Genomic DNA, 144179 nt, shown 5'->3' with positions numbered 1-144179 from the left:
TCTACTCTATTTTACTGTACTATACTCTCCACACTAGATGCCGGACTGGACCAAATCTGAACATTCATGTTTATGTCAAATCAAGACTGGTCTAGACCGTACATCGGTGGACGTTGAGATTACGGACCGTACCAAAAACCATAAAACAACCTCTGTGGATGTTGAAATCAAGGCCAGGGCGGACCGACCAAATTACAACTACTTTTCAACATCCATGGACGTCCAAGGTTGGTCGGTGCTCAGTGGGTATGGATGCCATTTACAGGAAATGGGAAAGAGAGGGGGCTCACGGGTAGGTGTCAGAAAGAGGAGAGAGGGGTGACATTACCTGGAGAGAGAGAAGAAATAGAAGAGGGGCAATGAGAGAGAGGGGGGGGGGCTTGTCCAGACTAGGGCTGTGGCGGTCACGAAATTTCGTCAGCCAGTGATTGTCAAGCAAATAACTGTCAATCTCACGGTAATTGACCGTTAATTAACATAAACCTATTTAGCATCTCCTGGCGTCCACTCATAGCCTACAAGCCACTGATGCAGACCTTTTATTTACATTAGACTGGTCTAAAGCATGTTATGAAGAAAATGTAGTCTATTTCAGAAGAACATAATAGCATACTCTGAGTCATCCTTATGGTTAGGTCCTGATCTGGCTATGCCAAATGGCTGTGGGCTACACTAATTCATTTAGCAGACAAGATTTGCTTAGAATTCCATGGCATTAATTTATAATATGAAGAATACAATTGAACATAGCTGAATAAAATAGAAAGGATATTTTCCCCTAATGATTTCTGAGGGAGTGTGCACATGCAGCTATTCTGTGTTGAGCTGTTGACAAAGAAATAGGTATTCCTATATGCTTAATTTAGAGTTAATGTACCTTTAGTTGTTCTACAAACGTTGGGCTATATTTTTAGATTTTTAATACACTGTAAGGCTGCATGATGCAACTCTAATGATGATATGAAAAAAGTTGCTTGAAAGGCATGAGCTCTGCTTAGATTTTTTGTGCAGGCTGAACACACTTTATCAGTCTCGCATTCACAATTAGAGAAGTACTTGATAACGCCTTGAATTTCCCGGCGGCATGTGGCCATAATGCACCCTAAAGAAATCCATGCCTTTTGCAGCCCTTCTACCTAAATACTGCCCGCTCCGAAGCACCTCTCACTCCCACGGCTCTCCATCAAGTGATGGGGTCTTTCTCACAGGCTGCAAGTGAAGACAGACAACAGGGATGCAACTGCGCGTGTCCTTATCCAATTCCGAGGTTCATATTGTAACGCTTTTATTATAAAGCTCCCGAACTTGAAACTCACGCACTGCTTATTAGGCTCTACACCCCTTGTAAAGCAGATTAATGTAAGAAGTTATTTGGCCACTTTAGTTGTGATTACAAACCTTATTAAAAACATTTGGCCTATGGGCTAGGCTACATGAGGTGTGCACCCATCAGACTATTCTTGATTTAATCTCGTCTTCACATATACTAAATCATGTACAGTACCAGTCAAAAGTTGACACACCTACTCATTCAAGGGTTTTTACATGATTCCGTATGTGTTATTTCATAGTTTTGATGTCTTCACTATTATTCTACAATGTAGAAAAATGTAAAAAATAAAGAAATACCCTTGAATGGGTAGGTGTGTCCAAACTTTTGACTGGTACTGTATGTGTGAAATTTGTTTTGATTTAGAATGGACCATTATCATGCACCTATATCAAAACATGTAATTTAGGCACATAAATAGCGAATGGAGGACATTTTACCCCGTGGTTTATTTTCATGCCAGATTGCTTATATTTACAACAGGAATATAGCCTGTGCCCTTAATATTAGGAAATTTGAGAAATAAATATAGTAGGCCTAGCCTATAGAAAGCTGATCCTCCTCTTTACAGTAGAGGACATCACTTGGTTTTCTCTCGCATTTGCATAGCTTATTGAAATGTTGCGCAACATGAGCTCATGGGCTCTCATGATAAGTTTGATTAGAATTTAGAATACATTTGCATTGATGTCAGAGTGATTAGAGGGACAATAGAGTGCTGAGTACCAGTCAGTTAGCAAGTTTGGTAGGCTAGTAATGACCAGCAGCATCAGAGCTTGGAGAAGCCCAATTACCATGACTAAACGGTCATATGGAATTTGACTGCCTTCATGACTCGTGACCACCGGTGTGGCGGTAATCCGGTCATCACAACAGCCCTAGGGCCTAGTACATCACTGGGGCTGAGCTTCCTACCATCCAGGACCTCTATACCTGGTAGTGTCAGAGAAAGGCCCTAAAAATGGTCAAAGACGCCAGCCACCCTAGTCATAAACAGTTCTCTCTGCTACTGCATGGCAAGTGGTACCGATGCACCAAGTATGGAACCAAAATGACCCCCAAGCTGTAAGACTGCTAAATAGGTAGTTAAATAGTTAGCTATTTGGTTATCTGCATTGACCCATTTTGCACTAACTTCTTTGTACATATTATATGTACATATCTACCTCATTTACCCCATACCCCTGCACATCGATTCAGTACTTGTACCCCGTGTATACAGTCAAGTTATCGTTACTCATTATGTGTCTATTATTACTTTTATCATTGCATCTTTTACTTTTCGATTATTTCTCTCTGCATTATTGGGAACGGCCCGTAAGTAAGCATTTCCCTGTTAATCTATACCCGTTGTTTACAAACAATGACAGCATTGAACAAACGTAAACGTCACCTTTTTTCAATGATGATTTGAATGTCATTGAAAAACCGAGAAGTGTCAAAGATTATTTTTCGGAAACACCCATTATGATTTTAAAAGTAATCCTTGAATTAATCATCTAGTTTTTCAAAAGACCACAATATTTTTGCTGATAACGTAACGAATTACAGTGTAATCCGTTACTCCCGAACCCAGTGTGTAGCCTACTCCAAGTAGGCCTAGTGTAGACTAATAAAACTGCTTGGATTTGCTGGACTGATATATAGGGTACACCGTTTTGAGATTATATTTAGAATAGATCAATACAATAGAATGGATCGCCCTGTTCTTCATTTTTCAATTGGTGGTTACATAACTATGCATGGTTCACTTCCCTTCACTCATCAACTCACCCATAATATTATTCTTATTTTATTTCATCTGTTAAATGTGTGAAATTAGTTTTGGTATAGGTTAGGTTCAGTTGAGGCAATTATCGGGGTGATTATCAACTGGGCACGGCACATTCAACTATCGGCGAAGGAGAGGAGTAGGCCGGGAGGGATTGTTTTTTTTTTTAAATGACATGCCCTCCTAATATTGGTTAGAAATCCAGTTCTTTTTGTGATATTAAGATTCTAACAATGACAGTGTGTTTATATAGACGTATTTGGGAAAAGTCAAGGATGAAGGGGACATGACTTTAAAAATGACAGAGTAATTAAACATTGAAATTCATTTGGGACATTATCGCTGCATTTCTAGTGTTAATATACACAATCACAAATAAATCCATTAATATTTCATTGAGGAAGTTTGTTTATTAAAAAAAACATGATTCAAGGCCATTTATTTGAAAAGAAGCACTTTGTGTTATTTATCTGTGCTTAGTAGCCAAGACTATGGCTGCCCACGTAAATGAAATCAACTTGTTCCTTTCGCAGTCATCACAGGCCCTGCCCGACCATAGTCAACACACATATTTTACAGTAAGAATATAATGGATTATCCCAAATGGCTGATTGTCACCAGTAGCCTACTCAAGTAATGCATGGAGCTGTGGTTATTCTAAGAAAAAGTGATATTTTGAAACAGAGACCATCCGCGCAATTTGTACAGTTGTTTAGCAAAAATAGGTTAATTAGAAACATTGGAATCTGCTCTTTCTGATAGGGTATAGTATAGTATGATTACATGGAAGAAGTGAAATTTGGTAAGCTTCAATGCATGCTGCGCAGGTCATCACTCTCTTCATTCTCTAGTCAACTAATAATATTGTCACTCATCAGACTATTGTCAATTTAATCTTGGCTTTAGGCCACATTTTGTTATCATTAGTTTCAATATAGTTTAGGTGTAGTTGTCTTACAGTCAGAAAATACATTTCAGTATTAACGGTATACGCGCTTATGGATCAATCAATACTGATTTCAATTTGCATCCTGAGGTTTGTTATTACCTATTTTAACATAATAAATGCATTAATTTAGCAATTTATTATGGAATATTTATATATTTTAAATATCAACAGGTCAGAATGACCATCATGGCCATTTTAGTAGTTATGGAATTCCGTCTCTCTGAGTGTTAAACTGGTCCTGACTCTCTGTGGTCACTAAAGAACCCATGGCACTTATCGCAAGAGTAGGGGTGTTAACCCTGGTGTCCTGGCTAAATTCCCAATCTAGCCCTCATACCATCACAGCCACCTAATCATCTCCAGCTTCGAATTGGCTCATTCATCCCCTCTCCTCCCCCCTATAATTCTTCCCCAGGTCGTTGCTGTAAAAGAGAATATGTGACCGACTGGCTTAAATCTTTCTTATGTAGCAACATCAGAAGTTGTGATTTTTTATATTGGATAAAAGTAGCGACTCAGAGCTACAAAATCGTATATCATACACTACAGTTGAGGAACATTGGGAAAGTAATTTAGCTTTGACATTTGATAAACTTGTAAACACACTTTTGAGAAAATGGCCTTTGACTGTTTTGGTACTACTACTGGAGAGCCCTTCTTTGTCTACACCCATTCAGCATCGTTCACACCCTCTTAAGCTTCAGCACCACCCATCTCTTTAAGGGTTGATTCAAGCATTCTATACTAACAGCAGCAGTCAAGCACCCCTATAAAGACCTTTATTATACACAGATTCAAAATAGCTATTGATAACAAATGTGTATTTTGTGGTTGTGACCCAGAGACTCAACCTTTTATTTTGGGACTGTTCTTATGCCAGAAGATTTGGGAGTGTGTTAGTTTAAATAAGTTTAAATGTTAGTTTAAATTTTAAATAAAATCTTCTTGCTTATTTGCATAGTTAATTGTTTAATTGCAGAATTCACTTGCAGAATTTCTTCAATTCCTGAACTAATGTGTTATCATTTACACACTGTGTCACGTTTCTTTTGTCCTAGTATGTCTTTATAATTATTCTCCTCTGACTGTGCTAACGTTACCTACTAGCCAGGCAGACCGAGTGTTGGCAGATGTGAGCTACCATCCACCAATTACGAGGTGTGATGTTAACAACATGATCCTCCCTTGGCTAGCAACCTTGCAAGCTGATTTGTAACAATAAATTCAGGAAGTATTTGCTTGTATATTGGCTGAAAATGACATTGAAACCAGTAGTCGTGAGTGCAAACAATTTGGTTTAATTTGAAGTTATTTTGTTTGGAGTTTTCATTATAGGGAATAGACTAGCTTGCAGGGTCCTCCATATTGTCACACACCACAAAAATAATTTATCCAAAACAAAATATAAGTGTTAATATTAATATTATATTAATATTAGTTGGCATCAGGCACATTTATTTATAAAGCCCTTTTTACATCAGCAGTTGTCACAAAAGTGCTTATACAGAAACCGAGCCTAAAAACCCAGAGAACAAGCAAGATGTAGAATGCAGATGTAGAAGCACAGTGGCTAGGATAAACTCTCTAGAAAGGCTGGAACCTAAGAAGAAACCTAGAGAGGAACCAGACTCTGAGGGGTGGCCAGTCATCTTCTGGCTATACCTTTTAAAAACTTTCTAGAATAGGTTTAGACCCCTTTTACACCTGTTTGTCCAGAAATCAAAGCCTTTGCTTATTCCTAATATTTCCAAAAGAAAATGTTGTAAAAATGTATATATATTTTACGTTTTTCATACTAGTCCCCTGTGGGAATCAAACCCACAACCTTCGCATTGCAAGCACCATGCTCTACCAACTAAGCCACACACGACCAAACAATGCATTAAACGCTTTAATTTCTCAAAAAGACTCCTCGCTTTCATTTGACAACTTCACGTTGGTGCTCATAGGTTCTTTTACATGGAAACGACCCTAATAATAACTGGCTAAGAGGAAATGATCACCAAAGCTAATTCTTCTTCCTTGTCTTGTTTCAGGGATGACCTGGCCTACAGTAATTGCTTGCATTATTTGTTATTTCCACACAATTATTTACTGAGGTTATGCCTAAAGGCCAAACATACCGTGTAGCTTATCGTTAGATAACTTTTAGGTAATGCCAACATTATAAAAAGGGGAAAAGCTGAGATGAAAGAGGAAGTATACGTGTGGCTATTTTCTCTTTCTCTCTGGGTATGGAAAGCATGACTAATTGCAGTTTGGCCAAGGTGCTTTTAAGGTGATTTGTTTTCCCAGGAAGATGGCTATTTTAAGTACTGTATGTGTGTGTGACTGTGCCATACACTATGAGCATCAAACCTGCCTTTTTATAGATCTACAGTGGCAAGAATAAGTATGTGAACCCTTTGGAATTACCTGGATTTCCGCATAAATTTGACATGAAATTTGATCTGATCTTCATCTAAGTCACAACAATAGACAAACTAATTACAAATAGTATTTTTCTTGTCTATACTGAATACATCATTTAAAAACATTCACAGTGTAGGTTGGGAAAAGTATGTGAACCCCTAGGCTAATGACTTCTCCAAAAGCAAATTGGAGTCAGGAGTCAACTAACCTGGAGTCGAATCAATGAGACGAGGTTGGTTAGAGCTGCCCTGCCCCATAACAAAAAAACTCACAAAATGTGAGTTTGCTATTCACAAGAAGCATTGCCTGATTTGAACCATGCCTCGAACAAACGAGATCTCAGAAGACCTAATTGTTGCCTTGCATGAAGCTGGAAAGGGTTACAAAAGTATCTCAACAGTAAGACAAATTGTCTATAAATGGAGAAATTTCAGCACTGTTGCTACTCTCCCTAGGAGTGGCCGTCCTGCAAAGACGACTGCAAGAGCACAGCGCAGAATGCTCAATGAGATTAAGAAGAATCCTAGAGTGTCAGCTAAAGATTTACCGAAATCTCTGGAAGATGCTAACATCTCTGTTGACGAGTCGACAATACGTAAAACACTAAGCAAGAATGGTGTTCATGGGAGGACACCACGGGACAAGCCACTGCTGTCCAAAAACAAACATTGCTGCATGTCTGAAGTTCGCAAAAGAGCACCTGGTTGTTCCACAGAGCTACTAGCAAATTATTATGTGGACAGTACGAAACTAAAGTTGTGTTGTTTGGAAGGAACACACAACACTATGTGTACAGAAAAAAAGGCACAGCACACCAACATGATAACCTCAACCCACCTGTAAAGTATGGTGGAGGGAGCATAAAATGGTTTGGGGCTGCTTTGCTGCCTCAGGGCCTGGACAGCTTGCCTTCATCGACAAAAAAAAAATGAATTCCCAAGTTTATCAAGACATTCTGCAGGAGAATGTCTGTCCGCCAATTGAAGATGAACAGAAGTTAGGTGATGCAACAGGATGGCAACCCAAAACACAGAAGTAAATCAACAATAGAATGGCTTGAACATTACAAGATACGCCTTCTGGAGTGGCCCAGTCAGTCCTGACCTCAACCCGATTAAGATGCTGTGGCATGACCTCAAGAGAGCGGTTCACATCAGACATCCCAAGAATATTGTGGAATTGAAAGAGTTTTGAAAAGAGGAATGGTCCAAAATTCCTCCTGACCATTGTGCAGGTCTGATCTGCAGCAACTACAAAAAACATTTGGTTGAGGTTAGTGCTGCCAAAAGAGGGTCAACCTGTTATTAAATCCAAGGGTTCACATACTTTTTCCAACCTGCAATGTGAATGTTTACACGGAGTGTTCAATAAAGACATGACTTTTTTTATTGTTTGGTGTGTTATTAGTTTAAGCAGACTGTTTGTCCATTGTTGTGACTTAGATGAAGATCAGATAACATTTTATGACCAATTTATGCAGAAATCCAGGTAATTCTAAAGGGTTCACATACGTTTTCTTCCCACTGTACTTGGAAACAGTATTAATGTTGTTGTTCAAAAAGTAAGCCCTCAAATATCTAGATTTATCATACCGGTTTAATTTTCAGATTGTTTGGTGGAGAAACAGACAGATAAAACAAATTCCTGCAAGCTCTAATGAAAAATGATGTAATCGTGTCAAAAACAATGTGGGATTTACAGCACGTTTTATAGAAAACAGGCAGGCACTTTTCCAATTTTGTGGTTGTTGCTTTACATCACAACAATGTCACCAAATGATCAAATGGCATGACCTCCTGTTCAGCAATGGTAGCTCACTCATATTGGGTCTCCTGACCCCAACATTTCTGACGGTCTTTTCAAACAGCTCTTACACTAAAAGGGCATTATCATTGTGTTCACAATATCTCAGTGTAAAAAAATATAAACCACAAGAAAATCATATTTTTGAATGCACTGGGACTTTCTTTGGTCAAACATTAAACCTCGTAAACAATTCATGGTAACCTCAAACAATTCATTTAGACTCAGTGTTTATTTGAACCAGGTGTTCATTTTCTGAAATGTGTGACGTTGCTGGCTATAAAAAGGGGACAGGCAGCTATGAGACTCAGCGTTTCAGTTGAGTTTTACATGTATTTATTAACTTATTTCCAGATATCTTCTAAAAACTACCCAGAATACACTCTTTTTCAATGTCATATGGAGAATCTACTCCGTGTTAGCCAGTTCAGCTACTAGCCATGCAGACCAAATGTTGGCAGTAGTGAGCTACAATCCACCAATTACAAGGTGTGATGTTAACAACATGATCCTGCTCGGCTGTTCCAGTCCAGGCAGCTCGGACTTCTCCTGCACCACCAGCAGGCTGGCCTCTGGCTCAAAAGGAAAGTGGAAAATCACGCCTGCTATAATTGTTCAGTACCTCGTCTGTTCATTGTTTGTTTTCTGTCCTCCAATTTGTTTGGTCAACTGTTTGACCATGAAGTAGGCTACCATTGTTTTTCAACCATGGTTTAGTACTAGCGGGCTAAAAGATTGCAAATGATCAGCACAGCCATCTGCTGGAGCCTTCCTCCGATCACCTTCTAATTATTGACTCTTCCCCTCGTCTCCTGTGCCCGATGCCACCTCTGGATTATTGCCTTTAGAAACTCTCTCAGTATATCGCTTTTGGATTATCTGTCTAGGCTACCTAGCAGGCTAAAATAACTGACTTTAGCTGGCTGGCTTGCTGGCCAAGATAACTGAATAATGTAAACTCACCCCATTCCGTACAAATGTGCGCAACCGCAACATTCAAAACGAGGCTACAAAGAAAACTAATGGGACTGTAGCGACTGTGTTGATGTCAAAATCGGGGGTGTAAACTAGGTTTATATTCAAGCGTTGATCGACATGGTAATGGCTCTATAGTATTGACGTTACATCGTGACGTGTCATGTCGTAACGTACAGCACGCATAAAGCAACTATTTCTGTCTTACAATCTCTCTCCACCAGGTGTAGCACTTCTATCATTCTTTAAAAACAAGAAATGGACAGTGACGGGGGTAAGGGGGGATACCTAGTCATTATTTTTCGGCATCATTCTCAAAGCTGCTGTTAACTTCTAAGATCACTTTAGCACCGCCCTAAAAACCAGATTCAAATTCGACACAATGTAATGACACATTATATAAACTCTTTATAGTTTTTTATTGACATTTTAGAGGCGATAAGGTGATAAGTTGGACAGATCGAGTGAAAAAAAGCAATTTTCCCACACAACATCTCTCCTTCTCACTATCACGCATTAGTTTCGCTTCCCCACCCGCCATTTTTAAAAAGACCCGACGGAGCTCATTGCCTGCTTAAATTATGCAGAAATGGGCAGAGTTTAGGTCATGTAATTCATTCTGTTGGAAAGGGGAGAAATTGTGCTTTACAATGGTATTGACATTACAGTTGATCTGGAAGTATTACGTTTTTGGGGTGCTAAAATAAGGGCAATTGTACGGACCAAGGCGATGTAAGAGTTTACGTTATACCGTAACATTATTTGATAACTAGGTTGATAGTGTAAGGTATTTCCAAAACTTTGATTTACTTTAATGTAGCTGTAAGCTAGGTGTTGATAGCAACTGTGACTCAGTCGCATAACGTTAGCAGGCTAGTAGGGCTAACGTTAGCAGGCTAGTAGGGCTAACTTTAGCAGGCTAGCAACCTTACAAGCTGATTTGTAACAAGAAATTAATTTAGTATTTGGTTGTATGTTGGCTGAAAATGAAATTGAAACCAGTAGTCATGAGGGCAAACGATATGGTTTAATTTGATGTTATTTTGTTTTGAGTTTACATTATTAGGGAATAGGCTGGCTTTCCGGGACCTCCATATTATGTCACACACCGCAAAAATATTTTCTCCAAAACGAAATATAAGTGTTAATATTAGTTGGCAATCAAGCACATTTATTTATAAAACCCTTTTTACATCAGCAGTTGTCACAAAGTGCTTATACAGAAACCGAGCATAAAACCCCAGAGAACAAGCAATGCAGATGTAGAAGCACAGTGCTAGAATAAACTAGAAAGGCTGGAACCTAAGAAGAAACCTAGAGAGGAACCAGGCTCTCTGAGGGGTGGCGAGTCATCTTCTGGCTGTGCCGGGTGGAGATTATAAGCGTACATGGCCAGTACATGGCAGGAGTCTTTACTTCAACATTATTGTGTTTTGATGCATTTCTAATACCTTTTAAAAAAACGTTCTAGTTTTATGTTTAGAGCCCTTTTACATCTGTTTGACCAGAAATCAAAGCTTTTGCTTATTCCTAATATTTACGAAAGGAAATGGTTGAAAAATGTATATTTTACATTTGAGTAATTTAGCAGATGCTCTTATCCAGAGTGACTTACAGTAGAAAGTACATAAATGTTTTTCTTCATTACTAGTCCCCCGTGGGAATCAAACTCACAAACTTGGCATTGCAAGCGCCAAGCTCTACCATCTGAGCGACTCGGGACCAAATAATACCTTATATGCTTCACCTTTTTTTTTTTTTTTAAATACAGACTTATTTTTCATTTGACACCAGATTTGCTCTTATGAACTTCAGGTGTTGGTGCTCATGGGTCCTTTTACAGAGAAATTACCCTAATAATATCTGGCTAAGAGGAAATGATCACCAAACCTATTCCTTCTTCCTTCGCTTGTTTCAGGGATGACCTGACCTACAGTAATTGCTTGCATTATTTGTTATTCCACACAGTCAATTATTTACTGAGGTTAAGCCTAAAGGCCAAACATGCCTTGCAGCTTTTTGTTAGATAACCTTTAGATAATGCCAACATTATAAAAAGGGGAAAAGCTGAGATGAAAGAGGAAGCATGCATTTGGCTATTTCCTCTTTCTCGCTGGATACTGAAAGCATGACTAATTGCAGTTTAGCCAAGGTGCTTTTAATTGATTTGATTTCCCAGGAAGATGGTTATTTTAAGTACTGCATGTGTGCCATACACTATGAACATCAAACTACTATGAGAATCAAACCAGCCTTTTTATGGATCTACTTGCAAACAGTATTGATGTTGTTCAAAACGTAAGCCCTCAAATATCTTGATTCATCAAAATTGTTGAAAAAACAAATTCCTGCAAGCTCTGATGAAAAATGATGTAATCGTGTCAAAAACAATGTGGGATTTACAGCACGTTTTATAGAAAACTTTCCCAATTTTGTGGATGTTGCGTTACATCACAACAATGTCACCAAACGATCAATGGCATGAACGCCTGTTCGGCAACGGCAGCTCACTTAAATTGGGTGTCCTGAAAGCAAACATTATCCTTATCCAGTTTTCTAGAACTTCTAAGTACCAAACATTTGTTTTTTCCCCCCAGAAATGATTGCTTATGGGTACCTTCATGTTTGTGTAAAATATCACTGTTCTCAGATTATTTTATTAATAGATTTGAGATGTGTATTGAAATGTTTTTTTTCTCTAAACGCTATATATCCATTGTTAAGCTGGAATGGAATGTTCGTATACTGTATATTTGCCTGTGATATGTGGCTGTCTCATTAGCTATCTTAAGATTAATGGAATGAGCTAATTGTAAGTCACTGTATAAGATGGTGAAAAAACACAAATCTCTCATGTCTTTAAACAATAAAAGCTCATTCTGAAAATGGATATAGAGCATTTTGGAATTAAACTCTTCATGTGCTCCTGCTCCGTGCAGAGCTTTTCCTCAATCTTCTGAGTAAATGAAGACCATTCATCATAAAGGAGACCCAGTGCACCACACAGTTATGGGTGTCTAGTTACCCCATTACTGAAATCCAAATTTTCTGTCAACTACTAATTACAGAGAGAAGTGTCTGGCTAAGCAGTTATGAGTCTGTCTGATCCCCTGGTGTGTTTTGTTCTCATGAAGCTAGCCAATTATCCATCTCTGTCCACAGCAGCTGATTGGATACCCCTTTCCAGTCCTTCTCTTGGTAGTTCAGCTCTAAATAGACGTGTGCACACGCACGCTTGTGTAAACTGTCAAAAGTGCACACGTCACACTTGCACAAACACAAGTCACATGCAGACATCACAAACATGCACACCCCCAAAAAAACACACAGATGAGATGTGCCTCAATCATCCACATTCCATTTCTCTCCATCTATTTCCAGTGATTGCTTAAATAACTTATTGACCGCTGTTGTGCAATCGGTGGACGGCATGAGTGGAGCGGACCTTTAAGGAACGATACGCGCTGTCAGTCACCAGTATAGTTGTCAAGCGAGCTGCCATGCCTTTATTGACGGACTTGCTGCAAGATGTTTCATCTGCCTCTCAACTCCACTTAGCTGCTACAGTACAAGCTAAGTAGAAATGTGGCCTGGTGTCTACCAGCTACAATTGAGACTCAGAATGAATACATAATGATCACCTTTCTGCATTTTTCAAACAAATGTTAAAACTAAAGATAGTCAAATAAAGTTCTCTATTTCTCTCCCAAAATCAAATCCTAGACTGTTGGCATCAGTGATTTTATAGGTTGGCATGTGTAGACTGTCTGTACAGAGAGCAGATGTCTCATCTCCCAACAGAAACTGAAGACTAGCACCTATCCTACAAAAGATGGCTGAATACGCAGAAACTCATTTTCCCATTTAATTCCAACTGCATTCCAGAATATATTGCTTGGATTTTGAACAGCCTTAGTAATCTTTAGTAAAGGCCAAGGCGAAGCAGAAGGCATAGCATGCACTGGCAGATAGTGAACTGAAATCTTTCAATCTATCACACTACCAGGCATTTACAGACTGCTGGCTAAAGGGTAGACATTGGGGCGATTCCAGCGATATAGACGTTACAATCGCATGCAAAAAAAAAATCACACCTTTAATCTCACATAACGGAGAAACAAAATATAAATTAAACTTTTGACGTGTGTACTATAGTACCCCTTGTGGGGAGAAGTGATTGAACCTCGGGTCCATGACAGTGCGTGTGCTTGGCTGGTGAGCGTGTTCCTGTAAGATGTTGTGCCATGGGCTAGCACAAGAACGCGCTCTTTGAAAGTAGGGGTTGTGTAACGACCCTGGGTTTATAAGTGCGGCTATCGGCTCTTGTGAAGGCACGCTGGGCTGAGGGTTGAGGGTTCGAGCCGCCCTTCCTACCCATTTCATTACAATGAAAGCGGACATCTAAATATTGGCATGATGCTGAAATAAAGCAAATAAGGTGCGTTATGGATGATACAGGAAATGGACAAGCTTTTTAGGTAGACTGAAAATAATAGAAAAAAAAGTATTCTGTCAAAGCAAAAACGATAATTTTTTAAAGATCGTCATTTACATTATTACTTCAGAGAGTAGAAACCGTTATGGATGTTAGAGTCAGAAATAGACATTCAAATCCTAAATATTCCTTTATCAAAATCTATCATAGCACATTTGTTGTCATTTGCAATGTTTTAAAAAAAATAGGTCAGCAGAAGGCATAGTACTTTAGGATTGCATAATTAGAGATAGCCTGAATAATATACAGGGCCAGGCACGACAACCTAACATTGTATTTATATTTAAGTTGATATATAAATAAAATGTACCTTTACCATTTGAATGGAGACACAGATATATGCAAATGAGAGACTATACTGCCAATCCACTTTTCTTGATACTGGATGGGGTCGGTATATATATATATATATATATTTTTTTTTATATATATATATATATATATATATATATATATATATATATATATATATATTTATTTATTTTTTGGGGGCTTTCATTTGGGGAAGAAAAAAAAAAACACTCCAGGACTGTTCACAGATTAGAAAAATAAACAATAGCTTTTAAATACTTTTTCTGACAGATGTTTTCTAAGACCCACTTTACACCGGTTTGAACAGAAGTAAACTGATAAACTGTAAGGTCTCCTCTTCTAGGAGACCTCTGTGTGTGTATTAACACCTGTTTTGAGTGTTGTGCCCGTCAGACACTATCAATAGGCAGAAACCGCCTAAGCTCATACTCCTCCTGTCTGGGCCCCACCTGGCTGTCTGAGGTTATAAGAATACGACTGGTTTTCTGAGAACACACGGCTGCTGCAGGACTGAAGAAAACAGCCACCTGTCAGAAGATGCTTGGACTCGTTCACCTTGTTATGACCCTGCACTTGTGATGAAAGGTCAAGTTTCGGTCAAACCCACTTCGGAGCTTTTAATTGCTGACAAGATGGTTGCTGCTGTCAGGGGAAGGTTAGATTTATTAAAATGTTGTTGCCAGGGAAACTCACACAAGGAGGACTGGGAGGCTATATGAGTTACAGGATGTCTTAGACATTTTGCAGAACCTGGGAAGAGCTATCATATACTGCACTCTGTACCAACTTCTGTCTACAATTGTATTACTAGAGGAGAATTTTAATACTTAAAAGAGTGTTTCCTTTCCATTACTAATGTATGTTTGATAATTATATAGACCTGATCATCTGTAGAAGAAATTGACCAACAATATACACACATCTTAATTTTTAAAAATGGTCTTCGCTTTCATTTGACACCACATTTGATGTGCTCCTATGAATTTCACGTTAGTGCTCATGGGGCTTTTTACATGGAAATGCCTTTCTACAAAGGCAGCATGAAAACACAGAAAACAAACAAGGAGGAAGCACAGATCTCATTGTATTTCTTTTCAGTTTCCAACAAACTGAAGCTGAAGACTGAAACAAACTGAAACTGAAGACAAAAAAAAACTAAGTTTGTACTACAACTGCAAAATAATTTTGGTTTACAGTATGAAATCAAAGTAAAAACATTATTGATAGAGACGTGGGTTCACATATTGACTAGTCAGGATTAGGGCTGTGACGGACAAGGAATTCTCGGTTTACGTTTATTGGTCAGTCAAATGACGTGGTGGTCACTGTAATAACTGCCGTTCGAAGAGCTTCTCTATATTACTATTTTGCGGCTGCACATTTTCTATCTATTCTACTGCATGGGCTGCTTCTGCAGGGAGGGGGGCGTTGCCTATGCAACAACATTTCCTCACGTTGTAGAGTCCATAATACAGCAGAAACGGACTCAACCTCATAAATTCCCCGGCCGTCTGGATTATTTTTTTTTTAAATTACGGTTATGAAGGTTCTTTTTTCATGACAGTCCATAACCGTCGGTTACACGGTAATTGTGCCAGCGCTTGTCAGGATCCCAGACACCTTCTAGTGTTCTTTGAGACCTCCTCTGACATCTTCTGATGACCAAGGCTGTATAGCGGCTGGTTCCTGGGGCTATATTCAGCTGTTTACTCAGGCTTCACCGACACAGCCAAGACCCACACACATCACACTCACACTTGGCAACAACAAGAGTGGCAGAAGTTAACAACCAACCTTCTACAAGTATTACATAAAAAGTAGTAATCAGTTGCATAGGTTGGGAGAGGCTCAATGGGATAGATTGGGAGAAAATGAAAGACAAATGGAGCAAAAAATAACATTCGGATGATGCATAATCTCTGCCCGACACGGGATCACAGCATTTTATGGAAACCTATTTGTCAACTGCAGAATTTCAAACCAAGTAGATGCAGTTAGTTTTGTGCATTATGCAGAATAGTTCAACTAACGTAGTGCAAGTGCTCCAAAAAGTAACCATGTTGTATCCTGATACAGATGGCTACTGGTAAAGTTTCAGGAGCATTTGTATATTTGTCGACAACCTTGGACTGATGGAGAAGTTGATAGTAGAACTCTGTCGTACGCTATGCCAAGGGACCTCTGAGTGGTAGAGTGAGGACATATGAGCTTCCTTGTCCCCCCCCCTGTCTTTCTTATTGTTAGCTAGTTGCTGTGAAAGAAACAAATTTTCAATCAGAACGTAATTAAAACTATATATCTGGTAATGGGGTGATTCTCATTCTATCGTGACCCCGAGCAATGGAGCAAAATGCTCCAGTTTGAGAATCACCATTCTGCCAATACTTGAGCAGAGATATGAGAGGGAACAAATCCCCATCAGAGTCGAATTAAATTCTGCATTATTAAACGCTCCATAATGAGAATCAAGCTCATCATATCATGAAAAGGTACCTGTCAGTCATCGCCCACTGGGCAAAAACTGGTTGAATCAATGTTGTTTCCACGTCATTTCGACAAAAACATGTAATGTAATCAAGTTGAATCAACGTTTTTCACCCAACATTTAACCTAAATCCAATGACAGGGTGACATTTTTGGTTGGAGTTCATGTTGAATTCACGCTAGTTGAAAACTCAACCAAATGTATACTGAACAAATAAATAAAAGCAACATGCAAAAATGTCAAACATTTTACTGACTTACAGTTCATATAAGGAAATAAGTCAATCGAAATAAATTCATTAGGTCCTATTCTATGGATTTCACATGACTGGTCAGAGGCGTTTAACACAGAGAAATAATCCCCAGTTTCATTAGCTGTCTGCGTGACTTGTCTCAGATGATCCCGCAGGTGAAGAAGCCAGATGTGGAGGTCCTGGTCTGGCGTGGTTACACATGCTCTGCAGTTACCGGCAGTTGGACGTACTGCCAATTTCTCTAAAACAATGGAGGCAGCTTATGGTAGAGACATTAACATTAAATTCTCTGGCAACAGCTTTGGTGGACATTCCTGCAGTCAGCATGCCAATTGCAAGATTGCTCAAAACTTGAGACATCTGTAGAATTGTGTTGTGTGACAAAACTACACATTTTAGAGTGGCCTTTTATTGTCCCCAGCACAAGGTGCACCTGTGTAATGATCATGCTGTTTAGTCAGCTTCTTAATATGCCATACCTGTCAGGTTGATGGATTATCCAGGCAAAGGAGAAATGCTGACTAACAGGGGCGAAAACAAATGTGTGCACAACATTTGAGAAATTAGCTTTTTGTTGCTATGGAAAATTTCTGCAATCTTTTATTTCAGCTCATGAAACCAACACTTTACATGTTGTATTTGTATTTTTTGTTCAGTATAAATCAAAACTACAAGTTGAACTGATGTCTGTGCCCAGTGGGAAGAGAATGGGAGGGAGGCAGGAGAAGCATTTAATCTCCACACAGGATGCAGCCAGAATACATATGAGGAAGGAGGAGGTCTAAAGGCCTGTTCCTCAGACCTGTTTCCATTGTGACCACCAGACAAGTCTATCTACGAGAGATTCAAATCATAAGATCAATGATCTATGAAAAAGATGCCTGAAATTAAGTCAGATGATACACCGCACATCTAAGCCTGCAACGTATTTAAAAAGAGTGTTATCAAATGACACAGGGAATGAAGAAGAGGCCATTTCCAGCACCCCTCTCTGTTGGAAATCAAATTAAAGGGAAGCTCTTGGCTAGACTAGACTCAGGCCCCACAATAGTGTGTGTGCTCCCTCCCACCACCGTCCCACTCCCCTTGAAGTGGCCTTTACCCGAACCACCATCAGATACAGCTAAGAGCTCTCATTAAAGCCATCATTAGCCATCCTCATGGGGGAGGGCCCTGGCTACATCACAGGACACAAACCAAACCTTAAGTCCATCTTAATAGCCCTGATTGGAGCGAGCAGAGGTCAGCACAGCCTGGCTTCCCTCCAGCAGCACGACTCAGGCCACTGAGAGATGTTGGGGCGTGATTCTCAGAGTGTTTGGAGAACTGCACTTCATTAAAGGATGAAGGCTGCTCTGGGGGAATCTGTGTGTGTGTGTGAGCCCCAGAAGCAAATTGTCTGGCCATTGCCAGAGATTTATAAGTGGGTCTGAATGCAAATCATCCCTGCGTAGACATTAATCTAGAAGGGGGATTTCATTAAGGGTTTTCGCCAGAGAAAGGGTGTTCAGGCACTCGTAAATTTGGCCTGGCACACTGATTGTTCAGCAGAATCGCCGGGTGAATGACTATACACCAGCAGCCACAGGAAGCAGCTTGCTATATCATGCTTTAATTTCCTACAGAGGGGTCCCAAAACACATGCTAACACTGTTAGGACAATCTGCAGCCTGCAGTAGTTCCCTCAGAGAGGGCTGCGACTCAGATAGTTTGGTAACAAATTACAGTAAAGATGGGGATATAAAGTGCTATATGAAAACTGACTGTTTAGAGTTCTATCTGGAAAAGCTTTTGGCCAAAATGAACAGCCTAAAGAAGGACATTTCAAAATGTCAATGCACTGTGCAAATTCTCCTGACCCGTTTTTCACCTGGATAAACACTTAAGTGGGTTGTTTACTTGGCTGGCCCGTTCAGATGATCTAAAGATTGCTTAGTCTGCAGACACCCTGCTTAGTGGATCCCTTAATACGTCCTCATTGTACACACAGTGTGTGTCCCAGAATAAGATTACATAAGACCATCATCAACACATTAGTTCAAAGCCAAGTTAGTAAGGGGCAATTTGTAAAATGTTTTTAAAAAATCATAACTGAACATTGTTTCCATAACATATTAATGTTCCAATTAAAGTTGAACATACATTGAAATTATTAACCAACATTTACAAATCTTTTCAGAGAGCTGCCATACGCAGCCATTTCTAAAACGCCAATATCTGAACACACAACCTTCAGATTTATTGGGTAATTAAGCAATATTAATTCTATATAAAACATGATTATTAACCGTGCAATAGACCCTATCAATCTAACCCGTAGAGGACATATTTAATTTCAGTGGAAACTAGAAAACATTTATTTTTTGTGAATGTCCCAATAGTACAGATATCAAATTCATTACAACCAAGTCAAAGTGGTAGAACATGCCTGTTCTGGCACTGATCCTTTACTTACTGTACACTACAGTACCAACAACAGAACGGCCCGATTCTCTCTCAGCCCTTCGATCAGCTCTGACTGATGTTCACATGAGCTCCATTGCCCCACTGAAATGAGGGGCGCTTTAGAGCTGGGCATGACTTGTCACACTGTCCATCAATATTTCATCAGGCAAGAATGCTTTTCATGTTTGTTTACTCTAGGCTATGTTTCATGCTGCATTCAAGTGGCAGCCTGACATGGCCACCCCAAGGTCCTGCTGGAGCAATACTGTTGGTGACGCACGTACAGTGCAGTTGGAAAGTATTCAGAACCCTTCACTTTTTCCACATTTTGTTAATTAAGTTACAACCTTATTCTACCGAAAACAGGTTTTTAGACATTTTTCCAAATGCCTTATTTACATAAGTATTTAAACCTTTGCTATGAGACTCGAAATTGAGCTCAAGTGCACCCGGTTTCCATTCTATCATCTATGATGGGTTTCCACAACTTGATTGGAGTCCACCTGTGGTATATTCAATTGATTGGACATGATTTGGAAAGGCAAAGGCACCCGATGGTCACTCTGACAGAGCTCCAGAGCTGAAACCAAGATTGAACCCTTTTGGCCTGGATACCAAGTGTCACTTCGGGAGGAAACCTGGCACCATCCCTACGGTGAAGCATGGTGGTGGCAGCATCATGCTGTGGGGATGCTTTTCAGCGGCAGGAACTGGGAAACTAGTTAGGATCGAGGAAAAGAGAGACCCGAAAATAACTGTAGCAGTGACGCTCCCCATCCAACCTGACAGAGCTTGAGATGATCTGCAGAGAAAAATGGGAGAAACTCCCCAAATACAGGTGTGCCAAGCTTTCAGCATCCTACTCAAGAAGACTCGTGGCTGTAAATCGCTACCAAAGGTGCGTCAAAGTACTGAGTAAAGTGTCTGAATATTTATGTAAATGTCATACTGCATATACATTTTCTTACAAAAAAAGAAACCCGCACACTGCTCTTGCTAGTATTACTGCTCTAAAATAAGCTTTACATATCGGACTCAAGGCCTTCGTCAGAGCTTTTGTGATTTCTTTTTAATTAGTACCCTTATGTAGACATAGACATCCGTTCAATGCATCGAATGGGGTTGGAGTCGAGGGAAAATAAGTGTTACCAAATATAACAATGTGCATTTCATTCTAATAAAGTGTGTACATAAAACATATTAAACACGTCTGTAAAACCACAATGAGGACATCAACCCATCAAGCAAGTGTTCATAAATCATTTGGTACAATGCAGGAAAACATCAAAGTCATCTGAAATGGTGGCATTAATTATTGTTCACATTTACAACATAACATACAAATAATGTCTGAATATCCAAAAACAGCATCTTTTGCTCAGAGTAATATTTATATCGCCTCCCCTGTCAGATGTGTTAACTTTTTTTATGCCACAAAATCTAAAAAAGGTAGAAATGTCTTATTTTTTCCCTCATCTTATTCAACGGTTACCATGCACCTTCAAAAAAGATAGCTTTGATGTACCTTTTGAATTTTTTTTATTTTTTTTTGCAAAAAATGTATCTAACAAACCTGTTTTTGCTTCGTCATTATGGGGTATTGTGTGTAGATGGTTGAAGGAAAACACAAAACACAATTTAATCAATTTTAGAATAAGGATGTAACGTAACAAAATGTGGAAAAAGTCAAGGGATCTGAATACTTTCCGAATGCACTGACAGTCAAGGCCAAAAGTTTTGAGAATGACACAAATATTAATTTCCACAAAGTTAATTTCCACAAAGTGTGCTGCTTCAGTGTCTTTAGATATTTGTCAGATGTTACTATGGAATACTGAAGCATAATTACAAGCATTTCATGGGCATTTATTGACAATTACATGAAGTTGATGCAAAGAGTCAATATTTGCAGTGTTCACCCTTCTTTTTCAATCTGCCCTGGCATGCTGTTAATTAACTTCTGGGCCACATCCTGACTGTTGGCAGCCCATTCTTGCATAATCAATGCTTGGAGTTTGTCAGAATTTGTGGGTTTTTGTTTGTTCACCTGCCTCTTCAGGTTTGACCACACATTCTCAATGGAATTAAGGTCTGGGGAGTTTCCTGGCCATGGACCCAAAATATCAATATCAAGTTCCCCGAGCCACTTAGTTATTACTTTTGCCTTATTGCAAGGTGCTCCATCATGCTGGAAAAGGCATTGTTCATCCCCAAACGGTTCCTGGATGTTTGGGAGAAGTTGCTCTCAGAGGATGTGTTGGTACCATTCTTTATTCATGGCTGTGTTCTTAGGCAAAATTGTGAGTGAGCCCACTCCTTTGGCGGAGAAGCAACCCCACACATGAGTGGTCTCAGGATGCTTTACTGTTGGCATGACACAGGACTGATGGTAGTGCTCACCTTGTCTTCTCCGGACAAGCTTTTTTCCAGATGCCCCAAACAATCGGAATGGGGATTCAGAGAAAATTATTTTACCCCAGTCCTCAGCAGTCCAATCCCTGTACCTATTGCAGAATATCAGTCTGTCCCTGATGTTTTTCCTGGAGTGAAGTGGCTTCCTTGCTGCCCTTCTTGACACCAGGCCATCCACCAAAAGTCTTCGCCTCACTGTGCATGCTGCCATTCCTGAGCAAGCTCTGTACTGGTGGTGCCCCGATCCCACAGCTGAATCAACTTTAGGAGACAGTCCTATGTTGCTGGACTTTCTTGGGCTCCCTGAAGCCTTCTTCACAACAATTAAACCGTTCTCCTTGAAGTTCTTGGTGATCCGATAAATGGTTGATTTAGGTGCAGTCTTGCTGGCAGCAATATCCTTACCTGTGAAGCCCTTGCAGGTAACCATGGTTGACAGAGGAAGAACAATGATTCCAAGCACCACCCTCCTTTTGAAGCTTCCAGTCTGATTCGAACTCAATCAATATGACAGAGTGATCTCCAGCCTTGTCCTCATCAACACTCACACCTGTGTTAACGAGAGAATCACTGACATGGTGTCAGCTGGTCCTTTTGTGGCAGGGATTCAGTTCATTTGCATGGCAAAGAGGGACTTTGCAATTAATTGCAATTCATCTGATCACTCTTCATAACCTTCTGGAGTATATGCAAATTGCCATCATACAAACTGATGCAGCAGACTTTGTGAAAATTAATATGGATGTCATCCTCAACAAAAAGTAGTGACATATAAATAAACGTAAGCATAGCACTAAGTATTAAAGCAGACCCAAGTGGGCTTTTCGCCAGAGAGAGGCCCATGGCTATGTTCCACTTAGTCAAAAGCCCACTGAGGGATCGAACTGTTTTATGCATAACATTACTTAATTATCCAAGTGCTTTGTTGCAGATGCCTCAGTTGGTTTTTTAAAAACATCTTTAAACCGAGGACCTGGTTTGAATAAATTGTTTATATTTCCTGGATTTTTTACTTATAAAATAAATGTTTTTGGTTAGATCCCTTCTTTGACATCTTGCGGTTCGAGAAACTATCTCTGCAAAGATTGGGTCAGCATCCGAAATATTGTTTACAGCATGTTGGCCATTCAGGGCTGAGAAATGAGCTAGAATGCTGAATGAAAGTTTGCAGATGTATCTGGCGAGATAAGAAATTAAAGTGCTTGCAAACCCCATTCATTCCCAGGCCCCAGAGGACCTGTTGGGATCAGAGAGGAGCCACTCTTATTAAACCTTCTGCAGCCTTCTAATGCATCACACAATAAGACTGGACCAGGCCACAGTAAATACCATGCTTACATATACCCATTCTGCTCAATGACAGAACATAACCTGAGCAACAAAAAAAAAAGTTATGTTTACTTAGTACAACTGGAGATTTGTGAAGTTTGTGGCCAGCTAGCCTTAAGTCACTTGTAAGTACAAGTGACTGTTTGTGCCAGTCTGTATTTTGATATTCAGGTGACAGGATTAAACTATGCCATGCTATACTGTTTAACAATGAGTAACCTTATTTCCTATTTACTTATTGCACCTCCTGGCCTAAAGTACAATTACATAACAATTGAATAATGGACCGTACATTTGTCCGTCTGTCATTCAGAGACTCTTAAATGGTCTTTGGGAAGATGCAACTGTGGATGTCTGTTCTTCACAAGAGCTGATTATAGAAGCTGCATATGGTCAGCACAAATACTTAGACAACAGAGAGCTGACAAGGCAGACTGTTTAGGAAACATTAAGAAGAGCATGAGCCACTCTCCCCGCCTGTCTCCTCTCCCGGCTGACTCTGAAACCAACTGCTCCCTCATCTTCCCTTATTTCCAAGAACTGAGTGTGTGTGGTATGAATGTGTGTGTGTGGTAGGGTAAAACAAAGAACTGGATAGCAGGCTGTAGTGAGATTTAACCAGCTTTAAAGGCTCTTCATGGTCAATCCGTTATCTACAGTGGCCATACAGCATTTACTGTGACACGGCCTATGCAGAAGTCAGGGCATTCATACTTCTTACGCTTTGTGTAGCAGAGCAGAACTGTTGCGAAGGAAGTTGTCAAGGAAATGAGTGTGTTTATACAGGACCTCACGCCCCCACCATCAACCAATCATGTCAAATCGAAGTTATACAGAGCCCTCCACATTGTTATAAAATTTGGGAGGCACACGGTGATGCGGTACGGAGCTCGATTTGGCCTCTGCATGTCTCTGGAGGCTCTGCAATTGCGTCACATCCTCCATACGAAGCCTCTGACCACATTTGGGATCAAGCATAAATTGGCTTTTTACTCAACCTGATCCAGCTCTACTCCAGCTGGAACCAGCTTGGGAATTCAAGCCTATATTAGGCGGTGAAATCAAATCAACCCCTATCTAATCACCCTAACCTGGGGTTTAGGATATATAGTATCTCAAATACATGTGCAGTGGTACTCTCCCCCTCTCTCAGAACCTGACATGCAGCGCTTCCCAGGGGCTCGCGTCACTGTGCAGAACAACCCAGGGAAACGTGTGTTTACTTGGCAACACAAGGCCTATTGTCAGGTGTCCTTATGACTCTCCCCACTGGTCTGTGATTTGAAAAGGAGATGTGGGGAAAGAGAGAGCTAATCATGCGCAGAACCCAAGATAAGTGACGTCTCATCCAGCAGCTGAAAGACTGTTCTTTTTTCTGCCCATGATATAAATAGACCCGAGGGGATAAAAATAACACCAAGACTAAAATAAAATCATTAAGGCTGTTTGAGACAAAATAGTAGGCTAGAAATAGGCGAACTTTCAAGTTCTACGTCCTTGAGAATACCGAAACTCAAGATAAGAGAGGTTTCTGTTTGACATTCAAGACTATGCTGCCTCAATGACACGAAAGGCTGATGATTATCTAGTGTCTGATGATATGACGGAAGGCCTATCCTTTCCACACTGCTTTAACAGCATGCAGTAACATATTCAATAGGCATTATAAAAATAAGGACAAAGAGCAGCACGTGAGAAGACCTGAATTACAGAATATGGTCCCAAACGTTCCCAAACCAGAAACCGTGGATTGATGGCAGCATTCTTGCTTCAAGAGGGCCACCATTGTTCCTGTTCAAGCCAAGGTAACTGAGCTAAACGACAACCTCCCCGTAGCACTCAATTCCGTCATCATGAAGTGCTTTGAGAGACTATTCAAGGACCATATCACCTCCACCCTACCTGACACCCTAGACCCACTCCAATTTGCTTACCGCCCCAATAGGTCCACAGACGACGCAATCGCAACCACACTGCCCTAACCCATCTGGACAAGAGGAATACATATGTGAGAATGCTGTTCATTGACTACAGCCCAAAACTTGATTTGATGTCAAAACTTGATTTGAATGCTGTTCATTGACTACAGCCCAGCATTTAACACCATAGTACCCTCCAAACTCGTCATCAAGCTCGAGACCCTGGGTCTCGACCCCGCCCTGTGCAACTGGGTACTGGACTTCCTGACGGGCCGTCCCCAGGTGGTGAGGGTAGGTAACAACATCTCCACCCCGCTGATCCTCAACACTGGGGCCACACAAGGGTGCGTTCTGAGTCCTCTCCTGTACTCCCTGTTCACCCACGACTGCGTGGCCATGCACACCTCCAACTCAATCATCAAGTTTGCGGACGACACTACAGTGGTAGGCTTGATTACCAACAACGACGAGACAGCCTACAGGGAGGAGGTGAGGGCCCTCGGAGCGTGGTGTCAGGAAAATAACCTCACAATCAACGTCAACAAAACAAAAGGAGATGATCGTGGACTTCAGGAAACAGCAGAGAGAGCACCCCCCTATCCACATCGACAGGACAGTATTGGAGAGGGTAGTAAGTTAAGTTCCTCGGCGTATACATCAGACAAACTGAATTGGTCCACCCACACAGACAGCGTTGTGAAGGAGGCGCTACTGCGCCTCTTCAACCTCAGGAGGCTGAAGAAATTCAGCTTGTCACCAAATGCACTCACAAACTTCTACAGATGCACAACCGAGAGCATCCTGTCGGGCTGTATCACCGCCTGGTATGGCAGTTCCGCCCACAACCGTAAGGCTCTCCAGAGGGTAGGTCTGCACAACACCGGGGGCAAACTACCTGCCCTCCAGGACACCTACACCTAAACCACCCGAGCCACTGCCTGTTCACCCCGCTATCATCCAGAAGGCAAGGTCAGTACAGGTGCATCAAAGCAAGGACCGAGAGACTGAAAAACAGCTTCTATCTCAAGGCCATCCGACTGTTAAACAGCCACCACTAACATTGAGTGGCTGCTGCCAACATACTGACTCAACTCTAGCTCACTTTAATAATGGAAATTGATGTAATACATGTATCACTAGCCACTTTAAACAATGCCACTTAATATAATGTTTACATACCCGACATTACTCATCTCATATGTATATACTGTACTCGATACCATCTACAGCATCTTGCCTATGCCGTTCTGTACCATCACTCATTCATATAGCTTTATGTACATATTCTTTATCCCTTTACACTTGTGTGTATAAGGTAGTAGTTGTGGAATTGTTAGGTTCAATTACTCGTTGGTTATTACTGCATTGTCGGAACTAGAAGCACAAGCATTTCGCTACACTCGCATTAACATCTGCTAACCATATGTATGTGACAAATAAAATTTGATTAGATTTTTCTGCCAATCTCTAGATAAACTGATCATTAAGTGTCATGTACACACACCATTTTAATTACATTTTCTTCAGCTGAAATGACCTTTACAGATCTCAGGCAGTCCTGCTATTTATAAGGAGACAGCACATTTTAAAATTGCCCTCCACATTTATATGCCATTTAGGATTCAGTAACCAGCAAGACAACCAGGACCGGCGGAAAACGTGTGGCAAGGCGGCATTTGCCACAGAACTTTTCAATCAGGTGTGGCAGCACTACACCACTTTTGATTTAGTTTATTAAAATATATCGACACAACACTATTTTTTCAGTCCGAGCAACTGTAGGGTTACTAGCCTGAACCAAAATCTGGCCTTACGTTGAACATAGGAAATCTCCTTTGGATTCTGTTTCAAGTCTAGCGTACTATATGCCCTGTCCCTCTAGCCAGGGTAAACAAAGTGTGCATTTATAGGCCAAAATGTAAATGGGATAACATTTGTTTTATATTCAAACCTGGACTGAATAGGCAACCTAAACGTTTTCAATACAAAATTATTAACTTGAATTATTCATTTCAACACAATAGCTGACAGACTGAGTACAGTTTTTATTTGGCCTACAGTGGCAGGACTAAACGATGGAAACCTGCATAAAGCAAGCTCAGCCATGTGAGTTTTATTGTCCAGTCATGTTGCTTTCTCTAGGTCTGTGTATAAGAAACCTGCAGAGTCTTTTAAAATATAATTAATATTAACAGGTACAAGGTTGCTGCATTTTGACAGGATTTTCATCTTCCCCAAGGGGGAGTTTTTTAAAGCCATGTGACCTGACTAGAACTCTGGTCTCATCCTAGCCCATATTAAACCTCTTTACAACAGATAAATCAAGTCATACGGTATAAAACCCAGAGTTTTACCTGTTTAGGTTACCAGGTCAGGAAAAACTACGTGCCCAGATAAAAAAATAATTCACCACACCACTCTGGAACCTGTATAAAACCCACTTTACATTCATAATCTCTGTCATATTTCATCAGGATCAAAGAGGAAGAGCACAGACTGCTTAGTAACCAGCATCACATAGCCTAGGCCTCCAGTACCATCTCTCAGTGCTATCACCAATAATGTAAACCCTGGGAGGCTGATGCTACGTATTGTCCAATTAGAGGCTTTAAAAGCTACCGGACGCCATATTGGTATTCCCCAGAAGCAGCAGTCCTCCACAGGAATTCATGGAATTCTACAGGACAAAATTATTTGTATTTCTTTGTTGAAGTGGGGACAGTATCACTAATACTTTCTAAAAAAATACTTTAAGGAAAAGGTTTATTTTAATTTTAAATTATGTTCAGTTCACATAATATAATTTACAAGTATTATTAAGGTGTCTGTAATAGCATTTACATGTCAAAAACAAATATAGAAGTTCTCCCGAGTGGCGCAGCGGTCTAAGTCACAGTCTAAGGCACATTGCAGTGCTTGAGGCATCACTACAGCCCCGGGTTTGATCCCAGGCTGTGTCACAGCTGGCCGTGACCGGGAGACCCATGAGCACAATTGGCCCAGCGTCGTCCAGGTTAGGGGAGGGTTTGGCCAGCTGGGATGTCCTTGTCCAATCACGCGCTAGCGACTCCTTGTGGCTTGCCAGGCTCCTGCAAACTGACTTCGCTCGCCCGCTGTACGGTGTTTCCTCCGACACATTGGTGCAGCTGGCTTCCAGGTTAAGTGAGCAGTGTGTCAAGAAGCAGTGTGGCTTGGCAGGGTCGTGTTTTGAAGGACGCATGGCTCTCGACCTTCGCCTCTCCCAAGTGCATATGGGAGTTGCAGCAATCGACTGTAACTACCAATTGGATATCACAAAATTGGGGAGGAAAAGAGGTAAATGTAAAAAAAATAATAATAAAACAATAGACATTAATAAATAATGAATACATATTTTATTCAACGGAGGAGGAGTAGCAAAATGGCTGTGCGATGATTCAATACGTCAGTCATCCAGGGTTTATATACATCATTGGCTATCACCCAACCAATGATGTACACAGTGTACAAAATATTATGAACACCTGTTCTTTCCATGACATGGACTGACAAGGTAAAAGCTATGTTCCCTTATTGATGTAATTTATTAAATCCACTTCAAATCAGTGTAGATGAAGGGGGGGAGACAAGTTAAAGGAGTTGTAAGCCTTGAGACATGGACAACACTCAATATTAGGAAGGTGTTCTTAATGTTTTGTACACTCAGTTTATATAAACTAGAGCCGGGACGATAAACCAAACCTTGTTGACACCGACCACTTATTGTGGACATTTTGCAAATGTCGTTCATGATGATAAATAACCTATAGGGCCCAACTATAGAAATGTGAAGTTTGAAATGAAATAAGTTTGCTAATATGGGTGATTGTTGATAGGTCAATTGATAGCTGTGTCCCATGTTATTTCAGAAAGCCATGACACCCACCATCTCAGATTGTTCTGAAATCGTTTTGGTAGTTAGAAACAGATAAGCATTCCTGCAACATTATTTTTTATAATTTAATCTCAGAGAAATTAAGTTAATTGATTGGACCAGAATAGGACATTTTAATTAATAGGAGTCATACAATATTCAATAAATATAGTACCCAACATCCAATTTGGACGAAACATTTTTCTAACAATGAGTCAGACATGAAGCATCCAACGAAATGGTAAAAGGCACCCTCAGAGCCCCAACACCCCACACCAATCCCAACCCAACAAGTACACAGTATCAGTTCTCTATATCTGACAAGTAGTATGGAACTGCGACTCAGAGTATTATTTCTTCATCCTATATAATGTGTTCTCAGTGAATTTGGTGATGGTTACTACATGATTCAACATGTGTAATTTCATAGTTTTGATGTCTTCGCTATTATTCTACAATGTAGAAACATGTAAAAAAAATAAAGAAAACCCTTGAATGAGTAGGTGTGTCCAAACTTTTGACCGGTAGTGTACATATTACCTCAATTACATTGACTAACCTGTACTCACACACTGACTCGGTACCCCCTGCATATAGCCTCACTGTTGTTACTCTTATTTTTCTACTTTAGTTAATTTAGTAAATATTTTCTTAACTGCATTTTTGGTTAAGGGCTTTAAAAGTAAGCATTTCACTGTAAGTTCTACACCTGTTACATTCAGCGCATGTGACAAAAAAAACATTTAATGGACTCTAAGTTGAGGAGGGTAATCCTGACAGCGTGTGTATCACTCGGTCTGTGATATATGCTCCATTACCCTAACCTGTCCCACCCTCGGTGGCTAAACCTCCTATCACTCCCAGACAAGAGCCACCCAGACTGCCCTCCTACATAAAAATGAAACGTATGGAAGTAATTACATAATTGATCTATCCCAGAGCTTGTACCGCATCCCATAAATATCCTGGATTTATGTCCCTGCCCAACACACGAAATCCACTTAAAAGACTAGCACACCGAGGCTAAGCTAGCCTGGCATGGGAGAGTCCTCAGCCAACTGAGGTTACCAAACAGGGAGCAAACAGACTCCATGACACTAGTGAACCTGACAGCCTGGAGTCTCAGTCTGGTCTCTGGGATGAGTGACCAGGACAGAGAGAGGCTGAGATGATGATGAAACCATGGGAAAGCCATGGCAGTTTTTTGTATTGACGACAAAACAAATAATATGACCCTCAGACAGTCATACTGCAAATCTATTTTTGAGTCTAATGCCGGCCAACCGGATGCAAGATAAAACTTGATTTACACAATTAGATTACATAATAGCCCACTACTTTGTAAACATGGTTACCACAAAACAGATGTCATGAAAACAAAGCCCATCAAGTCAGGAACAAATGAATAAATAAAACATTTGCCAAGAATTGATTTCAAGGACATTTCATTCATATGAAATATTTGAAATCCCATTAAAAACGGATCGCTCCACACAATAACTTCCAGGTGCTTGAATGAAATGCAGTGCCTCAAACGTTTCCAAATAAGGTCATATTCCAAGCTCTGTATGGCAACACTTCTATGAGATCAAACTGTGCATAAAGCTTCCATTTAATGTGCCCAACAGCTCAGGCCCACAGGGAGAACGCGGTAGGTAGCCTATTGATGGACAGTTCTATTATGGACAGTTTCACATGACCATCCCCTTGTAAAAAAAAAAGTGCACACCCTCCCCTCTCATAAAATGAACTAAAAAAAATAACAATTACCACCACATATAACAATAACTGTACTAATCCTGTGTTTATAAACATGGATATCAACTTGACCACTTCAGCATGGTTTTGTGTCACAGTCTGTATGTGACCAAATTTTTTTTATTTGATCAGAGCCGGCTGCAGACAATGAACAGCTAGGGGGAAATCAGATTTTAAACCTTTTGACGGTATATTTATAATTATATAAAATATATGCAACAATTTTCCACCAACAGGTTTCTGTGCCAAAGCACCATGCAACCACTAAGCAATGCATAACTGCATACCAATTACTGACATCGAGCACTTTTCATCATAGTTTGCGTTTTCAACACCACAATACAATTGCCATACTCCATCTCGACAAACAGAAAACACATCCCTCCCTACTCAGTATCAAATGCCTGGCTTGACAATCTACGAATGTCATTAAACTTTTTAGTGTCTCTTTCCATTCATCAAATGGCCGGGGCACAGGATGCTGGCAATATATTCGAGTGGAATGGATGAATGTGCGCAGGTAGCCTACAAGAGACTTTTGAGGTAGCCTAATCGGATTATTTGTGACTGGTTATGTTCATGCCACAAATAAAAAGGTAATACATATTAAAAGTTCATTGACAAATATTTAGGCTATATTGAAGCATTAGGTTCTAGGTCATAAATAGTGACTCGGATCGGAAAAGGAGGCAAAACGTGTGTTAAGCTTTCCTAAATAACTGGGCCTGCCGGGAGCATAGGCCTATGTGGCTAGACTATATAGGATGACTTGGGAAAATGATGATTGGCAACAAACAGAGCATCAGAAGTAAAAATACAGCCAGACTGTCCTGTGCCTTTCAAGACCTTATAAATCGGTCAAGAGTAGACCTACAACTGATCCAAATGGAATGAAACATTCAAATAACAGGGTTTTTACACCATTATTCAAATGACATTGTCACTGCTTCAAAATACAAGTCGCACTGCTCGTAATAATACTAAACAACCTTTTTACAACACGTAGCAACCTCACCAAGATATTTTAGCCTTTTGGTATTGTAGCGAACGGTGGGTCAGGGAATACAACTCGGGTCGCTGGTGTGAAAGAAACAAATCTACATAAAGTGGCTATAGGGTTAATCCGCTTGCTGGGAATGGTAATGTGGCTCATATAGCGAGGTTTGCTTCACTGCCCCCATACTTGTTAGGCATGTCCCTGTGCGTCAACTACTCAGCCCACCTAGTACGTCCGAGCCGTGAGTGCCTTTGAACGGGGTATGGTAATAGGTGCCAGGCTCACCGGTTTGTGTCAAGAACTGCAACGATGCTGGGTTGTTCACTCTCTAGAGTTTCCCGTGTTTATCAAGAATGGTCCACCACCTAAAGGACAACCAGCCAACTTACACAACTGTGGGAAGCATTGGAGTCAATATGGGCAAGCATCCCTGTGGGATGCTTTTGACACCTTGTAGAGTTCATTTCACGACGAATTATGGCTGTTCTGAGGGCAAACGTTGGTGCAACTCAATATTGGGAAGGTGTTCCTAATGTTTTGTACTCTCAGTGTATATATTACCTTTAGAAGTGTTTACTTCAGGCTGACTTCTAGCATCTGGTTAGAATCCAGGCTGCATCACATCCGTCCGTGATTGGCAGTCCCATAGGGCGGCGCACAACCGGCCCAGCGTCGTCCGGTTTGGCCAGGGTAGGCCGTCATTGTAAATAAGAATTTGTTCTTAACTGACTTGCCTCGTTAAATAAAAGGTTCAATTAAAAGTAAAAATCTATTGAGTTGTCCCATAAATGTAATGTCCAAATCAACTTAAAGTACATTATATACAGTGGAGCAAAAAAGTATTTAGTCAGCCACCAATTGTGCAAGTTCTCCCACTTAAAAAGATGAGAGGCCTGTAATTTTCATCATGGGTACACTTCAACTATGACAGACAAAATGAGAAGAAAAAAAATCCAGAAAATCTCATTGTAGGATTTTTTATGAAATTATTTGCAAATTATGGTGGAAAATAAGTATTTGGTCACCTACAAACAAGCAAGATTTCTGGCTCTCAAAGAACTGTAACTTCTTCTTTAAGAGGCTTCTCTGTCCTCCACTCGTTACCTGTATTAATGGCACCTGTTTGAACTTGTTATCAGTATAAAAGACACCTGTCCACAACCTCAAACAGTCACACTCCAAACTCCACTATGGCCAAGACCAAAGAGCTGTCAAAGGACACCAGAAACAAAATTGTAGACCTGCACCAGGCTGGGAAGACTGAATCTGCAGTAGGTAAGCAGCTTGGTTTGAAGAAATCAACTGTGGGAGCAATTATTAGGAAATGGAAGACATACAAGACCACTGATAATCTCCCTCGATCTGGGGCTCCACGCAAGATCTCACCCCGTGGGGTCAAAATGATCACAAAAACGGTGAGCAAAAATCCCAGAACCACACGGGGGGACCTAGTGAATGACCTGCAGAGAGCTGGGACCAAAGTAACAAAGCCTACCATCAGTAACACACTACGCCGCCAGGGACTCAAATCCTGCAGTGCCAGGCGTGTCCCCCTGCTTAAGCCAGTACATGTCCAGGCCCGTCTGAAGTTTGCTAGAAAGCATTTGGATGATCCAGAAGAAGATTGGGAGAATGTCATATGGTCAGATGAAACCAAAATATAACTTTTTGGTAGAAACTCAACTCGTCGTGTTTGGAGGACAAAGAATGCTGAGTTGCATCCAAAGAACACCATATCTACTGTGAAGCATGGGGGTGGAAACATCATGCTTTGGGGCTGTTTTTCTGCAAAGGGACCAGGACGACTGATCCGTGTAAAGGAAAGAATAAATGGGGCCATGTATCGTGAGATTTTGAGGGAAAACCTCCTTCCATCAGCAAGGGCATTGAAGATGAAACGTGGCTGGGTCTTTCAGCATGACAATGATCCCAAACACACCGCCCGGGCAATGAAGGAGTGGCTTCGTAAGAAGCATTTCAAGGTCCTGGAGTGGCCTAGCCAGTCTCCAGATCTCAACCCCATAGAAAATCTTTGGAGGGAGTTGAAAGTCCGTGTTGCCCAGCAACAGCCCCAAAACGTCACTGCTCTAGAGGAGATCTGCATGGAGGAATGGGCCAAAATACCAGCAACAGTGTGTGAAAACCTTGTGAAGACTTACAGAAAACGTTTGACCTCTGTCATTGCCAACAAAGGGTATATAACTAAGTATTGATAAACTTTTGTTATTGACCAAATACTTATTTTCCACCAAAAATTGTAAATAAATTTATTAAAAATCCTACAATGTGATTTTCTGGATTTCTTTTCTCATTTTGTCTGTCATAGTTGAAGTGTACCCATGATGAAAATTACAGGCCTCTCATCTTTTTAAGTGGGAGAACTTGCACAATTGGTGGCTGACTAAATACGGTTCTGACTTATAAAATGAGGACAACTACAAATACCTAGGTGTCTGGTTAGACTGTAAACTCTCCTTCCAGACTCACATTAAGCATCCCTAATCCAAAATTAAATCTAGAATCGGCTTCCTATTTCGCAACAAAGCATCCTTCACTCATGCTGCCAAACATACCCTCGTAAAACTGACCATCCTACCGATCCTCGACCGATCCTCGAATGTAATTTATAAAATAGCCTCCAACATAATACTCAACAAATTGTATGCAGTCTATCACAGTGTCATCCGTTTTGTCACCAAAGCCCCATATACTACCCACCACTGCGACATCTCGTTGGCTGGCCCTCGCTTCATACCCGTCACCAAACACACTGGCTCCAGGTCATCTACAAGTCTCTGCTAGGTAAAGCCCCACCTTATCTCAGCTCACTGGTCACCATAGCAGCACCCACCCGTGAGATATACCTGCTCCAGCAGGTATATCTCACTGGGCACCCCCAAAGCCAATTCCTCGTTTGGCCGCCTTTCCATCCTCTGCTGCCAGTGACTGGAACGAACTGCAAAAAAGAATCACTGAAGCTGGAGACTCACATCTCCCTCACCAGCTGTCAGAGCAGCTAACAGATCACTCCACCTGTACATAGCCCATCTGTAAACAGCCCATCCAACTACTTCATCCCCATACTGTATTTAATTTATCTTGCTCCTTTGCACCCCAGTATCTCTACTTGCACAGTCATCTACAATTCCAGTGTTTAATTGCTATATTGTAATTACTTTGCCACCATGGCCTATTTACTGCTTACCTCCCTTATCTTACCTCATTTGCATAAATACTTTTTTCTGCTGTATGTTTGTTTATTCCATGTGTAACTCTGTGTTGTTGTATGCGTCAATCTGCTGTGCTTAATCTTGGCCAGGTCGCAGTTGTAAATGAGAACTTGTTCTCAACTAGCATACCTGGTTAAATAAAGGTTAAATAAAAACATTTTTAAATGGGTTACATGAGGTTGTTTCCCCCTTCCCCTCCAGCCAGGTTTTATTCTGCACTGTTTCAGTTCAGTGGGTGTCTCAATAGTTATCAATTTAACCACTTTTGCAGTAAAATATTTTTACACAACCATCCATTACACATTTGGGAGAACTTAGAGATATGGAGAAACATGGTTGTATTTTGTTATACCTTGGGTAGAGGTATCAACATGTTGGGGGCATTGCCACTTACCTATGTAGGGCCTATTATCGTTCCGTTATATTGTGGCGTTTCAAGCCTACTGGCTTGGCTGAAATAGAATGCGTGTCCAATTTGATCTCTTAGAAAATAACTTTCGATGCAATCTTTTACTTTAGTCTATGTTATTAGCTATAAGTCTTTAGAGACTCTTTTTTAATCTATAACATTATACAAAAGTGTACGTTAGTTGGTGTGCGTTTATCTGGGGTTTAAAGAGCAGATTCCTGCCAAGGATTTAGTAAAATATGGGACATTAATTGCGACATCAAATGTTTTTCAATAGTGCAGTGAGTGCAATAAATTCTTACTTTTCTTGGGTGATGTTTTCCTTTATAGCACCTAACGTTGCGTGGCTGTTGCCCTGTTGCAGCAGCCTACATGTAGCCAGGTGCCGCTGGTACTGGTCTTTCAAGCAGGCGTTTTCCGAACACAATTCGGACACTTGCAGCTCCAGCTCCTCTATCCTAGTCTTGTGCATCTCCAGTAACTCCTGTTGGGTCTCGATAATGTTATTAAGCTCCTTCAGATACTCCGCAGCCCTGGTTGGGTTCTCGGTCGGGCTTTCCATCTCGCTCCGACTCTGGTTGCCCCCCCCCGAACTCTGTTTTATCGAAGCCCGTTTTCAACCTGCGTTATGGCTACGCGCAGTTAAATTCCAACCCGATGTGCCTTTTTGCGCCTCGCCATTGTTTCCATGTACTGTTTGAAAGAGCGAGAATGAAATGTGCCCAGTGCAAAGCGCGTTCCAACGGCAACAACTAATCTCCGAAAACCACTTCAGTTAGGGAAGAAAACACATTTAACCCTTAAAAGGACGTCGAACCAATTGTCTCATAATCCTTCATATCCCTTTAGTTTGCCAATTTATCCGAAACATATACGATACTATCTGAAATTAATCCCTTGTAGGCTACCGTTCCAAACCCTCGTAAAATGTATCTTTATCATCCTCCGGTCCACGTTGTACCCGTGACTTTTCGTAAACAGATGGTGGTTGTCAAGTAGGCGGGGTTTTCAAGTTTTAAGAATCTGTTTGGTGCAAAATTGCGGTTTAATAAAGCCCTATTCGCACGGTACTAATATTACTAGAGAACGTTGGTTATGTAGGTATGACCCCAAAATGTCCGTTATCCCAGAGGACGATTCGGACGGGATTCGTTTTTTCCAAACTGCCCCTTGTATTTCTTGCTTAAAAAAATTTAAAAAATGTATTTTATAAATTGACAGTTATAACGGAAGCCTGGAGTTTTTTTTCTTGGCGTGAAAATATTTCAACAAGTCCGGGCAATAGCAGGGTACACTGATAACTCGAGCTTGCTTCCCTAATTTCTAAACCATAACAAACTATCTTTGGTATAGTGTCGCCATAATATTTGAATTGAGGAAGTGTGATCATAATCATTAGGATATTTGGGCGATCCGCAGTAGAAGACGTCCTAAATTCACTGTGAAAGTTGATACATGTAGGCCCTTCATTTAAAAGGCTACGAGCAGCACTTTGTTTAATTTATCGAATCAGTTATTGTTTCTTGCTCAAACCGCGAATAACACTGTCAAACTCAGACATTTATCTCAAAACACAAGGGATGTCGATTCGCACGAGACGCGTATTATCAGAGGATTGTGGAGTTTGCAAAGAGTAGGTTATTATGTCTGATATTGTAACTCTCCTGCCATGTCAAAATAATGGCAGATTCGTAGGGGACTAAATTTACAGATCTTGTGTTTTGTTTCCGCGCACATAATAACATTACCCGACCTCCCCCAGCAAAACTAATCCCGGATTAATCTGGGACGGGATTAGTTTTACTGGGGGAGGATCTGTCATTTTAGTCCAGTCTGAATCTGCCATGTCAGTAATTTTGACATGGCAGGAGAGTAACAATTCCAGACAGAATAGCCTACTGTTTTTTGGCAAACTCCAAAATCCTCTAATACTGGTTCCGTGCGAATCGACATCCCTGTGTTTTGAGATGAATGTCTGCGTTTGACAGGTGTTGCTTCCGGTTTGCGTATGAAACAATAACTGATTCGATAAATTGAAGGAAGTGCTGCGCATAGCCTATATATGAAGGGTTTATGTAGTCTATTTTCACAGTGAATGCTTATGTTTATACCTACGTTTGGTGCGAATGAATTGAACTTCATAGCAGGCTAGTGATAGCTTTGCAATGGTTGCAGTTAGCCACTGATTCCTTCCAAACCACTCATTGTTGAATTTGCGATTTCAAACTTCTTGTGTAATGTTTATGCCCAATGCCCGATGAGCACCTATACGTTTTTATCTATAATTTCTCTTAATTATTTCTCTTCATATGATAAGAATTAAAAGGGATTTTCCAGCAGGATGAAAACCAGCCCCGTCGCGGACCAAAATGTCTTGCTCCCAGACAGACTAAATAACTTCTTTGCTCGCTTTGAGGACAATACAGTGCCACTGACATGGCCCTGCTACCAAAACCTGCAGGTTCTCCTTCACTGCAGCAGAAGTGAGTAAAACATTTAAATGTGTTAACCCTCGCAAGGCTGCAGGCCCAGACGGAACGTGCGTTGAAGATGTCGTTCCCATAGCAACGATTAAAACATTCCCAAAGCAGAAACCGTGGATTGATGGCAGCATTCGCGTGAAACTGAAAGCACGAACCACTGCTTTTAATCAGGGCAAGGTGACCGGAAACAAGACCGAATACAAACAGTGTAGCTATTCCCTCCGCAAGGCAATCAAACAAGCTAAGCGTCAGTATAGAGACAAAGTAGAATCTCAATTCAACGGCTCAGACACAAGAGGTATGTGGCAGGGTCTACAGTCAATCACGGATTACAAAAAGAAAAACAGCCCCATCACGGACCAGGAAGTCTTGCTCCCAGGCAGACTAAATAACTTTTTTGCCCACTTTGAGGACAATACAGTGCCACTGACACGGCCCGCAACCAAAACATGCGGACTCTCCTTCACTGCAGCCAACGTGAGGAGAACATTTAAACGTGTCAACCCTCGCAAGGCTGCAGGCCCAGACGGCATCCCCAGCCGCGCCCTCAGAGCATGCGCAGACCAGCTGGCTGGTGTGTTTACGGACATATTCAATCAATCCCTATCCCAGTCTGTTGTTCCCACATGATTCAAGAGGGCCACCATTGTTCCTGTTCCCAAGAAAGCTAAGGTAACTGAGCTAAACGACTACCGCCCCCGTAGCACTCACTTCCGTCATCATGAAGTGCTTTGAGAGACTAGTCAAGGACCATATCACCTCCACCCTACCTGACACCCTAGACCCACTCCAATTTGCTTACCGCCCAAATAGGTCCACAGACGATGCAATCTCAACCACACTGCACACTGCCCTAACCCATCTGGACAAGAGGAATACCTATGTGAGAATGCTGTTCATCGACTACAGCTCGGCATTTAACACCATAGTGCCCTCCAAGCTCGTCATCAAGCTCGAGACCCTGGGTCTCGACCCCGCCCTGTGCAACTGGGTACTGGACTTCCTGACGGGCCGCCCCCAGGTGGTGAGGGTAGGCAACAACATCTCCACCCCGCTGATCCTCAACACTGGGGCCCCACAAGGGTGTATTCTGAGCCTTCTCCTGTACTCCCTGTTCACCCACGACTGCGTGGCCACGCACGCCTCCAACTCAATCATCAAGTTTGCGGACGACACAACAGTGGAAGGTTTGATAACCAACAGCGATGAGACGGCCTACAGGGAGGAGGTGAGGGCCCTCGGAGTGTGGTGTCAGGAAAATAACCTCACACTCAACGTCAACAGAACTAAGGAGATGATTGTGGACTTCAGGAAACAGCAGAGGGAACACCCCCCTATCCACATCGATGGAACAGTAGTGGAGAGGGTAGTAAGTTTTAAGTTCCTCGGAGTACACATCACAGACAAACTGAATTGGTCCACCCACACAGACATCGTCGTGAAGAAGGCGCAAGCAGCGCCTCTTCAACCTCAGGAGGCTGAAGAAATTTGGCTTGTCACCAAAAGCACTCACAAACTTCTACAGATGCACAATCGAGAGCATCCTGTCGGGCTGTATCACCGCCTGGTACGGCAACTGCTCCGCCCACAACCGTAAGGCTCTCCAGAGGGTAGTGAGGTCTGCACAACGCATCACCGGGGGCAAACTACCTGCCCTCCAGGACACCTACACCCCCCGATGTCACAGGAAGGCCATAAAGATCATCAAGGACAACAACCACCCGAGCCACTGCCTGTTCACCCCGCTATCATCCAGAAGGCGAGGTGAGTACAGGTGCATCAAAGCTGGGACCGAGAGACTGAAAAACAGCTTCTATCTCAAGGCCATCAGACTGTTAAACAGCCACCACTAACATTGGCTGCTGCCAACACACTGACACTGACACTGACTCAACTCCAGCCACTTTAATAATGGGAATTGATGGGAAATGATGTAAATATATCACTAGCCACTTTAAACAATGCTACCTTATATAATGTTACTTACCCTACATTATTAATCTCATATGCATAAGTATATACTGTACTCTATATCATCTACTGCATCTTTATGTAATACATGTATCACTAGCTACTTTAACTATGCCACTTTGTTTACATACTCATCTCATATGTATATACTGTACTCAATACCATCTACTGTATCTTGCCTATGCCGCTCTGTACCATCACTCATTCATATATCTTTATGTACATATTCTTTATCCCCTTACACTTGTGTCTATAAGGTAGTAGTTTTGGAATTGTTAGCTACATTACTTGTTGGTTATTACTGCATTGTCGGAACTAGAAGCACAAGCATTTCGCTACACTCGCATTAACATCTGCTAACCATGTGTATGTGACAAATAAAATTTGATTTGATTTGACATACCCTACATTACTCATCTCATATGTATATGTATATACTGTACTCGATACCATCTACTGCATCTTGCCTATGCCGTTCTGTACCATCACTCATTCATATAGCTTTATGTACATATTCTTTATCCCTATACACTTGTGTGTATAAGGTAGTAGTTGTGGAATTGTTGGGTTAGATTACTCGTTGGTTATTACTGCATTGTCGGAACTAGAAGCACAATCATTTCGCTACACTCGCATTAACATCTACTAACCATGTGTATGTGACAAATGACATTTTGTTTTATTTGATTCTTGATTCAATATATTTTTATATTCATTATACAAAATTCTTCAACAACTTACAGTGGGGCAAAAAAGTATTTAGTCAGCCACCAATTGTGCAAGTTCTCCCACTTAAAAAGCTGAGAGAGGCCTGTCACATTGTAGGATTTTTAATGAATTTATTTGCAAATTATGGTGGAAAATAAGTATTTGGTCAATAACAAAAGTTTATCTCAATACTTTGTTATATACCCTTTGTTGGCAATGACAGAGGTCAAACGTTTTCTGTAAGTCTTCACAAGGTTTTCACACACTGTTGCTGGTATTTTGGCCCATTCCTCCATGCAGATCTCCTCTAGAGCAGTGATGTTTTGGGGCTGTTGCTGGGCAACACGGACTTTCAACTCCCTCCAAAGATTGTCTATGGGGTTAAGATCTGGAGACTGGCTAGCCAACTCCAGGACCTTGAAATGCTTCTTACGAAGCCACTCCTTTGTTGCCCGGGCGGTGTGTTTGGGATCATTGTCATGCTGAAAGACCCAGCCACATTTCATCTTCAATACCCTTGCTGATGGAAGGAGGTTTTCACTCAAAATCTCACGATACATGGCCCCATTCATTCTTTCCTTTACACGGATCAGTCGTCCTGGTCCCTTTGCAGAAAAACAGCCCCAAAGCATGATGTTTCCACCCCCATGCTTCACAGTAGGTATGGTGTTCTTTGGATGCAACTCAGCAATCTTTGTCCTCCAAACACAACGAGTTTTTACCAATAAAAGTTATATTTTGGTTTCATCTGACCATATGACATTCTCCCAATCTTCTTCTGGATCATCCAAATGCTCTCTAGCAAACTTCAGACGGGCCTGGACATGTACTGGCTTAAGCAGGGGGACACGTCTGGCACTGCAGGATTTGAGTCCCTGGCGGCGTAGTGTGTTACTGATGGTAGGCTTTGTTACTTTGGTCCCAGCTCTCTGCAGGTCATTCACTAGGTCCCCCCGTGTGGTTCTGGGATTTTAACTCACCGTTCTTGTGATCATTTTGGCCCCACGGGATGAGATCTTGCGTGGAGCCCCAGATCGAGGGAGATTATCAGTGGTCTTGTATGTCTTCCATTTCCTAATAATTGCTCCCACAGTTGATTTCTTCAAACCAAGCTGCTTACCTATTGCAGATTCAGTCTTCCCAGCCTGGTGCAGTTCTACAATTTTGTTTCTGGTGTCCTTTGACAGCTCTTTGGTCTTGGCCATAATGGAGTTTGGAGTGTGACTGTTTGAGGTTGTGGACAGGTGTCTTTTATACTGATAACAAGTTCAAAAAGGTGCCATTAATACAGGTAACGAGTGGAGGACAGAGGAGCCTCTTAAAGTAGAAGTTACAGGTCTGTGAGAGCCAGAAATCTTTCTTGTTTGTAGGTGACCAAATACTTATTTTCCACCATAATTTGCAAATAAATTCATTAAAAAACCTACAATGTGATTTTCTGGATTTTTTTTCTCTCATTCTGTCTGTCAGAGTTGAAGTGTACCTATGATGAAAATTACAGGCCACTCTCATCTTTTTAAGTGGGAGAACTTGCACAATTGGTGGCTGACTAAATACTTTTTTTGCCCCACTGTACATCAAACATGTCTAACAAAATACAGGCATAAACAAGAAAATATTAAATACATACAAATATATATATATATATATATATATATATATATTTGTATGTATATATTTGTATGTATATATATATAAACAGAAATTTATTTTAAAAACCATATTACAAAAAATATGACAATTCTAGTATTTATTTTTTTGCTAGTCACTATGGATACTGCCTTAACAAGATGATTAGTAATTTTGGTCAGATTTTCACCATTTTTTATAACACATATGGAACTATGTTGTAACCCAAAAGTGTTAAATAAATCAAATATATTTTATATTTGGGCGCTGTACTGCAGCGCCAGCTGTGCCACCAGAGACTCTGGGTTCGCGCCCAGGCTCTGTCGTAACCGGCCGCGACCGGCAGTGCACGCTAGCCAAGGTTGCCAGGTGCACGGTGTTTCCTCCGACACATTGGTGCGGCTGGCTTCCGGGTTGGATGCGCGCTGTGTTAAGAAGCAGTGCGGCTTGGTTGGGTTGTATCGGAGGATGCATGACTTTCAACCTTCGTCTCTCCCGAGCCCGTACGGGAGATGAGACAAGATAGTAGCTACTAAACAATTGGATACCACGAAATTGGGGAGAAAATGGGGTAAAATTAAAATAAAAAAATAAACATTTTATATTTGAGATTCTTTAAGTAGCCACCCTTTGCCTAGCTGACAGCTTTGCACACTCTTGGCATTCTCTCAGCTAGCTTCATCTGGAATGCTTTTCCAACAGTCTTGAAGGAATTTCCACATAAGCTGAGCACTGGTTGGTTACTTTTCCTTCACTCTGCTGTCCAACTCATCCCAAAACATCTCAATTTGGTTGAGGTTGGGGGATTGTGGAGGCCAGGTCATCTGATGCAGCACTCCATCACTCTCCTTCTGTATAAAATAGCCCTTACACAGCCTGGATTTGTGTTGTGTCATTGTTGTGTTGAAAAACAAATGAGTCCCACTAAGTGCAAACCAGACGGGATGGCGTTTCACTGCAGAATGATGTGGTAGCCATGCTGGTTAAGTGTGCCTTGATTTCTAAATCAATCACAGACGGTGTCACCAGAAAAGCACCCCCACACTATAACACCTCCTCATTCATGCTTTACGGTGGGAAATACACATGCGGGGATCATCCATTCACCAACACCGCGTCTCACAAAGACACAGCGGTTGGAACCAGAAATCTCCAGACCAAAGGACAAATTTCCACCGGTCTAATATCCATTGCTCGTGTTTCTTGGCCCAAGCAAGTCTCTTATTCTTATTGATATCTTTTAGAAGTGGTTTCTTTGCCTGATTCACACTGTCTCCTCTGAACATTTGTGGTTGAGATGTGTCTGTTACTTGAACTCTGTGAAGCATATATTTGGTCTGCAATTTCTCAAGCTGTTAACTCTATTGAGCTTATCCTCTGCAGCAGAGGTAACTCTGGGTCTTCCATTCCTGTGGCGGTCCTGACGAGAGCCAGTTTCATCATAGCACTTGATAGTTTTTGCAACTGCACTTGAAGAAACTTTGAAAGTTCTTGAAATGTTCCATATTGACTGACCTTCATGTCTTAAAGTAATGTCCTTTCTCTTTGCTTATTTGAGCTGTTCTTGCCATAATATGGACTTGGTCTTTTACCAAATAGGGCTATCTTCTGTATACCTTGTCACAACACAACTGATTGGCTCAAACGCATTATGAAGGAAATAAATTCCACAACTTTTAACAAGGCACACCTGTTAATTGAAATACTTTCCAGGTGACTACCTCATGAAGCTGGTTGAGAGAATGCCAAGAGTGTGCATGAATGAGTAGGTGTTCTAAAACTTTTGCCCGGTAGTGTACATCTCTAACAAATTGTAACAAAAAGGGGGAAATAAGGAATAAATATATTCTAGATTTTTGTGACATAGTTTTGTTGTTCCAGGTACAACCCTTTGCATCCGGATTGAATTAACGCCAGGCATCATCAACAGAGAGATCCTAGCATAATGTTGTGATTATATTGCTATTTTGAGGGCTTTGACTCATTCTAGGAGGAAAATTATCAGCACAGTCATCAGGTGTTTCGTTAAAATCCCCTAAGAGAACTGGAAAAGCAAAAGTATTTGTTGTGTAAATCCTGTCATTTCCTCGTAAATTGAGCAAACAGGGTCTTATTTGGAGCATGTGAGTTATGTCCATACACATTACAGATGATGAAAATAGCATTGTCAAGTTTAACACTATGACCCATCTCCCATCCTGTGAAGATGTGGATTATAGAATGTCACCTTTAAAATAGTGGATAAGTGTCAAAACACCAGCAGAATGGTTTGATCCATGACAGAAATAGGCCATGTCTCCCCATTGTGACTTCCAAAATTTCAAGTCACTGTCACGAATCCCGCCGAAGATGGTGCCTCTTCCTGTTCGGGCGGTGCTCGGCGGTCGTCGTCGCCGGCCTACTAGCTGCCATCGATTCCCTTTCCTTTTGTTTCTGTTAGTTGGGTCTAATTGGTTACACCTGTTTTGAGTTTAGTTTTGTTTGTAGGCTATTTAAGGGCACTAGGCCCGCTGGTTATTGTGCGGGCTTGTTCTCTGTTTTATGGTGTTGGTTGATCATTGTGATCTCTATTTTTCCAGACAGTTTTAGTCCTGTTTATTTGGACGGGTTGTTTCATGCGCCCTTGTGTTTTGCATGTCCGTTTTTCCGCTGTCATTGGAATAAAAGATCCACGTACGGAACTACCTGCTCTCTGCGCTTGACTCCTCCACCCACCATTCATAGAAGTCATAACAGTCACTTTCACATGAATGAGTTTCCTGAAGAAGTACAAAATCTTCTTTACTGCGTTTACAATATAAAATAAGGCTTTTTGTAAGGAAAACCCCTAGCATTCAGGCTAACGATATAAAGTGAGTTGAAAACAAACTCCTGCATTAAAAAAAGAAAGAGATGCAAACTAGACAACAGATGTAGTAATGTGAACAATAAAACAAACGGTAAAGCTTGAGAGGGTTACTCCGACGGAAAACCACGCTCAGTTGAGCTAGCGGTGGTTAACAGTATAACAAATCCCTTTTTTCCCTTTTTTGTTTGGCAAGTGTTCATAAATTGTAGTTTGAATGGTAAATGTACTCGTTTCAGTACACACAGTTCACAGTTCAAGTGTGGTTCATGTCATCAGAGTTAACCAGTAATCTTTCTTCCTTTGATGAACATGTATTGGCCCTTGAACCCAGCCTTCTTTCCCTCTTGTTGTGCCTTCTGTATAAGCGGCCACAGTTTCTCCCTGGCAGTCTGATCCTGTGGTATCAGATCTTCTTTGATGCGAAGCTTCTTCCCATCCAGAAACTTGTTCCCTGTGGCCATTTTCCAGATATGTCCCTGTAGTGGTGAATAGTGAAGCGCAGGATGACATTGCGAGGGGGTCCATCAGATCTTCGTTTCCCAAGTCGATGTACCACGTCGATCTTGTCTTTGATGCACGGAACAACCTTTCCCAGGATATTGATGACTACTTCTCCAATGTCCTCTCCCTCTGCCTCTCTTACACCTTGGATTTTCAGATTCTACCTGCGAGAGTACTGTTGAAGTTCAGCTACATTCTCACACAGCTCATTATTTTGAGATTGCAGTATCTTCAGCCTGTTCTCTAGGAACGTTATATGTTTCGTGTTCTCGCTCACAACTGTGTGAAGCTGACGGACAGTCTCTGACAAATTATACATTTTCTTTGTTTCTTCAGTAGCCCTCTCTATGATGGACCCTTTGAAGAATGTGGTGTTTTGTTTCGTAGTCAGGGTCTGGATTACATTGAAAAGTTCAGACATGGAAATGTCCTCTTTCACTTTTTTCTCTGGTGGATTTTTAATTGGGGTCTGAGGTAAAGATGTTGCAAGGATCTCGTCCTGGTCCATCTTGTTCTTTCTCTTGCTTGAGCTCGCAGCATCTTGGGTATCCATGCTTCTCTGGTTCTCGTCGTAGCTACCTAGCATGCTTGCCGTCTTCTGTGGATATTGGATTTTCAGTCCAATTAAAGCTACTGGAGATATAAAGTGATTTGACGTCATTTGAGCCTTCTTGGATGAGCACATCTAATGTAACTCTATGGCAGCACCCAAGGGGCTTGAACTTTCGGGCTCTACCCTTAGATTTGGCAGTGACGTCGTGTCCCCATGAGTGACAGAACACTGAGCCAATCACGGCGCAACTAGAGAACATTACCAACCCCTACGCTCCGTATTTTCCGCTGGCTGTCCCACCACCACAGAAAGCACTGAGCTAGGCTGAACAACCTGTATTTTGCAACTGCCTTACTCGAGATAGGAAAAGAGACCATGTTTGTATGGAGGCTTTATTCACTCAATTATTTTTTTTACATTGTTGCAAAAATGATGGGTCACCACTGATTATGATCGCACTTCCTCAATTCAAATATTATGGCGACAATATACCAACGATGGTTTGGTATGGTTTAGAAACTTAGGAACCAAGCTCGAGTTATCAGTGTAGCCTGTTATCACCTGGACTTATATCTTCGCGCCTAGAAAAAAAAAACAGTCTAGGCTTCCATCATAACTGTCAATTTATTGAAAAGAAATATAAGAAATACAGCTTGGAAAAAATGTATCTTGAATTGTCCATTGGAATAACAGACATTCTGGGGCTATAACTACATAACCAACGTTCAGTAAACACTGGTCCTGTGCTAATAGGGCATTATAGAGACATATGACGGAGCGGTGGTGGACAGGGAGGACCCCCAATGTTAGAAGCAGGGAAATGCAGGCAAGTCTCAAATAGCTGCCTGTCCCTTTTAATAGCTGGGCAACTGCACACATTTCACCAAATAAACGCCTGTTTCAAATAGACGCCAGGTCTAAATGAATTGTTTACAAGGTTACCATGAATTACCATGTATCGTTTACGAGGTTTAATGTTTGATTTGTTACATTGAATAATTCAGTAATGCCTCGGAAAAAATGAAAACTTTTTCTCTCTGTTGTCAAGTTGGCCACAAAAAAAAAAATCTGCTCTCAATTTGCTCATCCCTCATCTAGAGGATAAATTGCATGTGTTAACTTTGTGTAGGAGAGAGGCAGCCATGATGATATTTTAAAATAATAATAATAATTTTGTAGAGTGAAGTGATTAATTTGACCTTCTATGACTACCCTTTTTGAAATTAAAACCGTTTTTAACTGTGTATGTTACTGGTTATTATTACACATAATAACTGTATTATAAGTTGAAAATATTATGTTAAGTTTCAAACCATACAGTGTTGGGCCAGTAACTGAAAGTGTGCTGGTTTGAATACCTGAGACGTCAAGATTAAAAAGGCCCTTAACCCTAATTTAGTGTACTACTATGGCTGACCCAGTAAAACAACACATTTCACTGCACCTATCTGGTGTATGTGATAATAAAAAACATTATCTTAAGTGAGAAAATTAGTAGTAAAGAAATCATACAATAGCAGAGAAAGAGTACAAAATGGTTGTTTAATTGAATATATCCACATTAACAGTCCCACTAGTATTCAGTACAGTATGACTGGCCAAGGCCCTAATACATGACTTCTGCATGTCAATTTAACCTTGTAAATTTGCTAATTTGTAAGTTAATATTTGTCGGTATCCTTTTCGCAAAAGTCACTAGAAATTAGCATTTAAAATATTTTTTGATTACGGACAGGCCCCAGACCCGCGTAACAAAACGTCCCCAACCCCCCCTAATGTCAGTTGTTCTTAAGCCTCTGTGATGGAACCTTGTTGTTCAATAGTAAATCCATCTAAAAAGCTTTTACTGGCCATAATTGCCAGTGTAGCACATGTGTGAAATGTACTCCACAGCCTGAAGTGTCTCCACTTGCGCCGCTGACTGGTAAGATGCTTCAGTAGGGCGGTCACGTGGGCTAATAAGGCAATGGTCCTGTGTTCGAGCCTCGGTGTGAGCCGAATCAGGAGGAAATGGTGCTCGCTAAGCAAGGAGCATGAGGCCTTTTACATCAGTGTCAATCTATTTACAAACGGATCAATTCTGATGGTGAATATCCCCAAAATACATTCCACAAAAACAGCAACTGTGTCACTGGCCTCTGTGCTGATGTGGGGATGTGGTGGGAATTGCATGTGACAGTGCTTGTGTCAGGAAGGACTTATCTGTAATGATTCAGCACATTGGTATGCGTGGCTGCAGGTAGCATCTTTCCACAGAGCCAGTCCCTAAGGGCTTGGAGCAGCCCCCTATGCTAAATGACACTGGGAAAGAGAGGGCTGTCCATGGGTGTCGTGACTGGCCTCAAAAGAGGTTATGAGACAGGTGATCATTCTCCGACTTAAATAGATGTGTGTGTGTGTGAGTGTGTGTGTGTGTGTGTGTGTGACTGTGTGTTTGCACAGGTGTGTTGATCTATTCAGATTCATTGACCAATAGGGTATCACATATATTTACACTGAAATGAGGATTGGCAGTGTTGGCAGTAAACATTAGAAACCTGTTTGGAATCATACTGTGTGTATACCATTACTACTACATCATGAGAGGAAAACTTGTTTTTGAGGTAACATTTCTCAAAACAGCAACAACAAATCCATCAGATGAAAGCAACCCCCAGACAGACAGCTCTGCTCTTTCACCATGACACCGCCCTGCCGCCTGCCTTAAGAAGCCATCTCCATGAGATCTCATAATATCACTTTCATCCTTGAGAGGTTTGGAAGTACATTATGCATTAAATGAGACTGAGGAATGGTACCAGAGTAGTGCATTATTCACTCTACTGGCTGTGATCATCTTCTCCCTGTTAGTGGCTTTGTTATCAAAGCCAATGGGGAGGTGATAAAGAGAGAGATGCACACAGCTCCTGCTAGTCTACAGAAACACACAACCATGTTCCGACACATTTCCCTTCCCAATCGCTCTTTTCAGTCTTTTTTTCCCCACACTCTTTTTCCCTTTGATCAATATTTCAACAAACAAGCGAGGTGCTGTAATCTTGGATGCTGTTACACTGCATTTGGACGAACATTATGTTCATAAACCTGAGGGGATTGCTTCACTTCCACTGTAAGTCCGGAAGGAGCCAGGAAGGATTGTACACTAACTACAGTACTTGAAGTTAGTTATTCACTTATAAAAGTAGACAGCAGGGGTATGCAGCAGAAAGCCAAGAGTGAGTGGCAGGCCAGTGCAGATGTAGTGTATAAGGGTTTTTGCTGCAGTTCCCTAATCCCCATGGCAGTGAGCCAGGGAGCGGGCCTGGCCTGCTGATGCCTGAGTTAACCCAAGCTCGGACACATGGTATCCAGATGGGCATGCAGTGCAGCATTCACCAGTAGCTGGTATCAGGTGATGGTATCGGAGCTATGTGCCCTTGCAGATGCTACCAGAAGTGTGTTACCAGATGCCTTAACCCAGTGGCTTCCATTTCAGGTCCAGCATTTGTCCCCAGTGTCAAATTACATACCACCCAGTCTGACATGCAGCATTCAACCTTCACCAACGTCAAGTATCCTCTTCAGTTGTGTACATAGCTGCCTGCTGCTTCCCAGTCTATCCCGCTGCTTCAAGTTGCCGGTAATCAACCTCTCACCTCTCCGGCACCAGGAGTAATAAATAACTAAGTAGCCTTGGCTTGAGCGAGCTGGAACAGCTCATCTCCTGTTTCTGTAGCGTGAGGCAACTTCATGTACCAGTACACCCTTTGGACAGGACGCTAGTTTTGATAGTCTAACCAGGAATGAAAAAATGTGCATCACCTTCCATGGTACAACACATTAGTTGTGGATGAGGGAAGTCACCACCCACAAGATGTAAAGCACTCTGAAAGACATTATCATTGTTATGGTCCTCTCTGCACTCTTCTTCCTTCCTCTGGATGACCAGTCAGATCTGTGCTTGGTGCCAGTGAACGTGTGCCCACCCTGTGGATTTTCAGTGTGAAACCACTCATATATTCCGCTGAGGCAAAGCCATTTCGAGGCTCTCTCTGAGTTCAGCTTCACAAAGCATTGGCCCGCTCTGTGATGGAAAAGGAGGCCCTATCATTAAGCAAGCAGTGTGGAAAGAGTTTTGACAGAGAATGCCAAGAACTCCACCAGCCGAGTGCCCTGTGCTCAGCTCTACAAAGCCCAATTCTTCATGAAGATATATGAATCCATGCAGCACTTGTGTGATGGATGTGACTGGGCAGTGGGCACACCATTGAAGAAAATATTGCATGCAGAGAACTCTGGTGGGCTATAGGGCTACATTTCAGAAAAGTCCTATGTAATGAAAGGCATTATGTATGTCAGGTATTTCATCACAAATCAATATAAATCAAAGCTGTCGGAATTTAAGAGGAACAGGAGGTTGAGATCGCACATAACTTTCAACCTATTCATCTTGGAGCCCATTCATCCTGCATGGCTTCACAAAAACAACAAAATCTCAGGTGTAATATACCGTACCGTAGCCATTGTATTCCATAAACTAACTGAGCTCTGTGGATGATGTCACATCTTAACGGCTTCCATTTGGCTCATAATCTTTCTCATCATCTATAACCACTGTGGCTTCCAGACGGTGGTCGATAGGAAATCTTTGCTCTGGTCCGGATCGTTCAGGGAGAGGGGATAGCCAGCCTTGATATTCCTCTCAGGTCTCCTTCACAACCCAGTGTCTCATTGATTTCCTCCCCTGTCAGTACATTAACCCATCTGGAACACATGTGGTGACCAAGACAGCTTTTAGGTAGAAAGGTTGGCAGGTAGGTTTTTTCACAACTCTCACACACTAATTGGGGAAAATAAATTGACTGTCTACTTTAGTTTAGCGTGCATGATTGACCTCAGTCCTGCTTGTGTGATGTCAGTTTCGACAGTGCATGTGCTATTCTGCAAACAATGACAAGTCTGTCATTTAAAAAAAACAGTCTTGATTACATTCACCTCACTTTAATTAACAATTGTACAAAATCAAGTTTGCTGACGACATGGCGGAGGTAGGCCTGATCACCGATGGCGATGAGACAGCCTACAGGGAGGAGGTCAGAGACTTGGCAGTGTGGTGCCAGAACAACAACCTCTCCCTCAACATCATCAAGACCAAGGAGCTGGTCAATGACTACATGACAAAGAGGGGAGTGTACGCCCCCATCCACAGCAACGGGGCCGTAGTGGAGCGGGTCGAGAGCTTCAAATTCCTTGGCGTCCACACACGACAGTGCCTCTTCCCCCTCAGGAAGATTTGTCATGGGTCCACGGATGCTCAAAAACTTCTACAGCTGCACCATCGAGAACATCTTGACTGGCTGCATCACTGCTTGGTATGGCAAATGCACCATCCTTGACCGCAAAGCGCTACAGAGGGTGGTGCGGATGGCCCAGTACATCTCTGGGGCTTAGCTCCCTACTATCTAGGACCTCTACGTCAGCCGGTGACAAAGGAAGGCCCGAAATATTGCCAAAGACTTCAGCGATCCAAGCCATAGACTGTTCACTCTGCTACCGTCAGGCAAACGGTACCGGAGCATCGGCTCACAGCTTCTATCCCCAATCCGCAAGACTGCTAAATGGTTAATTAAATGGTTAGACTGTCTGCACAGACTGTCTGCACGGACTCTATGCTCTTGTTTTGTCTGTTTTTTATTTGGATCCCCGTTAGCTTTTGCCGAAGCAGCAGCTAACGTCATCTTCCTGGGTTCCACAAAAGGTAACAAAACACTGATGGACAAGGACAGTCACACAAATTTTTATATACAACGATATACAAACAATACAACTAAAAACAATTGTGTGTGTTCACACACACTACGCTGACACTCTCACACAAAACCCACTTTCACACTCATCATATGCTGCTGTTACTCTGTTATTTATTCTTACTCTAATTGTCTATCCTTATGCCTAGTTGCTTTACCCTGCCTTCATGTACATATCTACCTCTGCACATTGATCTGGTACTGCTTAGCCCTGTATGTAGCTTAATTCTTGTGGATTTTATTCCTTGTGTTAGTATTATTTTATTTTATCCTCCATTTACCGTATAAGCAGGTCTTGCTCTAACATGCGCCCATGAACCACACAGTGTTTTGCCATGGCCTGAGCAAAGCAACTGGCTCTCTTTTCAAACAGCCACACAACATTGAAGCAAGGGCAGAGGCTCTTTCTTTAGAGCATCCGTTTACAAGCGAGTGAAATATTTTGCAAAATACCAAGGATTGCACATCCCAATCATTGGAGCAGGTATATGCATGTATGTTTACATATCGATTCTTCCTCCAGTCCCACTCCCATTTTAATTGGTATACCTCCACCTTAATTAATCTGTATACTGTACAGACTGTGACATTCAAGCGCTCAACGTAAATGTATCGCTATCAACTAAAATAATACATTAGCATCTCACAGATTTAAGAACTCATTCATGGGCGCCACAGCTGGCCAATTTGTCTCACCTCATCCTGCTTCCCATCATGCACTTCTCCACACCCACTTAAGGCTGCCGAGCAGTTATTGGCATCCGCTGTGCCAGAGCAGGCATACAGATGAGCTGTGTGCAACCGACTGAGTCCCACTAGGCCAGGCCACTGACGCAAGCAGGGGGACGAGGTGTTTGATCAGCGATTTCAGACCTTTAACACATCTCCAGAGACCCTGGGATGATGACACTCCCTTCATCCTCTCTGTCTGTGGCAGGGCAGAGGGGGGGGAGCGTGGTGTATGACACCATCACTGGGCTTAGGGACAGATGGGAAATCAGTTCGCTGCTCCTACAGCTCATACACGGGAGGGAAATGAAGGGGGACAAACTTGTGTATCACATGGAAGGGATATGCTATTAATTTTTCCCCGGCACTCTACCACAGAGGCTTAGGAAATGGTGTGCTGCAATTGTTGGATGCCTTAAATATACAGTAGCCTCCGTTCCAATCAATGTGATTGTTCTAGCTAAGGACACGCCCCTTTCACTCCAATGTGAATGTGTGTTCCGTTCTCCCTGCAGGGTGTAATAAGTTCCAATCAAGAAACAAGAAGCCATAACCACAAGTTATTCATAGAGGCAAAGACATTTGAAAAGTAAAATGTTTATTTTTCAGCAATGATCTCACAAACACTCAAGCCGGACGGTAATTCTAGTATTTCCACTTTGCTGCATAGCACTGCTGAGAGATGAGTAAGGCAAGACGCTTAAAACACAAGGAAAGCAGGGGAAGACTGTCTGCACATTAAAACTGAAAGCATTCAACATAAATCACCTTGAAAGTTTCACAGCTTTCTTTCTCCAAATACCAAAATAGTGATTATTCTTCCAAAAATTGCAGTGCAGTCTCAATAGGCCTCAATAATAACTTATCAGAGCTTACTTCAAGGCCTTCGGCGCATACATACAGTACATGAACATATGCCTCGTAATACATAGGTCATTTACAATATTTCTAGTTCACTTCGGTTGCTAAGATACTGAAGGGATTGTACACTGAACAAATATATAAACGCAACATGTAAAGTGGTTGGTCCCATGTTTCATGAGCTGAAATAAAAGATCCCAGAAATGTTCCATATGTACAAAAAACATTCTCTCAAAATGTGCACAAATTTGTTTTACATCCCTGTTAGTGAGCATTTCTCCTTTTCCAAGATAATCCATCCACCTGACAGGTGTGGCATATCAAGACGCTGATTAAACAGCATGATCATTACACAGGTGCACCGTGTGCTGGGGACAATAAAAGGCCACTTCAAAATGTGCAGTTGTCACGCAACACAATGCCACAGATATCTCAAGTTGAGGGAGCATGCAATTGGCATGCGGACTGCAGGAATGTCCACCAGAGCTGTTGCCAGATAATTGAATATTCATTTCTCTACCATAAACTGCTTCCAACATCGTTTTAGAGAATTTGACAGTACGTCCAACCGGCCTCACAACCACAGACCACATGTATGGCTTCTTGTGGGCGAGCGGTTTGCTGATGTGAACGTTGTGGACAGAGTGCCCATGGTGGCGGTGGGGTTATGGTATGGGCAGGCATAAGCTGCATTTTATCGATGGCAATTTGAGCGCACAGAAATACCGGGACGAGATCCTGAGGCCCATTGTGAGGCCCATTTTTTGTAAGGCATCTTTGACCGACAGATGCATGTCTGTATTCCCAGTCATTTGAAATCCATAGATTAGGGCCTAATGAATTTATTTCAATTGACTGCTCTCCTGACGTGAACTGTAACTCAGTAGAATCTTTGAAATTGTTGCATGTTGTGTTTATATTTTTGTTCGGTATATAATGAAAAACTGAAAGATGGTTCACATTTCCAAACTATTTCACATTGGTGATTGACAGAAGAGCTGCCTGTATTTAGGCTCAATAAGCACTGTACTGACCAAAGCATTTAAAAATGGTTAAATACAAACAAGTTTCAAAACAAGAATGTCATCAAAGTGAACACACTGACTGACCATATCCTGCTTTTGAACATAGTGTGCATATTAAGGACACATCACCTAACAAAATGGACGGATTCAGTGGTTATACTTCACAAAATCAATATGCTACATTTCCCCAAAATAACATTTAAACATAACCTGAAATCAGCATCTTCATGTTATCATTTGCTGCTGACAACTAGGCTACCCAGGAGAGTAGTTTGTCAAATTCCTGAGTTTCAAAGCAACAATTCTTGATCAACAACACATATCTTCAAGCTTAGAAGTACATTTTTGAAAAGCAAAACTATTAAATGTGAAAAGCAAAATGGGAGTATAAATTAGTTAATTTTAAGAGGCTGCAACAGTTAAGTACTGGTATGAAATCAAACATAACACGGTATAACTACAAATACTGAAAACAGAGTACAAAAACAAAAAAGCAAACTAGTTTAATGTACCATGCTTCACACACCATGATTCACACATGGTCTGACTGGTCATGAGTCCGGAGATGGCTGATCAAGTCCGTGACCGACAAATCTTGTTGCAGGGATGGTTTGTGCTGTGCTTCACATACACACAGGGAGATTCTCAATTGGTGTTACTTGATTCCTAGCATCCTTTCCTCCATCCTCTCCTCTTTTTTTGAAAATGGTCAAAGGTAAAGGTACTCCAGGAAACATACAAACAAATGTGCTTGTATGAAATGAGACTTCTCCACTTCCGCATCAAAAGGCAAATTACATGTGCAGAGGAGGAATACCAAAATATGTGTTATGTGGTAAAAATAAATGTTGCTGATTGTGCCAGACATGTTATAGATAACAGATAAGTAGCTTATCAAGGAGACAAGCAAACTTCTCAGTTCACGAATTTACACTCTCCTACATATGGCGACCACTTATCGGTTTCCGAGTCATGTTGGAGAGTCGTCGTCGAGGAGAGGACAACTTTTACCCAATTGAGAACACGCGCACACACAAAGATAGCCCTGTTGACTTCATATTGCTTAAAGTCGGTTTTCAGTCCTAATTGAAGTGCACATTTTGGGGCAAATCATAACTTCCATGTAAGTCAAACATTCACTTAGTCTCACATTGACATCAATGCATGACTAGATGAAAATGCAACTTTGTAAGAGTTTGCCCCTTTTTAAAACAAACTTCACATACTTTTGAATACTGTACATATGACCGAATTAAGCAGTAAGATTCTCTGCCATTCTCCGCTGAGTGACAACTGCCCAATCCCATGTAGAGTTCAGGCCTGGGGTGTTGTCAGAAGCTGGGGTAGGTACTGTAGGGATCCCTTACCGGGAGTTGTAGTCTGGGGAGAAGAGTCGTAGTTTGTGGCTGCTCCTTGTGTCCGGGGAGGTCATGTTGTTGGTGAAGGAGTTTGAGACGGGTGAGGCAAAACCTGAATCAGAGGTGGGAGTGAGGCACAGCAGGCTAAACAAATGGAACAGCACTGAAACTCAAGCACCCTCAATGGGGCAGAGTATATGAGCAATAAACAGCTCTAATCAATGTCTCCAAACAGCTATTCAACAAATGTCTACTAAGCAAATGAGAAAAACATTTTTCCAAACACAGCTGAAATAAAATATAAATTTACTGCAGTTACCTCTTTCAATTCAATTGTGTTGTAGAGGTATAAAGACTATTAGAAAGGGGCAAACTGAAATCAACACTATTTAAAAGTGGAAATAATGTAAACAATGACAGGTCTCTACCTGAAGGGGACGGTGTCCTCTGAATGAAGGCTGGGTGAGGTGCTAAGTCCCTCTGAGAGAACAGTGCATGGCACACTGGGTAGGAAGAGAACATTAATGTTACCTGTTAGAATGGTCAAATGTCTTCATGGTCCCTGAAGCTTTGCAGTATCATCCAAACATTCACTATCCAACCCACATGTTCTTTAAAGGTGAAGTGATGACAGGTTTCCAGCAAAAACACAAATCTTAGTTGGGGATGTGGCTACTCACCGATGATGATGATGGCGGTGCCAGCCAGTAGCGCGAAGATGGTGAAGAACATCATCTGGTAAGAGTCTATGAAGGCCTGCAGGAAATGGGTTCCCTCCATGGCAACCACGGAAGCAGCAGCTGGAGAGGACAAAAGCGACGGGTGAGACTAGGACATGACACTGCTCAGTGCTTCTTTCTAACAATGATGAGCGCGTTACCTTGTACAAATGTTTAAAAATTAACATTAAAATCACAGTTGAATGTTTTGATACTGCAACAACAATAGGGTGGTGCTAGTTGACACTTCAGTGAAATCCTAACGTGCTCCATTTCTCAAGCCCATGAGAAACTAATGGCTTTATGGATGAAGGGTCAGATAAAATGACTGACCTGAATATTTTCAAGGAAAGTGTCCCAACACTGTTATAATTATCTCAAATACTATTAAAAGGGTGTTGAAAGTATCCCCCTTTTACAGTATATCTTGTATCCTGCACCATCACAGAGTTATCACATCTACCATATCGTCAACCCTGTTCCACTCAGAGATGGCTGGCTGACCTTGCATTGTGGTGCTGGGATCAGTCACGTGGATTAGGGTGACTGGGATGACGAGGAGCTGGCCAGTGGATGAGCTGGTTATGGACACGGAGGCTGAGGCTGCAGCCTGGGGTTCCACCACACTGACCGTGTACTTAGAGTAACTGGGGAAGCCGTGGAACACTTCTCTCTCCTGGACCGAGATGGACGGAGAGCTGGACGACACCTAACAGACAGGAGTGATGGCGGGTGAAACACTGGGGTTTATGGAGAAGTGACATCCAGTGCCAAATGCTATACCTCCCTCATTGTCCTCATCATTCATTTCCCTTTTTAACGGCTTCTGGAAGGTATGAGACCCACGTCAAAAGGCACTTTCAAATAAAGTGAATTGATTGACAGACAGACATACCTCCAGGCTGCCGAGCGCTGCGGTAGGGCCGTAGACAGTGAGCTCTGCGTCGGGCTGCAGGTTGCTGAGCAGCAGCTCTGTCTGGTCAGAGTACAGGCCTGTCTCCACGGGCAGCCTGGCACTGACCTGCTCCCCAGAGAAGGCACTGCCTTCCACCCCAGCCCTCACCAACAGGCTGGTCATGGACAGGCTCAGCACCCGTGTCTGCTGGTCACTCAGAGACTGCAGGGTCAGAGAGCAGGAGTAGAAGCCTGGGAGGGAAAGCGGGAGAGAGGGCGGAGGTAGAGAGGTAACATTAGGTGTCGGTGTTTCTAAAAAGAAAGGTGACATCAAAATTGGTCGTATTTCAAGTTGTTCACGTTTATGGATGCTTCTTTGAATCTACTTCTTAAAGACTATGCTTGACTTCCACAACCACATGGTCCCAGATGCTTAAAGCATGATTTCCCCATTAAAAGCCTCTTCATTAGAACATTATTTTAAAAGGCACAAACGCAATAGCCATGAGAATTCCATTTAAAACATGATTAGAACCCACTGAATTCTAATCCCTTATGTAGCAATAGTGGAGGGAGAATCTTTCCCCACCTGTGCTGGTGTTTAGTCGGTTTACCTTCCCCTCCAACCCTACTCCAGTCTCATCTCACATTCATACAGGCCCATTAGTCATCGCCCCACCCACCCCCACTCCACCATAAGCCTGCACTGGGCTGGGGCAGGAGAGGAGCCCCAAACTCCCCAAAACAATTAAACCCATTCTGCTGAATATATCACCCCAACACCGTTTATGGCCTTCAGTAAATTATTCCCTTGTAAACAGAACTTCCTTGCCCTCTTTGCCAGAGCAGCCCCTGGTGCACTGCACCGCACACACACCAGCTGACCCACTGTGGGTTTAATAAATCCTTCCTGCTGCAAGCATTTCTAATGGGTGATTAATGATGTGAAGGTCAAATACATTATGCACAAGTAAACAAGTAAACTGAAGGTTGGAGAAAAGACCATTCAGTAAACATACTGCCCAACATTCACCACCTCATCTTCCCTGAGCCCGAGAACATGTCTTACCGGTGCTGGGGTCGAAGCTGATGTGTGTGAGGTAGACGTCATGGGCGGAGAACTCGACGGCGTCGCTGGTGAAGCTAAGATGGCAGCTGACGGAGGTCTCTGGGTGCAGCAGGGCGATGGAAGCGGTCTGGGCAGAGGAGCAGGAGCCTATGAGGTTGGTTCCCGTCTCTCTGGTGGTGAGCAGTATCCTGGTGTCCCTGTCCCCCCTCACCGCTGCAGGGTGAGCCATCACCGCTGTCCTGGTGGCCCCCTCCACCACCACCTGGCACAAACCAACACAGTGAGCCATAACACTGGTATTACTTGGGGTGAATCTCAAGTCTGTAAAGAAGTCTCCGCTCATTGTCTACTTTCCTTCCTCTGCACTGATATAAAAGTTACGAGGACTGGTAAAAACAATTCCAGCTAGCCTCCACATTGCATTCACCTGTCCTGTGATTTAAATCCTATGTATGTGCAAATTGAAGTGAACAGCTGGGCCTATTCACTTCCGTGTTCAGTACAGCAACACGGTACCGGTTAACATCTCCATTCAGAGCCTTCTCCTGTAAGATGTGTTGTTCCTGTCGGAGTGTTAGCTACTGATCCAGATAGCATCTATCTAATCCACTCCACACTGATCCGCCTCAGTCACTCACTCCCAGCTAATTGGGAAAGATTCATATGTAAACACAGGAACACATAGAAGCCTGTATCAGCCGAAAAGAGGGAGCTGCCTGGAAGAGACAGACATAAGAGGCGGTGAGAGATGTTCTTTGAGAGAGAGAGAGAGAGAGAGAGAGTGCTCCATCTCAAAGAGGAAGGCTGGGCTAATTAATCTTCTCCATACTGCCTGCGTGTCTCTTTGTGGAGACATCAGACCCACAGCAGGGGGTGGGAGGGGAGGGCCGTCACACACATTACACTGAGACAGCCATGATCATCTAGTAGTGATCATGATGATGGTCTTATAAGCATCTTTATAGTGTCAGATGTTTACTGTGTAGAACTCTACCTTAAGACTTCAGGTCTGTTCTAGGGTTCACATTGGTAGTTACAGTCTTGTCCCATTGCTGTGAAGTCTTAAGTCCTCCGAAACACGATCCTGCCAAGCCGCACTGCATCTTGACACACTGCTCACTTAACCCGGAAGTCAGACGCACCAATATGTCGGTGGAAACACCAAACCCTCACCTAACCCGGACGACGCTGGGCCAATTGTGCGCCTCCTCATGGATCTCCCGGTCGAGGCCAGCTGCGACACAGCCCGTGATCTAAACCGGATCTCTAGTGACGCCTCTAGCACTGCCTTAGACTGCTGCACCCCCTCAGATGTCAATTCAACGTTGGTTCAACGTCATTTCAGTGAAATTACAGGGAAACAACGTTGATTCAACAGGTGTGGGTAGTGTTGTACACCTCTCTAGAAACCAGAGAAGTGTATACGGTTTGGATAATCATGATTAAACCATTTGTTGTTGCAGAACATACTTTCATCCCATCTCTAACACACAAATGTTCTCTGGTAGCAAGGTTGTCGTTACAGTACCTCTCTGTAAGTCTTCAGCAGCCCAGGGATCTCATAGTAGACAGTGGTGGTGCCTGCATCTCTTGCCACGGCCACGCCCATTTTAGAGTCTATCTGCAGCACGCCAGTGGATGAGGAGCTCCAGGTACCCGGGACACCTGTAGGGAAAAGAGTAGAGCTGAAAAACTCCTTGGTTCAACACTCATCTTGAATATTCACACATCATTTACTGTAAGACTGTCTTTTCCTTCACACTCCTTCCCGCAGGGCTGACAATGGTAATGTTTAAATCTGCAGAAAAATTACTCCATTCCGAAGTAGATGAAAACAAACAAGGATTTTGCAAAAGATATCAATATCACACAGTGGAGGCTGGTGGGAGGAGCCATAGGAGGATGGGCTCATTGTAATGGCTAGAATGGAAATGTGGTTTCCATGTGTTTGATACCGTTCCATCAATTCCATTCCAATGAGCCCGTCCTCATATAGCTCCTCCCACCAGCCTCCATTGATATCACATATTAAAGACGCAACATCCCAGAGAACCATGTGAAACTGCATCAATCCAACGAAACATCCATTTTGCTCCAAAAAATTGGTCTGAACATCTTTGCAGATAAGCCTCGTCTCCATTTCATGTACCTCAGTAGTACTACCAGTGACATCATACCTGTTATTTTACAACACCACATGAACCCCTCTTTGACCTCTCACCTTGGGGGCTGAGGAGTTGGGCGCTGAGGCACACCACATCTCCCACCACCAGCCTTGTGGCATCCTCGGGGTGGATGGCGTGCTGAACGGGCAGCGCCAGGTAGTCAGCCATGCCTGCCTGCTCCTCGTCCCACACGGCCAGCAGGGTGAGGCCCACGTTGACCGTCCGCACCGTCAGGGTGTTGTTACCCGGGCCCCGGCCCATCTGCACCAGGTCATCCCTACAGACAGACAGGAAAGGAAATGGTCAACATGTAGTAGGTTGGTATGAGTAACCAATGGCTTTCCTTGCATAATCAGTAATCAACTACCCCTGCCTGGGCACAAGACTAAGTGACTCTCCTGTGGCCCAATCACATTCAGAACCCCTTAGTACCCCACCATAAGCCCCTTCCTTACTCTTATTTGGACAGGTCTCTCCTAAAGTAGTCTGGCAGCACCTTGATAATAAAGTAATGGAATCAATTTATTGTGCAGGCCAATGAGGGAATCCCTAGCCAGGCTGAGCAGCGCAGTCTCCCTTCTTCACACACTCCCATTAATTTAGCTCACTCAGGTGGAAACTACTCACTCTGAATGGGGAGGAACGAAAAGCAGTCTAAATTAATGTTGGGTACCTTGGGAGAGACATGCTGGCTTAATACCCTGCCATGGTGCACTCATTAACTGTAGTTGTACTGCTGTAGCATCCGGGTAAACAGACTTGGGCTGTGCAACTTTCACACATACGCACACTTTATGTGGCACTCTAACAGCAAAACACAGCAGAAAACCAGTGCTTTCACTTCTACACATCTCAATGTTAAGTACCTATCTTGTACGTGCCAATATAAAGTGCCTTCGGAAAGTACTCAGATCCTTACGCAAATCCCCCTCCCCTCAATCTACACACAGTACCACATAATGTCAAAGCAAAAACAGGTTCTGAAATGTTTGCTAATTTGTTAACAATAAACTGAATATTCAGACTCTTTACTCAGAACTTTGTTGAAGCATCTTTGGCAGCGATTACAGCGTAGAGTTGCCTTGGGTATGATGCTACAAGCTTGGCACAGCTGTATTTGGGGAGTTTCTCCCATTTTTCTCTGCAGATACTCTCAAGCTCTGTCAGGTTGGATAGGGAGTGTTGTTGCACAGATATTTTCAGGTCTCTCCAGAGATGTTTGATCGGGTTCAAGTCCGGGCTCTGGCTGGGCCACTCCAGGACATTCAGAGACTTGTCCCGAAGCCACTCCTGCGTTGTCTTGGCTGTGTGCTTAGGGTCTTTGTCCTGTTAACCTTCGCTTCAGTCTGAGGTCATGAGCGCTCTGGAGCAGGATTTCATCAAGGATCTCTCTGTACTTTGCTCCGTTCATCTTTCCATTGATCCTGACTAGTCTTCCAGTCCCTGTCGCTGAAAAACATCCCCAAAGCATGATGCTGCCACCACCATCCTTCATCTTAGGGATGGTGCCAGGTTTCCTCCAGACATGACGGTTGGCATTCAGGCCAGAGTTCAATCTTGGTTTCATCAGACCAGAGAATCTTGATTCTCATGGTCTGAGTCTTTATGTGCCTTTTGGCAAACTCAAAGCGGGCTGTCATGTGCCTTTTACTGAGGACTGGCTTTCGTCTGGCCACTCTACCAGAAAGGCCTGATTGGTGGAGCACTGCAGAGATTGGTTGTGCTTCTGGAAGGTTCTCCCATCCCCACAAGGGAACTATAGAGCTCTGACCATTGGGTTCTTGGTCCAAGGCCCTACTCCACCGATTGCTCAGTTTGGCTGGGGGGGGCAGCTTTAAGGAGTCATGGGGACATTCAATGATGCATACATGTTTTGGTACCCTTCCCCAAATCTGTGCCTCGACACAATCCTGTCTCTGAGCTCTATGGACAATTCCTTTGACCTCATGGCTTGGTTTTTGCTCTGACATGCACTGTCAACTGTGGGACCTTATATAGACAGGTGTGTGACTTTCTAAATCATGTCCAATCAATTGAATTTACCACAGGTTGACTCCAATCGAGTTTTAGAAACATCAAGAATGATCAATGGAAACAGGATGCACGAGCTCAATTTCGAGCCTCATAGCAAAGGGTCTGAATATAAATACATTTGCAAAATGTCTAAAAACCTGTTTTTGTTTTGTCATTAGGGGTTATTGTGTGTAGTTTGCTGAGGATTTTTCTTTTCTTAATTTAATCCATTTTAGAATAAGGCTGTAACGTAACAAAATGTGGAAACAGTCAAGGGGTCTGAATACTTTCCTAAGTCACTGCATATTTAAAGAAATACACCACATATAATGCATTCAGGGGCGGCAGGTAGCCTAGTGGTTAGAGCGTTGGGCCAGTAACCAAAAGGTTGCTAGATCGAATCCCCGAGTTGACAAGGTAAAAATCTGTCGTCCTGCCCTTGAACAAGGCAGTTGACCCACTGTTCCTAGGCCGTCATTGCAAATAAGAATGTTCTTAACTGACTTGCCTAGTTAAATAAAATAAAATAAAAAATAAACATTTAAATGTAATTCAGAAAATGAATACCAGGGATGCTGTCGCTATGTTATATACAATGTTTACTTTGCTGCGAAGGCTACAAGACCTGATTGAATAAATGTATTCTGAGAGATTTAAGTGCCATATTAAATTTTCTGTTCCACTGGTAAAGGCAGAACCGTTTGGAGTGCTGTCATCTCTTGTCTAACTCTCTTTAAGCAATTTTTTCCTAAGAAATTGGAGTGTCGGACATTAGTGCAAGCTCTTCCAGGCTTCCTCAAACTAAAAGAACACTCAGAGAGAAGACATGGCACAATATTTCCTGCAGCCTTGGTCCACACAGCTAACAGCCACATACATCTCTTAAACCCTACCACCCCATCTCAATCGTCTACCTGGCTGCTTTTACCTTCCCTATGAATATTTTCTTCCCCAATGTGTACACCTTCATACCAGTGGAGGCTGCTGGGGGGAGTAAAACGGCTTTAAAAAATTTGCTAGGATTGAGTAATGTTTCATATGTTTGATACCATTCTATTAACTCCATTACACTAAATTCCAGCCATTATTAAGAGCCGTCCTCTCCTCAGCAGCCAACACTGCGTCATACAGTATCTCACGTACAAGTTGCCCTTCATTTGACTTTCAAGCCTGCACCGAAATAGTATAATTGTGGGGTTCTTTGTAACTTGAAAATGAAAACCTTTAAGGATATTCACAGAAAGCAACCATCACTAGATGGTAACTTTACAAGTAAAGTTGTGCGGCTTGGTGGTAGTGACATTAAAAAATAAATTTAAAAATAAGTACTTTGATTATATTATTAAAATAATTTTAAATTTACATTGATAGTCAGTAGATTTGGTCAGTAATTGTGGTCAGCAGTAGTGGTCAGTAGTTATGTGGTTGAGTAGTTGTGTGGATATGGGCAGTAGTTAGATGTGTGGTCTTAAGTTGTGGAATGTAATTTTGTGGTTGTGGTCACTAGATGTGGAAAGCAGTTGTGTGGTTGTATCCTCACTTTTGAGAAAATGGCCTTTGAAGCTGGTGGTACTTACTGGAGAGCTCTTCTTTGTCTATACCCATTCAGCATCGTTCACACCCACCCATCTCTTTAAGGGTTGAGCCGAGTGTTCTGTCCTAACAGCAGTCAAGCACCCAAGCTAACTGGCTACGTTGGCTAGCTACTTCCAGACACAAATGAGAGAACAGCTCACCAACCATTGTACTCGCCCGAGCAGAGCTGGCTAGGCTGTTTTTATTTGATCCAGAGCATTGGTGACTGCAACTGTGCAGCTGGCAAAAATGTACGCTTTTTCCCCAATGTTTACTGACACCGGCCATATTCAACGGGTGTTGAGCGTTCGTAAATTCATCAGTTATTCTGCACTCTGGCACACAAACAAAAGTGCTCTGAAATCAGAATAGATCGACGTAGCTGGTAAATTCTCCCTGGCTATCAACAGTCGTCGCAGAGACATTCTATTGAAATGGTTACTTGCATAGTAGATTTTTTTAAAGACATGTAGCTAGCTAGGTAAACAATTAACCATAATCTCAATTCATGACATTACTTACCCTGCATGAATCTGCGGTTCAATGTTCGCTATAACTAGCAAAGCAAATGGCTCTGAGATACGAACAGTATTACTACACAGATCATACACATAACGTTAGCTAGCGAGCCAGCCAGATAACGTTAGCTAACAGTAAACTTTAACTTCTAATTTTGACAGTCGTTTTCATTTGAAACATGTAATATCTGAAAATGGAGCTAGCTTCTCCCTGTCACGGAAGCCATGGTTGGCCTCACTTGGTTTGAAGATGTAATCCGGAGACAGGTATTTTCTCAATCTCCTTAGCTATCACACTAATTCCACTGATTTCAAAACACGGTCCACCAGAAAAAGTGCAACACTTATGCAGGTATACAACACAATATATATATATTTTTAAAAGCAGAGTTAGACAGAATTACCTACACATACTGACCAGCTCAAATAGACAGAAGCGTGCTGTAAGGCAGACCAATCCGAACTAATCTCTCGGCATGCCCAGCCCACTCATTATCTCAACCAATCATGACTAGCGGGGAAGGTTGCTGACTTTCTGTTGCTAAACCAACTAGGCTCGTAATCTAAGAATTGTATTCATATTTATAGATGGCATACAAGTTTGTTATTAAGGCACGTTATTAAGGCATTTCTGACCAAAAACATACACCTAGTTTTCAAGAAACAAGTCTCATTTTCAATGACGGCCTAGGAACAGTGGGTTAACTGCCTGTTCAGGGGCAGAACGACAGATTTGTACCTTGTCAGCTCGGGGGTTTGAACTTGCAACCTTCCGGTTACTAGTCCAACGCTCTAACCACTAGGCTACCCTGCCGCCAATACTGTATACTACACAGGTTATATCGGCTAACATTTATTCACCAAATTGGGATAACAGTTCATTCTTCACAAAACGTATTTTCTCAATTACCAAAAACGGACACACACAACCTAATACTAGGTGGTGATATGAATTGTCTACTGTCACCCAATCTGGATCGTAGCTCTCCTGAGGTATCATCAAAGACAATATCAACAATTCAGCTATTTCTTAAGACATATGGCATATCCGATGCGTGGCGTTTCCGCAATCCCACAGCTAGGGAGTATTCTTTCTCGCCAGTTCATAAGGCCTTCTCATGTATAGACATTTTTCCTAGACAATAGATTTTTGCCATTTTTCACAGATTGTGATTACCAAACTAGTCATTTCGGGTTATTCTACTCTTACTATGATACTACTTATACCGAAAACACAGAGTAATTATCGTCCTTGGCGGCTAAACTCACTACTGCTATCAGAAGACACCTTTGTCGCTTTTATATCTCAAATTTCCATCTCCAGCTCGATCAAACACCTGGAATGTCTCCTACAACTGTATGGTAATCAATGAAGGCTCATCTAAGGGGCCAAATGATTTTGTACAGTACATAGATTAAGGAAGTTTAATATTCAACGGCTAGGGGAACTTATAAATACAATCTTGGATTTGGCATATTCACACTCTTCAGCCGTAAATGTACTAAAACAACATTTGTCTGAAGTGTCAGAGTTCGATCTTCTTTCAACTTGACAAGCTTAAAATCGAATTAGTACATTTTGACATGAGAAAATCGGGGAAAATGCTAGCACACCAGCTGTGTCAGAGAACCACAAATAAAACCATACCTGAGATAACTGACAAGCTGGGTTACAAATGTATTGATAATTTAGAGGTCAATTCAAGCTTTCATAACTTTTACTCACAATAATACATTTACGAATCCGCTGGTAATGCTACCTTACTCGACACCTTCTTTGAGAACCTATATATTCCTACAGATGAACCTGAGACTGTTGGCAATTAAATATATGCAGTGTGTGAAATCCCCTGGACCGACGAATTTCCGAGCGAATTCTTTAATAAAATCTCAAGATTCAATCTGAGTTGCCAAACATCAGCCTCGAAACCTTAATGACTTGGAGAAGATCTGCAAAGAGGAGTGGGACAAAATCCCTCCTGAGATGTGTGCAAACCTGGTGGCCAACTACAAGAAACGTCTGACCTCTGATTGCCAACAAGGGTTTTGCCTCCAAGTACTAAGTCATGTTTTGCAGAGGGGTCAAATACTTATTTCCCTCATTAAAATGCAAATCAATTTAACATTTTTGACATGCGTTTTTCTGGATTTGTTGTTGTTATTCTGTCTCTCACTGTTCAAATAAACCTACCATTAAAATTATAGACGGATCATTTCTTTGTCAGTGGGCAAACGTACAAAATCAGCAGGGGATCAGATACTTCCCCCCCTTTGTTCAAGGGACACATTATTCAATTTCTGTTAGTCACATGTTTGTGGAACTTGTTCAGTTTATGTCTGCTGTTGAATCGTGTTATGTTCATTCAAATATTTACACATGTTAAGTTTGTTGAAAATAAAACGCAGTTGCCAGTGAGAGGACGTTTTTGTTGTTGCTGAGTTTAAGATGATTGCCTGCCGTTTTGAGTCCCCATCTCTACAGATCAAACTGGTTTCATAAAAAATGGTCACTCTTTTTTTCAACATCAGAAGTCTTTATAATATACTACAATCCCTATTCATCTGACACTCCAGAGATATTGTTATCACTTGACGCTGAGAAAACATTTGATCGGGTGGGTTGGGATTGTTTATTTTATACTCTCAAACAATTTGGATTCGGTGCCAATTTTATGTCCTGGATCAAAGTCCTTTACTCCTCCCCTATGGCTGCAGTGCGCACAAATAATAACCTTTCATCCTATTTTTAACGTGGGACAAGATAGCGTTGTCCTCTATCCCCTTAGCTGTTTGTCATCGTAGCCTTTAGCCATAGCAATATGTAATAACACCACTATCAAAAGGTATTCAAAGAGGGTGCTTAGAGCATAAAGTCTGACTCTATGCATGTGACATGCTATTATATTTGCCTGAACCGTTAACTGGTCTTCCAGAGATCCAGGTTCTACTAAAGACATTTGGTAAAATAGTATAAAGTTAATCTACAAAAAAGTGGATTGATGCCTATTAACCCTTCTGTCATGCAAACTTATTTTAGTCACGTGCCCTTCAGAGTGACTACACAAATATTTGGGGTCACACACAATTTCAAAAGATCTCTATAAAGCCAATTTCTCTCCCTTGATCCCCAAAACAGGATCTTGAATCTTTTCTTTAGGCGGAAGAATTAACACAGTTAAAATGAACGTATTACATAAGAATACATTGAAATAAGTACAACTTATCTGACAATCTTTTTTTATCTCCTTAGAAAAACTGATATCTGCAACAAGAAAAACCCTCGGATACGTTGCAGAGATCTTGGTCTAGCACTTCTGAACTTTCAATATTATTAATGGGCAGCTAATATAAGAATAATTCTGTATTGGATGACAGAAATCCCTGCTGTTACAGGCCTGAAATGGTTGACCTTGGAGATCTCATCCTGTGGCCCTAACTCCTTAGCAGCCTTATTACTCTGCTCAAAACATGCATTAGCGGAGCCTGTTTCCAAATACACTAAAAACCCTATTGTGAAACGTTCGCTGAAAATCTGGAAACAGTTCAGGCGATCGTTTGATCAGTAAATTTTCAACTTCTGCCCCATTATTAAAGAACAATACCTTCTCTCCATCATTATTAGACCGGGCGTTTCATATCTGGTTTGGAAAAGGGATCTCCTCACTGAACCACTTGTACATTGATATGGATTTTGCATCTTTTGAACAGCTAGTACAAAAGGTCAATATTCCTAGATCTCATTTCTTTAGATACCTGCAATTGCTTAGTTTTGCATTTTCATACCCTAGTCACTTCCCATCACGCCCACCTATCTCCCTTCTAGATTCTATTTTTTAAAGTGAACCCTTATATCAAAGTGGGCATAAGTTTGATCTGTACGTTAAACCTCTTGAAACTAGGGGGCACTATTTTCATTTTTGGAAAAATAACATTCCCAAAGTAAACAAGCTATTTTTGGACATGCCCAAAAATGACATATTTCTGGATATCAATTTTTGAGACGTTTTCTAAGATACTGGAGAGACCTATAGAACCTTCTGCCTTCATTCCATTATTTGGAGTGACACCACAGGAGGCCCTTGGGCATCATGCTGACATTTACTACTCTTCTAGCTAGACGTCTTCTACTATTTAAGTGGAAGGATCGGTTTCCTTCTCTTTTTAACCATTGGATAAAGGAAGTTATGCAATATCTCAAGCCAAAGAAAATACCTTACTCCGTTAGGGGGATCTGCAATTACATGTTATAATATCTGGAAACCTTTCCTTTGTAGAAAACATGGACCCAGATAATTTCACAACTCCATAAACCAACCCAAATTAGAATGTATAATTATTTTCAGTTAAAAAAAAAACTTTGTTCTATAATATCTTTGTATATATATTTTTTTACTATTTGATTATATTACTCAATGTACAGTGCCTTGCGAAAGTATTCGGCCCCCTTGAACTTTTTTGAACCTTTTGCCACATTTCAGGCTTCAAACATAAAGATATAAAACTGTATTTTTTTGTGAAGAATCAACAACAAGTGGGACACAATCATGAAGTGGAACGACATTTATTGGATATTTCAAACTTTTTTAACAAATCAAAAACTGAAAGATTGGGTGTGCAAAATTATTCAGCCCCTTTACTTTCAGTGCAGCAAACTCTCTCCAGAAGTTCAGTGAGGATCTCTGAATGATCCAATGTTGACCTAAATGACTAATGATGATAAATACAATCCACCTGTGTGTAATCAAGTCTCCGTATAAATGCACCTGCACTGTGATAGTCTCAGAGGTCCGTTAAAAGCGCAGAGAGCATCATGAAGAACAAGGAACACACCAGGCAGGTCCGAGATACTGTTGTGAAGAAGTTTAAAGCCGGATTTGGATACAAAAAGATTTCCCAAGCTTTAAACATCCCAAGGAGCACTGTGCAAGCGATAATATTGAAATGGAAGGAGTATCAGACCACTGCAAATCTACCAAGACCTGGCCGTCCCTCTAAACTTTCAGCTCATACAAGGAGAAGACTGATCAGAGATGCAGCCAAGAGGCCCATGATCACTCTGGATGAACTGCAGAGATCTACAGCTGAGGTGGGAGACTCTGTCCATAGGACAACAATCAGTCGTATATTGCACAAATCTGGCCTTTATGGAAGAGTGGCAAGAAGAAAGCCATTTCTTAAAGATATCCATAAAAAGTGTTGTTTAAAGTTTGCCACAAGCCACCTGGGAGACCCACCAAACATGTGGAAGAAGGTGCTCTGGTCAGATGAAACCAAAATTGAACTTTTTGGCAACAATGCAAAACGTTATGTTTGGCGTAAAAGCAACACAGCTCATCACCCTGAACACACCATCCCCACTGTCAAACATGGTGGTGGCAGCATCATGGTTTGGCCCTGCTTTTCTTCAGCAGGGACAGGGAAGATGGTTAAAATTGATGGGAAGATGGATGGAGCCAAATACAGGACCATTCTGGAAGAAAACCTGATGGAGTCTGCAAAAGACCTGAGACTGGGACGGAGATTTGTCTTCCAACAAGACAATGATCCAAAACATAATGCAAAATCTACAATGGAATGGTTCAAAAATAAACATATCCAGGTGTTAGAATGGCCAAGTCAAAGTCCAGACCTGAATCCAATTGAGAATCTGTGGAAAGAACTGAAAACTGCTGTTCACAAATGCTCTCCATCCAACCTCACTGAGCTCGAGCTGTTTTGCAAGGAGGAATGGGCAAAAATGTCAGTCTCTCGATGTGCAAAACTGATAGAGACATACCCCAAGCGACTTACAGTTGTAATCGCAGCAAAAGGTGGCGCTACAAAGTATTTAACTTAAGGGGGCTGAATAATTTTGCACACCCAATTTTTCAGTTTTTGATTTGTTAAAAAAGTTTGAAATATCCACTAAATGTCGTTCCACTTCATGATTGTGTCCCACTTGCTGTTTATTCTTCACAAAAAATACAGTTTTATATCTTTATGTTTGAAGCCTGAAATGTGGCAAAAGGTCGCAAAGTTCAAGGGGCCGAATACTTTCGCAAGGCACTGTATATCATGCCTGTTTAAGTCTGGTTTTGGGGTGGGTTTGATTTAGTAGGGGATCCGTGTGTGTTCTGCCTGCTATCTGTATAATCAGAAAAGTGTTGTGGTAATGCAGTTACTAAAACAGCTGTACCGTAAGTTCCATAGTGAATATTTTGATTCCGTGAACATATACAGTGGGGCAAAAAGTATTTAGTCAGCCACCAACTGTGCAAGTTCTCCCACTTAAAAAGATGAGGCCTGTAATTTTCATCATTGGTACACGTCAACTATGACAGACAAAATGAGAAAAAATCCAGAAAATCACATTGTAGGATTTTTAATGAATTTACAAATTATGGTGGAAAATAAGTATTTGGTCAATAACAAACAAGCAAGATTTCTGGCTCTCACAGACCTGTAACTTCTTCTTTAAGAGGCTCCTCTGTCCTCCACTCGTTACCTGTATTAATGGCACCTGTTGGAACTTGTTATCAGTATAAAAGACACCTGTCCACAACCTCAAACAGCCACACTCCAAACTCCACTATGGCCAAGACCAAAGAGCTGTCAAAGGACACCAGAAACAAAATTGTAGACCTGCACCAGGCTGGGAAGACTGAATCTGCAATAGGTAAGCAGCTTGGTTTGAAGAAATCAACTGTGGGAGCAATCATTAGGAAATGGAAGACATACAAGACCACTGATAATCTCCCTCGATCTGGGGCTCCACGCAAGATCTCACCCCGTGGGGTCAAAATGATCACAAGAACGGTGAGCAAAAATCCCAGAACAACACGGGGGACCTAGTGAATGACCTGCAGAGAGCTGGTACCAAAGTAACAAAGCCTACCATCAGTAACACACTACGACGCCAGGGACTCAAATCCTGCAGTGCCAGACGTGTCCCCCTGCTTAAGCCAGTACATGTCCAGGCCTGTCTGAAGTTTGCTAGAGAACATTTGGATGATCCAGAAGAAGATTGGGAGAATGTCATACGGTCAGATGAAACCAAAATATAACTTTTTGGTAAAAACTCAACTCGTCGTGTTTGGAGGACAAAGAATGCTGAGTTGCATCCAAAGAACACCATATTTTGAGTGAAAACCTCCTTCCATCATCAAGGGCATTGAAGATGAAACGTGGCTGGGTCTTTCAGCATAACAATGATCCCAAACACACTGCCCGGGCAACGAAGGAGTGGCTTCATAAGAAGCATTTCAAGGTCCTGGAGTGGCCTAGCCAGTCTCCAGATCTCAACCCCATAGAAAATCTTTGGAGGGAGTTGAAAGTCCGTGTTACCCAGCAACAGCCCCAAAACATCACTGCTCTAGAGGAGATTTGCATGGAGGAATGGGCCAAAATACCAGCAAGACTTACAGAAAACGTTTGACCTCTTTCATTGCCAACAAAGGGTATATAACAAAGTATTGATAAACTTTTGTTATTGACCAAATACTTATTTTCCACCGTTATTTGCAAATAAATTCATTAAAAATCCTACAATGTGATTTTCTGGATTTTTTTTCTCTCATTTTGTCTGTCATAGTTGAAGTGTACCTATGATGAAAATTACAGGCATCTCTCGTCTTTTTAAGTGGGAGAACTTGCACAATTGGTGGCTGACTAAATACTTTTTTGCCACAAAATGTGGTTGATGCAGTTACTAAAACTGTTGTAATTTTTTGTACGAATATTATTTTTTGCCCGAACGCCAGATTTGAGTAGCACAGAAGTAGACGAAGATGGGAACACTTGAACTTTGTCTAAGTTGTTGCAAAGTGGAATAATTAGCTGATTTGTGTCAAAAGTCACAGGATTTTACTTAGAGAATGGCAGTTGGAAGTGATGATGTCAAAATGGGGATCATTATAATCTTGATGAAAAGTGGATATAGGCCCCCACAAAAAATAGACTATCAGTTTAATAACGTAAAAGTATAACATATCAAAAAGTGGTATACAAACAACTCGCGAGAGACCATTCTGGATGTTTTGAACTTTGAGCGGAGTTTCTAGAACAAGAACGAAGAACAACAAGAAGATCGACTAACTAAGATAGGGCTCTTGCTGCGCAAACCCCACAATTAAAAAGAATAAAACATTTGTGAACTTACCTGTTGGTGGTGAATGTGAGCAGGGAGTTGTGGCTGTGAAGGACCTCTCCAGTGTTAGCATGGAGGTGAACAGTGAAAGTAAGCACCATGCCCAGAGGAATAGCAGACAGGCTGTCCCTGGAAGGGTTGTGGATAACTGGACTGGTGCTGAAACGCAGGTACGACACAGGGGCCACCTGGGAAACCACAGAGAGGGATAGACTACAATGTAAGGAAATCTACTTAGACTGAAGTCAACTGCAAGCAATCCATCTCTCACTAACAGTCTTAAAACATGTTGCCATTTGTCATGACTTTATAATGTCATGAATTAAGATGATAGACATAAGTATGGGTAATGAAGTTTTGGTTATTGGCAACATTTGTATGAGATGCAGTAAACTTGTATAGAATTGATTAATTTAACAAAATGACTTCATATTCTCATTCATTGTACTGTGTTAACATTTGATTTATTCCCATAGGGACAATAAAGATTAATATAATTTAATTAAGGAGCAGAGGGTTTCACCTTCACTGCGAGGACCAGGGTTTGATTGACACCGAATGTTTCCTGTGAGGTCACCAGCAGGGAGGAGGAGCCAGTGAGCGAGCCGGAGGACAAGAGGCCCTTCTCATCCACCTGGACAATGGTAGCCTGGTCGGGACAGTCTAGCACTCGGTAGGACAGAGCAACCACACCGTCCCTGTTCACACACACACACCACCAGAGTTAGTAGCTTTCCATTTTCTGGAGACGACTCAAGCGGTTGTTTTAATATCAAGAGCAGGGCACTATAGAGAGGATATGGCGTAATTTGAAATGGAACTGAAGAGGTAATGTGCAATGCTGAGTGCTCAAAGTAAAATGTTGAGTTTTCAAAGTGTCTCAGGTGTGAAGCTAGGTAGGTACAGTTGAAGTCGAAAGTTTACATACACTTAGGGTGGAGTCATTAAAACTCATTTTACAACCACTCCACAAATTTCTTGTTAACAAACTACAGTTTTGGCAAGTCTTAGGACATCTAGTAATTTTTCCAACAATTGCTTACAGACAGATTATTTCACTGATAATTCACTGTATCACACCTCCAGTGGGTCAGAAGTTTACATACACCAAGTTGACTGTGCCTTTTAAACAGCTTGGAAAATTCCAAAAAAAGATGTCAATTAGCCTATCAGAAGCTTCTAAATGACATCATTTGAGTCAATTGGAGGTGTACCTGTGGATGTATTTCAAGGCCCACCTTCAAACTCAGTGGCTCTTTGCTTGACATCATGAGAAAATCAAAAGAAATCAGCCAAGACACCAGAAAAAAAATTGTAGACCTGGTCTGGTCTGGTTCATCCTTGGGACCAATTTCCAAACGCCTGAAGTTACCACATTCATCTGTACAAACAATAGTAAGCAAGTATAAACACCATGGGACCACACAGCCATCATACTGCTCAGGAAGGAGACGTGTTCTGTCTCCTAGAAATTAACGTATTTTGGTGCAAAAAGTGCAAATCAATCCCAGAACAGCAGCAAAGGACCTTGTGAAGATGCTGGAGGAAACGGGTACAAAAGTATCTACATCCACAGTAAAATTAGTATAGACCTATATTGACATAACCTGAAAAGGCCACTCAGCAAGGACGAAGCCACTGCTCCAAAACCACCATAAAAAAATCCAGACTACGGTTTGCAACTGCACATGGGGACAAAGATCATACTTTGTGGAGAAATGTCCTCTGGTCTGATGAAACAAAAATATAACTGTTTGGCCATAATGACCATCGTTATGTTTGGAGGAAAAAGGGGGAGGCTTGTTAGCTGAAGAACACCATCCCAACCGTGAAGCACGGGGGTTGCAGCATCATGTTGTGGAGGTGCTTTGCTGCAGGAGGGACAGGTGCACTTCACAAAATAGATGGCATCATGAGGACAGAAAATTGTGTGGATATATTGAAGCAACATCTCAAGACATCAGTCAGGAAGTTAAATCTTAGTCGCAAATAGGTCTTCCAAATGGACAATGACCCCAAGCATACTTCCAAAGTTGGCTAAAACGCTTAAGGACAACAAAGTCAAGCTACTGGAGTGGCCATCACAAAGCCCTGACCTCAATCCTATTGAAAATTTGTGGGCAGAACTGAAAAAGCGTGTGCGAGCAAGGAGGTCGACAAACCTTACTCAGTTACACCAGCTCTGTAAGGAGGAATGGGACAAAATTCACCCAATTTATTGTGGGAAGCTACCCAAAACGTTTGACCCAAGTTAAACAATTTAAATGCAATGCTACCAAATACTAATTGAGTGTATGTAAACTTCTGACCCACTGGGAATGTGATGAAAGAAATAAAAGCTGAAATAAGTCACTCTACTATTATTCTGACATGTCACATTCTTAAAATAAAGTGGTGATCCTGACTGACATAAGACAGGGAATTTTAGCTAGGATTAAATGTCAGGAATTGTGAAAAACTGAGTTTAAATCTATTTGGCTAAGGTATGTAAACTTCCGACTTCAACTGAAGGTCCCTATTCCCTTACCGGTTAGTCTGGAGTATGAGCCCAGAGTTGGGAGCCATCAGTATCTCCTCAGCCTCCACAGCTGGATTAAGCATGTGCAGCTTGTCATAAACCTTGATCAAAGGGAAGAGTTGACGGCCTAATTAACTGGAGGTTTTTACCCATTCTTTGATGTTTGGGTCTTCGTGACACGACATAGTCTAATGCAGTTTGAAGTGGATGCACACGACACGTCGCAGGCCAATCTGCCTTCTTATCACTTTACAAAGTTACACTTTAAAAAGGAGAAGTTAGCTTTTTTTTACAACCAAATCTCTATTATTGATGTAAATGGCACATTATAGAAGGGCCCAGAAACTTTTTTTATTATAGCAATTTCACTTGTTTTTGAGAAACATACCCCAACCAGCAATTCACTTCCACCTCCTTGTTGTACAGTATGGGGGATAAAAAAAACAAAAAAACAAAGGCTCCAAAAACACCCCGGTACAAACTGAAACGCTCTCAGTATAGTGATGAAGGTATTTAGAGGTCGTTCACATGAAATGGTGTCATTACGAACTGCAGCGTTATATTCCAGTTTGTTTGAGAACCGAGCGATACCTCTCCGTCCATTCTAGCAGCAGGCTTCACAGAGAGCTGTAGTCTGGTTAGGGGAAACAGCTCAAATCGCACAAAATGGAGTAACATTACGGATTAAATGTGGAATTACGCAATTTCATATGTACAACATCTAAAGACCTGCATCACGATACTGAGATCCATTTCTAAAAGAACATATTTGGGCGTTTTCGGGGACCCCATACTGCACAACGAGAATGGAGGAAGCGAATCGCTGGTTGGGTTCAGTAAAAAAGATAACTAGTGAAATAGCAAATAAAAGGGTCCAAATACTTTAACATTCTATTTACATAAAAGATATGGTTGTTTAAAAGCAAACTTCTGCTTTAAGTATTCAACCACAATCAAAACATCATTGATTTACATTCTGACTTCTCAGCATGTTTTGTTGCAGTGTTTGTTCACTTCCAGTTTGTTTTTAGGCAGAAGGGAACAGGAAAACAAGCAGAGGTCCATAAATAAACACTATAAACTGAGTAGTCGTGTCATATATTTCTGAGACAGTGTGATCAAGCCACACAGAAAAAACAATCGCAGTGCTGTGTCTGGGTATGAACACCAAGAGAGGTACTGTGTTATGGTAGTAGTAGTAGTAGTATACCAATTTCTCAAATCCAGACCTCTAGGCCAGTAGTACTACTGATTTTCATTGTTAACCTTCAATAAGGGACTGATCCAGACCTAGGACACCGGGAGATTGAGATCTCTGAACCATCAGTCAAATAACTACAAGGGAGAAAAGAAAAACAGCGAACCTGGGATACGAGTTCCCCTGGTATATACAATACCAGTCAAAAGTTTGGAAACACCTACTCATTAATAAGGTTTTTCTTTATTTTCTACATTGTAGAATAATAGTGACGACATCGAATCTATGAAATAACACATATGGAATCATGTAGTAACCAAAAAAAATACATTTTATATTTGAGATTCTTCAAAATAGCCCTTTGCCTTGAGACGTGGTATGATCATAACAACATACAGGAACTCAAGTCCTTTTGTTCACCTGACCTAGAATTCCTTACAATCAAATGTCGACCGCATTATCTACCAAGATAATTATTTTTGATTATAATCACAGGCGTATACATCCCCCCCAAGCAGACACATCGATGGCCCTGAATGAACTCATTGGACTCTATGTAAACTGGAAACCACATATCCTGAGGCTGCATTCATTGTAGCTGGGGATTTTAACAAGGTTAATCTGAAAACAAAACTCCCAAAATTTTAGCAGCATATCGAATGCGCAACCTGAGCAGAAAAACATCCTGGACCATTATTACTCTAACTTCCACGACGCATGCAAAGCCCTGCCCCGCCCTCCTTTCGGAAAATCTGACCACGACTCCATTTTGTTGCTCCCAGCCTACAGACAGAAACTAAAACAGGAAACGCCGGTGCTCAGGTCTGTTCAACGCTGGTCCGACCAATCTGATTCCAAGCTTCAAGACTGCTTCGATCACGTGGACTGGGATATGTTCCGCATAGCGTCGGACAATAACATTGATGAATACGCTGATTTGGTGAGCGAGTTTATTAGCAAGTGCATCGGTGATGTTGTACCCACAGCAACTATTTAAAACCTTCCCCAACCAGAAACCATGGATTGATGGCAGCATTCGTGCAAAACTGAAAGTGCGAACCACTGCTTTTAAATCAGGGCAAGGCAACCGGAAGCATGACCGAATACAAACAGTGTAGATATTCCCTCCACAAGGCAATCAGTCACAACGGCTCAGACACGAGAGGTATGTGTCAGGGTCTACAGTCAATCATGGACTACAATAAGAAAACCAGCCCCGTCGCGGACCACGATGTCCTGCTCCCAGACAAACTAAACAACTTCTTTGCTCGCTTTGAGGACAATACAGTTGCAACGACGCGGCCCACTACCAAAACCTGCGGGCTCTCCTTCACCGCAGCCAATGTGAGTAAAGCGTTTAAACGTGTTAACCCTCGCAAGGCTGCCGGCCCAGACGGCATCCCTAGCCGCGTCCTCATAGCATGCGCAGACCAGCTGACTGGTGTGTTTACGGACATGTTCAATCAATCCTTATCCCAGTCTGCTGTTCCCACATGCTTCAAGAGGGCCACCATTGTTCCAGTTCCCAAGAAAGCGAAGGCAACTGAGCTAAATGACTATCGCCCCGTAGCACTCACCTCCGTCATCATGAAGTGCTTTGAGAGACTATTCAAGGATCATATTCACCTGCACCCTACCTGACACCCTAGACCCACTCCAATTTGCTTACCGCCCCAATAGGTCCACAGACGACGAAATCGCAACCACACTGCCCTTGCCCACCTGGACAAGAGGAATACCTATGTAAGAATGCTGTTAATCGACTACAGCTCATAATTTAACACCATAGCATCCTCCAAACTCGTCATCAAGCCTGGGTCTCGACCCCACCCTGTGCAACTGGGTCCTGGACTTCCTGACGGGTGTGCCTTGTTAAAAGTTCATTTGTGGAATGTCTTTCCTTCTTAATGCGTTTGAGCCAATCAGTTGTGTTGTGACAAGGTAGGGGTGGTATACATAAGATAGCCATATTTGGTAAAAGATCAAGTCCATATTATGGCAAGAACAGGTCAAATAAGCTAAGACAAATGACAGTGTCATTATTTTAAGACATGAAGGTCAGTCAATGTGGAAAATGTCAAGAACTTTGAAAGTTTATTCAAGTCGCAAACACCATCAAGTGCTGTGATGAAACTGGCTCTTATGAGGACCGCCACAGGAAAGGAAGAACCAGAGTTACCTCTGCTGCAGAGGATAAGTTTATTAGAGAGTTACCAGCCTCAGAAATTGCAGCCAAAATAAATGCTTCACATAGTTAAAGTAACAGACACATCTCAACATCAACTGTTCAGAAGAGACTGCATGAAATCAGGCCTTCATGGTGGAATTTCTGCAAAGAAATCACTACTAAAGGACACCAATAAGAAGAGACTAGCTTGGGCACAGAAACACGAGCAATGGACATTAACCTTGTGGAAATCTGTCCTTTGGTCTGGAGTCCAAATGTGAGATTTTTGGTTCCAACCGCAGTGTCTTTGTGAGACGCAGAGTAGGTGAACAGATGATCTCTGCATGTGTGGCTCCCACCATGAAGCATGGAGAAGGGTGTGATGGTGCTTTGCTGGTGATACGGTCTGTGATTTATTTAGAATTCAAGTCAAACTTAACCAGCATGGCTACCACAGCATTCTGCAGCAATACACCATCCCATCTGGTTTGCACTTTGTGGGATCATCATTTATTTTTCAACAGGACAATGACCCAACACACCTTCAGGCTGTGTAAGGGCTATTTGACTAAGGAGGAGAGTGATGGAGTGCAGCATAAGATGACATGGACTCCACAATCACCCAATCTCAACCCAATTGAGATGGTTTGGGATGAGTTGGACCACAGAGTGAAGGAAAAGCAGACAACAAGTGCTCAGCATATGTGGGAACTCCTTCAAGACTGTTGGAAAATCATTCCAGGTGAAGCTGGTTGAGAGAATGCCAAGGGTGTGCAAAGCTGTCATCAAGGCAATGGGTTGCAACTGTGAAGAATTTTGGATTGTTTAACACTTTTTGGTTACTATATGATTCCATAGTTTTGAAGTCTTCACTATTATTCTACAATGTAGAACATTTAAAAAAATAAATAAAACCCCTTGAATGAGTAGGTGTGTCCAAACTTTTGACTGGCACTGTAGGTGCCTGCATAAGTATAGTACCTGGATCTGGAGTTCATCACTGAGCTCTAGTAGCTTCCTCTCCAGTTGTCCAGCCTTTGGGTCGGTGACTTTGAGCACCACCTTCAGCCCTGTCCTTCCTTTAGTCTTCCCTGTTACGCTCATAGCAAAGTTATGCTCTGACTGGAGCTGGAAAGAGGCCTACAAAGAGATAGGCATTTTAATCAGTGAATGAAAGCAGAAATAGAGTTAGAAATGAGACAGTAGAAATATCAGATGTTGTTTCTCTGGTGTAGGTGGAGCATCATTTTGTCCTAATTCAGTCACTCTGATACAAAGAATCATAGGAGCTCAAAACAAAAGATCCAACTCATCTATAAATTAATCAAACTAGTTTTTCCACTACACTATTTATGGCTTATTATAGAATCAGTTGAAAACTAAAGTGCCTGTGGCCTTGAATGGAACCTTTGTCACTCATCAAGAAGAAAACCTTGAGATCAAAAACTGGTTCCCACCTCCGCATGTCGTGATTGGAGTTCCAGGATGTCTCTCTTGGTGGTGAACCAATGGAAGGTGAGGCCAGGCAGGGTGTTGCCAAAGGAGAAGGGGGTCTGACTGCTGGTGAGCCCTATCACATACACAGGCATCTAGGAGAAGGGACAGGATGAGGCAACTCAAAGCAGCTCACACGTCTGTAAGTCCTGATATTCACAATATAACACATCCCAATTAGAGTGAAGATTAAGAGATTACAGTTAATTTACAGTTAATTTATCACGTGTTACCTGTGTCCCAGTCTTCATTCTGGTGATAGGGGCCCGGATGCGAATGGCCCTCAATTGCACAACTTCAACCTCTACTTGATCCTGTTCATAGGAAACATTAGAATAGAAGTACATCACTTTCAGTTGGTGAAAAAGAGATGATGTACCGATGATGTACAGGTATTTTACCTGAGAGACAACAACAAGCTTCCCAGTCTCTGCATCGACAGCTTGAACCAGTCCTGTAACCGTGACGTTGCCAATGGCAATGCCCCTGACATGACCTATGTCGTTAACAGATGCCATCTCCTCATTGGCCATGGAGAAGAGGATGTTGGACTGGGGCTGTGGGCCGCCCTCGGATGTGATCTACAACATGGAGACGAGGTAAAGGGTGGTGTCTGTCTGTGTCATAAATAAATATGGTAGACTAGCAGTTTCACGTGACTAGCAGTGAGGATACTGACAGCATGTTCAACTCTTGTCAATGTGGGGTCTTTACATTTGTCAAGGCAATCAAATCATGCACAGTCTGTTAGAATAATCAACACTAGAGATTTGGAGATTAAATCAACAGGTTACTCACAGGGTGTGTGTATTTATAATGACTTAATATTCAGTAATTAAATAGCATGTAGAGAGCTTCACAAATGCAAAGACCACAAATGAGCAGTTGCACAACGGGTAAGCTGGAAAGGCCTATTTTAAAGCGTATGCTGATTCAAATTATTTTCACAAAATGAGATTCTTTAAACAGGACATCCTGTCTTATCAGTGTGGGGGACAGCAGGGGCAGAGACCAGAGTCTTCCCACAATAATCTGAAAATGTAACAATCCAATGTACCTGCATGATGGCTCCGATTATCAGAGTCATTTTCCTGGGGATCAGTTTGAATGGTGGGAACACCTAGAAAGACCAAAACAAAAATGAGTGTCTTTCAACACACATAATATAACATCATTGGACAACATGTTTCAGTGAGTCTCATGAAGACCCTCCTACCTCTATTTGCTGAGGAGCAGACGCAATCTTCCTTCCAGTTTTGTCTACTAGCATAGCAGACACGCTGGTCTGTCCAATTGCTAAGCCTTTGACCAGGAAGATTGCCGTGTCCTTCTCTGAGGGATCTGAAAGTGCTCTGGGGAAAACACAACATGAATTGTGAACTCAATGTCTACTTTACTGAAACGTAGGCAAAATATACATGCCGAGGTGCATGCAGGAGTAATTCCTATCCATTTCTCCATTCCCAGTGACACAGGCAATGGCAATGTGATGGTCTGCATGTAATCATATCTGCTCTAAGAACAAAACTTTATACTTCTATGATTCATTAATGTAACAGTAACCTACTGCAGAGAGATGATACCGGACGCTGCACTGAGTTTCAGATTCAAAAAGCGGAAATATTTGGCCAAAAAGGGCTTCTTGTTGTCATCCAGAACCCTGACATGGGCTTTCACAGATTTACCAATCTCCACCTGCAAGAAACCAGTTCATGTTTTTTTATTACGACAAGCACTATTTTGGACTCCAATTGCATTAATCATTTACATAAGTTTTTTTTTTTTATACTAAGTATACAAGCAGCTACACGCAAATTCAAGTTGGCTTTATTGCCATGAGAGGATCAACCAACATTCACAGCATCTTAATCCTGTTTGTTTGTATGTATATATCCATTTCTTGAATACTTCACATAGTGTGGTTTCAGAAAACCAGTGATACACAGCCTTTGGGTCTCTGCCCTGCAGGATAAAGTATTGAGGCTGGCCACTGACCTTGTCAACCACTCGGACATAAACCTCCAGTATGTCTGAGATGTGGACCGTAGCTGTAGCAGGTGCTGGGAAGGCCAGGCAGAGGTCATGAACCATCACCTGCACTGTCCCCGGCTGGACTGGAACCACCTAGAGCACATAGAGAGGCCACAGTGATGAAAGGGTTTATATGACGTTTTCATTTTATGTTACAACCTTTCTCAAGGCACACGGATGTTTCATCAATTCGGCATTCAGAGCATCACGTCAGCTACAATATTGTTAGAAAGTAGGATGATAATGGGCCACGGGAGGTGTTGGAACTAAGACAGGTATAGAACACATCATCATACATATATTTAACCATGGTGTGCTAACCCTATAAAAAGTACACTCAAAAGAGAGTGGTAGGCTCAGCAGCATTGTCATTCTGAGTGTTCTGTGATTCTCCTCACCTCAGCAGATCCCTGGGCCTCCTGGTACACTACATCTGCTATCCCTCCAACACTGGTGTTGACAAAGAAATACCCAGAGCCCTCCCTCAGGGCTAGGTCAGCCTGCAGGATACACAACAGGAGAAGCCATGGATGAAAGCATGACACCACAATGGACACGATGACAAAGAAGAAGTCAAGGCCCATCACAATATCAGCTGAAAGGTACATGTTTTTCACATCATGGGCCACAAGTAATAATTTGTAATTATAATGAGAATCCATGCAGCAGAACTTATCAGCCATGCTAAGTGGGCCATCTGTGTGAAATATATCAGCCAGGCCAGTGGGCCACCTGTGTGTAATATTTCAAGTAGAGATGGGCAATATAGAAAAAAATCCATATCACAATAAATTGAACGATAAGTTTATAACATTAATGTGCAGCAAAGTAAAAATAAATAAATAACTCCTACTACTACTTTCAATGTTGTAGCTATCAATTGTCCAACCAACAATCAACCATATTAGCAAACTTATTTCATTTCAAACTTCACATTTCTCTAGTAGGGCCTTATAGGTTATTTATTATAATGAACGATATCAGCAAAATGTCCACAACAAGTGGTCGGAGTCTATCATTTTTTTTCGGTTGATCATCCCAGCTCTAATTTCAAGGCATCATAATCCAGTGCTACCAGTTAGTTGGGATCTGTGAACAGTCAGTGATACAGAGGGAGACTGAATGAGGGGGTTACATGGCAGCTAGTGGTGCCCAGTGAGGGAAGACTGGAGGACCATAGAAATGGGATACATGAAGCAGATATTACCTTTGACAGCGACAGTGAAGGATGGGTCACATTGTATTCTGTCAGCTCTATGCCATACATTTTTTTATCTGCAACACTACTGAATATTTCACACAGGCTCCTGTTCTTACCCGCACGTCAGGGTGGTTGTATATGGTGACAGCTTCAGGACTGACGGTTACATCTTCCACCAATAGGAGTTCCAGAGTGGCTGAGACAGGGGTCAGAGGGCCAAACTGACAGAAAGAGGGTGAGATAAAACAGGATGGGTGCCATGGTTACAGGTGTCAGAGTGACACCAAGATGAGATTACCCTACATGGCAGTGTTCTTAAAAAGTTGAGTTCTGTGGTTAAGGTCAAGTGGAATCATAGGGGAAGTCTTAGTATCAATGGCAAAATTAAATGCTGTACTTTAGTATTTGTGACCCGTTTCAAGAAACTAGGCCTATGTCGCACATCACTACTTCACAGGAGAGGCATTTGAACATGTTTTTTTTTTAAATAAAATGTTTTTGTTGTTGTTGCAGAAATGCCTTCGGGAACACATAAACTTTCATGTGCCTTAATAACAAACTTGTATCTGTAAATATTAATGAAATTGTTATATTGAGGGTTGGTTTAGCCATGGAAAAATACAGGAACCTTCCCGCTAGCCATGATTGGTTGAGATAATGGATGGGCTGGACAAGTAGCATGCTTCTGTCTGTAACATGAGCTGCTCAGTATGTGAGGATAATCCTTTCTACCTGCAGCTTTTTTTGAAAGATATCATGAAGAACTGAAAATGTTTTTTCTACTTCTCTCAACATTGCTGCACTGAAGGTAATAGTGCCCTCGACAAAGTGGGAAAAAGTTGCGATGGACTACTTTCTAGAGGATGATTGTGCCATGCTGACTCTGAAAATGAATCAGACAATGAGGAAATCCCTGATTTAGGTAAAAACATTTGAATTGAACCAGACATGGTAGTCTTCTGATGACAATGGTTGGGAAGAAACGGTGTCGTTGTCACGGAAGTAATACCCGGTGGAAGCAGAGAGATGACTGCCAAATGCGGAGAGAGTTCAAAAAGAGAACACAGAAAGAAGACTGTTGTATAAAACACTGGCCTCCATATTACATCTTCAAACTAAGGGCAACCATCACATCCATTACAGAGAGGGAGAAGTGTTCACCCATGTATACGGGTAAGTCTAGCTACATTTTCAGACATTATAAGTTTCTAATTCTGTCAGAAAGTCGTTTTCATTGCAAGTTAATGCGTACTGTTAGCTAGCTGGCTCGCTAGCTAATGTTACGTGTACGATCTGTGTAGTAATAGTATTTTAATCTCTGAAACCATTTGCATTTCTAGTTAAAGCCTAATGTTATCTAGCTAGATAACATTGAACCTAGTTGGTTAGCTTTTGCTACCTGCAGAACCATGCATGGTAGTATTGCCATGTTCAAAATACCTGGGAAATCCGAAAAATACGAGGTCAAATCATATCTTCAGGTCGGAAAGTCGGAGCTCTAGAAAGAGGCTCGAGTTGGAATTTCCAGTTGAGTGACCATTCAAATAAATGTTTCCCCAGTTGGAGCTATTTTCTCCCCCGAGTTCCCAGTTGAACGCACTGAAGTCGGAAGTCAGATATTTCCGATTTCCCAGTACTTTTGAACACGGCATTAGATTTCAGATTATAGTTTATTGTTTAGCTAGCTAGATGTCTAAACAAGACACTCCACTATGCAAGTAACAATTTCCCTGTACCGTTGACACCTTCTGTATATGTAACAAATAAACCTAGATTTTATTTGATATAGTGTGTGTTTACCAGGGACGGTAATGTGAAGAACATGACATGCATCCAAGTCCGATTAGGATATAGGCCAAGGACAAGATCAAATGCATTTTTACTACTACTTTCACACTGTGAATCCTTAAAATAGATGGGTGGGGCTAAGGCTTAAGAGGGTGTGAACATTGCTAAATATGTGTAGACAAATTAGAGCTTTCTGGTATGTGTAGCAAAAACATTCAGGGGCCATTTTCTCAAAAGTGGGGTTACAAGTGTATCAACTTTCCAGGCAGAATTATTTCCCCATTGTTCCTCAACTGCAGTGTATGATATACAGTCTTCTAGCTCAGTCACTCTACTTTCATCCAATGTCAAATTTTACTACATAGGACCGAATCCAGGTGGTGGGTCACATCTGTACAGTTCTTGAAGATCTGACTTTCGGCTCTCATGCCTTGTGTTGCTATAGCAACCTCTAAGCTGATGAAATGTTTATTTTCTGTGGTCACAGGCCACCACACATTCAGCCAACAGCATCCTGCCTGCCAGTCACAGGAAGTGAAAAACCCACAAATGTTCACAATGGCTCTCAAAATGGTGGCTTGTCTACTTACATAAGATAAGTGTGATGTTTCTCTGCTAAAGGTTGTGTTTCTGTCTTACCGGACTGAGAACCTTAGCAGCCTTGAGGTGGGGGACCTGGTAACTCAGAGCTGTTACTGTGATAGCAGCAGTCCCAGACTGGTGGTGGACAAGGACCGTCTGACGACCTGACACACAAGAGGACATTTCTGTTGGACAAAACTGTTGTAATTGCCTTCAAAAACAACAGGTATTATTCCTGCTTTCACCTGGTATTAGACCAAAGAATACAAATAAAATCAAGCAAGGATACCATCATGAGGAATATCAAAATTATACCATGAAGTTTCTTCTGTTTGTTGCTGTCCTGCAGTAATTCCAGCTTCATAGGCATGGTGGGTTCGATACTGGCCAGGGACTCCTTGGTCGACTCCCAGACGATACTCAGAGAGCTGAAGTTGTCAAACTTCCTGCCTTGCTGGTCAAAGGCAGCCAGGTCCAGCACAGGGTTGCGGTAGTTTGAGACAGGCACCTGCAACAAATAATGTTACACAGTTCTTCCAACGCACTATTTCTATCTAAATTAAACTGACAAGGATGAAGACATTCAATTCAATACAACTTTATTTATCCCCCCAGGTGCAATTAAGAAAGGCAGAATGGCAAACTTGACATGATCTTATTTCTTTAGTTATCCCCCACAATGAAATTGGGGAGGGGAATGTGGATCTGTCTCCATCCGTTAGTATGTTCGTTCTCACACAGGATCGCTCAAAACAGCACTGGCCCGATTTTGAAGAAACTTCGGTGAATTATGCGTTTTGCCATGGAGATCAGGAATTTACAAAATGACACTGATTGGCCAGATGGTGGCGCTATTACAAGAGATTGAAAACGCAAACTTTGAGAGTTCACACCCCTCACCCAGTCTTGATTTTAATTTATTTTACCTTTATTTAACTAGGCAAGTCAGTTAAGAACAAATTCTTATTTTCAATGACGGCCTAGGAACAGTGGGTTAACTGCCTTGTTCAGAGGCAGAACGACAGATGTTTTACCTAGTCAGCTTGGAGATTTGATCTTGCAACTAGTCCAACGCTCTAACCACTAGGCTACCTGCCGCCCATGACCTAAGTGATGAAATTTGGTACATAAGCCTCTCCTTAAAAGGAACAAAATTTGCCTCAGGGACCCATATGGTTGCCATGATGTATTTTCCACCATTTAGAATTTTGTGAAAATCCCGCTACTCTTCTGACACCGAATGACCGATCTGCACTACATTTGATGTGTGGCATCTATGGACAAAGGTCAACATTTTCCAGACTAGTACCTAAAACAACATGGCCACTATTGACCAATAAACATTTACGTGGTCTGGAACAAAAATGCATATAAAATAGGTCAAGAATATTTGTATTGTAACCACTTTTGGTACACATGTAGCAAACACTGTCAAGACTCAATATATGCAAGAATATTCATATCGACCTCATGTGGTGCTCTAACAGGCACATGTTTAGATCACTTGATCTATTTGACTCAGGGATATGAGTCTGGCTAACCCACACGATATCTCAGCAACCACTGGGCCAATTTTTACTCCACTTGGGTTGAATAATGCGTCTTGCCATAGATCACTTAATGCATCATTCGTGAGGGACGACGACATGTTTACTGTTGCCAGCCGCCTTTTTTGTGTAGCCAGCTCCTGTGCCAAGTGTGTTTGAATGTGTGCTGTGTAAACACTGCCCTTTTATTTTTCTCACCAGTTGTTTATTCTGCTGCAGCAGAGGGCAGGTAAGGTCCAGTTGGGGACTTGTGTACACAGGGACCAAGGTGAGGCGAGAGGGAGGGGCGCACACGAACATCACCACTGCTGGCTCCACCGCAGGATAGGGATTGGTCAAACTAGGCTGGTTCCCCACAGTAAGTGCCAATACCTGGAGAGGTAGTTATAGCACGCTTATTACCTGTTCATAACAGACGTATTACCGTTTGTAACAAAGCATTTCATCTACAGTGTATCTTAAAGAGCTAGAATGTTTTTTAAAGCCTAGGGCCATATTCAGTAGGTGCCAAACAAGAAAAAGCCCATTCCCTCACCTGTTCTCCCAGGGCTCTACAGGTTGCTCTGACCCAGTGTCGGAGGTAGCTGCGGGAGGTGGGCCCGGTCAGAGCCAGGCTAACACTGTTCTCATCCTCAGCCTTTAGGTTCCGGAAGAACTTGGAGGGATCTAGGACCCAGGGCTTGGGTCCGCCCTCAAAAAGCATGTCCTTAGAGGAGCCCAGGGTCACCAAGGCAACAGAGGCAGGGTCCACAGCCTGCACATGACAACATGTAGAGCATGTACAGGTTAGTGAATGGAGAAGTGGCATACTGTATTTTGTATAGTAAAATTATATTTGATGAACATTTACTGCTTATTTTTTGGTAGATGTTTTCTGGATAAAGCTCTCAGGTTTGACACTGCTTATCCTAAATGGTTCAACTTCAGGAGGTTTTTCAATGAGTAAATAACACATGAATGAGTTCAAGTCAGACAGCCAAACTAGGTCAAGCAGGAAGATAGACAGACAACGTGGTAATAAGTTGGTAAGGTAAATGCTACAGTAGCTATTTGAAGGGAGCATAATCTCCCAGATTCCTTCTCAGAGTAAGAGTAATGACAAATCTGGCTCACTCATTAGAAGCTTATCTTAACCTCCTAAAATAACAATTTCCTGGTAATGTACCAAAGAGCACCGTCTTACCATGCACTTGGGTTAATGGGATGAAAACCCATGGTCATGGAAGAGAGGATGCATGACAAAATGATCCATGCATGGGAATGGAGATGCCTCTCTGCTTTATATAAATTGTCCATTCTATGGGCCGAGTTGACATCAATTCCATTACAGTGAAGTACTTGAGCCAAAGCAGCAACAGAGAAAACAAATCAGTGTATTGAGTGCATGAGGGCATAATTAAAATGCACAAAACACTGACGAAACCCAGGAGGTAATTGAACACTAGCTGATCCTTGCACTTCTGCCCTGATCGCAGAGAAAAAAGTGTGTGTGTTGTGAAAGTGTGTGTGTGTCTGGGTGTTGAAAGGCGCCCGCATACTGGTTTGGTTTGCTCCAAGCAGCTAAGCAAGCGTACGTCTGTGCCTCGCATAACCCCTTAAAAGACCTTCGCTTGAAAAATGAGATATTACGGTAATATTACTCTTTGTCCCTCTTGAGACGCCATAGCAACAACATACCCAGCATACACTTCCTCAAATTAGTCAGAATTCATCTATGATAAATAAACAAAATCTGTAGTGTTTTTGCAGAGGAGGTCGTAGTCACATAATTTTACATCTAACTAAGATGTTTGGTGCAGTAAGTGAATGACAAACACTTCATTGAAGAATCCCATCCATAGTTCCCACTCCTACTATGAGTAGTACCGTTGACCAATCACCGGCGAAGGGGCTTACATCACTGGGGCCGAGCTCCCCGCCATCCAGGACCTCTATACCAGGCTGTGTCAGAGGAAGACCCTAGAAATTGTCAGACTCCAGCCATAGACTGTTCTCTCTACATGGCAAACGGCACCGATACGTCCAAGTTTGGAACCAATAGGACTCTGAACAGCTTCAACCCCCAAGCAATGACTGCTAAATAGCTAACCAAATAGCTACCCGGACTATTTTTTGACTAACTTTTTGACTCATCACATACACTACTGCTGCTGTTTACTGTCTGTCACTTTATTGCTAATTATAGGTACATATTTACCTCAACTACCTCAAACCCTGCATAACACCTCGGTACAGGTACCCCTTGTATATAGCCAAATTATCGTTACTCATTGTGTATCTATTATTACGTATTTTACTTTTCAATTATTTATCTATTTTCTTTCTCTCTGCACTGTTGGGAAGGGCCTTTATAAGGAAGCATTTATCTTTATTTTTTTACTGCTCGTCCACAACTGTTGTTTACGAAGCATGTGATTAATAAAATTGTATTTGAATTTACATCAGCTACTGAACTTAGACTTCCCTTAGGAAAATGTTGGGTGTGCAAACAGCTAAAAAAAAAACACAACCCTGCCTAACACCAAAATGAACCAAAAAAACCACAACATTTCAGCAAACTGTTTCGACTGGGAAGCATGCGACAGGCTTTAGCGCAAGTGTGTGCGTGTCCCAATCTTCTGCTAATTAAGAGGTTGGCTTTTCTGCTCTAGGGAGAGTTGGCTGGGAGAGTAGTGACTGAAGATCACTGATCAGATTTGAGATCATCACAACAAAGAGCACAGGTAAAGGACAACTCATCAGGGTGTGTAGGTGCAGGGGTAGGTGCAGGGGTTAAAAACAAGCTTTACAAAACAATTCAATCTCAAGTCTCTTTTTATGCTTTGACCGGGGAAGAGGTTGAAGTAGACCAATATGAAATGAACGTGCGTGAATAGGCCATGCCTTAAGGTACAGGTAGGGGGGGCATGGACTCACTCTGAGTGGTGAGTAGGCAGCAATGGTGATCTTGGTGCTGAGGTGGACGTTGCCGTGGGTGTAGCTGACCGTCAGGGTTGTGTATCCTGGGGCAAGAGCCTGGGCCCGTACCCCACTGCAGTGGTCCTGCCCTGGAGCCAGCCTACCTGTATTTGTATTTATTACAGATCCTCATTAGCAGAGGTAGCAGCTACTCTTCCTGGGGTCGAGCAAAATTAAGGCAATTTATACCATTTTAAAACATTACAATTCACAGATTTCACAACAAAGTGTGCCCTCAGGCCCCTACATGACTACATCCAAATGTATGTATAGTGCGTATGTTATCGTGTGTGTGTGTGCGTATGCATGCATGTGTCTGTGCCAATGTTTGTGTTGCTTCACAGTCCCCGCTGTCCCATAAGGTGTTTTTTTTTAATCTGATTTTTAAATCTAATTTTACTGCTTGCGTCAGTTACTTGATGTGGAATAGAGTTCCATGTAGTCATGGCTCTATGTAGTACTGTGTGCCTCCCATAGTCTGTTCTGGACTTGGGGACTGTGAAGAGACCTTGTGGCATGTAATGTGGGGTATGCATGGGTGTCCGAGCTGTGTGCCAGTAGTTTAGACAGACAGCTCGGTGCATTGAATAAAAGTAGTAATGAAGTCACTCTCCTCCACTTTCAGCCAGAAGATTGACATGCATAATATTAATGTTAGCTCTCCATGTACATTCAAAGGCCAGACGTGCTGCCCTGTTCTGAGTCAATTGCAATATTCCTTTATTGTAATAAGTCCTTTTTTGTGGCACCTGACCACACGACTGAATAGTAGTCAAGGTGCGACAAAACTAGGGCCTGCAGGACCTGCCTTGTTGATAGTTTTGTTAAGGCGGCAGCGCATCGGTTTACTATAGACAGACTTCTTCCCATTTTAGCTACTACTGCATCAATATGTTTTGACCATGACAGTTATTTATTATTTATTACAAGATTTAGTTGAGGTTTAGGGTTTAGTGAGTGTTTTGTTCCTAAAACAATACTTTTAGTTTTAGAAATATTTAGGGATAACTTATTCCTTGCCATCCACTCCGAAACTAACTGCAGCTCTTTGTTTAGTGTTGCAGTCATTTCAGTCGCTATAGTAGCTGACGTGTATACTGTTGAGTCATCCGTATGCATAGAAACTCTGGCTTTACTCAAAGTCAGTGGCATGTCATTAATAAAAAAAAATTTAAAAAGCAAGGGGCCTAAACATCTACCCTGGGGAATTCCTGATTCTAACTGAATTATATTTGATAGGCTTCCATTAAAGAACACCCTCGGTGTTCTGTTAGACAAGTAACTCTTTATCCACATTATAGCAAGGGGTGTAAAGCCATAAGACATACGTTTTTCCAGCAGTAGACCATAATCAATAATGTCAAAAGCTGCACTGAAGTCTAACACCTGTAGGAAGGGAGAGAGACAGACAGAGACATACGGCTGCAATCCTGGCCCTAGAGGACAACAAAGTCTACCTGTTTTCATACACATCTTACTCAACACAGACACACAACAGACAACAATAAGATGCTTCAAATCCAAGGCTAGTAATCAAATGTAAGTGGTAGATCTTATGCTCCTCTGTGGATCAAGGGAAATTAAAACCGTATTGCCAATCTGAGAAGGACATAAAAGTTGAACACTACAGAGGGTCTTTTTGAAGGCTCTGCCCCCAAGCTAGGTAAAGTATTGTCAGGGTTTTAAACTGTAGGTTTTTATGAGCAGAGTATGGGGGAATGCCTCACCCTCCAGCAGCTGGAACACTCCCTGGGTCTCCTCCTCCACCTGCAGGTCAAAGTGACTGCAGTCACTCAGCATCACCCGCTGCTCCACTCCCCACTTTCCCCCCTCCCCTAGCAAGCCAAAGATCCGGAGGGGCAGCTCCAGCACCAGCCCCACACGGGCCTCCACCGGGCAGGGAGAGAAGTCCATCCCCACCGGCTCTACCACATACACCTGGGGATGGGGGATAGAAGGGCAGTGAGCTGAAGTCCAGACAATGGTAACGGTTCTTGCTAAATTTTTCAATGGACTTGTTTAATTATTTTAATTGACGTAACATTCTTCCAAACATTATAGATATACTAACCAGTACAGTTTTAATATCAGTTCAAAAAGACGATGTAATGAGGTTATTCTGTAAAATGAAGAGTGGGGGGCTATCTATATATACACACACAGTCTCACCTTCATTGCGCCATAGTGCATTGGGTTGCGTACATCATGGGCGTACACCACACTGACGCCGATGTCACTGACGGTCGTCATCACTCCTTTGACTGTCACTGTGGCAACGGCTAGGTTAGAGGAGGACCAGCTGAAATTCCCACTGCCTCCTGCTGCCTGGGACACAATGCAACATGGGTAAATACACCAACATCAAGAGACACTTCCACTTTTGTCATTTTGAGCCTTGTACAAATTAGAAGGTAGTAATAAGAAGTAATGAAAGAGGATTCAGAAAAGAAATGTCTAAATATTAGCGCTGTCCCCACCCCAAACAAAATAAAAATAGGTCGACCAAATACAAATCATTAAAATCCAGACTGAAAATATTTACACAAGAAGCAACCTAATATCACACAGTCAACTCGTCATTTAGTAAGTTCACCATTCTGCCATTCTGACTGTAGAAATCTCAGTCTTCAACACAATGCTCTTTATGTCATCATAAAGCGCATGGTTTGATGAAATAATTAAGACACAAATTACTAGAGGGAGTCTGACCGTAATTGATTTGACTGTGCTCAGACTTGCGGCACAGTTTATCATCCATGTTGCTGAAACTGCAACATACAGTACATTCAGAAAGTATTTACACTCCTTCCCTTTTATAAATGTCAGACTTATTCTAAAGGATTAAAGAAAAGAAATGCCCTCAATCTACACACAATACCCCATAACAATACCCCATAGCGAAAACAGGATTTTAGAAATGTTTATTAGTTGGGGATTTATCAAATTGGCCTGCTATGCTGCTCAGTGTGGCTTTGTATCACATTGTTCTTAGGAGGTCGTGCTAGAAATTGAAGGGAAGAGTTTATTTTTTTAATAGGATCATACTCAGATTCACATAGCTTTGTGTCTCCTATGATCATTCTATTATGGTTGCATTGCAAATTAATTCATGTAGACAGTCACAGCAGTTTGGTGTTCCCAGTATTTTTTCAACCAACTGGGCCATCAAGACCACGTTTCAGAGCTACACAAGCAACATAAGTAATCTGTTGATGCATAATCCTCGCACTCTTTGTGGCCTCTTTCTCCACTACATCTATACAATACATACTTAGCCAGTTTTACTAGTTGACAAGTAGCATATAGTGCATTCGGAAAGTATTCAGACCCTTTCTCCACATTTTGTTAAGTTACTGGCTTATTCTAAAATCTACATACAATAATACCCCATAATGACAATGCGAAAACAGGTTTTTACAAAAATAAAGAAAATATTCAGACCCTTTGCTATGAGACTCGAAATTGAGCTAAGGTGCATGCTGCTTCCAATGATCAGACCTGAAATGTTTATACAACTTGATTGAAGTCCACCTGTGGTAAATTCAATTGATTGGACATGATTTGGAAAGGCACACACCTGTCTATTTTGGTCCCAAAGTTGACAGTGCATGTCAGGGGGAAAACCAAGCCATAAGGTCGAAGGAATTGGTACAGATCTGGGGAAAGGTACAGATCTGGGGAAAGGTACCAAAACATTTATGCAGCATTGAAGATCCAAGAACACAGTGGCCTCCATCATTCTTAAATGGAAGTAGTTTGGAATCACCAATACTCTTTCTAGATCTAGCAGCCAGGCCAAACTGAGCAATCGGGGGAGAAGGACCTTGGTCGGGAAGGTGACCAAGAACCCGATGGTCACTCTGACAGAGTTCCAGAGTTCCTCTGTTGAGATAGGAGAACCTTCCAGAAGGACAACCATCTCTGCAGCACTCCATCAATCAGGCCTTTATGGTAGTGTGTGCAGACGGTAGACACTCCTCAGTAAAAGTTTGCCAAAAGGCACCTAAAGATTCTCTGGGCTGATGAAATCAAGATTGAACTCTTTGGCCTGAATGCCAAGCGTCATGTCTGAAGGTTAACCTGCCACCATCCCTACGATGAAACGGGGTAGTGGCAGCATCATGCTGTGGGGTTGTTTTTCAGCGGCAAGGAATGGGAGACTAATCAGGATTGAGGGAAAGATGAACGGAGGAAAGTAGAGATATCCTTGATGAAAACCTGCTACAGAGCGCTCAGGGCTTCAGACTGGGGAAAAGGTTCAAGCTTCCAACAGGACAACGACCCTAAACACACAGCCAAGACAATGCAGGACTTGCTTTGGGACAAGTCTCCGAATGATCTAGTGGCCCAGACTTGAACATCTCTGGAGAAACTTAAATAGCTGTGCAGCGACACTCCCCATCTAACCTGACAGAGCTTGAGAGGATGGGAGAAACTCCCTAAATACAGGTGTGCCAAGTTTGTAGCATCATACCCAAGAGGACTCGAGACTGTAATTGCTGCCAAAGGTCCGTCAACAAAGTACTGAGTAAAGGGTCTGAATACTTATGTAAATGTGACATTTCCGTTTTTTTTATCTCTAAGTTTTTGCTTTGTCATTATGGGGTATTGCGTGTAGATGAGGGGGGGAAAACAATACATTTTAGAATAAGGCTGTAACGTTTAAAAAAATCTGGAAAAAAGTCAAAGGCTCTGAATACTTTCCCGAAAGCACTGCAATAACAGCCATTTCTGACTGAAAAGTTCTGTTACTGAAATCCCTCATTTATTTTGGAAAAACATTCCCTATTCCCCCTATTCCCTCATGTATGCATCATATGCACGTGACCAATAGGAGAACTTCACTGGTTGCTCGAGGTAAAGGAGAAGTCAGATGTTTGGAAAACATTTGACTAGTTGTGGATAAAACTGGAGATGAAGAAAAAGAAGGTATACATATTGTGTGTGCTGTCAGATTACAATATGATTTCTCTGACCGCACTTGAAGAAACTTTCCAAGTTCTTGAAATGTTCCAGATTGACTGACCTTCATGTCTTAAAGTAATGGAGTGTCATGTCTCTGCTTATTTGAGCTCTTCTTGCCATAATATGGACTTGGTCTTTTACCAAATGGGGCCATGTAGCTTGGTCACGAAAATCAGAAAAGCAATCAAATTAATCGTTTACCTTTGATGATCTTCACTCACGAGACTCCCAGTTACACAACAAATGTTCCTTTTGTTCGATAAAGTTTATTTTTATATCCAAAATTCCTCCGTTTGTTTGGTGCGTTATGTTCAGAAATCCACAGGAAAGAGCAGTCACGACAACGCAGACAAATTACAAATAGTTTCCGTAATGTCCACAGAAACATGTCAAACATTTTTTATAATCAATCCTCAGGTTGTTTTTAAAATATATAATCGATAATACACTGCTCAAAAAAATAAAGGGAACACTAAAAAAACACATCCTAGATCTGAATGAATTACATATTCTTATTAAATACTTTTCTTTACATAGTTGAATGTGTTGACAACAAAATCACACAAAAATTTATCAACCCATGGAGGTCTGGATTTGGAGTCACACTCAAAATTAAAGTGGAAAACCACACTACAGGCTGATCCAACTTTGATGTAATGTCCTTAAAACAAGTCAAAATGAGGCTCAGTGGTGTGTGTGGCCTCCACGTGCCTGTATGACCTCCCTACAATGCCTGGGCATGCTCCTGATGAGGTGGCGGATGGTCTCCTGAGGGATCTCCTCCCAGACCTGGACTAAAGCATCCGCCAACTCCTGGACAGTCTGTGGTGTAACGTGGCATTGGTAGATGGAGCGAGACATGATGTCCCAGATGTGCTCAATTGGATTCAGGTCTGGGGAACAGGCGGACCAGTCCATAGCATCAATGCCTTCCTCTTGCAGGAACTGCTGACACACTCCAGCCACATGAGGTCTAGCATTGTTTTGCATTAGGAGGAACCCAGGACCAACCGCACCAGCATATGGTCTCACTATGGGTCTGAGGATCGTATCTCGGTACCTAATGGCAGTCAGGCTACCTCTGGCGAGCACATGGAGGGCTGTGCGGCCCCCCCCCAAAGAAATGCCACACCATGACTGACCCACCGCCAAACCGGTCATGCTGGAGGATGTTGCAGGCAGCAGAACGTTCTCCACGGCATCTCCAGACTGTCACGTCTGTCACATGAAAGCAGGTTCTCACTGAGCACATCTGTGAAGAGCACAGGGCGCCAGTGGCGAATTTGCCAATCTTGGTGTTCTCTGGCAAATGCCAAACGTCCTGCACGGTGTTGGGCTGTAAGCACAACCCCCACCTGTGGACGTCAGGCCCTCATACCACCCTCATGGAGTCTGCTCAAACGGTCAGAAACACACACATGCACATTTGTGGCCTGCCGGAGGTCATTTTGCAGGGCTCTGGCAGTGCTCCTCCTGTTCCTCCTTGCACAAATGCGGAGGTAGCGGTCCTGCTGCTGGGTTGTTGCCCTCTTACGGCCTCCTCCACGTCTCCTGATGTACTGCCCTGTCTCCTGGTAGCGCCTCCATGCTCTGGACACTACGCTGACGGACACAGCAAACCTTCTTGCCACATCTCGCATTGATGTGCCATCCTGGATGAGCTGCACTACCTGAGCCACTTGTGTGGGTTGTAGACTCCGTCTCATGCTACCACTAGAGTGAAAGCACCGTCAGCATTCAAAAGTGACTAAAACATCAGCCAGGAAACATAGGAACTGAGAAGTGGTCTGTGGTCCCCACCTGCAGAACAACTCTTTTATTGGGGGTGTCTTGTTAAATGCTTATAATTTCCACCTGTTGTCTATTCCATTTGCACAACAGCATGTGAAATGTATTGTCAATCAGTGTTGCTTCCTAAGTGGACAGTTTGATTTCACAGAAGTGTGATTGACTTGGAGTTACATTGTGTTGTTTAAGTGTTCCCTTTATTTTTTTGAGCAGTGTATATCAACTGCAAATGTCTATCAGTAGGAGAGGGAAAAGCAATGGCTGTCCAAACTCTGTTACCCGAGCAAAACTCACGAGACCACTTGACGCGATGTCATCTTTCTGGCTCGTTTTTCAAAATAAAAGCCTGAAACTATGTCTGAAGACTGTTGACACCTTGAGGAAGCGATAGGCAAAGGAATCTGGTTGATATCCCTTTAAATGGAGCAAAGAGAGGCTATGGAATATGCAGTTCTCAAAATAGAAGCCACTTCCTGTTTTGATTTTCCTCAGGGTTTCGCCTGCAATATCAGTTATGTTATACTCACAGACAATATTTTGACAGTTTTGGAAACTTTAGAGTGTTTTCTATCCAATACTAATAATAATATGCATATATTAGCAACTGAGACTGAGGAGCTGGTCGTTTACAATGGGCACCTTTTCATCCAAGCTACTCAATGCTGCCCCTGCAGCCATAAGAAGTTAACTGAAATGCATTCCAGGTGACTAACTCATGAAGCTGGTTAAGAGAATGCCAAGAGTATGCAAAGCTGTCATCAAGGCAAAGGGTGGCTACTTTTAAGAATCTCAAATATTTTGATTTGTTTAACACTTTATTGGTTACTACATGATTCCATATGTGTTATTTCATAGTTGTGATGTCTTCACTAATATTCTACAATGTAGAAAATAGTTTTAAAAAAATAAAAGTAATAATGAGTAGGTGTGTCCAAACTTTTGACTGGTACTGTTTATAACTATTGAAATATAGGCTTATTAACTAAGTTACGGTATTAAGACTAAACAGGATGCGCTCTTTGGCATACAACTCTAGAGTGGTTATGCAAAGCTTACTAATGATAACAACATTACTTATATTATTAACATCAACGAGATCAAGAAAAAGGAGGGTTATTATTAGAAATACATTTTTTCCTGACAATTTGGAACAATGTAATCACTAAATAAATAAATACCAGAGAGGCTGTTCTAAGAAAAAATGTATAAAGCCTTTATTACAGTATAGCAAATATTAAAAACAGCCGAATTTGTAAATTAGTTTATCCGACATGTGGTTGCGTTAGGTTTGGTGCTCACGGAATCAGTAGGTCTTAAATACTCAAACAGAAGCAGGATATGTCTTACTTCTGCATACATATATGGATGATCTATAAAGCCAGTTAGGATGTTGAATGATTGATTGATGTTTCCTCTCGCCTCACTTTTCTTAGTGCTGTTTTCTCATCTCCTAATGCTGCTGCTGCCTCGGCCACATTGTTCTCAACACCAATTTGCTGGTTAAATGTGCTATTATGCACAGAGCAACATGGTCTAACAAAAGATGCCAATTCAATAGAGCACTGATGTTTCAGAGCCGCAGATAGCAACCGCTATCCAAAACTGAAGCGCATTGGTTAAAAAAAACGAACATAATTTGTATTGGTGTTGTACCATTGTTCTTACGTAATATAACCACATACAATTTTAGTAGCACATGTCAGTGATGGACTGTGCCATCCCCACGGCCTCCACAATGGATTAGTCCGCTCAGACTGCTGCGAATCAGACAGGTACACCATTCAATTATTATAATTTTTTGCAACTGCTTGACTAAAGAAATCTCTGTTGACCAACAGCCTATCGACCAAACAATAGACCAGTCGACTACATGGGGGTCAACCCTACTAAATATATTCATAAACACACAACTTGATGCAAGTCTAGTGGCTGACTTGAGAGAATCTTCAGCAACATGGGTTCCAAAAGAAGGGTATCAGTGAACATATACTGAATGATTCTAGACTGGCTTGTATTAAAAATTAACAACTACCTGTATTGTGTACTGGTAGGCTCCAACCTTAGGCTGCCATGGAAACGTGAGGATACTGGGACTGAGGACTATGGGATTGTACATTTCTACATCCTGTTCATTATGGACTGTGTTGGCCAGCTCATGGACTCTTCCATTCTAGAACAGAAAAACAACAACCTTGTTAACTTAAGACATAACCAAGCTATTTCTAACTAATTATAATGATCTCCCACAGTTGGATATAAGATAACACACTCAAAATATCTGCAAAGAAACTAATTCAAGGTTATGCCAAAACTCACTTGATCCACCACAGATTTGAGCACAGCTTCAATTAGTGTTAGCCCGTTTTTCAAAGCCTTGACACGGTGGTAGGACCCATTCAGGGAGGATTCCAGAATCTCAAAGTACTCCTCTGGGAAGGCAGCTTCGATCCGAATGTTCTGCAGACAGAAACAATCAAGAGAGTAGCACTTAAAAATACAGAAGGAAATAAGACAGAGAAGAACTGTTTTAAAGTGTGGAAAAAAACAACCATCAAATAGGACAAATGATGAAGGCCAAAAATGTCCTAAATCTTCCTTTCCAGTATTTTTATGTCTCCCAGCTGTATTTCAGTCTGCAGTTGATTAAACATCAAGAGGAAGATGCAGAATTATACTGACAATAAATTAGGTTTTCCATTTTATAAGAGTGAGAAGAGTGACAGTTTTACAGATTTAACAAACAGATCAATCAATAACGGTATAGAATTAAGACAACTTAGGCAGAGCTTACTTACATCAGATAGGTAAATCCTATTGCTTGACTTGTCAAACACTTCAATGAGGATATTATACACTCGTCCTGTTTCCAGGACCCAGCTCTCTCCAGGATTAATCTTAAATCCTGGGAGAAAAAGACAATACGAGTTCAAATTTGAACTGGAATGGTTTACTTTAAAATTAAATCGCTAATACACAAGGATGAAAGCATGCAGACATACCCAAGTATCCTGGTTCCACCACATACAGAGTCCCGTTGGGCAGGCGAGACACCCCTTGCATGCGAAGGCCTGAGCAATTGTTATTAAGGACAACAACGTTAGGTACACAAAGAGTGGCATTCTGGGACCGTTTTTAGTTATACTGACAACACGGTTCATGTCTTGTGTTTGTCAAGTGCACAATACAACTCGCTGGGGTAGGGTCTTAAGTAGAGCTTTAGCTCGTCAGTCTGTCAAGTCCTGTTATATTACTGCCCGTCTCTGCTCCACTAGGCACACTCACCTCCTCTATATATGGTGAGTCCCTGATCCACCTCTACGCAGACGACACCATTCTGTATACTTCCGGCCCTTCTTTGGACACTGTGTTAACAACCCTCCAGGCAAGCTTCAATGCCATACAACTCTCCTTCCGTGGCCTCCAATTGCTCTTAAATACAAGTAAAACTAAATGCATGCTCTTCAACCGATCGCTACCTGCACCTACCAGCCTGTCCAACATCACTACTCTGGACAGCTCTGACTTAGAATACGTGGACAACTACAAATACTTAGGTGTCTGGTTAGACTGTAAACTCTCCTTCCAGACCCATATCAAACATCTCCAATCCAAAGTTAAATCTAGAATTGGCTTCCTATTTCGCAACAAAGCATCCTTCACTCATGCTGCCAAACATACCCTTGTAAAACTGACCATCCTACCAGTCCTCGACTTTGGCGATGTCATTTACAAAATAGCCTCCAATACCCTACTCAACAAATTGGATGCAGTCTATCACAGTGCAATCCGTTTTATCACCAAAGCCCCATATACTACCCACCATTGCGACCTGTACGCTCTCGTTGGCTGGCCCTCGCTTCATACTCGTCGCCAAACCCACTGGCTCCATGTCATCTACAAGACCCTGCTAGGTAAAGTCCCCCCTTATCTCAGCTCGCTGGTCACCATAGCATCTCCCACCTGAAGCACACGCTCCAGCAGGTATATCTCTCTAGTCACCCCCAAAACCAATTCTTTCTTTGGCCGCCTCTCCTTCCAGTTCTCTGCTGCCAATGACTGGAACGAACTACAAAAATCTCTGAAACTGGAAACACTTATCTCCCTCACTAGCTTTAAGCACCAACTGTCAGAGCAGCTCACAGATTACTGCACCTGTACATAGCCCACCTATAATTTAGCCCAAACAACTACCTCTTTCCCAACTGTATTTAATTTTTATTTATTTATTTATTTATTTATTTTGCTCCTTTGCACCCCATTATTTTTATTTCTACTTTGCACATTCTTCCATTGCAAAACTACCATTCCAGTGTTTTACTTGCTATATTGTATTTACTTTGCCACCATGGCCTTTTTTGCCTTTACCTCCCTTCTCACCTCATTTGCTCACATTGTATATAGACTTGTTTATACTGTATTATTGACTGTATGTTTGTTTTACTCCATGTGTAACTCTGTGTCGTTGTATCTGTCGAACTGCTTTGCTTTATCTTGGCCAGGTCGCAATTGTAAATGAGAACTTGTTCTCAACTTGCCTACCTGGTTAAATAAAGGTAAAATAAATAAATAAATAAATATATACAAATAAAGCACTGCAATCCACTGAGGAGGATATATTTAGGCCCAAGGGGGTGTGGTATATGGCCAATACATCACGGCTATGGGCTGTTCATGGGCAAGACGCGATGCAGAGTGCCTGGATACAGCCCTTAGCTGTGGTATATTGGCCATATACCACAAACCCATGAGGTGCCTTATTGCTATTATAAACTGGTTACCAAAGTAATTAGAACAGTAAAAATACATGTTTAATCATACCTGTGGTATACGGTCTGATATACCACAGCTGTCAGCCAATCAGTATTCAGGGCTCAAACCATACAGATTATAAGATAGAATGGAACACTAAACTTCACCATTACTCCCTTCCTACACAGTGCACCATTCATGTTACACACCATTGCATGTCATTACAATAACCATTACGCAACCCTGTTGATGGGACAAGTGTTGTGACATGATTAGGGCTGTTACGGTGACCGTATTAACGACACACCGGCAGTCACAAATCATGACCGCAGTCAAATTCCACATGACCGTTGAGTCACAGTAACTAGGCTTCTCCAAAACTGTGCTCTGATGCCACTGATGGTCATTAGTAGCCTAACTTGCTAATGGTCAGTACTCTGCCTTTTATTGTCCCTCTAATCACTCTGACATCAATGCAAATGCTAGTGTATATGACAGGTGCATGCATGATAATGGCACATTCTAAATCTAAACTAATATCACACATATTATTTGGTCAATTTAAAGACGAGATTACATTTGAGAATTGTCTGATGGATGACAATATCACTTGTGAACGATGGCCAGTGTGTGCAGTCGAAGATACTTTTGTCACTTTTTCCAAATCAGTCCCATGCACCATGTAGCCGAGCCCATAGGCCTACATGTTTTGAAAAGGTTTGTAATCACAATGCCTATAGGCCCAAGACCCCTGGAACACGGTTTGAGAGCCCATAGCCTACAAAGCCTAGTGAAACGTGCTCTTATAAGCCCGTCATTGCGCAATCATGTATGAAAACAGTTTTGACTGGCCACTATTTAAAACAGGATCCCAGCTTTCTCATGCGGCTATATTTATTGCTCAATTCTTCAAATTAAGCACATTCATCCGCTTTACAACCAGTGTAGTGTACCTGGCATATAAAAAAATTAAGGGCTCATCTTTCATGGAACTTTTTTCAAATCAGCATCAGTCGCATCATGCAGCGACTGATGTATTAGAAATCAAAACATATAGCCTAACGTTTCTATCTCAACTAAAGTTGCATAAATAACTAAATTAAGCATATAGGAGTACCTGTTTCTTTGTTTAACAGCTCAACACAGAATAGCTGCATGTGCACACTCCCTCAGAAATCATTAGGGGAAAATATCCTTTCTATTTTATTCAGCTATGTTCAATTGTATTGTTCCTACTATAAAATAAAATAACACCACTGGAATTAAGCAAATATTGTCTTCTAAATTAACTAGTGTAGCCCACAGCCATATGACATAGCCAGATCAGGACTTAACATAAGGATGACTCAGAATATGCAATTCTGTTCTTCTGAAATAGGCTACATTTTCTTCATATGATGTTTCTTTAGACCTGACTTAAATAATGGGTTTATTGTGATGGTGTAGTCTATATTAAATGGATTTATTAGATTATGTTCCAAAGGTTCACATCAATGGCTTGTAGGCTATGCGTGGAAGCCGGAGACGCTAAACATGTTTATGTTAATGGCCGATTATCATGAGACAGGCAGTTATTTGTATGACAATCACCGGCTGACAAAATTTCATGACTGCCACAGGCCTAAATGTTGCTGCATAGTTCCCAAATAATGTCATAGCACAGTAGAGGAGTCCAAAACTAATCAAGATCATGTAAAGTGTGATATGCCTTAAAGGATACTCTTATGGTCCAGCACCACGTTGATATGTCCCAGATGCAGGCCATTGACCGTGGAGGTGCTCTGGTACAGACTAGCCACAGCCAGCTCTTGGTTTCCATCAGGCCCAGCCAAACTGTTCTGGAGGTGCAGCTCATACTGGTCACAGGGCATGGATAACTCTGGAACACAACAGAACTAACCTGGGTTAGTTCTTTATCATATTATCGCCATTATTTACTTCATAAACGTGTAACATGCCACCCTGAGCTGTGATATGAATACCATCTAACCATTCTTGGCACACGTGATTCAATACGGAATTTATTGTTCATTTACTTGATTCAAATTCAGACCTACCTGTGATCTTTCCCTGTCTAATCTTCTGGACCTTGTATTGGATGGATGTGCCCACCAGCAGGTAGACATCATGTGCAGGGCTCAGTAGGATGTTCTCCAGAATCAGCAGTTTCACCTCTGCTGCACCCACATCCTGTGTGAAGGGTAGATACCGTAGTTACGGCACAGCAAACTACACATGCCGTTTGACATGCTGAGAAACCAGACCAAATCGGTTACAGTATGATTCACACGCTAGCAATAGCTCCCAACACTCCAAGGCATGTCATTAATCTAATTGTGTCAACTTGGTAATCATATTTCATATCATCACAAAAAACTACTTTACATTTTTGGAATATAATTGACTGTTGTAAATACACCCTTCAGTGGTACTGTAATCGCTCTGTGTAATCGAATATTACGCCTACCCTATGACTGTGGAGTCTCATTTCAGACGGGTTAGACAGGCTCTACTAGCTGTGACATCACAGATAAGACTGGAGAGGAGACATCACTTTTACGCAAGTCAGATTGTTATTTATAGCCGTCAGTGCCCCCGGAGGGCTGCTGCCTGCCACGAGCCGAGACGATAGTAGGAAACTACTTCAACTAAGCTCAAGTTTTTATACCCCTCTGGTGTTCCCTTTCCTCGCTTCTACAAAAAAAATACTTCTGATTTGAGGTCCTTGAGCCAGTATTTAATTATTAACTATACAGTATGATACAGTCTACTTCAAAAAAACAAGGTAAGAAATTCAGGACATTTTTAAACCTTATAGAGAGATTCTTGGATTTTGGCCTTGAGCTTAGCGTGGCCCGTTTTCAGTCCTGACACCAAGATGATATCTCCCTGTTTCCCCACTCTCTCCATCTCAGAGATGTAGCCAGGGGGGGTGTACGTAGACTCAGAGAATTTAAGAACCCTTGAGGGAGGGAAAGGGATTGGAAAACACATTACATGCCTATTATCGACAGTGACAAATGGACATCTTACAATTAACCTCTACATACAGAGGATAATATATTAGACTTGTGATAAGATTACTTCAGTATAGGATAGGCCTCAGGTTTTGAGGTCAATTCTGGCAAAAGGCAAATCATAACCAAATGTATTTAAATAACTTGATAAGCCACAGGTAAGATTGAATTTGCATTGAATTGCCATCCTTAAACCAGTTGTTATAATGATGTTGTTGACCATCTACTTTACATTCACACTCACAGACAGGTTGTTTTCTCCATGATTGAGTGCATGGAAACCTTTGATTTGATTTGAAACGCACCTTAATGAGTTGTAGGAGTCAAGGAATCCATCCATGTCTGCATCTTTCACAATGGTCCAGTCAAACACCAGGCTTGCTAGAGTGCTGAAGGTGTTTCCTGCACAATCGACAATTTGGGGTCGAGAGACGCGGCCAAGTACATGCACCCATTGCTTGGGATTAGATTTAACGTACATTGTGCAATTTAAGTTTCAACTTTCAAATATATTTTACACTGCTACAGGCAAAACATTGTCCTGTGAATTTGTGTTGAAAGGACTTAAATCCCCGTGGACAAGACGGCAAATACAGCACACCACTTTGACTAGTCCCTAAAGGTTGCAGTCCTATAAGCCCAAACACCAATAATCCTCTTTCAACACGGCATTTCAGCTATTCCATTTGATAGATCTGAGAGTAGTACACATAAAGGCTAAAACAAACAACAAAATGCAGCGCGCCTTAGGGGCCGTCATCAAACGGAATCAGGTTGTGGCTCCAGCTCATTTAACAGAGTTTGTCTGTGCCTGGCCCAAATGGAACCAGTGAGACAGAACAAAGAGACATTTAACCACTGCCTGAGGACAGGGAAGGCCTGCCATGGGGGATCACAATCATCACTACTGGAAAAGTCATTACACTGGCTAGTCCACACAACAATACTGTGGATCTCTCGATGCGTTAAACTGAAGCGGATAGCACTTTTAAGTTGTTCTTATATCTGTAGTAAAGCTCTAATTACTCTACTAAGAACATTGCATTAACATGTTGCAGAGCAATTACATTGTAAAAAGTTCACACAAGTGGAATATCAGGACTTTGTTGCAACAATGGTGATACAATGTTACTAGAGTAAGTACACTGTTAATACAGAGGTAGGTATAGAGCAACTTAATGTCAAGTGTTGTGATGACAGCATACCGTGACGTAAATCTCTCTGAGCAAGAGAGAACCAATGCTACAAGCTGTCCAATAACGCATAACAGTGTATCCTTGAACACTCCTCACCCTCAGAGTCCAGTGCGTGGATCTTCAGTTCCAGTGGTGAGTCCTCCAGGTGCAGCTCTCTGGTGGTGGACACTATCTGGATCTCACTGATGATGTCCACGATGGCATCACAGCGCAGTACCTGTCCCGTTACTGAGTACAGGAGAAGGGGACAGCCACACACACAGGTAATGCAGCCAGTTATCATCAAACGCACCAAACCTTAGCAATGAGTGATATGGTACGAGGTGTATTCAACTCAAGAAAGGAAACATCTCAGAGGTCCTGCTGTGATTAGCTATGGGCTACATTCAGTATTACTGCACCGTTCTGTACAGTTTCAACATGATTGTTGTTAAAGAAGTTTATAAGAAAGGCATCTGAAAGGGCCTATGAGTTAGGCACCTCTAATTACAGTCTGTATCACGAATGACTGCCCCATGACAAGCCAATAGCGCTGGAGTAAACATCTGGCTTGCAGTACAATTGCACGATGTGGTAAAGCAGCAGTTTTCATTCCTTTTACTGAGCCCCACAGGGATGCACTTTTTACATCTAGCCAAGGCACTTACAAACCGGATTAAGCTAATAAAAAGGGAAATGTTTCAACATATACAATACCAGTGAAAAGTTTGGACACACCTACTCATTGAAGGGTTTTATCTTTATTTTTTACTATTTTCTACATTGTAGAATAATAGTGAAGATATCGAAACTATGAAATAACACATGTGGAATCATGTTGTAACCAAAAAAAAGTGTTAAACAAATCCAAATATATTTTACTCTTCAAAGTAGCCACCCTTTGCCTTGATGACAGACTTGCACACTGTTGGCAGTCTCTCAACCAGTCATGAGGTATTCACCTGGTATGTTAAAAGTTCATTTGTGGAATTTCTTTCATTCTTCCTTCTCCTTTGAGCCAATCAGTTGTGTTGTGACAAGGTAGGGATGGTTCAGAAGACAGCCCTATTTGTTAAAAGACCAAGTCCATATTATAGCAAGAACAGCTCAAATAAGCAAAGAGAAACAACAATCCATCATTGCTTTAAGACATGGTCAGTTAATGCAGAAAATTTAAAGAACAGAACGTTTCTTTAAGTGCAGTCGCAAAAACCATCAAGCGCTAAGATGAAACTGTTCATTAGAGTTAAATGCACCTCAGATTGCAGCCCAAATAAATTCTTCACAGAGCTCAAGTAACAGACATCTCAATATCAACTGTTCAGAGACTGCATAAATCAGGCGTTCATGGTTGAATGCAAAGAAACCACTACTAAAGGACACCAATAATAAGAAGAGACTTGCTTGAGCCAAGAAACACGAGTAATGGACATTAGACCGATGGAAATCTGTCCTTTGGTCTGATGATTACAAATTTGAGATTTTTGGTTCTAACCGCCGTGTCTTTGTGAGACGCCGAGTAGGTGAACGGATGATCTCCGTATGTGTGGTTCCCACTGTGTAGCATGGAGGAGGTGGTGTGATTTACTTTGCTGGTGACAGTGTCTGTGATTTATTTAGAATTCAAGGAACACTTAACGAGCATGGCTACCACAACGTTCTGCAGCGATATGCCATCCCATCTGGTTTACGCTGAGTGGGACTATCATTTGTTTTTCAACAGGACAATAACCCAAACCACACCTCCACGCTGTGTAAGGGCTATTTGAGCAAGGAGAGCGATGGGGTCCTACATCAGAAGCCCCTGGCGTTCACAATCACTTGACCTCAACCCAATTGAGATGGTTTGGGATGAGTTGGACAGCAGAGTGAAGAGAAAGCAGCCAACAAGTGCTCAGCATATGTGGGAACTCCTTCAAGACTGTTGGAAAAGCATTCCTCATGAAGCTAGTTGAGATAATGCAAAGAGTGCACAAAGCTTTCATCAAGGCAAGGGTTGCTATTTGAAGAATCTAACATGTATTTAGATTTGTTTATCACTTATTTTGGTTACTACATGATTCCATGTGTTATTTCATAGTTTAAGTCTTCATTATTATTCTACAATGTACAAAATAGTCCAAATAAAGAAAAACCCTTGAATGAGTAGGTGTCCAAACTTTTGACTGGTACTGTAGTTCATAGGGCCGATTTAAGCAATACACTGAGTAGATTATCTGGCGATGGCCTATAGGCTAAATCACCTCAACATCCATGGACTGAAGTATAACAAGTCCTTACCTTGAACCAAGTTTCCATACAACCTTTTCATACAAGTAAAGCACATGTCGGATACAAAATGTCAAGACAGACCTAATGGAAACAGCAAATTTGTCGGTAAACTTTCCAAATGTTAACAACAACAAAAAATATGCTAGACATGGTGGGATCTTTTCATCTGTGTAAAAGGAATTATGCGAGAAATGGCAGTTGAAATGCTTTCGTGCTAAAATATTGATATAATAACCATTATATCGAAGTAAACGAGTCACATGATGACACGTGTGCTCTTCCCCCTATGACAAGGGAATTGATGCAGTTTATTAGATTACAGATTGAATAAATAATGATGTACTTCACAAGGTGGTGAAAGTTCAAGGTGATGAGCTTGATGCTTCTTTCCAATAAATATCGAGGGTGTTATTCTGGTGACATGATGATCGATGCTTGGCTGCCATTTGACACAGTTTTATAATCTCGCTCTTTTGTCCATAATCATTTCATCATGTAGGCTATACCCGCACTGTATCTGTGAGCAGTTGGCTTGAGCGCACATGCCAATACCAGAGAGGACACATTCGCTATATAACGCAAACCGTCGGTCGAGTTGAAAATGCGATGAAAACCCATTTAACCTTTTCATACACGAGTTCCAGATATCTCTATTCTATTTTTTTTCTCCCAAATTTTGTGGTTTCCAATTGGTAGTTACAGTCTTGTCTCATCGCTGCAACTCCCGTACGGACTCGGGAGAGGCGAAGGTCGAGAGCCGTGCGTCCTCTGAAACACAACCTAACCAAGCTGCAATGCTTCTTGACCCAATGCCCTTTCTTGAAACGCCCTACACCTGGTGACCGTGACAGTGTGCACTGCGCCCGGCCCGCCACAAGAGTTGCTAGTGAGCAATGGGACAAGGACATTCCTGTCGACCAAGCCTTCCTCTAACCCGGACGATGCTGGGCCAATTGTGCGCCGCTCCAAGGGTCCCCTGGTCGTAGCTGGCTACAACAGAGCTTGGACTCTAACCCAGAATCTCTAGTGGCACAGCTAGCACTGTGATGCAGTGCCTTAGACTACTGTGCCACATGGTAGGCCAAGTTCCAAATATCTCTAACGGTCGCCCCAGCGTGAGTTGTTTTATGCACACAATGTCAGAATGCACTTACTGCTCCAAAATGTGATTATTATGCAACAGAACAGTTAACACGAGCTGCCTGCTAATTATCTATAGGTTATATTTGAACTTGTCAATTTAAAATTGTTGTAATTAAGTTGTATTTTCTAACAGTTTGAATTGAGGTGTGTTCCACCTCCTCATTAATTCACATAGAAGTAGCCCATTTTAGCGTTACGGACAATTTATGTTTGAGGCTTTACTGGGCCTGACAAACTTCTCTCTTCACGCACTTCACTAATGTTTGCGCAGATCAAGTATGCAGATATTTGAGCAGTCTTGCGCAAATTTGAACATTTTCTGGCTGGCGCTAACATTGCCTTCCTTGTTGTTTTCCTTACAAATAATAACTTTGGACATGTGTGAGTTCCAATCAAAGTAAGTTCCTTATTTTCTGCATATTGTGTTGTCGTTTCTACTGTAGGTGCATACAGTCTGCACGTAAGTATGGCGCATAATGTATTTACAGTTTTATTCTCATTTTCAAGTTCTGGTGACAAAATGCATTCCGATTATTGCATAGATTGTAATGTACACCTATGATGTGTGTAAAATACTTCTTTGAAGGTTGTACTGATAATAATGAGCTAATGCTAAGTTATTTGTTTGTTGACATTATACAATGCATTCTGTCAGACCAAAGATGTTATAATGAGGTGAAGGAATGGTTCTCATCTTTCGGGTAAACTTCCGGAAGTGAATGAAGGGAAGTGATAATCGTAGACGACACACCCTCTTCAACATGCATACTATAAAACAGACAACTCATCTTGTCTCCTCTTACTATCTTTGGTTGATGCGGGAAAAAAACATGCCGGCATGCATAAACTACCCCTCCTTGGATTACTTTCGATTTCTAGAAAGTGTGTAACTAAATTATTTCGATCAATGGTGAGCTCACTCGTGATGTGATTAATTATAAAGAGTAATTGATATTAGCTAATTAATATTGTAGTTTCTGTCAGAGTTATACAAATATGACCGCTTGTGTTACATCAATCTTTCCTCAGTTAGCTCTAGAACAAATGTAGCCTACATTTTCCAGTTTGGATGATTGTGTTATGCTGTAGCTACTTCTGTGAATGTTTGAACATTGCATCCAAAAATAAACTGTTTGTGAAAAAAAATGGAAAAAAAGTGTGGCCAGCTCAAATGTGGATTGTTGAGTAAATCGAACCTGGATGTTCTAAATAAGCGTTCTAATTAGAGGTTGACCGATTATGATTTTTCAACGCCGATACCGATTAATCGGCCGATTCTTCGTATTTGTAATAATGACAATTACAACAATACTGAATGAAAACTTATTAACTTAATATAATACATAAATAAAATCTATTTAGTCTCAAATAAATAATGAAACATGTTCAATATGGTTTAAATAATGCAAAAACAGTGTTGGAGAAGGAAGTAAAAGTGCAATATGTGCCATGTAAAAAAAGCGTAACGTTTAATTTCCTTGCTCAGAACATGAGAACATATAAAGCTGATGGTTCAATATCCCCAGTTCTTCAATATTCCCAGTTAAAAAGTTTTAGGGTGTAGTTATTATAGGAATTATGACACGTCAACTATTTCTCTCTATACTATTTGTATTTCATATACCTTTGACTATTGGATGTTCTTATAGGCACTTTAGTATTGCCAGGCTAATCTTGGGAGTTGATAGGCTTGAAGTCAAACAGCGCTGTGCTTCAAGCATTGCTAAGAGCTGCTGGCATAACGCAGTAAACTGCTGTTTGAATGAATGCTTACGAGCCTGCTGCTGCCTACCACCGCTCAGTCAGACTGCTCTATCAAATCATAGACTTAATTATAATATAATAAACACAGAAATACAAGCCTTTGGTCATTAATATAGTCAAATCCGGACACTATCATGAAATAAGGAACCGTTCCATATTTTATCGAACGGGTGGCAACCCTAAGTCTAAATATTGCTGTTACATTGCACACCCTTCAATGTTATGTCATAATTGGCTAATTAATTAGTCTTCACACAGTTCGCAACGAGCCAGGCGGCCCAAACTGTTGCATATACCCCGACTATGTTTGCACTGAACGCAAGAGAAGTGACCATTTCCCTAGTTAATATTGTTTGCTAATATTAATTTATTTTAACTAAATATTCAGCTTTAAAAAATATATATTTGTGTGTATTGATTTTAAGAAAGGCATTTACGTTAATTGTTAGGTACATTTGTGAAACGTTTGTGCTTTATTCGCTTATCTGCTTTTTTTGCGAACGTGCTTTTGTTAAATCATCACCCGTTTGGCGAAGTTGAAGTAGGCTGTGATTCGATGATAAATTAACAGGCACCACATTGATTATATTCAACGCAGGACAAGCTAGTTAACCTAGTAACATGTGTATTTAACTACTGATTGTGAAGATTGATTTTTTTTAATAAGATAAGTTTAATGCTAGCTAGCAACTTACCTTGGCTCCTTGCAGCCACAAGGTTCTTTTGACGCTGCACTCGCGTAACAGGTGGTCAAGCCTGCCACGCAGTTTCCTCGTGGATTGCAATGTAATCGGCATCCAAAAAGGCAAATTACTGATTGGTATGAAAACTTGAAATCGGCCATGCCGATTATTCTGTTGACCTCTAGTTCCAATCACACCAGTTTGAGCGTATTCTGCGTAGAATGATCACACCCCATCGTTGATACGTGTGAAAAGGTTAACTAGTAAAAAAAAAAAATGTTTTTTGGGAATTTAACCGCAAACTCGTTTTTATGTGCACTATGTCATCAAGCACAGACTTATCTGCAACAAGTCAGAGAATATTCACATGAAAATCTGTCACCAATTGGATGGAAACACATCTATGGAGAGACTCAAGAATAGCTTATGTGAGAATATGCTATTTCAATACTACTCTCATGAACTTCCGGATTAGCAGGTAGGCCCATTTCACCTGTTCACGTTAGTCTCGTATTATGCTGGATGAGAAGGCCCTCCATGGCTGTTTGACCAAAAGCTTAGCCACAATAAAGACACCTCTCTCTCTCTTCATCCAACAGGTACTGTACTCACCGACATCCTCAGCCAGTATGATGCTGGTGAGTCTGGAAGGCTGGGTGGAGCGGGCCTGGAGGACGGCTTTCTGGGAACACAGTCTGCTGACGTCAACTTCCACAGCCTCGATGCTGGCCACCTCTGGTCTGGTGGAAGACCTGGAGGTACGAAAGGTATTCAGACACTCTCTGGGGACAATTTAAGTTTATAGATAAATAACCTCCTATTTATTAAAAACGGAAGTGTTTTGCTTTCATCCGGGTGCTATTCAGCATAACCTGATGAATATAAAATCGGTCTCATAACTCACATTTTGCCTAATCTCGGTTAACACAGAACTGAAGTCTTGCGTAAATGGTCAGATGCTCGATTACGTTTTGGGTCCATAAGTGTTAGGAATAGAGATTGATTGAGCAAGGATCCGAATACAGGCAAATCTGTGCCAAATGTCACATTTTGTTACTGAATTCAAAAGATGCTAATGCCAAATCATTATTTGTCCAAAGCACCGGAACTAATGCTACTCCTTATCTCACATTTCCCAATGTATGACGACAGATCTACGGTACCATTTGTTTACGTAGTCGGTCTACGAGAGATTATATTTTGCCCAAGGATATGTTGGGAGCTGTTATCTATCAAATTAAAGGTTTTGACAGGAAATGTCTGATTGATGAGGCACAGGATCTAAAATGAAAAGCATAAAGTTTATTTCATTTTGCACCGTCTCTATGCACACTCACACTCCAACACACTTAACGTGCACACACATGTATACTGACTCTACACACACAATCTACATTTATTATGCTGCTGCTACTCTTTTTATCATACACTGGACAGTTTATGGGGGCATATGACAGGGCCTGGGCTCATATCCATGTGCATGATCACCGGTACTTTCCAGACAGGGTCATGCCTGTTAGATAATACCCAAGCCAAAACTATTTCTTCCATAAAGATATTAACTTTCTATCAACTAAAAGCATTATTCTGATGTAATATTTAGTTATATGCCACAGTGCATAGTAATGACCTAGTATGTAAGATGATACATGCGTGGACCATGCAACACGTTTCCATGGCGGGTAATATTCTAGGAAAAGTACCCATCTTTTGAAAGATATTCACTTACCATCTGTAACAGCCTTCAGTTGCCTCCAGTGTGAAGTTTATTCTAGTGTTTCGGGCAAGTGGTAATAAAACTTTGGGGATATTCAACTTTGAGGCACACGTGGTGTGAATTGAACTTGATATCAATAACAAAAACACTGACAGTGAGCTCAACACAAAAACCGCCATTTCTGACAGCCAGATAGATAGAATATACTATAATAAAAAAAATATTTTAAAAAAAAAAACAATTCAAATTGTTAGAGGTTATGCCTAATACAGTTCAATAATTGTATCATTCTTTGATATTCAATTAACATTTCCGACAGTGAGTGATCACCAAGCGGTACGCGTTAGATTAAACTAACATTGCTACTGTAACCATGCATTTCAGCAAATATTCGAACCATTGATATGCTACTTAGTTTCAATTCCTTACACTAACCGTGCGCCGCGACAGCATGACTATGATCATTTCGCTTCTTCCCCTAAATGTACACGTTCAATTCAAGTTACCTACAAAGCTTAGATAAAATACACAGTAGACTTTCCCCTAACGTCTAAAGGAACGATTCAATTAATTCACACCAAAAATATCATTCACATGACATGCAGAAATACCCGCCATTACAAATAATTGGAGCTGCAGCGTGCATGCTGGGAGTCAGTTGACGTCATTTACAAAGTCGAAATGTGAGTCTATGATGACGCTTTATCTTAAAGATGCAGAGTTCCGCTTTTTGCCGGGGCCATTTATGCCTAAATATTTTCATGTACATGAGGACCTCTGCTTTATCTCACCAGCATTCCAGCAACATACAGTAGTCAGCCTATGTCTTAGCACCACTCACATACTAACAACCTACTATTCAGTCACATATTGTGAAAGACAACTCAGTCAGTGCATTTGATCATGAGGTGAATTATGCATGCTCCTTATAACAGGGACAAATATGTCCAGGTGTGATCGGGACAGGTTACTATATCCCTTGTATAGCCTATCTCAAGATATGAAACTCCTGGTAGTCTGATACATAGAGTCCTACTGATAAAAGCAATTATAGTGTGGTTTCAAAACACTGATTGTAATGTCTGTGTTTCTCTGGGGAGAGGAAACGCTGCCTTGGTCTCTGCTTTGACCCTAGACTGATGAGGATCACTGTATAGCATTAGTTAGTGAGTACTGCACCATTCCTCAATGTGATTGTTGTTCAGGAGGTCAGCAGGTCTAAACAACTCTCAGCAACACCAATTCTTCCTTTAACTTCCAGCCGCTCTGTCTGAAAGAGACTACATGACCCACTGACACTGCCCCCGGTGAGAGGGGAATAAATCAGCTCAGGACAACACACACACCGGGAACTTTAATTAAACACACTGAGGAAGATGAGTATGGGATGTACATGGGGATGAAAAGTGACAAACGTAGTGGAATGGTAGTGTAGAAGGAAATTAAAGGCAATGACGATACAATATTACAAGAGCAGTAATAACAGTTACACATTATGTATCTATTTTTACTTTTATTATTATGTGTTTTACTTTTCTGTTATTTCTCTCTGCATTGTTTGGAAGGGTCCCAAACGTAAGCATTTCACTGTTAGTCCACAGCTGTTGTTTACGAAGCATGTGACAAATACAATTAGATTTAGATTTTTTAAATGTTTGGCCCCAACCATTTACAAGTAGAGGAGTTGAGTAAATCAGCTGGGAGCATGTACTTCGGGATCAAACACAGAGCTTTTAGTGCTGCCGGGTTTAAAGCAAGCCGCTGCTCTGTCAGATGTATGGCATAGTATTTTTAAGGTGCACTGAGCACTGTAAAAGTAGATCTTCTTATCCTCAACTGAAAGAATGTGGCCAGTGTGGGCAGTCCATATCGGTTGAAGGCAGCCCTCACTTGAAAAAAGCCCGTCTTTTCCCAACAAATATGCATACATTGGCCCAATGTGGGCTAAAATACATTGGGTCGATGTGCCGTTGCTATTTAATAGGAATGGGAATGTATTTATTTATGCCAATTTTTATTCAACACATAAATTGCATTTTTTTCAAGCCCTTAAAGGTATTTAGGGAATGTGATACATTGTATCAGAAATACAACCAAGTTGTTCCTATCATACACAAGAGAAACTGTTGAGTGTCTTATATGTCACATGTACTTGTGTCTTTTTAAAGGCTTCATTGTATTGGGCTGGCTGTGGCTAGCGAGGGCCAGAATACTGAATGGGCACACAATGGGTGGGGGTGATTAATTGCAGGAAATTCACTTTAAAACTGCAACATTTTCTCATAGCCTCATTACAAAATGTGTAGAATAGCAATAAAAACGACTATGTTTTTCAACACAAACTGTCGGGGTCCCACATGTGGTAGTCCTACCCTAAGGCTAGCCTATGTTGGGCTGGTGTGGGCTAGCCTGTGTTGGGCTGGTGTGGGCTAGCCCATATTGGGCTGGTGTAAGCTAGCCTTTGTTGGGCTTTTATGGGCTTGGTGTAGGCATGTCGGTATTCGGGGGGCTTCCTTGCCCACCGAATACCCACATGGGGCCAATTGGGTCATGTTTGCTAGGGTCTTGTCACTTTGTACAATCACTGAGCTATCTTAATCAGCTTTTGGCTCTGCATAGTAATTGTTATATTTATTTCACTAGGAAAGTCAGTTAATTAAGAACAAATTCTTACTTACAATGATGTCCTACCCTGGCCAAACCTGGATGATGCTGAGCCAATTGTGCACCGCCCTATGGGACTCCCAATAACGGCCGAATGTGATGCAGCCTATGATAAAGGTATAACAAAAAGTATAATTATTTTCTGTTCATTACTGGGGAAAGGTCAAGCAAAAGATTCAAGTCATAAAGTAAGTACCTTGTGCATGATATTATCACTAACTTTGCCATCTATATTTTTTACCAGGTGATTCATATAACTGCATGCAGTGCACCCCTTTCCAACCCTGGGTGTCACTAGCTAGATTTTCATCCAATTGGTGACAGATTTTCACGCGAATATTCTAAAATCACGCGAATATTCTAAATGCGCATTTCCCCACCAGTGGTGTTTCCGCCAAACGAACATGTTGCAGATAAAATTCATTGCGTGATGAGGTATGCACACACAATGTACTGTTTCGCTTACATTTTCATCTAATGTAATGTTCATCTAATCTAATGTTCAATGTTTTCCTATCGCATTTTCTACTCTACCGATTATTTTGACACACAAACTGCTGCATTAAATAGCAAATGTGCCTTGCTCTGCTCTTGGCACTTGCGCTCTAGCCAACAGCTCACAGATACAGTGCAGGTAGGCTCTGCGGGTAGCGGGTAGGCTAGTCTATATGATGAGATTTGGATAAGAGCGGGAATGTTTGTATTCAGACAGTCATCGTCATCATGTCACCAGAATAAGACCCTCGACTTTTATTGGAAAGGAGCATCAATCTCATACCATACACATTCACCACCCTGTGAAGTTCATCATCATTTATTTAATCTGTAGTCTAATAATCTGTATTGTTTCTTGAGTCGTAATGGGATGACCAAACAATGTCATCGCGTGACTCCAAGTTTACTTCGATATGATGGTTATTATATCAATATTTGCACATAAATGCCGTCATTACTCATTTCATTTTTACCGAAAAAAAGATCCCGACCAATTTATCTGTAGGAATTAATAAAATTGTAAATTGTTTCCATCACAGATGTCTTGATTTAAAAAATATATGGTATGCCTTTACGCACATGGATGGAAACGTGGTTTATGACAGCTGTTTTAATTGTGTTATTCAGAGCCTTCAAATGTGCAGGAATGGGTCATTCAGCACTCTTTGGGAGTTCTATGTTTATGTTCAAATAGGCGTATAGAGATAGATATACCTTCAAATTATATACTATTTGGTCTGAAATTGGGTGTTTTTGAAACATTGTTGTTCTTCTATTCCATTCTAGTCTATTCTATTCTACACTGAGAACATTAAGGACACCATAGCTGTGTTCGAATACCCATACTAACATACTGTATACCACATACTTAATGAGTATATACTACATACTATATACTATTAGTTCATTTTAGTATACTGTAAACAAATGGGATACTTTCAGTTGAGCATACTAGCTCTTTGCCTGTCTACCGGAAGTTGATGCTGTTGCTATTTCAACCTCTTGCTAGCAAGTTAGCATAACAAATTACTAGTTAGACATTTTACGACTTCAGTTGTGTTCTTAAATTCAATCTGGAGGGCCAGAGTTCGTAAATTCAGAGCATTTTCAAATTGTCCTCGGGCCAAGGAGTAAGTTTGATTTGAGAGTTCTGACCTTACAATGGCAGTCAAGCACCCAAGCTAATGTTGGCTAGCTTGTTAGCTACATCCAGACACAAATGAGACCACTGACCATTTACTCGCCCTAGCAGAGCTGGTTAGACAGTTTTCATGTTATCCAGAGTGGTGACTGTAACTGTGCTGCTGGCAACAGCCATATTCAACAGGTGTTGAGCGCTTGTAAATTCAATATTCTGTGCTCTGGTATACTCAGACAAGAGTGCTCTGAAATTGGAGTAGATAGCCAGAGCGAATTTAAAAAAGCACCCAAATGTCCATTGAGAACGCACAACTATACCATTTAGCTAAGCTAAGAATGACGGGAATAATCAAGTCAATAAACGTTGGGCAGTTAGCTAGACACCCTATTGTTAATATACTGGCAAGTTTGATGTATAAGTAGGCAACTAATGTGTAGCTAGCTAACATACCGGTACATACTGCTGTAATGATATGCTATGTGGTTCGTAAAGACAGCGCAGCTAACGAATTGTCAGCCAACATAACTTGTAAGGTAACTTATTTGAAAAGTCATTACTTTATTACATGTTCTTAATATTTGTCATAATTAGTTAAAGCAATGAATTTGTATCTGCTGTCTTGGTACTTCGGCTGCATATTTTCCACCATTTTCTTCATATCTGAAAATGATGTGAAGCCACGCGCATTTCCTGAAGAATTGCATTATGGGACCTAAAGTACGGAAATAGGGTCCTCTGCGTGTATACTTCGTATTGTGGCGAATTTAGTACTACATCTGGGAACTTTTGGCATACTAACTGGGGCGGCAGGTAGCTTAGTGGTTAGAGCGTTGGGCTAGTTCAGGTCCCCAAGCTGACAAGGTAAAAAGCTCCTGAACAAGACAATTAACCCACTGTTCCTAGGCTGTCATTGTAAATAAGAATTTGTTCTTAACTGACTTGCCTAGTTAAAAAGAAACAAACTATGACCAATAAGCATACTATATACTCAATTCATGTCACAAATAGTATGATTAGTATGAGTATTTGAACATGTCTCTTTCCATGACATAGACTTATCAGGTGAACACTACACTACATGACCAAAAGAATGACCATTCCAAAATCATGGGCATTAATATGGAGTTGGTCCCCCCTGTGCTGCTATAACAGTCTCCACTCTTCTGGGAAGGCTATCCACTAGATGTTGGAGCATTGCTTCCATTCAGCCACAAGAGCATTAGTGAAGTCTGGCACTGATGTTGGGCGATTAGGCCGGTTTCGCAGGCCAGTCAGGTTCTTCCACACCGATCTTGACAAAGCATTTCTGTATGGACCTTGCTTTGTGCACAGGGGCTTTGTTATGCTGAACCAGGAGAGGGCCTTCCCCAAACTGTTGCCACAAAGTTAGAAGCACAGAATCGTGTAGAATGTCATTGTATGCTGTAGCATTAAGATTTCCCTTCACTGGAACAAAGGGACCTAGCCTGAACCATGAAAAACAGCCCCAGACCATTATTCCTCCTCCACCAAACTTTACAGTTGGCGCTATGCATTGGGGCAGGTAGTGTTCTCCTGGCATCATCCAACCCAGATTCGTCCGTCGGACTGCCAGATGGTGAAGCGGGAGTCATCACTCCAGAGAACGCGTTGCCATGGCAGGGTCCCGTTCTGTGAGCTTGTGTGGCTTACCACTTCATGGCTGAGCCGTTGTTGCTCCTAGACGTTTCCACTTCACAATAACAGCACATACAGTTGACCAGGGAAGCTCTAGCAGGGCAGAAATTTGATAAACTGACTTGTTGGGAAGGTGGCATCCTATGACGGTGCCACGTTGAAAGTCACTGAGAACTTCAGTAAGGCCATTCAACTGCCAATGTTTGTTTATGGAGATCGCATGGCTCTGAGTTCAATTTTATACAACTGTCAGCAACAGGTATGGCTGAAATAGCCAAATACACTCATTTGAAGGGGTGTCCAAATACTTTTGTGTATACTGTATAGGGTATGGTCCCTTGTTGCTGTCACTTGTTAAATCCACTTCAATCAGTGAATCAAATCAAAGTTTATTTGTCGCGAATACAACAGTGAAATGCTTACTTACAGACTCTAACCAATAGTGCAAAAAAGGTGTTAGGTGAACAATAGGTAAGTAAAGAAATAAAACAACAGTAAAAAGACAGGCTATATACAGTAGCGAGGCTACATACAGACACCGGTTAGACAGGCTGATTGAGGTAGTATGTACATGTAGATATGGTTAAAGTGACTATGCATATATGATGAACAGAGAGTAGCAGTAGCGTAAAGAGGGGTTGGCGGTTGGTGGGTGGCGGGACACAATGCAGATAGCCCGGTTAGCCAATGTGCGGGGGCTCTGGTTGGTCGGCCCAATTGAGGTAGTATGTACATTAATGTATAGTTAAAGTGACTATGCATATATGATAAACAGAGCGTAGCAGCAGCGTAAAAAGAGGGGTTGGGGTGGCACACAATGCAAAGAGTGACCACATTTACACGCGCACAGTATTCTGGATAGTCAAGCTTATATCCCGCCTGTCTTATTCGGGATAAGCTGTTTACATGCACCTTTGATATCCTGCTCACGAGTATCCTTGTGTCCGTGAATAAACATAATATTTCTGATTTAAGATCATATGGGCTAAATTGAATAGTAACTGAAATATGGACACTGACTGTAGGCCTATAACCTCTCACATGTAGCGTAATATAATATTAAATCCTGCAGAATTATGCATTTCTTGCAGTAAATTGATAGAAAAATGTTCATTTTGTCTCAAAAACAGGACTGAGAAATACGAATGTGAATGTGCCTGTAATGTGTTGTCATTGACACTGTTATGCAAACAGAGGGAATTTAAACCTAGTAAAATATGCACCCAAGACCAACTGTCTTATCAGAAATGTTTTACATCATTTTCTCAGCTTTTCATTTCCCTAAAACCGGCCAAACTGATAACATTTTGCCATTTTACAGAGGACTACCAATATTACCACTGTTTTAGAGTTATTGCGTTTTCTACAGACAGCTTTACCAATGTTAACTATATTACTAATGCATTCATTTTATAGATGTAAGATATTATTCTGGTGAGCACTATACTATATTTAGTCTCATAGGGCAACAAGTTATGATGAAAGAGAAGCTGCATGTATCCAACTACAGTTGACAAATAAATGACCTACCAAATGTTGGAAATTATAAGCAGAAAATTGTCTAAATTAGGGGTGAAAGTAGCCAGTAGGCTATACGGTCCAGTATCAGCAACATAAATTATTATGGTGGATGGAACTGAGCAGGTAGCCTACTTTTTCAAAGTGATTTGTTTAACAATCAGACGAAAACATAATCACACAACATGATATTGGAAACTGAGCCAACGCAAACCGCTAAAATCAACAGCAAACAGGATCAGATGTTTACATGCCACAGCTGTCTAAGATCAGCATATGCCAGGCATATTATCCAGGTTTCTCATAACCCGGGATACATGCAAAAACAGAATACTTGAGTATCCCGAATACTAGCGTGATATTAGTGCGCTTGTAAATGTGGTCAGTGTAGATGAAGGGGAGGAGACAGGTTAAAGAAGGATTTTTAAGCCTTGTGCCAATTGAGACATTAATTATGTATGTGTGCCATTCAGAGGGTGAATGGGCAAGACAAGAGATTGAAGTGCCTTTGAACGGGGTATGGTAGTAGGTGCCAGGCACAACGGTTTGTGTCAATAACTGCAATGCTGCTGGGTTTTTCACACTCAACAGTTTCCTGTGTGTATCAAAAATGGTCCAAGGACATCAAAACAACTTGACACAACTGTGGGAAACATTAGAGTCAACATGGGCCAGCGTCCCTGTGGAACGCCTTCGACAGAGTCCATGCCCTGACGAGTTGAGGCTGTTCTGAGGGCAAAAGCAGCAGGTGGTGGGGGAAGGTGTTCTTAATATTTTCTACACTGAGTATACCAAACATTAGGAACACCTTCCTAATATTGAGTTGTACCCCTCGCCCCCTTTTGCCCTCAGAACAGCCTCAATTCGTCGGGGCATGGACTGCATTTCGCAGTGATGCTGGCTCATGTTGACTCCAATGCTTCCCCCAGTTGTGTTAAATTGGCTGGATGTCCTTTGGGTGGTTGACCATTCTTGACACACACTTGAAACTGTTGAGCATGAAAAACCCTACCGCGTTGCAGGTCTTGATACAAACCGGTGTGCCTGGCAGCTACATACCCTGTTCAAAGGCACTCTCATATTTTGTCTTGCCCAATCACCCTCTGAATGGCACACATACTGTACACAATCCATGTCTCAGTTGTCTCAAGACTTTAAAAAAAAGTTATTTAACCTGTCTCTTTCCTTTTATATACACAGATTGAAGTGGATTTCACAATGACATCAATAAGGGATCATAGCTTCACCTGGATTCACCTGGTCAGTCTATGTCATGGAAAGAACAAGTGTTCTTAATCTGTATATCAGTGTATATCTCTAATAGAGACAGTTCATTTGCACCCCCTAAGAGAGAAAATGCACATTTTCAGAAAAAAAAACAGATTTACTAATCACGGGCAACATTCATCTGTATGGTAACAATAATTATGGATTTGCTAACTTATTTCTATTTTACTTGGGGGTCATAATTAAGAGATCAAATTGTTTATGCAAATCTGGCCAAGGGCTATACGTTGGAGAGGCAGGAGATTAGCAATGCTAGGGATAAAAACAAGATTAATACAGACATCAGACAGAGAATATGCATAAAGTAAAATGCAGAAATGTTTGTGATTTTAGTCTTTAAATAGACAGTAGCTAGATCAGGGGAATGCAAAAATCAAGCTCATACAGTTGAAGTCTGAAGTTTACATACACCTTAGCCAAACATACAGTGCCTTGCGAAAGTATTCGGCCCCCTTGAACTTTGCGACCTTTTGCCACATTTCAGGCTTCAAACATAAAGATATAAAACTGTATTTTTTTGTGAAGAATCAACAACAAGTGGGACACAATCATGAAGTGGAACGACATTTATTGGATATTTCAAACTTTTTTAACAAATCAAAAACTGTAAAATTGGGCGTGCAAAATTATTCAGCCCCCTTAAGTTAATACTTTGTAGCGCCACCTTTTGCTGCGATTACAGCTGTAAGTCGCTTGGGCTATGTCTCTATCAGTTTTGCACATCGAGAGACTGAAATTTTTTCCCATTCCTCCTTGCAAAACAGCTCGAGCTCAGTGAGGTTGGATGGAGAGCATTTGTGAACAGCAGTTTTCAGTTCTTTCCACAGATTCTCAATTGGATTCAGGTCTGGACTTTGACTTGGCCATTCTAACACCTGGATATGTTTATTTTTGAACCATTCCATTGTAGATTTTGCTTTATGTCTTGGATCATTGTCTTGTTGGAAGACAAATCTCCATCCCAGTCTCAGGTCTTTTGCAGACTCCATCAGGTTTTCTTCCAGAATGGTCCTGTATTTGGCTCCATCCATCTTCCCATCAATTTTAACCATCTTCCCTGTCCCTGCTGAAGAAAAGCAGGCCCAAACCATGATGCTGCCACCACCATGTTTGACAGTGGGGATGGTGTGGTCAGGGTGATGAGCTGTGTTGCTTTTACGCCAAACATAATGTTTTGCATTGTTGCCAAAAAGTTCCATTTTGGTTTCATCTGACCAGAGCACCTTCTTCCACATGTTTGGTGTGTCTCCCAGGTGGCTTGTGGCAAACTTTAAACAACACTTTTTATGGATATCTTTAAGAAATGGCTTTCTTCTTGCCACTCTTCCATAAAGGCCAAATTTGTGCAATATACGACTGATTGTTGTCCTATGGACAGAGTCTCCCACCTCAGCTGTAGATCTCTGCAGTTCATCCAGAGTGATCATGGGCCTCTTGGCTGCATCTCTGATCAGTCTTCTCCTTGTATGAGCTGAAAGTTTAGAGGGACGGCCAGGTCTTGGTAGATTTGCAGTGGTCTGATACTCCTTCCATTTCAATATTATCGCTTGCACAGTGCTCCTTGGGATGTTTAAAGCTTGGGAAATCTTTTTGTATCCAAATCCGGCTTTAAACTTCTTCACAACAGTATCTCGGACCTGCCTGGTGTGTTCCTTGTTCTTCATGATGCTCTCTGCGCTTTTAACGGACCTCTGAGACTATCACAGTGCAGGTGCATTTATACGGAGACTTGATTACACACAGGTGGATTGTATTTATCATCATTAGTCATTTAGGTCAACATTGGATCATTCAGAGATCCTCACTGAACTTCTGGAGAGAGTTTGCTGCACTGAAAGTAAAGGGGCTGAATAATTTTGCACGCCCAATTTTTCAGTTTTTGATTTGTTAAAAAGGTTTGAAATATCCAATAAATGTCGTTCCACTTCATGATTGTGTCGCACTTGTTGTTGATTCTTCACAAAAAAATACAGTTTTATATCTTTATGTTTGAAGCCTGAAATGTGGCAAAAGGTCGCAAAGTTCAAGGGGGCCGAATACTTTCGCAAGGCACTGTATTTAAACTCAGTGTTTCACAATTGCTGACATTTAATCCCAGTAAAAATTCCCTGTTTTAGGTCAATTAGGATCACCACTTTATTTTAAGAATGTGAAATATCAGAATAATATTAGAGGGAATGATTTATTTCAGTTTGTATTTATTTCATCATATTCCCAGTGGGTCAGAAGTTTACATACACAGTATTTGGTAGCATTGCCTTTAAATATTTTAACTTGGGTCAAACATTTTGGGTAGCCTTCCACAAGCTTCCCACAATTAGTTGGGTGAATTTTGGCCCATTCCTCCTGACAGAGCTGTTGTAACTGAGTCAGGTTTGTAGGCCTCCTTGCTCGCACACGCTTTTTCGGTTCTGCTCACAAATGTTCTATAGGACTGAGGTCAGGGCTTTGTGATGGCCACTCCAATAACTTGACTTTTTTGTTGACCTTAAACCATTTTGCCACAACTTTGGAAGTATGCTTGGGGTCGTTGTCCATTTGGAAGACCCATTTGCAACCAAGTTTTAACTTCCTGACTGATGTCTTGAGATGTTGCTTTAATATATCAACATTATATTAAAAATGGCCACTTTAATAAATGGCTCACTTGTCACTTAAATAAACTTCCGACTTCAACTGTATCATGATAGACAGTGGCCATGGGAGTGCTTGAAAATGAAATGCTATACAGTCAAAAACAGAGACATGATCACAGTCTCTAATTGTCAGCTGTGCAAAAGAGAGAGACAATAATTTGCAGTCAAGCAGTGATAGCTATAATCAAGTCAGAGTTATTTTACAAGAAAGGTCTATCATACATGCACAGCACCTGCTTTCTCCATGGACTGTCGAATATAAGACATTGGAGGAGATGGTGGTACAGTTATATGCAACGCAGGAAATGCTAGATAAACTAGTAATATCATCAACCATGTGTAGTTAACTAGTGATTATGTTAAGATTGATTGTTTTTTATAAGATATGTTTAATGCTAGCTAGCACCTTACCTTGGCTCCTTGCTACACTCGCATAGCAGGTAGTCAGCCTGCCACGCAGTCTCCTCGTGGAGTGCAATGTAATCGGCCATGATCGGTGTCCAAAAATGCTGATTACCGATTGTTATAAAAACTTGAAATCGGCCCTAATTAATCGGCCATTCCAATTAATCGGTCGGCCTCTAATCTCAACCCTATTGAGCTGTTGTGGGAGCAGCTTGACCGTATGGTACGTAAGGAGTGCCCATCGAGCCAATCCAACTTGTGGGATGTGCTTCAGGAAGCATGGGGTGAAATCAGCTTCTATCTCAAGGCCATCAGACTGTTAAACAGCCATCACGAACAGAGAGGCTGCTGCCTACATACACAAATCAACCCTCAAGCATGGCAGAGAAGATGAAAACAGGACAGAGCTGGTTTAGTAAAATGACATGTTAGGAAATGTCTTGAATTAGGGAATAAACAATAACCAGATAGATCGACAAGTGATTTATCCTTCAGCTTTTTGTGTATGTGAAATGATTTGTTGGCATTGCAGCTTATGAGCTCATGCAGGTTCATGAGTTAACACTCATGGACTGATTTCCAATTTGAATTCCCACAGTCTGAATTCATCTCTCTTATGTCTCCTCTGATTCCAAAGTGTATCCCCTTTCCCTTTGATCCTGTTTCCACCACGTTCAGCCTAGATTGTGTTGCTGGTTTCCTGGACACTGGGAGATGCACAGCGTGATTCACAGCAACATTTGTTTTAATGTGTTTTAGATCATGTCTTGCCATATTAGTCAGAGAGCATTACCAGTGAGATCTGCATTCAGAATGGTTGGTGAGATGGTAATCTTTAAGTTCAAAACATGCTTAAGTGTTAAGTCTATAAGGGGAGAACTGTACCGATCAAGCAGAGCTGGGGTACGGTACCTTCTGGAACTTGACCAGACTTGAGTTCTAAATCTTTGTTCAACTGAAGAAAAGAATACTGGTCTTGGTATGGCTTGGAATGGTCTCCAGACAATATAGCAAGAGTTGATAGAGGTATGGTGACACCTGAGAATGGCAAAACATATTTTTTTGTTTGCACTTTGAATCTTTCGGGGTAGGGTATGTGTCGGCAGTGTAGGTACAGAAGTCTGGTACAGTGCAGCTGATGTAATGGCATAGCAAGAGGAAAACAATACCTGAAAGTCATGCATGCAGTATGTCTGTAAGCAAGGGACTGCCTCTCACATGTAGACAACAAAAGGGCTGAGTACCAGAATGACCTCATGCAAAGAAGGCCTGTAATGTGGGGCTGGTTCTTTGCCTTGGAGAGATCGGCCTATGATCTCCTCAGTCCCAGTCTGGTTGGCAGTGGTCTGCCATGAACTATATTGAACAAAAATATAAATGTAAAGTGTTGGTCCCATTTTTTCATGAGCTGAAATAAAATATCCCAGAAATGTTCCATACACACAAAAAGTCTATTTATCTCAAATGTTGTGCACAAATTAGTTTGCATCCCTGTTAGTGAGCATGTATCCTTTGCCAAGATAATCCATCCACCTGGACAGGTGTGGCATATCAAGAAGCTGATTAAACAGCATGATCATTACACAGGCACAACACTCTAAAATGTGCAGTTTTGTCACACAACACAATGCTGCAGCTTTGAGGGAGAGTACAATTGAAATGCTGACTGCAGGAAAGTCCAACAGAGCTGTTGCCAGAGAATTGAATGTTATTTTTTTCTACCATAAGTCGCCTTCTACCATAAGGGGGGAGGTCTCAAATGTCAAGAAAAAAACACTAAAACCTTTTTAACACTGAGTTCCCTGTGTTTTGTGGTCTAACTTATACAAATGGCATGGTTCCTAGTTTCTGTGAAATGTATGTAGGCTGGTCTTGTACACTCTGAGAGGTTGTCTCTCACAGAGGCGAAGGAGAGTGGGTTGGGAGCACTGTGATTATATATTTTATATTTGATTTGTTTAAATAACATGAACCGCAGAAATTCTCAAATACAGCCTCAGGGCCACCCACCCTGATATTAGACATATTGATACTGTAAGTACATAGATTATTTTGCTCTTTCTGGTATTTGTAGCTGGAGGGCCTATAGGACTTTGGCAGTCCATGAGAGAAAACACCAACAGGGCACTGTGGAGAGTCTTAATTAAATCCAATTGTTTCCCATATCCCACTATCACAACAGCTGCCCTGCACTTCTGTGTCATTTCATCCTCAGGAATGGAAAAGGCTATGAGGATACTCCTGACTTGCAAACCGATTTAATTAGCCGAATTGATTCAAATTAGGTTAAGGTTAGGGTTAAGGTAAGGCCAGTTTCAGATTAGTAATTTTGCAGGTCAGCATTGTCCTTAGTCTCTCCCCTCTGGAATGCCTAACTGGCCACTTCCTGGTGTTAACAGGGAAATGTCATTGCTTGTCTTGCTTTGTTTACTTTGAGAAGGCATTCCCAAGACAGGAGGTTATAAGAGAGGAAAAACTGACACTTACGTACACAATGATAGTTTGGGATTCAACTGGAGGGCCGAGGGACATTCCTTAGTGGGTCAAAGGAAAATGGTAAAGGCTTTAGATGGGTCGCAAAAGCAAATTGTTTCGGAGTGTCCTCTAGCTGTGAGACGCAGTAAAGAGTGTGCTGTAGGTAGACATCATAAAAGGTGTCCTTTGAAAGCAGGCCTTGCCTCAGAGGCATTCTGTGTGTTCCAAGAAAAACTAAAGAGGGGAAAGGGGTGACTACAGTAGCAGGGGTTATCACCAACCAACGGAAGAGTTCTAAAATATGCCAGAAGTTTGGTCAGTATTTTTTTTTATCACATCCTTCAAACCGCTGGTCGTAACAAAAATGCAGAACCATATTTCTCTGTTTACATCTTGATTGGCTCAAAACCCCTGAACATGCGGTTATGTGGAGCTGGAGTCTCTGCGTCAAATCAAATCAAATCATTTTAGTCACAGACACATGGTTCGCAGATGTCATTGCGAGTGTAGTGAAATGCTTGTGCAGCTAGTTCTGACAGTGCAGCAATATCTAACATGTAATCTAACAATTCCACAACAACTAGCAAATACACACAAATCTAAGTAAAGGAATATATACATATATGGATGAGCAATGACTGAGCGGCATAGGCAAGATGCAATAGATGGTATAAATACAGTATATACATATGAGATGAGTAATGCAAGATATGTAAACATTATTGAAGTGGCATTATTAAAGTGACAAGTAATCCATTTATTAAAGTGCCCATTTTAAAATTCTGTATGTAGGCAGCAGCCGCTCTGTGTTCGTGATGTCTGTTTAACAGTCTGATTGCCTTCAGATAGAAGCTGTTTTTCAGTCTCTCGGTCCCAGCTTTGAGGTACCTGTACTGACCTCGCCTTCTAGATAGTAGCGGGGTGAACAGTTAGTGGCTCGGGTGGTTGTTGTCCTTGATTATCTTTTTGGCCTTCCTGTGACAATCGGGTGCTGTAGGTGTCCTGGAGGGCAGGTAGATTGCCCCCGGTGATGTGTTGTGCAGACCTCACCAACCTCTGGAGAGCCTTGCAGTTGCCGTACCAGGCAGTAATACAGCCCGACAGGATGCTCTCAAAAAGTTTGAGGGTTTTAGGTGACAAGACATTTCTTCAGCCTCCTGAGGTTGAAGAGGCACTTTGCAGAAAGGTGGCTTTAGAGACCTGCATTCAAGGTGTTAACTAGGCTTTGGAGACCTGGATTCAGGGTGTTAAATAGATTTAGAAAACTGCATGCAAGGTGTTAAAACCCTTTACATGTACTTAGTTCCATGCATTAAATTCCCCTCGCTATTTCCAGACATTAAGTGGAAAGAGCTGAAAAGCTTTGTGTTTTGCAGCTCCATGCACTCCTAATCATGGACAATAGCAGATAATCTCACTAAAACATTTCCATGTGTTCCCAGTCTAATGCATGACTTTTGTTCATTTAACATATTTAAAACCCAGGAGATGCATTTCTTCATCTGCATCAATAAGTAGTTCACATATGGGTATCAGATGTAAACACTTGACTGAAAAAGTATTGTGATTCATATTATATTCAATGTAGAATACAGGCCTACATTTGCATGTCTCTATGTATTTTACCCTTGTCACGTTCGTCATAACGAGGAGACCAAGGCGCCACGTGACTGGAATACATTCTTCTTTTAATAAACGAAGACCACGTAAACAAACTATCACCAACTAGTGCTGACATGCAACTACACATCAACAATAACCCACAAAACCAAAATGGAAAATGGCAACCAAATAGGATCCCCAATCAGAGACAATGTTAAACAGCTGTCTCTGATTGGGAACCAATTCAGGCCACGATAGACCTACATTTACCTAGACAATACCAAAACCCCATAGATATACAAAAAACACCTAGACAAGACAAAAACACACATACCACCCTAGTTACACCCTGACCTAACCAAAATAATAAAGAAAACAAAGATAACTAAGGTCAGGGCGTGACAACCCTATATGTTTTCATTCTGTTCATGACATACAGTCAAATATATTCATTGTTACTTCTATGACTGGATGAAATACCACACTTTATATTTCCTTCACTTTCGAAAGAAATAGACTTACTAATAAGGACTAAGTTCTAAGATTTTAACTTTGGTAAAACCAGTAATGTAACGTACTTAGGTAAAAATACTTTAAAGTACTACTTAAGTAGTTTTTTGGGGTATCTGTATTTTACTTTACTATTTATATTTTTGACAACTTTTACTTTTACGTCACTACATTCCTAAAGAAAATAATGTACTTTCTACTCATTTTCCCTGACACCCAAAAGTACTCTTTACATGATAAATGTCCTTAGCAGGATAGGAAAATGGTCCAATTCATGCACTTATCAAGAGAACACGTGGTCATCCCTACTGCTTCTGATCTAGCAGACTCACAAAATATATCGTTTGTATGTCTGAGTGTTGGAGTGTTGGAGTGTACCCTTGGCTATCCATACCTTTTAAAACAAGACAATGGTGCCGTCTGCTTTGCTTAATATATGGATTTTGAAATTATTTATACTTTTACTTTTAATACTTAAATTTCAGCAAATACATTTAGTTTTGATACTTGACTTTTACTCAACTAGTATTTTACTGGGTGACTCACTTTTTTACTTAAGTAACTGTCTATTACTCAAGTATAACAATTGGGTACTTTTTTCACCACTGGTTAAAACTATAACACCCCGTAGGGCCTGGAAACTCTTTACAAGACGCAGGTGTGCTCTCACTTTCATTATATTCACCCTTAATTCCCATTGTGTACCCCCCTGCAGTGCCACAATGCTCTGTCTTTACTGGGCTGTATTAAAGACTTCCTTCCCTCACTTCATCATTGACCTCTCTCTGATAGGAAACACATTGGGCTGCAGCTAGGGAGGAGGGCTGGCTTTTAGAACAGAGGGACTCAAACTTTTTATTGACCAATAGCCTACAGCTAAAGCCACATGTTGTGGCAGGTGGCCTAGTGGTTAGAGCATTAGGCCATTAACTGAAAGGTTGCCAGTTTGAATCCCTGAGCTGATAAGGTGAAAAATCTGTTGTTCTGCCCTTAAGCAACAACTCCCCAGGTGCTCAATATGATAGCCCTCTCTACCTCTCTGATTCAGGTGGGTTGGGATAAAAGTGGAAGTGATATTTCAGTTGAACCTTGAATGGGATTATACACACCAAACATTAGGAACACCTCCTAATATTGAGTTGCCCTCAGAATAGCCTCAATTCGTCGGAGCATGAACTGGGTATGCTGGCTCATGTTGACTCCAATGCTTCCCAGTTGTGTTAAGTTAGCAGGATGCCCTTTGGGTGGTGGACCATTCTTGATACACACGTGAAACTGTTGCGCGGGAAACACCCAGCAGTGTTGCAGTTCTTGACACAAACCGGTGTGCTTGTCACCTACTACCATACCCTGTTCAAAAGGATATTTTGTCTTGCCCAGTCACCTTCTGAATGGCACACACACACAATCCATGTCTCAAGGCTTACAAATCCTTTAACTTGTCTCCTCCCCTTCATCTACACTGATTTGAAGTGGCTTTAACAAGTGACATCAATAAGGGATCATAGCTTTCACCTGGATTCAGGTGGAAAGAGCAGGTGCTCTTAATGTCTCGTACACTCAGTGTAAGTTGCCCATTAGTATTATGATTTATGCTTCTATATCATTTACTTCTGTTAATGTTCATGATTTGTAATGTTTCATGGATGCTTTTCCAAAATAGTACAATGTAAACAGTTTCTATGCATTTCTGCACACTCAATAGGGCCTACCCAGTAAGCAAATGACATTGAAAAGACGAAGTTAGGTTCATTTTAGGTACTGAATGGGAGGTGAAAAGACATATTTTCCGGATGTTGAAAATACATATTTTCCAGACTTTGAAAATATGTATTTTTCTGACATTGAAATCAGGTTCATTTTCTGTTCTGAATTAAAGTTGAAAATACATAACTCAAAGAAAATGTGTATTTTTGGTCAATGTTATTATTATTTAATCCATTTAATATAGGAAAGAGGAGCCAACGGACAATTGCAATGGAATATTAATTATTGTTCCCATCTGTCACATGCACTCATGTTAGCTTTTTCAAATGCTTTAAAACTGTCAGCAGTGATGTTAAAAGTAGGCTAATGTACAGAGTAAACCAACAGAACAGTTAAAACTACAACAACATTCTCAGTAACGGTTACAGAAATAACAATCTTGCTATGACTGTGATATGTTGATATGTGATATGTTGTGACTGTAAAATTGCTCTGGACTAGAACGTTTGCTGAATGACCAAAATGTAAATGCAAACAAACACTTGCAAGGCTTACTGGTATTATTCTAATGAGCTTCGCCCCCAAACGAGTACAAATTTGGTCAGTCCGACTAGACCAAATCTGAATGAATCATAGACGTCTAGGCTATGTTTTCACAAGTTTCAACAGCACAATACAGTACAGCACAGTTCAGTACAGTAGTGCACAGTACAGGAGAGTAGAGTTTTATTCAGTAGAAGACAGTAGAGTTTATTTCAGTAGAGTACAGTAGAGTAGAATACCTGTCCTATACGCTACTGTGCTGTACTGTACTTTACTGTACTGAACTATGCTTTCATTTTCCGGACCGGACCAAATATGAACCAATCGTAGATACCTATGTTCGGGCCAAATCAAGGCTGGTCCAAACTGGATCAAAAATCGGACCAATAATCAACGTCTGTGGATGTTGAAATCAAGGCCGGTCCCGACCAAAAAACAGAAAAAGAAAAGACTACCGGTCAAAAAAAAAAGAAGTACAAAAGACGTCGATGTCGGTTCAGGCCCTGGTGGTAGTGGCAATAGACACACAATGAGGTAATAATGGACAACACTAAGGATGAGGCAATAGACGAAATCTTACAACCCTACACTATGTGACTATTGTAGACTTGCAGCTTGGGAATCCCTCCCCACCTGTTCAAACAGATGGGAGGTCAGCACACTGTGTCACACAACAGGAAGATAACATTAATTAACACCTGCTGCACTCAAGGGGTCCCTAGTAGTACTAGACAATGATGTCTACTTCAATGAGAAGAATGTGGATGTACAGATATCTACAACCCGGCTCTGCCCTGTACGCGGTGAGATTGAACCAACTCTGGTCAAAAGAAAGAGATGTTAAAAACTGGTAATAAACCACTCCCAAAGTTCTTTGAGAAATGTGTAATGGTGGAAAGTGCTGGAGAGTTTCTGGAGGGACCCCTCAGTAAGTGGGCCCCATTAGGTGGATTATTAAGAGGCAGGACTGCGGGCGGTAGGGTGGGTGAATTAGTATTGGCAGAAGTCACCATTCAGACATGCATGACTGGGAAATAACAACAGAGAGGGGTGCAATTACCTTTCCCGGATCAGCTCTGAGTCATATCAGGTTACCCTGCGCTGAGAGGCATTACCACAGTCAGGTCACCCACTAGGAGCCTCAGACAAGCACTCACAGGCCAACTAATGCGGAGCAGCCTGCCTCTCTGGCCACTGCCTGTGACATGATGACGTTTTTCACAAGTCATGTCGGCACTAAGACAGAGCTCAACGAGCTGTATAGGGCCATAAGCAAATAGGAAAATGCTCATCCAGAGGAGCCGTTCCTAGTGGCCGGGGACTTTAATGCAGGGAAACTTAAATACGTTTTGCCTCATTTCTACCAGCATGTTAAATGTGCAACCAGAAGAAAATAAACACTAGACTCTACTCCCCACACAGAGATGTGTACACAGCTCTCCCTCGCCGTCCATTTGGCAAATCTGACCAGAACTCTATCCTCCTGATTCCTGCTTACAAGCAAAAACTAAAGCAGAAGTAACAGTGACTCACTCAATAAGGAAGTGGTCAGAGGACTCAGATGCTAAACACACAGAACTGTTTTGCTAGCACAGATTGGAATATGTTCTGGGATTCTTCCGATGGCATTGAGGAGTACACCACATCAGTCACTGGCTTCATCAATAAGTGCATCGATGACATCATCCCCACAATGACCGTACATACGTACCCAACCAGAAGCCATAGATTACAGGCAACATCCGCACTGAGCTAAAGGGCAGAGTTTCCACTTTCAAAGAGTGGGACTCTAACCTGGATGCTTAAGAAATCCCGCTATGCCCTCCGGCGAACCATCAAAAAAGCAAAGCGTCAATACAGAACTAAGATTGAATTGTACTACACCGGCTCCGATGCTCGTCGGATGTGGCAGGGCTTGCAAACTATAACAGACCACAAAGGGAAGCACAGCCGAGAGCTGCCCAGTGACACAGCCTACCAGAAGAGCTAAATAACTTCCATACTCGCTTCGAGGCAAGCAACACTGAAGCATACATGAGAGCATTAGCTGTTCCGGACAACTGTGTGATTACGCTCTCCGTAGCTGATGTGAGTAAAACTGGCAAGTGTCTTCACTGACATTTTCAACCTGTCCCTGACCAAGTCTGTAATACCAACATGTTTCAAGCAGACCACCATAGTCCCTGTGCCCAAGAACGTCTGTAGCCATGAAGTGCTTTGAAAGGCGGGTCATGGCTCACATCAACACCATTATCCCAGAAACCCTAGACCCACTCCAATTTGCATACCGCACCAACAGATCCACAGATTATCTCTATTGCACTCCACACTGCCCTTTCCCACCTGGACAAAAGGAACACCTATGTGAGAATGTTATTCATTGCCCCCAGGTGGTAAGGGTAGGTAAGAACACATCCGCCACGCTGATCCTCAACACATGGGCCCCTCAGGGGTGCGTGCTAGGGATGGGCATTCTGGCTCTTTTGGCTCCCAAAAGATTCTTTAAAAAAAATATGTTTGCGATAGTCAAACTATCGTAAAACATGATTGGTGTTAAAGCAATTCAAAATAAATTATGAAATGAAATCATACTCTACCTTAACCACAATGTATTTAAAAATGCATTGGTTTGTTATGAAAAAGAATGCTATTAAACATTTGGATTTAAAGTAAAGTAAGTTTTTAATGTATAAAAAACAAAGTGCATATCAATCTAACCATTCAAAACAAATACAATCTGAAGAGCATAATAGAATATTGCACCATATCTGTCACGCCCTGACCTTAGTTTTATGTATTATTTTGGTCAGGTCAGGGTGTGACGAGGGAGGGTATGTGTGTTTATCACTGTCAAGGGTTTTTGTATATCTATGGGTTTTTTGTATGTCTAGGTAATGTAGGTCTATGGTGGCCTGAATTGGTTCCCAATCAGAGGCAGCTGTTTATCGTTGTCTCTGATTGGGGATCCTATTTAGGTTGCCATTTCCATTTTGGTTTTGTGGGTTATTGTCTATGTGTAGTTGCAAGTCAGCACTCGGTCTATATAGCGTCACGGTTGTTTTGTTTAGTGGGCTTTCTTTATTAAAAGAAGACTGTATTCATATCACTCTGCGCCTTAGTCTCCTCTATACGACGAATGTGACAGAATAACCCACCATAAAAGGACCAAGCAGCTTGTTAAGGAGGAATGGACATGGGAGGAAATTTTGGACGGGGCAGGACCCTGGACGCAGGCTGAGGAGTCGCCTAGGAGCAAGAGAGGACAGCAATGATGTTGGGGAGGTAGGCCACAGAAATCCCAAGAAGATTTTGGGGGGTGGCACATGGCGCAGTCGGCGAAGTTGAGGGGTGAGTCTCTGAGATTGTCGAGGAGTTATTGGACAGATTGGAGGGGAGATTGAGACCTTTGAGGAGTTGTTGATTTAAATTGGAGAGTGAAGAGAGCTGTTGATTTGGTGTAGTATGCACGGCATTCGCCCTGAGGAGCGTGTTAGCTATCCGATGCCACCTGTGTCAGTTCCTCATACTCATCCTGAAACGTGTTAAAGTTTCGGAACAATTGATGCCGGCTATACACACCAGGTCTCCAGTGTACTTTCACAACCCGGTATGTCCTGTTCCTACCCCTCGCAGGGCCATCAAGTGCGCCTCCAGGGTCCAGTATGCCCCGTTTCTCCTCCCCGCACTCACCCTGAGGTGCGTGTCCCCAGCCCAGTACCACCAGTGCCGGCACCATGCACCAGGCCTACAGTGCGCCTCGGCACTCCAGTATACGCTGTTCCTGTTCCTCGCACTCACCCTGAGGTGCGTGTCCCCAGCCCGGAACCACGCACCAGGCCTATAGTGCGCCTCGGCAGTCCAGAGCGTCCGGCGACAGTACCCAGTCCTGAACCTCCAACTGTGGGCCCCAGTCCGGAACCTCCAGCGACGGTCCCCAGTCCAGAACATCCAGCGACGATCCACACAGCGAGGGTCCAGAGCCTCCGGCGATGAGCCACGGTTCAGCTCAACGAAGGCAGAGAGACAAGTGTTAAGAGGGGGGGGGTGGCGTCCAGAACCAGAGCCGCCACCGAGGTTAGATGCCCACCCGGACCCTCCCCTACAAGTTCAGGTTTGCGGTCGAGAGTCCGCACCTTTGGAGGCGGGGTGGTACTGTCACGCCCTGACCTTAGTTATCTATGTTTTATGTATTATTTTGGCCAGGTCAGGGTGTGGCGAGGGTGGGTATGTGTGTTTTTGTGCTGTCTAGGGTTTTTGTATGTCTAGGTAATGTAGGTCTATGGTGGCCAGCATTGGTTCCCAATCAGAGGCAGCTGTTTATCGTTGTCTCTGATTGGGGATCCTATTTAGGTTGCTATTTTTCAATTTGGTTTTGTGGGTTATTGTCTATGTGGAGTTGCATGTCAGCTTCACGTTAGTTTTGTTTCTTTGTTAGTTTTGTTTAGTGTTTCCTTCATTAAAAGAATGTATGCTTACCACGCCTTGGTCTCATCAATATGACGAATTTGACAATATCAAAGAAAAATAACAATTTGCAAAACTGCAGTATCCCACAAATTGAAATGAATGTAAAAAAAGGAGGATGCTATTACACATGTGCATTTAAAGTAACACTTTTAATGTTTATAAACAAAGTGCAAAGAAATGTAACAATTCAAAATAACAACAAAATAATAGAATATTGCACCATATTAAAGAAATAACTGTGCAAAATGCAGCATCCCACTTAACATTAAACTGGTCTCACTTTCTTTATTGCCATGTTTTAAGCAGCAGCACATAGCAATGCTGACCATATTTTGCTTTTGAGATTTGCATTCAGAAATGCAAGCTGCCTTACCTTTTTAGGGGCTGATGCGGAGTCTTCTCTCAATTATTTGTTCTGCTTTTGAGAATACCTGCCACTATGCAGAGTCTCCCCGTCATGACTTTAAGCCGTGGGTAGACAGAGGCCTTGTTCTTCCACCAGTTCAGAGGATCTGCAGATCTGTATTTGGAAGGGCTCCTCCAAATAAGATTGGCCCTCCATTATGGCATCTGCTGAGAGATTCCTTCGTGCTGCATCCCCAGTTGCTCTCTCGTCAAACAGCATCCAAACCCCAGACATTTGTGGCTCTACTGCTGGTGCTTCTACTCCATCTGATCACTCTTCTTCCTGTTGCCCTGGTGCCTGAGCCAGCTGACTGCTGGGGCTGTCCTTCCCTGCTGCTGAGGTTATTCTTTGAAGAGCCTCATCAATCGCAATGGCATCATTGAAGGTTAACTTCTTAAACCTGGGGTCAAGTGCAGCGGTTTCTGATAGCATGTGATTATATTCCATTCTGTGGAACTTTCTGTCCATTGATTAACATGGTGTCCATCAACTCTGTCACATGTCCTGTGGTTACATTTGCTTCTCTCTGGTGGCTGGCTGTGATTCACTGCAGACCCTTACACAGGAGTATCATTTTTGAGGCTGTCACATAGCTGAAAAGAGAGAACAGTAACTTATTAGTTCAGGTTCATGTTTTGTCTGATACTACATTCTCATCTACTGCTCATATACATATATAATGCTGGATTAAAAAATGATGTAGTAATAATTGCTTACTGTACCTCTCTCCACTGATCTCCACAGTGACCTGCTCAAAGGGTTCCAGGGATTCTGCACACCTCCACCACCCTTCCTCTTGGGTCAGCGCATCAACAGGTGCATTGACAATGGCCAGGGTAGAGTTGATGACATCCTTTGACTCAAGAAACCGCTTCAACATATAAAACATTGAATTCCACCTTGTAGTGCAGTCTTGTTTAGGCCTCAGCTCAGGCATCCTCATCTGTCGTTGTGTAGACTAGGTTTTCAGCGCTCCTGTGGAAGTATTCCACAGCTGCTTTCACTTTGTCCACAGTGGGATTCATCACCTTCAGAGCGTCTCTTACAATCAGGTTGATTGTGTGGGCAAGACATGGATGATGGGTCCATTTAAACATTTTCATGGCAAAAATATTTGGGTTGTGTTAGCTGCATTGTCGCTAACACAACAGACCACTTTTCCATCTACTTGCTATTCTCAACAGTTACTCTGCCAAGTTCTCTGAGGTGTTTCTGTTGCTGAACTCAAAGCAGTCCAGAAGACAGCCAGACATCGAAGAATCTTCAATGAAGTGACATGTAACCGACATGTAAGAAGTGGTTACCCTTGATGTCCAGCAGTCAGTGGTAAGGCAAACTGCAGTAGCTTTGTGAACTCTTTCCCGCACTGAAGCCTGTGTGCTCTCGTACAGTTGTAGAATATGTGATTTTGAAAGGGTTTTCCTGCTTGTGTACATTGGATTTGGGCTATTGCTATAATTTCTAAAACCTCTGTCCTCCATGATCGAAAATGTCTGGAAATCTGTGGCAATAATTTTAGCCAATGCAATATCAATTTGGCCTTGTTTTGCTACAGACATAGACATAGACTAAACTGTTCCATAGAAGACTGCGTTGCGGAGTAGGCCTACTTGACTGAGTGGATACATCTCCACGTGTGGAGGTGCTGGCTCCACCACTATCACTAGCAGGCCCGCTAGTTACTCAAAGCTCCGCTACAGCTAGCTTCACAGTTGGGTGCACAGTTCCCATATGCCGGTGTAGGTTGTGCGTAGAACTGGCTTTATATGAGATTTTGTTTTGGCAAATTCTACACTGTACTCCAACATTGTCTACATTATTAAAATGCATCCAAATGCTACTTTGTTTCCAACTCTTTTTCCAGCTGTTAATTTCATAGCTGTCCTTCCTCTCTCTCCTCGGCTGCTAAGTGTGTGACTGTAAGAGATTTGGCTCGGCCCTCCCTCACGCATCTTTGGTTCATTGGTTGACACTGCGTGTCTGATTGACAGGAACAACAGGTGAGGCTGTTAGTCTGAGCAGAAAGTCAGAACGAATGTGTGTGTGCTTGAGCATTTAGGCCTATATTATTTTATTTATTTTTTAATTCTTTAAATTAGTTAATTCTATTAATTTAAATCTTTTGATTATTCATATCTTATTTTTTTTAAAGAAATTTAATTAGGGTTTTCTGATATGCGAGCCGGCTCCCAACGTTCACCCACAAGAGCTGGCTTTTAGAGCCGACTCGTTCGTGAACGACCCATCACTAGTGCGTGCTCAGTTCCCTCCTGTACTCCCTGTTCACCCATGACTGCATGGCCAAGCACGACTCCAACATCATCATTAAGTTTGCAGACGACACAATAGTGGTAGGCCTAATCACTGACAACGATGAGACAGCCTATAGGGAGGAGGTCAGAGACCTGGTAGTGTGGTGCCAGGATAACAACCTCTCGTTCAATGTGTTAAAGACAAGGAGATGATTGTGGACTACAGAAAAATAAGTACTGAGCATGCCCCAATTCTCATCAACAGGTCTGTAGTGGAGCAGGTTGAGAGCTTCAAGTTCCTTGGTGTCCACATCACCAAAAAACTATCATGGTCAAAATACACCAAGACAGTCGTGAAGAGGATACGACAACACTTATTCCCCCTCAGGATACTGAAAAGATTTGGCATAGGTCCTCAGATCCTTCTACAGCTGCACCATCGGGAGCATCACCGTCTGGTATGGCAACTACTCGGCCTCTGACCGCAAGGCACTACAGAGGGTAGTGCGTACGGCCCAGTATATCACTGTGGCCAAGCTTCCTGCCATCCAGGACCTCTATACCAGGCGGTGTCAGAGGAAGTCACAGCAAATTGCCAAGGACACCAGCCACCCTAGTCATAGACTGTCCTCTCTGCTACCGCACACCAAGCGGTACCGGAGTACCAAGTCTAGGTCAAAAAGGCTTCTTAACAGTTTCTACCCCCAAGCCATAAGACTCATGAACAGTTAATCAACTGGCTACCCAGACTGTTTGCATTGTCCCCACCCCCTATTTTTACACTGCTGCTACTCTCTGTTTATTATCCATGCATAGTAACTTTACCTCTACCTACATGTACATATTACCTCAAGTAACTGACTTCTTTTTCTAAATGTTTATGTTAACTTTTTGAAAATACTAATATTAATGGACCAAAATACCAACAAATCTTCAAATTGATAGGTGCAGAAATGTCATATCAGCCTTTGGTGCCTGGCCTTAAAGACCTCCTCCAGCTATTTTTTTACTTTAACTTTTGAAAAGCGATATTCAATGTGTAAATACAGTATAGTCCACACACTAAATGGTAAGAAAATGTGTTTTAAGCCCAACTGCAAACTTCATGGAGTAGGGCATTCAAGGAGTTGGTCTGATGGGAATCTGTGATGTCATCAGCCTCCCCCTTAATTGAGGAACAATAGATGAGTAATAAAGAACAAGAGAGGAAAGCCCCCCCCCTCCCCCACTTATACTATGTCATGTGCCTTTTGTTAAGTCAATCACGTGTTAAATGAGGTGAAACTGCACTGCCACTTTAAAACAGCTCCTACTTCTCAAGTCACTCCCTTTGTGTCTCAAGTCACAACTGACTCTATTCTCCATACAGTAGTGTACTGATTTTTGACCAGAACTTAATTTAGGGCCCTGGTCAAAGTAATGGACTGTATTGGGAAATGCAAGGTATTTGAGAGGCAGTCTGGAGCAAGGAGCAGAGGTACACCATGCAAGTTCCTCTGGGCATTAGTGAGCTGAATGGATCTTCACAGCCAGTTAGCTCATGGGCTCAGGTCATTAAAGAATCAGAGACGGCCTGTCTGCCAGGCACAGCACAGCCCAGGCTGAGATCACAGTCCTGCTCTGGACAAGAGGAAAATCTATGCGTTTGTCTCCGATGCGGTCACTATTATAGTATGTAGTCAGTCACGCTACACATGAACAAACTGTGGGTGGATAGACTTGACCTGCACTGGACAATATCCATGGATGCTGGCAAGCGGACAGTGGGGGCATATGTTTTATCCAGTTACAGAATAGCACTGAACAACACATGGATTAGACTTGTATAGATTTGTACAGATGTGTCTATAACACAGTTTCTTAATCCAGTGAAGCCTGACTAAGGGGATTTCTGAAAATGAAAAATTTGCCATATTAATTTTGTCTCTATAACCTTACAGAAAAAACAGGCTTCTGGCAAAAGTTGTGGCAAATCCTTTGCCAATTTGCTGCAATAAATTATGCAGAGATTTTGCATACTACAACAGATCAATAGTATAGAGGAAGTTTTCAACAATGTGGACACAAAAACAAATGCTGGAGCCATCCATGTCATCGATTTGTTGTAGGAGTGTCCCTAAAACAAAGCCGCGAATGGCACCATATCCCCTTGTGTCTGTCATTTAACCCCGGCAAGGTGACTGGGAATATGGTTGAATACAAACAGTCCAGTTATTCCCTCTGTAAGGCAATCAAACAGGCAAAATGTCAGTACAGAGACAAAGTGGAGTCGCAATTCAACAGCTCAGACACAAAATGTTTATGGCAGGGACTCCAGACAATCACAGATTATAAAGGGAAAACTAGCTACTTCGTGGACAGCCTAAACACTTTCTTCGCCCGCTTCGAGGAAAACACAGCGCCGCCAATGCGGGCCACCGTCGCTTCCCAGGACTGTGAGCTCTCGTTCTCTTTGGCCGAAGTAAGTAAGACATTTAAGCGTGTTAAGCAAGGGGCCCTGGGTTTGTACCTCGCCCTGTGCAACTGGGTCCTAGACTTCCTGACAGGCCACCCCTAGGTGGGTTAGGTAGGCAACAACATCTCCACTATGCTGATCCACAACCCCACATGGGTGCGTGCTCAGTCCCTTCATGTACTCCCTGTTCACCCATGACTGCGTGGCCACGCACATCTCCAAATCAATCATCAAGTTAGCAGACAACACAACAGTGATAGGCGAGTCAGCCTACAGGGAGGAGGTGAGGGCCCTAGCGGAATGGTGCCAGGAAAATAACCTCTCCCTCAATGTCAACAAAATGAAGGGGCTGATCGTGGACTTTAGGAGACAGCAGAGGGAGCATGCCTCCATCAACATTGACGGGGCTGCAGTGGAGAAGGTGAAAAGTTCCTTGGTGTCCACATCTCTGCAATCTGAAATGGTCCACGCACACAGACAGTGTGGTGAAGAAGGCGCAAAAAGGCTTCAGGAGGCCGAATAGTTTTTGCTTGACCCCTGAGACCCTCAAAAGCTTTTACAGATGCACCATTGAGAGCATCCTGTCGGGCTGTGTCACCGCCTGGTACGGCAACTGCACCGTCTGTAACCGCAGGGCTCTCTGGAGGGCGGTGCCGTCTCAATGCCTGCCCTCCAGGACATTTACAGCACCCGGTGTCACAGGAAGGCCAAAAGGATCATTGGGGACCTCAGCCACCCGGGCCATGGCCTACTCACCCCGTTACCATCCAGAAGGTGAGGTCAGCTTCTTTCTCAAGGCCATCAGGCTGTTACATAGTCACCACTAGCTGGCCGCCGCCCAGTACCCTGCCCTGAACTTTAGTAACTGTTACTAGTCGACTACCACCCGGTTACTCAACCCTTTACCTTAGAGGCTGTGGCCTATGTACATAGACATGGGACACTAGTCACTTTAATAATGGAACAATGGTCACTTTAATAATGTTGACATACTGTTTGACCCACTTCAAATGTGTATACTGTATTCTAGTCAAGGCCTATCCTATTTAACTATTGCTGTACATATTCAATTCTATCCTAAGTATTCTTCAGATATACTACATATTCTATCCATATACTGTCCACCCTGTTCATCATCCCCGCACTCACCCTGAGGTGCGTGTCCCCAGCCCGGTACCACTAGTGCCAGCACCACGCACCAGACCTCCAGTGCGCCTCCAGGGTCCAGTACTCCCTGTTCCTGCTCCTCGCACTCGCCCTGAGGTGCGTGTACCCAGCCCGGTACCACCAGTGCTGGCACCACCACCAGGCCTATAGCGCACCTCAGCAGTCCAGTACGCCCTTTTCCTCCTCCCCACACTCACCCTGAGGTGCGTGTCCCCAGCCCGGTACCACTAGTGCCAGCACCACGCACCAGACCTCCAGTGCGCCTCCAGGGTCCTGTACTCCCCGTTCCTGCTCCTCGCACTCACCCTGAGGTGCGTGTCCCCAGCCCGGTACCACCAGTGCCGGCACCACGCACCAGGCGTATAGTGCGCCTCACCAGTCCAGAGCGTCCGGCGACAGTGCCCAGTCCAGAGCGTCCGGCGACAGTGCCCAGTCCAGAGCGTCCGGCGACAGTTTACAGACCGGAACCTCTAACGACGGGCCACAGACCGGAACCTCTAACGACGGGCCACAGTCCGGAACCTCTAACGACGGGCCACAGTCCGGAACCTTCCACGACGGGCCACAGTCCGGAACCTTCCACGACGGGCCACAGTCCGGAACCTACCACGACGGGCCACAGTCCGGAACCTACCACAATGGTCCCCAGCCCAGGGTCTCCAGCGACGGAACCCAGTCTAGGGTCTCCAGTGACGGTCCCTGGACCGGGGTCTCCATCGAGGGTCCCCAGCCCTCAGTATAAAGAAGTGGGGCGGCGTCCAGAACCTAAGACGCCACCAAGGTTAGATGCCCACCCAGACCCTCCCATATAGCTTTAGGTTTGTGGCCGGGAGTCCGCACCTTTGGGGGGGGGGTACTGTCACACCCTGACCTTAGTATTCTTTGTTTTCTTTATTATTTTGGTTAGGTCAGGGTGTGACGAGGGTAATATGTGTTTTAACCTGTCTAGGGTTTTTGTATGTTTATGGGGTTGTGACTTGTCCAGGTGTTTTTATGTCTATGGTTGCCTAGATTGGTTCTCAATCAGAGGCAGCTGTTTATCGTTGTCTCTGATTTGGAACCATATTTATGCAGCCATATGCCTTGGGTAATTTGTGGGTTATTGTCTATGTGTAGTTTCCTGTGTCTGCACTCATTATATTTATAGCGTCACGTTCGTTTTGTAAGTTTGTTTCTTCGTTGTTATTAAAGAAGATGTACTCACATCACGCTGCGCCTTGGTCTCATCGTTATAACGAACTTGACAAAGAGCCGCAGAGATCATATGATATTTTCTTATTGAGTGAGAAGATTTGCAGGAGAGTTTGATTATCGTGTGTAGGCTTTTTAGC

At 41.9% G+C, this 144179-nt stretch overlaps 2 protein-coding genes across 3 annotated transcripts in view; both read right to left on the bottom strand.

The window, feature by feature from the left end:
• LOC112215760 (IQ motif and SEC7 domain-containing protein 1) overlaps nt 1–36177 on the bottom strand; it is a 181911-nt gene extending 145734 nt beyond the window's left edge. Inside the window, exon 1 of one of the 2 annotated variants that reach the window (XM_024375139.2) lies at nt 35479–36177. In XM_024375139.2, the coding sequence (XP_024230907.1) occupies nt 35479–35738 (260 nt within the window). In that variant the 5' untranslated portion in view covers nt 35739–36177. The remainder of the gene's footprint in view (nt 1–35478) is intronic. The other variant, XM_024375131.2, reaches the window with a different exon arrangement.
• Nucleotides 36178–54282: 18105 nt separating this feature from the next.
• nup210 (nucleoporin 210) lies at nt 54283–114119 on the bottom strand. Its single transcript, XM_024375130.2, has 39 exons — nt 113475–114119; nt 112358–112497; nt 106002–106133; nt 105015–105111; nt 104504–104654; nt 103750–103882; nt 103413–103571; nt 99943–100011; nt 99739–99845; nt 99260–99400; nt 98976–99113; nt 92360–92515; nt 91918–92128; nt 90149–90294; nt 87768–87986; nt 87431–87604; nt 86001–86193; nt 85743–85849; nt 83432–83536; nt 82513–82614; nt 82079–82207; nt 81651–81778; nt 81300–81435; nt 81141–81203; nt 80485–80664; nt 80317–80397; nt 80047–80178; nt 79571–79729; nt 75234–75325; nt 73230–73404; nt 72719–72894; nt 60532–60752; nt 59839–59975; nt 58311–58572; nt 57243–57493; nt 56852–57056; nt 56309–56428; nt 56057–56131; nt 54283–55740 (listed from the first exon to the last, which is right to left on the bottom strand). Exons 1-39 carry the CDS (start codon nt 113639–113641, stop codon nt 55634–55636), a joined length of 5676 nt encoding a protein of 1891 aa, XP_024230898.1. The 5' UTR covers nt 113642–114119; the 3' UTR covers nt 54283–55633.
• Between the last annotated feature and the right edge of the window lie 30060 nt (nt 114120–144179).

Source organism: Oncorhynchus tshawytscha, linkage group LG16 (assembly GCF_018296145.1).
Source record: "Oncorhynchus tshawytscha isolate Ot180627B linkage group LG16, Otsh_v2.0, whole genome shotgun sequence".
NCBI classification, from domain to species: Eukaryota; Metazoa; Chordata; class Actinopteri; order Salmoniformes; family Salmonidae; genus Oncorhynchus; species Oncorhynchus tshawytscha.
The sequence above is the reverse complement of the archived record's forward strand: the minus strand, read 5'-3'. Positions and strand labels throughout refer to the sequence as shown.

Bases quoted from the DNA above. Each gene is read 5' to 3' on its own strand.
- nup210 (XM_024375130.2), bottom strand. From the start codon at position 113,641: ATGGCGGTTTTTGTGTTGAGCTCACTGTCAGTGTTTTTGTTATTGATA. The intron at 104,655-105,014 runs GTGCGTTTCAAA...CCCTCCCTCAAG, and splicing joins GACTCCTACAACTCATTAAG to GGTTCTTAAATTCTCTGAGT. The intron at 99,401-99,738 runs GTAAGTAAGCTC...TTCTGTCTGCAG, and splicing joins ATAGGATTTACCTATCTGAT to AACATTCGGATCGAAGCTGC.